The sequence below is a fragment of the Chiloscyllium punctatum genome, chromosome 23 (genome assembly GCF_047496795.1).
Source record: "Chiloscyllium punctatum isolate Juve2018m chromosome 23, sChiPun1.3, whole genome shotgun sequence".
Classification (NCBI taxonomy): domain Eukaryota; kingdom Metazoa; phylum Chordata; class Chondrichthyes; order Orectolobiformes; family Hemiscylliidae; genus Chiloscyllium; species Chiloscyllium punctatum.
Genome location: NC_092761.1, coordinates 3,299,830 through 3,444,008, shown reverse-complemented (window position 1 = coordinate 3,444,008; position 144,179 = coordinate 3,299,830). Strand labels below are relative to the sequence as shown.

Here is a 144,179-nt window from a genome sequence, read left to right as displayed (position 1 = left end):
CATGACCACTTACTGGTGGAGTAGTGTCAAAGGGCCGATTGGCCCACTCGTGTCCCTCAGCCCTGTATTCTGATGTCCGATTCAGCCCTTCAGACCTGCTACACACAGGCAGATCGAGGCCACGCCGATGGTTAGGCGTAGTTTCGGAAATAGACTTGGAAATTGCAGGCTTCATCAGGAAGTGACCCCCAGCCGCAATCCCTTTTTCCAGGCTTCCCCACTCTGTAACGTCTGCTCTGGAATTGCTCGGAATACAGCCCCCATAGCCCATCCAAGGTTAATTCAGGCAAATTTCCTCCTCTCCCAAATGCAACATTGTACAACACGACTTCCATGAAAATAACCAATTACTTTCCAAAAGCATAACATAAAAACTTAAGAAGTAGGAACAAGTAGGGGCTATTCGGCCCCTCAGGCCTGAACTCTCATTCAATAAGAACATGGCTGATGTACTTCCGGACTTAACTCCAATTTCCTACCAAATTCCCTGTATCCCTCCACAACTCTCTAGGTTAGGGAATTCCAGACATTCGCTACCTTCTGAGAGAGTTCATCATTTTTCACCTCAGATTGAAATCGATGTTCCTTATTCGGTATCTACTGCCTCGAGTTCGAGACTCAGGGGAAACACCTTTTCAGCATCTACCTAGTCAAGTTCCCTCTGTATCTTGTACATTTCAATAATATCACCCTCATTCATTTCAACCACAATGAATAATCGCCTCACCATTGGAGATGCCTTCAATAATTCATTCCTTCCATCCCAGGAAGACGCCTCATGAACCAACCTAGTTACTTGCTGCATCAGCATGCTGACGTTATGATTCATATACAGGAACACTCCAATCCCTTTGTACTGCTCCTTATTTGGGAGTCCTCTTCATTAAATAACAGCCTGCATTTTGGTTCTCAGTGTCATCCACAAACTCGGATGGAAATTGCACTCAGCTCCCGCCGTCAGGCTATCAGTTATTTACAACTGATGCCATCGGCTGATATTTGTGGTAATCCGTCTTTATAATAAACATCCACTAATCCTGACTCTCCGATTTCTGTGTGTTAAACAACAATCATCCCATGCTAATACATTATTCATCATACTACGAGCCTGTCACGTATCAGAACGTTTATTTTGTGATACTTTGTGAAAAATCTCTGGAAAGCCTCAAGTTGATCAGTTCCCTTTATCAAATCTGATTGTCACTTTCTCAGGGATTCCTGATGAAGGGCTCCTGCCGAAACATTAATTTTCTTTATCCTTGGATGCTGCCTGACATGCTGTGCTTTTCCAGCATGACTCTAACCTTGACATTCTCAGGGATCTCATAGTTTCCCCTTCAAAAACTATGCCAACTCTCCATTAAGCTTTTCTAAGTGACCTGCAATTCCTTCCTTAATAACAGGTTCTAGCAGATACCCAGCAATAATGGTTAGGCTAAATTGTTCCTGCCCTCTGTCTCATTCCTTTCTTGAAGACAGGCGCCACATTGGAAGTTCTCCAGTTTCAGTGGAACACTCCTGTAATGCAGAGAATTCAGGAATATTTCACACAGTGCCGCAAGTCACTCTGTGAGCACTTCTTTTAAAATTAACTATGAATTACTGCTGACCTGTCTATCTTTATTCTTATCTGTTAGTTAAAAACCTTGCTCCTTTTGTTAGAGACAGTTCAAGAACTGACCTCCTATTACCATTTTGTTTAAACGATTGACATGCTTACAGTGCCTTCCCCATGTGGAAATACTGTTGTAAATTATCTGCCTCTTCCCTGTGGCCAGTTCTCCAGTCACACCCTCCAAATGGCCTCAATGTACTTTACTCACTTCACTTCTGACTCAGCTCACACACACATCTTCAAGCTTTTCTTTTGTAGACGAAAAAGCTCATGATGCTTGTTTTTATATTTCTTGCCAATTTATTACATCATATCTTTTCATACATTTTCCTCGCTTTCTAGATTCATAGTCATACCATGCACCAACAGAACATTTCGTCCAACTTGTCCATGCTGATCAGATTTTCTAAATTAAATTAATCCCATCTGCTTGCACTTGGCCCATATGCCTCTTCACATTTCCCATTCATATGTTGGTCCAAATGTCTTTGAAATATTGTAGCTGAAGTTGTTCCTCTGGCAGCTTATTCCACACATACATCAACCTCTGTGTAAAAAAAGTTGCCCCTTTGTCCCTTTCAAGTTTCCCCCCTGTCAACTTAAAGCTGTGCATCTGTGTTTGAACTCCCCGATTCTGCAGAAAAGACCTTGGCTATTCACCATGCCTCCCATGATATTATAAACTTCTAGTATGCAACCCCTCAACCTCGTACACTCCTTCTGATAGGAGATCAAACATTTAACGATAAGCACTGCAAATCTGAAAGAATATTAAAAATGACAGGTGTAGAAAACAGCCCAAAATTCATACTGTTAGTTTTGCTCTATGTTACAAAACTAAGGCAGCATGAAACTCTTACTAGTGCCAATAAGAGGTCAAGCACCTGAATTCCTTAGTGTGAAGGCAGTGATGATGTATACTGTGAAAACGTATAAATCTAGATATATTTAATATCACCTGGTCAACATTCTCCCTCCTGTTCTCCCTATGACTTTGTATGGTTGTGTCTTCTTTATCTTACACTCAGTTAGAGAAACCCCTTTCCCCCATTCACACCTTAATTTAAACCCATTTTGCATCATCTTCCCGTTCACAACTGCTAATAGCCCGTTTATATTTTGCCATGCCCTTTTTTCCAAGTCAACCATCCCCCATCTCCGGCAAGGGATTAAAAAGCCCAGTTTCCAACCCTTTTCAGTTCTGAACAAGTCACACTGACTTGTAACGCTCATTCTGCTTCTCTGTCTCTGCATATTCTGCCAGACCTGCTGAGTTTCTCCAGAAACGAATACGCACAGCACAAATTTTCAATTAAAGAAATAGGAAGGATACTGGAACTAAAAAATGCTGGAGAAACTGAGAGCTTCGTAAAAGGGTCACTGGACCCGAAAAATGATCTCCGCATTCACTACAGAAGATGCCGCCAGACCTGCTTTGTTTCTTCAGCAATTTCTGTTTTTGAACGAGTTCCAATGACGTGTGTGAAAGCTGCTCAAACGCCCTGTCCAACACCGAGCGCCCTACACTGATAACGGAAAGTTCACACATTCATTGGCTCTGAAACTGCAAAAGGCTGGCATCACTGACACCACAGAGCTCTTAATCATGGTCAGGGGGAAAACCAGACGGAAACACATTTAATTCAAACGCTGAAGATGGCATTATGAGAAAGGAAACGATTCAGATGAATATGTTAACGGGTTTGAGTAATGTAACAAATTTGAAGCATGACACCAAGGAGAGACCCTCAGCAGAATGAGAATATTAAAATGGAAGTATTCCTGCATCAGACACCAGGTGAGGTCACTGAGTTCACGGCTGATGGGTGAATGGGTCTCAATGTGAACTGGGGGACAGTCAGTACAATTGAATTGCAGATATTGCAGCTCAACCTGGGCATTCATGCGATGCTGTAAACAACAGCAGCAATAGAAGCAGGATTATATTCAAACATAATCTGTAACATTTTCCCCAGGATATTCCATCAGTCTATAAGTACCACCAAACTGAGTGATGGTTCAGTGACGAGTGTGGGTGAACATGCCAAGGTCAGAACCATGTGTACCTAAACCTGATGACAAACCATTAAAGCTACCACACTTGCGTGGTTTCATTCCAAACAGCAGAATTAACATCTGATTGAGAGGAAAAAATGATCCCAAGACCAACAGATCAGATCTAAGCTCTGCAGTGCTGCCACATCCAGACAGAAATTTCAGTGTACTATTAAACAACTTACTGGTGGAGAGAACACGAGAAATATCCCCATCCTAAATAATGGAACAGCCGTGCACATTAGTGAAAAAGACATGGATGTAGTATCTGCACCATCCTCAGCCAGAGGTGTTGAAAGGATGATCCACCTCATCCTCGCCATGATGCCCACAGAATCACAGATGGCAGTGTTCAACTAATTCGATTCGCTGCACGTGACATGAGGAAATAGCTGAACACAGTAGATACGACAAAGGCAATGGGCCCTGACACCATTCCTGTAATAGGACTGAAGACTTGTGCTGCACAACAAGCCGTGTCCCTGGGGAAGCTGCTTCATTCCAGCTCCAACTCTGACAAGTCCCTGGCAATGTGGAAAAGTACTCGAATATATCCTATCCCCTAATGGATGAATAATTGCATTCTGACAATTTAACACTCCCTCAGTCCCTTCAGAATAATCAGATTGGTGGGAGGACTTTTTGGCAGGGTTGTCCAGCAGTACAGAAATAACCTGCGCAGTGTGGTTTCCGATAGGTTCCTATGTGGACATGGTGCTGTTGTGGAAATGTCACAGGATTACTAATCCAATACAGGATAATGCTCTTGCAGCTGGTGGAAGTTATAAACAATTAATACAGTTTCAAGATCTAGGATCTGGTGTCAGTAACAGTGACCTTCCACCAATGTTGATTTTTAACTTCGATCTCCTACCCCAATGTACTTTCAGGAAGTGAATCTCCCGTGTTTTCCTGGTCTGGCCCTAAGAGTAACTCCAGACACACAGACATATGATCAACTCTTCAATGGTCTATGAAACGGTCAAGCAAGACACTCTATTGTATCAAACTTCTCTGAGGTCTTAAAGGATAAAACCGGACAGAATACCCGGCCCCAGCCTTCATACCGGAAAAGGGAACGGGAAACACAGACCTGTTGACCCTGCAGAGACCTCTCATCTAAGAGCTTGTGATAGCATTTACAGAGCTTTCCCACAGACTGCACAGAAACACCGGGAAAGGAGTAGGCCATTCGACACATTGAGCCTCCCCATTCTAGTTCATTGAGAAAATCTCCTCAATGGAGTTTTCCCGACACAGTGTTCATATCTATTAATATGTGTAAACTTTGTGAAGTATAAAATAAGAACAGCTGTAGTCCCTTCGGTCCATCAATTTTGCTCATCGATTCAATATACAGACAGTTCTCTGATAGCACGTGTTTATTAAATACAATTTCGCTGCAATGCGATTCGTGAATTTCGCACCTTTTTCTATAAAGTGAACTTCCGTTCACTGTGACACGGTTCCTTGCCTGGCACCAGCTGAACAATAAAACCCAGCCTCCGGATCCTCTGTCTGCAAAATGCACAATCAATGTGTCCAGCTAAAACAGGAATGTAATCCGCTCTGGAAGCCTTGAAACTGAGCCTGAAACGGGGAATTGCAGTATCCATTTCGAAAGAACTTTATTTCGAACCGGAGGAGAATCTTGGGGAGAACTGGGATACCGCATCAGCATCACGTGGTCAGTCAGCCCTGAATGCTTTCTGGTGAATAGCTTGGAGAAAGGTACAGGGCTGTAGTCAGTGACTGTAGTGTGAAAGTGTTACATTAAGAGCACTATTGTATTAAAATGTATGATTTAAAGGTTTACTTAGACTAACTTTAATTTTTGGTTTTTACTGATATTTTGCGGTTCGCCCCTTACCCGGTTTTTTCCCATTGGCCCCATTATTAATATTGCACAATTTTCTGTAATATAGTATTGCACAGGTATACAGCTACTGTGATATTGGAGAACAACCTATAAAAATATCTGATCCTCTATCTTCATACCATACCCTGCTCTCTCCTTTACTGTATAGAAATCCATTTTTATATTCAGTGCCTTGGTTTCCACAGCCTAATCTGGGAGACTATTCCCCAGGTTCACCAGTCTCTGAGTAGAGACATTTATTCTCATCTCAATGCAGAGTGGCTTGTCTGTATCTAATATTGTAGCCCTTTGTTTTTGATGTCCCACCGAGGGAAATTATCATCCCTGCTTCCAATCTGACTGGTCCTGACAGAATTTTATGTATTTCATAGAGATGCCCACTCATTTTCCTAAACCCCTTGGAATACAGGCCCAGCTGCACCAGACCCTTCACCCACAACAACCCCGTCATTCCAGAGATCAGTCTGGTCTCCTTCGCTGCTCTCCCTCAATGTCAGGTTTGTCCTTTATAAGGCAAGGAGACCAAAACTGCACACAATACTGCACAATGTTTGAAATGAGATCTCACCAAGGCCCTGTACAGCTACAGTAAAATATCCTTACTCCTGTATTCAAATCCCCCTGAAATGAAGGTGAATACACGATTTATGTGCCTACCAGCTTTCTGTTCCTGCAATATTGCTTTCAGTGACTGGTGTACAGGGAGATCCAGATCCTTTTCAATGTTTCAGCTCCCCACTTGTTGGGTCTGTGTATACTCGTCAGCGTGCCATTGCCATTCCCAGTATTGACTTCTTGTTTCAGATCTCACTGCCCTGCACTGACCTCGGATGGCTGCACAGAAGGAAACAAAAATGCAGCTTAAGTTCCTTTATAGGTCAATGTTTTTCAAAAAATCCCTTTCCAAATGATAAGCTCCCGTTCTGTTATTCCCATCAAAGGTCACAACATCACATATCCCCCGCTCCCCCCATTGTTCTTCATCTGCCACGTATTTGTCCAGACACTCCACTTATCTCAATCACCTTGCAGTTTTTTTGACATCCTGCTCACCCACTCACAATCCGATATTGTTTAGTGCCATCAACTGACTTGGAAATATTGTATTTGATTTCCTCAACCAAATATATGACATGTATTTGGAATAGCTGGGGCCCAAGCCCCAGGCCTGTTATATCCACCAAGGGTTCCACTCGAAACAAAACTTGTTTATTTCTGCTCACTGATTCCTGCCAGCTCTCCCATTCTAAAACCATATTAGTCCCAGTCCCATAGGATTTTAATTTTCATAATAGGCTTGGAGCTTTATCAAAAATCTTCCTGAAAATTGAATCGTACTGTATTGATTGCTTTTTCATAATTATGCTAAAAGTCACCTTCTCAAATATGATTCCCATTTGATAAATCTCTGTTGGCTTTGTCTGTGCTCATTACTTTCAGTTCCAATACTTCCTCTAAAACTGTTTGGTTGCTTATTTCATTCTATTCCCTTTTTTTCAACAGACTAATGTTCACTAGGATTGTTGGGAAGTTTTCTTTTTTGTTTTTTTTTCTCCTTCTGTGAAGACATAACTGACGTATTTGCTCCATAGTTCTGCCTTTTCCCTGTCCTCAATTCTCTGGTATCAGACTGTAAGAAAGCTGCACCTTTTTTCCCTTAATTTTGCCACTGACATATTTTCAGAAGATATTACAAGTTCAATCTTAAAATCCTTGTTAATATACTCTTCAGAAGCCCATCAATTCCTATCTTAAGCTACAGAATGATTGACCTTCCACAGACATGCAAACACAGAAGCACAGACTTTGTACCATCAGAAATACAGCACCGTCTACATTAGCCCCACTTTCCGACACAAGACCCGTAGCCGTGAACCTTATGGCAGTTCAACTGCACAGCCGTGTATTTACTTATGGTTGTGAAGTTACCATTACAACTCCTCTCTCAAGAAGGGCATTCCTGACCGCAACATCCTCTGGGTGAAAAACAATCCTCAATTCCTCTCCAAATCTCAAACACATCACTTTAAAATGTGTTGCATTGTTCTTGGTCCTTTGACTGAAAAGAACAGCTGCTGTCTATCCATGTCCCTTGGAATACTATCCTTCCAAATCACGGCCCACTCAGCCTTTTCTCCTCCAAACTAAATAACCCAAGCTGATCCAGCCTCTCTCCATTGCTGATATGCTCTATCCCTGGGAACATCCTGGTGAATCTCCTCTCAGCCCCCTCCACTACAATCAGATCCTTCCCGAAGTGTGGTTCCCAGAACTACATACAGTATTCCATCTTGGCCAAACCAAAGTTCCGCATAGCTCATATAATCTATGCCCTGATGAATAAAGGTTATGTTTATGTTCCAGATGCTTTCTCAAATTGTGTATTAACCTGTTTAGTCACATTCAGGGATGTGTGGAGAAGCACCCTCTAAGCATCCTCCTGTGCTGCCATTCATTGAGTACTCCCCTGTCTTGTTCTTTCTTCTAAAGTGTATCATCTCATATTTATCAGGGTTACATTCCATCTGCTATTGATCTATCCATCTGACCATTCCATCTGTATCTTCCTGTAACATAAGGCCTTCCTCCTCACTGCCAACCACCCGGCCAATCTTTGTATCAAACACAAACTTAGTTGTCATACTCCCGCCAACAGCGTCAGTATTCAAAGTTGCATCATTTATGGGTACCACACATAAGAATGTTATAGTTCACACAACACCAGGTTATAGTCCAACAGGTTTATTCGAAGGCACTAGCTTCGAAGGGCTGCTTTTTCATCAGGTGTTATGCACTCTCAAAGTACGTGCCTCTGAATAATCCTGCTGGACTATAACCTGATATTATGTGATGTTTAGGTTTGTGCACCCCAGTCCAACACAAGCACCTCCGAATCACAAATAATAAGGGACACTGCACTGATCCCTGTGATACACCATTAAATACTGTTCTCCAGTCACACTAACAGCCTTCAACCACTACCCTCTGTCTCCTTGCACTAAGTTGGTTTGGATGCAACTTGGCAAGTCACCAATGACTCCACCTTTTCCCTTGTTATTCTTTCCTGCTTGACGCACTTGCAGAATATCTGGGGATCCTCCCTAATCTTACCCTGGCAGCAGGTTTCTATGCTCCTGTTTTAGGCAGTTCTCACCGAATGATGAATTTCCTCATTATTACGGTCTTATGTGGCAAATCCTTTATCTTGTCATTATTTGCCCTGAATGTGGGTTAGACAGCCAGAGAAGCTTTCTGTTAATTTCCGAACTTTCATATGTTTTGTGAATTTTCTAAATTTCACTGTGACCCATCTCTCATTCTTTGAAACTCTGGAGAACATAGGTTGAGTTTCCTCATCAGACAACCTCGCCATCTGTGGCATTAATCTGGAGAATGTCCTTTGCACTTATTTTGTGGTCAGTATATTCTTTCTTTCTCAGATTGGGTCACCAACACTGTACACAATGGATGCAGGTTTGGAAGGTTCATTTGCAGACGTTTCATTACCTTACATCTTCAGTGGACCTCACGCGAATAATGCTAAAATTTCCTGCTTTCTATTTGCATGTTTGGGTTTCTTTGGGTTGTTGATGTCAATTCCTGTGGTGATGTTATTTCCTGTGGTGAAGTCACTTGCTGTTGCTTTTCTCAGGTGGTGGTAGATGGGGTCTAACAACCAATAGCACATCAAGTTAGACATCTGTGAGAAAGACATACGGATTCTCTCCATTGTTGCTGTTAATTCCTGAATATACAAAATCACATGCTGTTTCATAGATTCCAATAGTTTCCCTGCAGATGTGAAGTTAATTGGTCGGCAGTTCTCCAAACTATGTCTTCTTCCCTTTATAGATGCTTGGATCCTTTCCATTAATCTATCGTGGATTACTAACTTCCATTTATCCACAATGGATTCCGGTCTCTGCAGAATGCACAGGAAAATAAAACAGTCTCGACAATGTATTTAATACTTCTATTACTGATTTATGCCTGACATTTTAATATGAAGTACATCGGGCTTGTCAGACTTAGCAATGCTCAATCCAGTTACACTTTCAAATATTACCTTGTTACTGATATAAATTGACTTTATGTCTTTCGTTGCACAAGCCCCACAATATCACTGGGTATTACTGGGTGATTTGTGGATCTTCCTCCATGAAGTCAGGTGCATAGTAACTGATTATTTTCTTGGCGATTTCCCTGTTCTTCACAATAAACTCTCCTCTCTTGATTACAAATTTCCATATTTGACCTTACTTTTATTTTGTTTCCTTTGAAACACAGATTGTAGATTTATGTAGTGTTTTTGTTCCTGTTTGTTGGGCATTCATGTTCTCTTTCTGGTTTCCTTATCAGTTTCAAGGCCCTCGTTTCTGAATCGTGAATTTCTGAAAATTCTCAGGTTTCCACAATGACTGAAATTCTTCTGAAGCCACATCCTAAGATTAATACATTTTCGAATTTGTTATGTTAAACATTATTGTGTCACTTTCCCTTTCTTTAGTGTTTGTACCTGAAATAAATAGACGTATTTTTCAGACTTTGTATTTCTATTAATCTCCTGGTCTGGCCAGATATATTCAGGAACACTGCGGGAGGAGAGAGAAGGAATTGCGGGAGCCCTGGCTGATAGTTTTGCATCATCTCTGATCAACGGGTGAGGTCCCGGAGCACTGGAAGGTAGCGAAAGCTGTGCCCTCTACTCAAGAAGGGTTACAAAGAAAAACCTGAGAACTATAGACCAGGAAACCTAAAATCTGTAGTAGGTATCTTACTGGAAAAGGTTCTGAGAGATAAGATATACATGCATTTGGAAAAACAGGGTGCGATTAGGAGTAAGATTAGAGTAGTGCTAGAAAAGCACAGCAGGTCAAGCAACATTCGAGGAACAGGAAAATCAATGTTTCAGGCAAACGTCCATCATCAAACTCAGCACGGCTTTGTGCATGGGAGATCATGGCTCACAAATTTGTTCGAATTCTTTGATGATGTGACTAGCAACGTTGAGGAGGACAGAGTGGTATACGTAGTCTATATGAATTCCAGTAAGGCCTTCAATAAGGTTCCATATGGTATGCTGCTCTGGATGGTTAGATTGCATGAAATTTAGGAGGAGCTGCCAAATTAGATACAAAATTGTCTTGATGGTAGGAAGCAGAGGGTAATAGTGGTAGGATGCTTGTCAGCCGGGAGGCCTGTGACGAGTGGAATGCCTCACGGGTTGGTGCTGCGACCACTGCATATTACATATATCTATAATTTAGATGAGAATGTACAGGCATGATTTGTAAGTTTGAAGATGACACGAAAATAAGCAGCTTCATGGAGAGTGAGCAAGGTTATCAGAAATTTCAGAAAATACAGCAGTATCTTGATCAGCTGGAGAAGTGGGCTGAGAAATGGCAAATGGATTTTAATATAGATCAGTGTAAGTTCTTGCATTTTAGAAAGTCAAATCAAGGTTGGAGTTTCCTGGTGAATGGTTCTGTCCTAGGGGCTGTAGTGGAACAGAGGGACCTTGGAATTCAGTTGCATGGTTCTCTGAAAGTTCATTCAAAGGCAGACAGGGCAGTGAAGAAAGCTTTTGGCACACTGGCCTTCATCAGTGTATATCAGTAAGTATGTAAATTAGGGAGTTACGTTGCAATTATACAGGATGCTGGTGAGACCATACTGGGAGCGTTATGTTCAGTTGTGTTCACTTTGCTATGGGAAGTATGGTATTAAACTGGGAAGAGTGCAGAAGAAATTTATAAGAATGCTGCAAATGACTCAATGGTCTGACTTATTGGGAGAGGTTGGACAAGCTAGGACTTTTTTATTTTAGATGTATGAGGCTGAGGGGGGATCTGATAGAAGTGAATAAGATCATGGGAGGGATGGACACAGTGAATGCACTCAATTTTTTTTCTCAGGGTTAGACAATCACGGACAAGAGGGCATCAGTTTAAGGTCAGAGGGGAACAATAAAAGGGAACCTGAGGACCAACTGCTTTTCACAAAGGGGTGATACGCATATGGAATGATGTGCCAGCGGAAGAGGTTGAGGCGGGAATATTCGCTACATTTAAAAGGCTTTTGGACAAATACACGGACAGGAAAGGATTAGAAAAATACAGGACAATGGCAGGGAAATGGGGTTAGCGTGGATGGACATTTTGGTCGGAATGGACCAGTTTGGGCCGAAGGGCCTATCTCCGTGCTGTCGGACTCTATGACTCTAACAACCATTGCTTGTGTCCCACTGAATGTTATATTGTACTTTCCCAATTGACTGGAGTGAGAGTGACCCTCCAGGCTACCATGACGTTTGACCAGAATGTTCAAGCATTCTATGTAGAATGCAGACACCGTGTAAAATGCACCATATTAATGTAACTATTCCTGAAAAACTGTTTCAGAGCAAGGTTATTAATTCATCTTCTGGTCACACAACACCAAATACAAAATAACCTGCTCTCTAGTTTGCTTCACAACATACTCTTCAACCCACCTCATATGCACTTACAGAATTTATTTTTCACAGCGGGAGCAGTCACTTCGTTAATGCAGTTTAGACGCATCTGGAGACTAACCAACAAAACTGCAGTATCCATGATACTTACATATCTAATTTCCAGAACATATGATGTTCAGATTTCCTGCAACGGTTTTGGTTTCGATATATAACACACCAATATTTGCTTCTCCTTGCTATTTTTAAGCTCTAGCTAAACTGATTCTGTGGAATCTGAGGGACAGCTCTGTGTCATTATTAATGAGAGACTTGGACAAGACATTCAGGGAGGCTCACCTCGACACTGAGATGATCTGAAAAAATACAGGACAAGCATCAATAACCTTCCCACCCTGTCAGGATAAAGGTCACTGTGTTCTCTCTGCTCCCTCAAACTTACTGTGTATCTGTATAGCACCGAGCCCCAGACAATCCTCATGCTCTATTTCCAAATAAGGCTCAGGCACTACCACACTCACTATTGAATTCAGCAACTTCCTTCTCACACTTTCTCTGTCACCTACGCAATATACCTCACACGAATAATACAAATAATACTATATGGATTCAAAACTTTATACTGACTCATCTGGACACCTCAAAACTCCCCCCAGCCCCACCTACACCAGCGCTAATTGCAGGCCCACCCACTCCTGCCCTCACTTCCTCCCTCCCTTTCTCCCATTCCAAGAGAAAAAGTCTGGAATCGGACAGAAATGGCCAAGCCGGGTGGTGGAGTTCCCAATATCCATTCCCTCACCCGCCTAACCCCGCCATAGTACAAGATGGAGTGGACTGGGATAACTCACGTGGAGTTTCTGAAACATCCATATCCCACTGACCGATTAAGGAGCAGTGCTCAGTGAAAGACAATTCTCACTTTAAACCCACTGGCAGTTCCAACGACATTCCTTTCTTATCCCCCCTCCCAATAAAAAATGCAGATGCTGACACTGAAATACACAGAATTATTGGTAAACACCCCAACATACAAACAAACACAATACATACAAGAGGATAGGCAGACTGACACGTAGAAACACACACAGACATATAGAGTCACACACAAATAGACACAAACACAGATACAACGCACAGGCTGATACACAGAAAGACAGACATAGACGCACAGACAGGTGACAAGCAGATGGGGACACACACACACAATCACACACACGCAGACACGAGTGTCATTAAGAAACAAATAGATAAGTTTTTGATTTATAAGGCGATCAAGGATTCTCAGGGGAAGGCAGGAGAATGACGTTGAGGAACATATAAGAAATGATTGAATGTCCTATCAGACTCGATGGGCCGAATGGCCTCATTCTGCTACATTTTTCATGCTCATGTGGTGTTATGCTATCAGGTATTCTCTTCCTGAGTCAGCGACAGAGGCTGGGTTTGATATATATTCAATTCGAAAGGGTCAGTGGCAATGTGGGACAAGTTTGGAGTCTGGAATGGTTTACGTTTATTCCTAATTACTCTTTCTTTATTTCTGAAAAGAGGTGGTGATTTGATGTTCAGTTTTAAAATAACAGGTCTCACAAAGAAATAAGGACGTCCCTTTCACTTTAGTGTTGTGCTACCTGTGGTGTACTTATCCTCAGGGAGCAGTGAAGACTCTTTTATTGATTCGTAGAGTCACAGCGATATTCAGCATGGAAGCAGACCTTTCGGTCCGACCCGTCCTTGCCAACCAGATATCCCAACCCAATCTAGTCCCACCTGTCAGCACCCGGCCCATATCCCTCCAAACCCTTCCTATTCTTATACCCATCCAGATGCCTCTTAAATGTTGCAATTGTACCAACCTCCACCACATCCTCTGGCAGCTCAGTTCATATATATACCACCCTCTGCGTGAAAACGTTGCCCCTTAGTTCTCTTTTATATCTTTCCCCTCTCACCCTAAACCTATGCCCTCTAGTTCAGGACTTCCTGACCCCAGGGAAAATACCTTGTCTATTTATCCTATCCATGCTCCTCACAACTTTGTAAACCTCCATAAAGTCACCCCTCAGCCTCTGGCTCTCCAGGGAAAACAGCCCCAGCCTGTTATATATCTCAAATCCTCCAACCCTTTTAAATCATTTCTGAACCCTTTCAAGCTTCACAACATCTTTCCAATAGTTAGGAGACTAGAATTGCAAGCAATATTCCAACAGTTGCCTTACCAATGTCCTGTCCAGCAGCAACATTACCTCCCTATTCCAGGACTCAATACGCTGACCAATAAAGGAAAGCATACCAAATGCCTTCTTCACTATCCTATCTACCTGCGACTCCACTTTTAAAGAGTTATGTAGCTGCACTCCAAGGTCTCTTTGTTCAGCAACACACCCGATGACCTTAACATTAAGTGCATAACTCTGAGCTTGAATGATCTTTGCTGGACAGGACAGTCAATGTTTATTGGGGACAGACAGGAGACGGATAGACAGACACACTTATATCAGCCATGACCATTCTGAATGGTGCAGACAAATGCCCGACTGCTACCCCTACGCCATTCGTTGTTCCTCAATTCAGCCCTCAAGACTGTCACAGAGATATACTGCTGCCCCTACCACATGTGTACAGGAGCAGACATGTAAACAATGCATTGAGTTGTGTAATAATAGGATCATTGTATTTAGGCATTTCAATTCCAAAAATTCATTAGGGCAGTGAATGTTTTTTAAGAGGGGAAACATGTCTTTACATTTATTCCAGAGAACTTCTTATATCAATACGAAGCAGATCCAAAATGGGTGCCAGAAGAGCAGTGGACGTGTCGGGCTAAACCCAAGAAAGTTGGTAGAAGAACAAAAAGGGGGTTAACAAAAGCATTTGCAGGCAATAGGTCCAATAATCCAAAGACATTTAATCGGTTTATTAAGGGCAAAAGGTTAACATGAGAAACAATAAGGAGTATTAGGGCCCGAGGAAGCAGTCTGTGCACAGAGCCAGAGAACATGTTAAATACGTATTACATATCGGTCTTCACTTTGGAGAAGCAGTTCCTGGATTCACTGTCAGTCCCTAATAGAGTGCTTTGAGCAAATTGACACATAAGCAGAGAAGAATTGGAAGTTTATGCAGGAAAAAAAGTGGGCAAATCCCTAGATCCGGATGAACTGTACCCGAGGTTGATGTGGAAGATGAGGGAAGAGGTTGCAGGCTCCTAAACTTTGCGTTTTTGATTTTGCATCTGGCCACAGAGGTGGTGTGATCGAATAGGACATCATTTAATGTAGGTTCAACTTCCACAGCGTTAGAAAAAAAAAATCATGGGTTTAAAGACCACCAAGTCTCACATCAGTGGGACCGAAACAACTGTAGAAAATTATGCAGGCTGTTGAAGCTGGATCACTGAATATCTTCAAGGCTGAGAAGGACAGATTTTTAAACAAGTGTTATGGTGAAAATGCAGGAAAGTGGAATGGAGGGTTATCAGAATAAATATACGCTAATTAAAAGGATAAGCAGAATCAGTGACTGGATCGGTATACTGCCACTCATATGACCAATGGTAAGCTTTTTTTCCAATAGCCGTATTGAGTGGAATTTCAACCTCTCTCCCTGGGGAGTGAGACACAGTTTGGAATGGAATCAAGAGATTCAAGGTATTCATAAATGCAGTGCTATTAGACAGAAAATACCAGAGGACTGCATCAGCGTGGATTGGATGTCAGGGGAAGTATCTGCTTCAGTGCAGTCAGCACGACCAGAAAGAAGACCTCAGTAAGGCACCTTCCAAGGTCAACCAGTGGCCTGCACTGATGAAAAGGGCATTATGTCTGTGGTGTGAAGGAGTGCTTAAGACCCCATCATTGTAGTGACTCCCTCCTTCCCTCGCCAAAACTAAATGTGGAGTGGTCCACAGATATGCTACCAGGAGCAGAGTAGGTCGTCGTGCTTTGATTCAAGCGGTTTCGGTAAGCAGCAGCTCAGCAAAAGGTGCTGATAAGTTCAGGTAAACTCCTTTTAACTCTAGTCTTACAGCAGTCGAGATGGCAGTTAGGGCAGTCGCATGTTCTTCCTACAGGATGTGGGAGTTAAGGGAGATTTCAATTTTTTTATGAGTGCACGTGTGTGGGAAGTGCAGCCAGCTGCAGCTCCTGGGAGACTGCGTTCAGGAGCTGGTACTGGATGCACTCCCGATCATCCGAGATATGAGAACTTCATAGAAAAGGCTGGAGATGATACAAAGAGGTGAATGCAAGTCTGGAGATGTCACAGAGATAGGAAATCCAGGTCGGAGGTCTTACAGAGAGAGGAAAGCAAGGCTGGAGATGTTGCAGAGAGGAGAATGCAAGGCTGGAGATGTTACAGAGAGGGGAATGCAAGGCTGGAGATGTTACAGAGAGGGGAATGCAAGGCTGGAGATGTTACAGAGATAGGAAAGCAAGGCTGGAGATGTTACAGAGATAGGAAAGCAAGGCTGGAGATGTTACAGAGAGGGGAAAGCAAGTCTGGAGACGTTGCAGAGATAGAAAAGCAAAGCTGGAGATATTACTGAGACAAGAATGTAAGGCTGGAGATACGAAAGCATTGTGGTAATGTTAGAGAGATAGGAAAGCAAGGCTGGAGAGGAAAGCAAGGTTTGGGAGAAGATTTGTAGCTCGGGTGCTCATTGTTGTGGTTCTGTTCGCCGAGCTGGGAATTTGTCTTGCAAACATTTCGTCCAGTGTCTAGGTGACATGCTCAGTGCTTGGGAGCCTCCTGTGAAGCGCTTCTGTGCTGTTTCCTCCGGCATTTATAGTGGCCTGTCTCTGCTGCTTCCGGATGTCAGTTCCAGCTGTCCGCTGTAGTGGCCGGTATATTGGGTCCAGGTCGATGTGTTTGTTGATAGAGTCTGTGGATGAGTGTCATGTCTCTAGGAGTTCCCTGGCTGTTCTCTGTTTGGCTTGACCTATAATGGAAGTGTTGTCCCAGTAGAATTCATGTTGCTTGTCGTCTGTGTGTGTGGCTACTAAGGATAGCTGGTCGTATCGTTTCGTGGCTGGTTGGTGTTCGTGTATACGGATCGTTAACTGTCTTCCTGTTTGTCCGATGTAGTGTTTTCTGCAGTCCTTGCATGGGATTTTGTACACTACATTAGTTTTGCTCATGTTGGGTATCGGGTCCTTTGTTCTGGTGAGTTGTTGTCTGAGCGTGGCTGTTGGTTTGTGTGCTGTTATGAGTCCTAGTGGTCGCAGTAGTCTGGCTGTCAGTTCAGAAATGCTACTGATGTATGGTAGTGTGGCTCGTACTTTGGGCTGCGGCATGTCCTCGTTCCGTTGTCTCTCCCTTAGGCAAGGACTGCACAAAACACTACATCGGACAAACAGGAAAACAGTTAACGATCCGTATACACGAACACCAACTAGCCACGAAACGACACGACCAGCTATCCTTAGCCACACACACAGACGACAAGCAACATGAATTCGACTGGGACAACACTACCATTATAGGGCAAGCCAAACAGAGAACAGCCAGGGAATTCCTAGAGGCATGGCACTCATCCACAGACTCTATCAACAAACACATTGACCTGGACCCAATATACCGGCCACTACAGCGACAGCTGGAACTGACAACCGGAAGCGGCAGAGACAGGCCACTATAAATGCCGGAGGAAACAGCACAGAAGCGCTTCACAGGAGGCTCCCAAGCACTGAGGATGTCACCTAGACAGGGACGAAACGTTTGCAAGACAAATTCCCAGCTCGGCGAACAGAACCACAACAGAGGAAAGCAAGGCTGGAGATGTTAATGAGATAGAAAAGCATGGCTGATATGTTACAGAGAGAGGAAAGCAAGGCTGGAGATGTTGCAGAGAGTGGAAAGCAAGGTTGCAGATGTTAAAAAGACCTCTCCATTTCTATCTCGCGTGACTGACTCAACACAGACATTTACTATAAACCAACTGACTCCCACAGCTACCGAGATTGCACCTCCTCCCACCATGCCCCCTGTAAAAAACGCCATCCTATATTCCCAATTCCTTTGCCTCCCCCGCATCTGCTCCCAGGAGGACCAGTTCCAATACTGAACAAGCCAGATGGCCTCCTTCTTCAAAGACCGCAATTTCCCCTCAGACGAGATTGATGATGCTCTCCACCACATCTCCTCTACTTCCCGCTCCTCTGCCCTTGAGCCCCGCCCCTCCAATCGCCGCCAGCACAGAACCCCACTGTTCCTCACCTACCACCCCACCAACTTCCACATACATCGTATCAGACATCGTCATTTCCGCCACCTCCAAACAGACCCCACCACCAAGGATATATTTCCTTTCCCTCCCCTCCCCTATCAGCGTTCCAGAAAGACCACTCCCTCCGCAACTCCCTCATCAGGTCCACACCCCACAACCAATCCAACCTCGACTCCCAGCACCTACCCCTGCAACCACAAGAAATACAAAACTTGCGCCCACACCTCCCCCCTCACTTCCCTCCAAGGCCCCAAGGGATCCTTCCATATCCATCACAAATTCCCCTGCACCTCCACACGCATCATTTACTGCATCCGCTGCACCCGATGTGGCTTCATATACATTGGGAGACAGGTCGCCTACTTGTGGAACATTTCAGGGAACACCTCTGGGACACCCGCACCAACCAACCCAACCGCCCTGTGGCTGAACACTTTAACTTCCCCTCCCACTCCGCCAAGGACATGCAGGTCCATGGCCTGATCCATCACCAGACCATGGCAACACGACGCCTGGAGGAAGAGCACGTCATCTTCCGCCTAGGAATCTTCCAACCACAAGGGATGAATGCAGATTTCTCCAGCATCCATAATTCCCCTCCCGCACCTTATCTCAGTCCCAACCCTCGGACTCAGCGCCGCCATGTTGACCTGCAATCTTCTTCCCGACATCTCCGCCCCCACCCCCTCTCCGGCCTATCACCCTCACCTTAACCTCCTTCAAACTATCGCTTTCCCAACGCCCTACCCCCGTGTCCCTCCTCCCTACCTTTTATCTTAGCCTGCTTGGCACACCCTCGTCATTCCTGAAGAAGGGCTTATGCCCGAAATTTCGATTCTCCTGCTCCTTGGATGCTGCATGACCTGCTGCGCTATTCCAGCAACACTTTTCAGCTCTGATCTCCAGCATCTGCAGTCCTCAATTTCTCCTCTGATGTTACATAGACAGGAAAGAAAGGCTGGAGATGTTACAGAGAGAGGAAAGCAAGGCTGGAGATGTTACAGAGATAGGAAAGCAAGGCTGGAGATGTTTCAGAGAAGGGAACGCAAAGCTGGAGATGTTACAGAGAGGGGAAAGCAAGGCCGGACATGTTGCCGTTATAGGAAAGCAAGTTTGCAGATGTTACAGAGAGAGGAAAGCAAAGCTGGAGATGTTACAGAGATAGGAAAGCAAGTTTGCAGATGTCGCAGAGAGTGGAAAGCAAGTTTGCAGATGTTACAGAGAGAAGAAAGCAAGGCTGGAGATGTTACAGAGAGTGGATAGCAAGTTTGCAGATGTTACTGAGAGAGGAAAGCAAGTCTGGAGATGTTACAGAGAGTGGAAAGCAAGTTTGCAGATGTTACTGAGAGAGGAAAGCAAAGCTGGAGATGTTACAGAGATAGGAAACCAATTTTGCAGATGTTACAGAGAGTGGAAAGCAAGGCTGGAGATATTACAGGGATAGGAAAGCAAGGCTGGAGATATTACAGATATAGTAAAGCAAGTTTGCAGATGTTACAGAGAGAGGAAAGCAAGGCTGGAGATGTTACAGAGAGAGGACAGCAAGGGTCGAGATGTTACAGAGATAGGAAAGCAAGACCAGTGATAGAGAGAGGAACGCAAAGCTGGAGATGTTACAGAGAGAGGAAAGCAAGGCTGGAGATGTTACAGAGATAGGAAAGGAATGCTGGAGATGTTACAGAGATAGGAAAGCAATGCTGGAGATGTTACAGATATAGGAAAGCAAATTTGCAGATGTTACAGAGAGAGGAAAGCAAGGCTGAAAATGTTACAGAGAGTGGAAGGTAAGGCAGGTGATGTTACAGAGATAGGAAAGCAAGTTTGCAGATGTTACAGCGAGAGGAAAGCAAGGGTTGAGATGTTACAGAGATCAGAAGGCACGGCTGGCGATGTTACAGAAAGAGGAACGCAAAGCTGAACACGTTACAGAGAGAGGAATGCAAGCCTGGAGTTGATACAGAGATAGTAAAGCAAGTTTTCAGATGTTACACAGAGTGGAAAGCAAGGCTGGAGATGTTACAGAGAGTGGAACGCAAAGCTGGAGATGTTACAGAAATAGGAAAGCAAAGCCAGAGATGTTCAGAGACAGGAATGCAAGGTCGGAGTTGTTAAAGATTTCGGAAAGCAAGTTTGCAGATGTTACAGAGAGAGTAAAACAAGGCTGGAGATATTACAGAGAGAGGAAAGCAAATCTGGAGATGTTACAGATATAGGAAAGCAATTTTGCAGATGTTACAGAGAGAGGAAAGCAAGGATCGAGATGTTACAGAGATAGGAAAGGAAGGCTGGAGATGTTACAGCGAGAGGAAAGCAAGGCTGCAGATGTTAGAGAGAGGAACGCAAAGCTGGAGATGTTACGGATTGAGGAAAGCAAGTTTGGAGATGTTACAGAGAGAGGAAACAAGGGTCAAGATGCGACCGAGATAGGAAAGCAACGCTGGAGATTTTACAGAGAGAGGAAAGCATGACCGGACATGTTAAAGAGAGAGGATAACAAGGCTGGAAATGTTACAGAGATAGGAAAGCAAGGTTGCAGTTGTTACAGTAAGAGGAAAGCAAGGCTGGAGATGTCCCAGAGATAGCAAAGCAAGTTTGCAGATGTTACAGAGATAGGAAAGCAAGGCTGAAGATGTTACAGACTGTGCAAAGCAAGGCTGGAGACGTTACAGAGAGTGCAAAGCAAGGCTGCAGATGTTACAGAGAGAGGAACGCAAAGCTGGAGATGTTGTCGAGAGTGGAAAGCAAGGCTGGAGATGTTACAGTGATAGGAAAGCAAGACAGGAGATGTAACAGAGAGAGGGAAGCAAGGCTGGAGATGTTACAGAGATAGGAAAGCAAGGCTGGAGATGTTAGAGAGAGAAACGCAAAGCTGGAGATGTTACAGAGAGAGGAAAGCAAGGCTGGAGATGTTACAGAGAGACGAAAGCAAGGCTGGAGATGTTACAGAGAGAGCTAAGCAAGGCTACAGATGTTACAGTGATAGGAAAGCAAGACAGGAGATGTAAGAGAGGGGAAAGCAAGGCTGGACATGGTTCAGATGGTGGAAAGCAAGGTCGGGTATGTTACAGAGATAGGAAAGCAAAGTTGGAGATGGTTCAGATAGTGGAAAGCAAGGTCGGAGATGTTACAGAGAGAGGAAAGCAAGTTTGCAGCTGTAACAGAGAGAGGAACGAAAGGCTGGATATGTTACAGAGAGAGGAACGCAAAGCTGGAGATGTTTCAGAGAGTGGAAAGCAAGGCTGCAGATGTTACAGGCAGAGGATCGTAACGCTGGAGATGTTACAGAGAGAGGAAAGCAAGGCTGGAGATGGTTCAATAGTGGAAAGCAAGTCCGGCGATGTTACAGAAATAGTAAAGCATGTTTGCAGATGTAACACAGAGAGGAAAGCAAGGCTGGAGATGATACAGAGATAGGAAGGTACATTCGGAGATGTTACAGAGAGAGGAAAGCAAAGCTGGAGATGTTACAGAGATAGGAAAGCAAGTTTGCAGATGTTACTGAGAGAGGAAAGCAAGGCTAGCGATGTTACAGAGAGAGAAAAGCAATGCTAGAGATGTTACAGAGAGTGGAAAGCAAGGCTGCAAATGTTACAGAGAGAGGAGAGCAAAGCTGGATATGTTACAGAGAGAGAAAAGCTAGGCTGAATATGTTACAAAGATAGGAAAGCAATGTTGGAAATTATACAGAGATAGGAAAGCAATGCTAGAGATGTTACAGAAAAAGGAAAGCAAGTTTGCAGATGTTACAGAGAGATGAAAGCAAGCCTGGAGATGTTAGAGAGAGAGGAAAGCAAGGCTAGCGATATAACAGAGAAAGGAAAGCAAGGCAGGAGTTGTTTCAGAGAGTGGAAAGCAAGGCCTGAGAGGTGACAGAGAGAGGAAAGCAATGCTGGAGTTGTTACAGAAATAGGAAAGCAAGGTAAGAGATGTGACAGAGATAGGAAAGTAAGGCTGGAGACGTTACAAAGATAGTAAAGCAAGTTTGCAGATGTTACAGAGAGTGGAAAGCAAGGCTGGAGATATTACAGGGATAGGAAAGCAAGGCTGGAGATATTACTGAGATAGTAAAGCAAGTTTGCAGATGTCGCAGAGAGTTGAAAGCAAGTTTGCAGATGTTACAGAGAGAATAAAGCAAGGCTGGAGATGTTACAGAGAGTGGATAGCAAGTTTGCAGATGTTACTGAGAGAGGAAAGCAAAGCTGGAGATGTTACAGAGAGAGGAAAGCAAGGCTGGAGATGTTACAGAGATAGCAAAGCACGTTTGCAGATGTTACAGAGAGAGGAAAGCAATGCTGGAGATGTTACAGACAGTGCAAAGCAAGGCTGGAGATGTTACAGAGAGAGGAACGCAAAGCTGGAGAGATTACAGAGAGAGGAAAGCATGGCCGGAGATGTTACATAGATCGGAAAGCAAGTTTGCCGATTTAACAGAGAGAGGAAAGCAAGGCTGGAGATGTTACAGAGATAGGAAAGCAATGCTGGAGATTTTACAGGTATAGGAAAGCAAGTTTGCAGATGTTACAGAGAGACGAAAGCAAGGCTGGAGATGTTAGAGAGAGAGGAAAGCAAGGCTAGCGATATAACAGAAAAAAGGAAAGCAAGGCAGGAGATGTTTCAGAGAGTGGAAAGCAAGGCTGGAGACGTTACAGTGATAGGAATGCAAGGCTGGAGACGTTACAGTGATAGGAAAGCAAGGCTGGAGATGTTACAGAGATAGGAAAGCAATTTTACAGATGTCACAGAGAGAGGAAAGCAAGGCTGGAGATGTTAGAGAGAGAGGAAAGCAAAGCTGCAGATGGTTCAGATAGTGGAAAGCAAGGTCGGATTTGTTACAGAGAAAGGAAAGCAAGTTTGCAGATGTAACAGAGAGAGGAAAGCAAGGCTGGATATGTCACAGAGAGAGGAACGCAAAGCCTGAGATGTTACAGAGATAGGAAAGCAAGGCTAGAGATGTTACAGAGTGAGGAAAGCAAGGCTAGAGATGTTACAGAGGGTGGAAAGCAAGGCTAGAGATGTTACAGAGAGAAGAAAGCAAGTTTGCAGATGTCACAGAGGGAGGAAAGCAAAGCTGGAGATGGTTCAGATAGTGGAAAGCAAGGCCAGAGATGTTACAGATATAGCAAAGCAAGTTTGCAGACGTAACAAAGAGAGGAATGCAAGGCTGGAGATGTTACAGAGAGAGGAAAGCAAGGCTGTACATGTTACAGACAGTGGAGAGCAAGGCTGGAGACGTTACAGAGATAGGAAAGCAAGTTTGCAGATATTACAGAGAGAGGAAAGCAAGGCTGGAGATGTTTCACACAGTGGAAAGCAAGGCTGAAGATGTTACAGAGAGAGGAACGCAATGCTGGAGATGTTACAGAGAGAGGAAAGCAAGGCTGTAGATGGTTCAGAGATAGGAATGCAAGGCTGGAGATGTTACAGAGAGAGGAAAGCAAGGCTAGTGATATAACACAGATAGGAAAGCAAGGCAGGAGATGTTTCAGACAGTGGAAAGCAAGGCCTGAGATGTTACAGAGATAGGAAAGCAAGTTTGCAGATGTTACTGAGAGAGGAAAGCAAGGGTCGAGATGCTACCGAGATAGGAAAGCAACGCTGGAGATGTTACAGAGAGAGGAACGAAATGCTGGAAATGTTACAGAGATAGGAAAGCAAGTTGGCAGATGTTACAGTAAGAGGAAAGCAAGGCTGGAGATGTTACAGAGATAGAAAAGCAAGGCTAGAGTTGTTACACAGATAGGAATGCAAGGCTGGAGATGTTACAGAGAGTGGAAAGCAAGGCTGCAGATGTTTCAGAGAGTGGAAAGCAAGGCTGCAGATGTTACAGAGATCAGAAAGCAAGGCTAGAGATGTTACAGAGAGGGGAAAAAAGGCTGGAGATGTTACAGAGATAGGAAAGCAATGCTGGACATTTTACAGGTATAGGAAAGCAAGTTTGCAGATGTCAAAGAGAGACGAAAGCAAGGCTAGCGATATAACAGAGAGAGAAAAGCAATGCTAGAGATGTTACAGAGAGTGGAAAGCAAGGCTGCAAATGTTACAGAGAGAGGAGAGCAAAGCTGGATATGTTACAGAGAGAGAAAAGCTAGGCTGAATATGTTACAAAGATAGGAAAGCAATGTTGGAAATTATACAGAGATAGGAAAGCAATGCTAGAGATGTTACAGAAAAAGGAAAGCAAGTTTGCAGATGTTACAGAGAGATGAAAGCAAGCCTGGAGATGTTAGAGAGAGAGGAAAGCAAGGCTAGCGATATAACAGAGAAAGGAAAGCAAGGCAGGAGTTGTTTCAGAGAGTGGAAAGCAAGGCCTGAGAGGTGACAGAGAGAGGTAAGCAATGCTGGAGTTGTTACAGAAATAGGAAAGCAAGGTAAGAGATGTGACAGAGATAGGAAAGTAAGGCTGGAGACGTTACAAAGATAGTAAAGCAAGTTTGCAGATGTTACAGAGAGTGGAAAGCAAGGCTGGAGATATTACAGGGATAGGAAAGCAAGGCTGGAGATATTACTGAGATAGTAAAGCAAGTTTGCAGATGTCGCAGAGAGTTGAAAGCAAGTTTGCAGATGTTACAGAGAGAATAAAGCAAGGCTGGAGATGTTACAGAGAGTGGATAGCAAGTTTGCAGATGTTACTGAGAGAGGAAAGCAAAGCTGGAGATGTTACAGAGAGAGGAAAGCAAGGCTGGAGATGTTACAGAGATAGCAAAGCACGTTTGCAGATGTTACAGAGAGAGGAAAGCAATGCTGGAGATGTTACAGACAGTGCAAAGCAAGGCTGGAGATGTTACAGAGAGAGGAACGCAAAGCTGGAGAGATTACAGAGAGAGGAAAGCATGGCCAGAGATGTTACAGAGATCGGAAAGCAAGTTTGCCGATTTAACAGAGAGAGGAAAGCAAGGCTGGAGATGTTACAGAGATAGGAAAGCAATGCTGGAGATTTTACAGGTATAGGAAAGCAAGTTTGTAGATGTTACAGAGAGACGAAAGCAAGGCTGGAGATGTTAGAGAGAGAGGAAAGCAAGGCTAGCGATATAACAGAAAAAAGGAAAGCAAGGCAGGAGATGTTTCAGAGAGTGGAAAGCAAGGCTGGAGACGTTACAGTGATAGGAATGCAAGGCTGGAGACGTTACAGTGATAGGAAAGCAAGGCTGGAGATGTTACAGAGATAGGAAAGCAATTTTACAGATGTCACAGAGAGAGGAAAGCAAGGCTGGAGATGTTAGAGAGAGAGGAAAGCAAAGCTGCAGATGGTTCAGATAGTGGAAAGCAAGGTCGGATTTGTTACAGAGAAAGGAAAGCAAGTTTGCAGATGTAACAGAGAGAGGAAAGCAAGGCTGGATATGTCACAGAGAGAGGAACGCAAAGCCTGAGATGTTACAGAGATAGGAAAGCAAGGCTAGAGATGTTACAGAGGGTGGAAAGCAAGGCTAGAGATGTTACAGAGAGAAGAAAGCAAGTTTGCAGATGTCACAGAGGGAGGAAAGCAAAGCTGGAGATGGTTCAGATAGTGGAAAGCAAGGCCAGAGATGTTACAGATATAGCAAAGCAAGTTTGCAGACGTAACAAAGAGAGGAATGCAAGGCTGGAGATGTTACAGAGAGAGGAAAGCAAGGCTGTACATGTTACAGACAGTGGAGAGCAAGGCTGGAGACGTTACAGAGATAGGAAAGCAAGTTTGCAGATATTACAGAGAGAGGAAAGCAAGGCTGGAGATGTTTCACACAGTGGAAAGCAAGGCTGAAGATGTTACAGAGAGAGGAACGCAATGCTGGAGATGTTACAGAGAGAGGAAAGCAAGGCTGTAGATGGTTCAGAGATAGGAATGCAAGGCTGGAGATGTTACAGTGAGAGGAAAGCAAGGCTAGTGATATAACACAGATAGGAAAGCAAGGCAGGAGATGTTTCAGACAGTGGAAAGCAAGGCCTGAGATGTTACAGAGATAGGAAAGCAAGTTTGCAGATGTTACTGAGAGAGGAAAGCAAGGGTCGAGATGCTACCGAGATAGGAAAGCAACGCTGGAGATGTTACAGAGAGAGGAACGAAATGCTGGAAATGTTACAGAGATAGGAAAGCAAGTTGGCAGATGTTACAGTAAGAGGAAAGCAAGGCTGGAGATGTAACAGAGATAGAAAAGCAAGGCTAGAGTTGTTACACAGATAGGAATGCAAGGCTGGAGATGTTACAGAGAGTGGAAAGCAAGGCTGCAGATGTTTCAGAGAGTGGAAAGCAAGGCTGCAGATGTTACAGAGATCAGAAAGCAAGGCTAGAGATGTTACAGAGAGGGGAAAAAAGGCTGGAGATGTTACAGAGATAGGAAAGCAATGCTGGACATTTTACAGGTATAGGAAAGCAAGTTTGCAGATGTCAAAGAGAGACGAAAGCAAGGCTAGCGATATAACAGAGATAGGAAAGCAAGGCAGGAGATGTTTCAGAGACGGGAAAGCAGGCCTGAGTTGTTACAGACATAGGAAAGCAAGGGACGGGATGTTACAGAGATAGGAAATCAAGGCAGGAGATGTTACAGAGAGTGGAACGCCAAGCCGGAGATGTTACAGAGAGAGGAAAGCAAGGCTGGAGATTATACAGAGATAGGAAAGCAAGATCGGAGATGATACAGAGATAGGAAAGCAAGTTTACAGATGTAACAGAAAGAGCAAAGCAAGGCTAGAGATGTTACAGAGAGAGGAAAGCAAGTCGTGATGTGTTACAAGATAGGAAAGCAAGTTAGCAGATGTTACAGAAAGAAAGCAAGGCTGGAGATGTTACAGAGAGAGGAAAGCAAGGCTGGAGATTATACAGAGATAGGAAAGCAAGATCGGAGATGATACAGAGATAGGAAAGCAAGTTTACAGATGTAACAGAAAGAGCAAAGCAAGGCTAGAGATGTTACAGAGAGAGGAATGCAAGGCTAGAGATGTTACAGGGAGAGGAAAGCAAGGCGTTATGTGTTACAAGATAGGAAAGCAAGTTAGCAGATGTTACAGAAAGAAAGCAAGGCTGGAGATGTTACAGAGAGTGGAAAGCAAGTTTGAAGATGTTACAGAGGGAGGAAAGCAAGGCTGGAGATGTTATTGAGAGAGGAAAGCAAAGCTGGAGATGTTACAGACAGTGGAGAGCAAGACTAGAGACGTTACAGAGATAGATAAGCAAGGCTGGAGATGTTACAGAGATAGGAATGCAAGGCTGGAGATGGTTCAGATTGTGGAAAGGAAGGCCAGAGATGTTACAGAGATAGCAAAGCAAGTTTGCAGATGTAACAGAGAGAGGAAAGCAAGGCTAGAGACGTTACAGAGATAGATAAGCAAGGCTGGAGATGTTACAGAGATAGGAATGCAAGGCTGGAGATGGTTCAGATTGTGGAAAGGAAGGCCAGAGATGTTACAGAGATAGCAAAGCAAGTTTGCAGATGTAACAGAGAGAGGAAAGCATGGCCGGAGATGTTACAGAGATCCGAAAGCAAGGCTAGAGATATTACAGAGAGAGGAAGGCAAGGCTAGAGATGTTACAGAGAGAGGAAAGCAAGGCTTGATGTGTTACAAGATAGGAAAGCAAGTTTGCAGATGTTACAGAAAGAAAGCAAGGCTGGAGATGTTACAGAGAGTGGAAAGCAAGTTTGCAGATGTTTCAGAGGGAGGACAGCAAGGCTGGAGATGATATTGAGAGAGGAAAGCAATGTGGGAGATGTTACAGGGAGGGCAAAGCAAGGCTAGAGATGTTACAGAGATAGGAATGCAAGGCTGGAGATGTTACAGATAGTGCAAAGCAAGGCTGGAGATGTTTCAGAGAGTGGGAAGCAAGGCAGGAGATATTACAGAGATAGCAAAGCAAGTTTGCAGATGTTACAGAGATAGGAAAGCAAGGCTGGAGATGTTACAGACAGTGGAAAGCAATGTTGGAGATGTTACAGACAGTGCAAAGCAAGGCTGGAGATGTTACAGGGAGAGCAAAGCAAGGCTGGTGATGTTACAGAGAGAGGAACGCAAAGCTGGAGAGGTTACAGAGAGAGGAAAGCAAGGCTGGAGATGGTTCAAAGAGAGGAAAAAAGGCTGGAGATGTTACAGAGATAGGAAAGCAATGCTGGAGATTTTACAAGTACAGGAAAGAAAGTTTGCAGATGTTACAGAGAGACGAAAGCAAGGCTGGAGTTGTGAGTGAGAGAGGAAAGCAAGGCTAGCGATATAACAGACACAGGAAAGCAAGGCAGGAGATGTTTCAGAGAGTGGAAAGCAACGCCTGAGATGTTACAGAGATAGGAAAGCAAGGGACGAGATGTTACAGAGATAGGAAATCAAGGCTGGAGTTGTTACAGAGAGTGAAAGGCAAAGCCGGAGATGTTAGAGAGAGAGGAAAGCAAGGCTGCAGATGTTACAGAGAGAGGAACGCAAGGCTGGAGATGTTACTAAGATAGGAAAACAAGGCTGGAGATGTTACAGAGAGAGGAAATCAAGGCTTGACATGTTTCAGAGAGTGAAAAGCAAGGCTGGAGATGTTACAGAGAGAGGAAAGCAAGGCTGGAGCTGTTACAGTAATAGGAAATCAAGGCTGGAGATGTTACAGAGAGTGGAACGCCAAGCTGGAGATGTTACAGAGAGAGGAAAGCAAGGCTGGAGATGTTACAGTGATAGGAAAGCAAGGCTGGAGATGTTACAGTGACAGGAAAGCAAGGCTGGAGATGTTACAGAGAGAGGAAAGCAAGGCTGGAGATGTGAGTGAGAGAGGAAAGCAAGGCTGGAGATGTGACTGAGAGAGGAAAGCAAGGCTAGCGATATAACAGAGACAGGAAAGCAAGGCTGGAGATGTTTCAGAGAGTGGAAAGCAAGGCCTGAGATGTTACAGAGATAGGAAATCAAGGCTGGAGTTGTTACAGAGAGTGAAACGCAAAGCCGGAGATGTTACTGAGAAAGGAAAACAAGGCTGGAAATGTTACAGAGAGAGGAACGCAAGGCTGGAGATGTTACTGAGATAAGAAAACAAGGCTGGAGATGTTACCGTGAGAGGAAAGCAAGGCTTGAGATGTTTCAGAGAGTGGAAAGCAAGGCTGGAGATGTTATAGAGAGAGGAAAGCAAGGCTGGAGATGTTACAGAGAGAGGAAAGCAAGGCTGGAGATGTTACAGTGATAGGAAAGCAAGGCTGGAGATGTTACAGAGAGAGGAAAGCAAGACTGGAGATGTTACCGAGAGAAAAAAGCAAGGCTGGAGATGTTACCGAGAGAGGAAAGCAAAGCTGCAGATGGTTCAGATAGTGGAAAGCAAGGTCGGACATGTTACAGAGATGGGAAAGCAAGTTTGCAGATGGTTCAGATCGTGGAAAGCAAGGCTGGATATGTTACAGAGAAAGGAACGCAAAGCTGGAGATGTTACAGAGATTGCAAAGCAAGTTTGTAGATGTCACAGAGAGAGGAATGCAAGGCTGGAGATGTTACAGGGAGAGCAAAGCAAGGCTAGAGATGTTACAGAGAGACGAAAGTTATGCGGAAGATGTTACAGAGAGAGGAAAGCAAGTTTGCAGATGTTACTGAGAGAGGAAAGCAAGGGTCGAGATGCTACCGAGATAGGAAGCAACGCTGGAGATGTTACAGAGAGAGGAACGCAATGCCGGAAATGGTACAGAGACAGCAAAGCAAGTTTGCATATGTTACAGTAAGAGGAAAGCAAGGCTGGAGATGTTACAGAGAAAGGAACGCAAGGCTGGAGATGTTACAGAGAGGGGAAAAAAACGCTGGAGATGTTACAGAGATAGGAAAGCAATGCTGGAGATTTTACAGGTATAGGAAAGCAAGTTTGCAGATGTTAAAGAGAGATGAAAGCAAGGCTGGAGATGTTAGAGAGAGAGGAAAGCAAGGCTAGCGATATAACAGAAAAAAGGAAAGCAAGGCAGGAGATGTTTCAGAGAGTGGAAAGCAAGGCTGGAGACGTTACAGTGATAGGAATGCAAGGCTGGAGACGTTACAGTGATAGGAAAGCAAGGCTGGAGATGTTACAGAGATAGGAAAAAAACGCTGGAGATGTTACAGAGATAGGAAAGCAATGCTGGAGATTTTACAGGTATAGGAAAGCAAGTTTGCAGATGTTAAAGAGAGATGAAAGCAAGGCTGGAGATGTTAGAGAGAGAGGAAAGCAAGGCTAGCGATATAACAGAGATAGGAAAGCAAGGCAGGAGATGTTTCAGAGACGGGAAAGCAGGCCTGAGATGTTACAGAGATAGGAAAGCAAGGGACGAGATGTTACAGAGATAGGAAATCAAGGCAGGAGATGTTACAGAGAGTGGAACGCCAAGCTGGAGATGTTACAGAGAGAGGAAAGCAAGACTGGAGAGGGTTCAATAGGGGAAAGCAAGGCCGGTGATGTTACGAAGATAGGAAAGCAAGTTTGCAGATGTAACAGAGAGAGGAAAGCAAGGCAGGAGATGTTACAGAGAGAGGAATGCAAAGCTGGAGTTGTTACAGTGAGTGGAAAGCAAGGCCGGAGATGTTACAGAGAGTGGAAAGCAAGTTTGCAGATGTTACTGAGAGAGGAAAGCAAAGCTGGAGATGTTACAGAGATAGGAAACCAATTTTGCAGATGTTACAGAGAGTGGAAAGCAAGGCTGGAGATATTACAGGGATAGGAAAGCAAGGCTGGAGATATTACAGATATAGTAAAGGAAGTTTGCAGATGTTACAGAGAGAGGAAAGCAAGGCTGGAGATGTTACAGAGAGAGGACAGCAAGGGTCGAGATGTTACAGAGATAGGAAAGCAAGACCAGTGATAGAGAGAGGAACGCAAAGCTGGAGATGTTACAGAGAGAGGAAAGCAAGGCTGGAGATGTTACAGAGATAGGAAAGGAATGCTGGAGATGTTACAGAGATAGGAAAGCAATGCTGGAGATGTTACAGATATAGGAAAGCAAATTTGCAGATGTTACAGAGAGAGGAAAGCAAGGCTGAAAATGTTACAGAGAGTGGAAGGTAAGGCAGGTGATGTTACAGAGATAGGAAAGCAAGTTTGCAGATGTTACAGCGAGAGGAAAGCAAGGGTTGAGATGTTACAGAGATCAGAAGGCACGGCTGGCGATGTTACAGAAAGAGGAACGCAAAGCTGAACACGTTACAGAGAGAGGAATGCAAGCCTGGAGTTGATACAGAGATAGTAAAGCAAGTTTTCAGATGTTACACAGAGTGGAAAGCAAGGCTGGAGATGTTACAGAGAGTGGAACGCAAAGCTGGAGATGTTACAGAAATAGGAAAGCAAAGCCAGAGATGTTCAGAGACAGGAATGCAAGGTCGGAGTTGTTAAAGATTTCGGAAAGCAAGTTTGCAGATGTTACAGAGAGAGTAAAACAAGGCTGGAGATATTACAGAGAGAGGAAAGCAAATCTGGAGATGTTACAGATATAGGAAAGCAATTTTGCAGATATTACAGAGAGAGGAAAGCAAGGATCGAGATGTTACAGAGATAGGAAAGGAAGGCTGGAGATGTTACAGCGAGAGGAAAGCAAGGCTGCAGATGTTAGAGAGAGGAATGCAAAGCTGGAGATGTTACGGATTGAGGAAAGCAAGTTTGGAGATGTTACAGAGAGAGGAAACAAGGGTCAAGATGCGACCGAGATAGGAAAGCAACGCTGGAGATTTTACAGAGAGAGGAAAGCATGACCGGACATGTTAAAGAGAGAGGATAACAAGGCTGGAAATGTTACAGAGATAGGAAAGCAAGGTTGCAGTTGTTACAGTAAGAGGAAAGCAAGGCTGGAGATGTCCCAGAGATAGCAAAGCAAGTTTGCAGATGTTACAGTGATAGGAAAGCAAGGCTGGAGATGTTACAGAGAGAGGAAAGCAAGACTGGAGATGTTACCGAGAGAAAAAAGCAAGGCTGGAGATGTTACCGAGAGAGGAAAGCAAAGCTGCAGATGGTTCAGATAGTGGAAAGCAAGGTCGGACATGTTACAGAGAAGGGAAAGCAAGTTTGCAGATGGTTCAGATCGTGGAAAGCAAGGCTGGATATGTTACAGAGAAAGGAACGCAAAGCTGGAGATGTTACAGAGATTGCAAAGCAAGTTTGTAGATGTCACAGAGAGAGGAATGCAAGGCTGGAGATGTTACAGGGAGAGCAAAGCAAGGCTAGAGATGTTACAGAGAGACGAAAGTTATGCGGAAGATGTTACAGAGAGAGGAAAGCAAGTTTGCAGATGTTACTGAGAGAGGAAAGCAAGGGTCGAGATGCTACCGAGATAGGAAGCAACGCTGGAGATGTTACAGAGAGAGGAACGCAATGCCGGAAATGGTACAGAGACAGCAAAGCAAGTTTGCATATGTTACAGTAAGAGGAAAGCAAGGCTGGAGATGTTACAGAGAAAGGAACGCAAGGCTGGAGATGTTACAGAGAGGGGAAAAAAACGCTGGAGATGTTACAGAGATAGGAAAGCAATGCTGGAGATTTTACAGGTATAGGAAAGCAAGTTTGCAGATGTTAAAGAGAGATGAAAGCAAGGCTGGAGATGTTAGAGAGAGAGGAAAGCAAGGCTAGCGATATAACAGAAAAAAGGAAAGCAAGGCAGGAGATGTTTCAGAGAGTGGAAAGCAAGGCTGGAGACGTTACAGTGATAGGAATGCAAGGCTGGAGACGTTACAGTGATAGGAAAGCAAGGCTGGAGATGTTACAGAGATAGGAAAAAAACGCTGGAGATGTTACAGAGATAGGAAAGCAATGCTGGAGATTTTACAGGTATAGGAAAGCAAGTTTGCAGATGTTAAAGAGAGATGAAAGCAAGGCTGGAGATGTTAGAGAGAGAGGAAAGCAAGGCTAGCGATATAACAGAGATAGGAAAGCAAGGCAGGAGATGTTTCAGAGACGGGAAAGCAGGCCTGAGATGTTACAGAGATAGGAAAGCAAGGGACGAGATGTTACAGAGATAGGAAATCAAGGCAGGAGATGTTACAGAGAGTGGAACGCCAAGCTGGAGATGTTACAGAGAGAGGAAAGCAAGACTGGAGAGGGTTCAATAGGGGAAAGCAAGGCCGGTGATGTTACGAAGATAGGAAAGCAAGTTTGCAGATGTAACAGAGAGAGGAAAGCAAGGCAGGAGATGTTACAGAGAGAGGAATGCAAAGCTGGAGTTGTTACAGTGAGTGGAAAGCAAGGCCGGAGATGTTACAGAGAGTGGAAAGCAAGTTTGCAGATGTTACTGAGAGAGGAAAGCAAAGCTGGAGATGTTACAGAGATAGGAAACCAATTTTGCAGATGTTACAGAGAGTGGAAAGCAAGGCTGGAGATATTACAGGGATAGGAAAGCAAGGCTGGAGATATTACAGATATAGTAAAGGAAGTTTGCAGATGTTACAGAGAGAGGAAAGCAAGGCTGGAGATGTTACAGAGAGAGGACAGCAAGGGTCGAGATGTTACAGAGATAGGAAAGCAAGACCAGTGATAGAGAGAGGAACGCAAAGCTGGAGATGTTACAGAGAGAGGAAAGCAAGGCTGGAGATGTTACAGAGATAGGAAAGGAATGCTGGAGATGTTACAGAGATAGGAAAGCAATGCTGGAGATGTTACAGATATAGGAAAGCAAATTTGCAGATGTTACAGAGAGAGGAAAGCAAGGCTGAAAATGTTACAGAGAGTGGAAGGTAAGGCAGGTGATGTTACAGAGATAGGAAAGCAAGTTTGCAGATGTTACAGCGAGAGGAAAGCAAGGGTTGAGATGTTACAGAGATCAGAAGGCACGGCTGGCGATGTTACAGAAAGAGGAACGCAAAGCTGAACACGTTACAGAGAGAGGAATGCAAGCCTGGAGTTGATACAGAGATAGTAAAGCAAGTTTTCAGATGTTACACAGAGTGGAAAGCAAGGCTGGAGATGTTACAGAGAGTGGAACGCAAAGCTGGAGATGTTACAGAAATAGGAAAGCAAAGCCAGAGATGTTCAGAGACAGGAATGCAAGGTCGGAGTTGTTAAAGATTTCGGAAAGCAAGTTTGCAGATGTTACAGAGAGAGTAAAACAAGGCTGGAGATATTACAGAGAGAGGAAAGCAAATCTGGAGATGTTACAGATATAGGAAAGCAATTTTGCAGATATTACAGAGAGAGGAAAGCAAGGATCGAGATGTTACAGAGATAGGAAAGGAAGGCTGGAGATGTTACAGCGAGAGGAAAGCAAGGCTGCAGATGTTAGAGAGAGGAACGCAAAGCTGGAGATGTTACGGATTGAGGAAAGCAAGTTTGGAGATGTTACAGAGAGAGGAAACAAGGGTCAAGATGCGACCGAGATAGGAAAGCAACGCTGGAGATTTTACAGAGAGAGGAAAGAATGACCGGACATGTTAAAGAGAGAGGATAACAAGGCTGGAAATGTTACAGAGATAGGAAAGCAAGGTTGCAGTTGTTACAGTAAGAGGAAAGCAAGGCTGGAGATGTCCCAGAGATAGCAAAGCAAGTTTGCAGATGTTACAGAGATAGGAAAGCAAGGCTGAAGATGTTACAGACTGTGCAAAGCAAGGCTGGAGACGTTACAGAGAGTGCAAAGCAAGGCTGCAGATGTTACAGAGAGAGGAACGCAAAGCTGGAGATGTTGTCGAGAGTGGAAAGCAAGGCTGGAGATGTTACAGTGATAGGAAAGCAAGACAGGAGATGTAACAGAGAGAGGGAAGCAAGGCTGGAGATGTTACAGAGATAGGAAAGCAAGGCTGGAGATGTTAGAGAGAGAAACGCAAAGCTGGAGATGTTACAGAGAGAGGAAAGCAAGGCTGGAGATGTTACAGAGAGACGAAAGCAAGGCTGGAGATGTTACAGAGAGAGCTAAGCAAGGCTACAGATGTTACAGTGATAGGAAAGCAAGACAGGAGATGTAAGAGAGGGGAAAGCAAGGCTGGACATGGTTCAGATGGTGGAAAGCAAGGTCGGGTATGTTACAGAGATAGGAAAGCAAAGTTGGAGATGGTTCAGATAGTGGAAAGCAAGGTCGGAGATGTTACAGAGAGAGGAAAGCAAGTTTGCAGCTGTAACAGAGAGAGGAACGAAAGGCTGGATATGTTACAGAGAGAGGAACGCAAAGCTGGAGATGTTTCAGAGAGTGGAAAGCAAGGCTGCAGATGTTACAGGCAGAGGATCGTAACGCTGGAGATGTTACAGAGAGAGGAAAGCAAGGCTGGAGATGGTTCAATAGTGGAAAGCAAGTCCGGCGATGTTACAGAAATAGTAAAGCATGTTTGCAGATGTAACACAGAGAGGAAAGCAAGGCTGGAGATGATACAGAGATAGGAAGGTACATTCGGAGATGTTACAGAGAGAGGAAAGCAAAGCTGGAGATGTTACAGAGATAGGAAAGCAAGTTTGCAGATGTTACTGAGAGAGGAAAGCAAGGCTAGTGATGTTACAGAGAGAGAAAAGCAATGCTAGAGATGTTACAGAGAGTGGAAAGCAAGGCTGCAAATGTTACAGAGAGAGGAGAGCAAAGCTGGATATGTTACAGAGAGAGAAAAGCTAGGCTGAATATGTTACAAAGATAGGAAAGCAATGTTGGAAATTATACAGAGATAGGAAAGCAATGCTAGAGATGTTACAGAAAAAGGAAAGCAAGTTTGCAGATGTTACAGAGAGATGAAAGCAAGCCTGGAGATGTTAGAGAGAGAGGAAAGCAAGGCTAGCGATATAACAGAGAAAGGAAAGCAAGGCAGGAGTTGTTTCAGAGAGTGGAAAGCAAGGCCTGAGAGGTGACAGAGAGAGGAAAGCAATGCTGGAGTTGTTACAGAAATAGGAAAGCAAGGTAAGAGATGTGACAGAGATAGGAAAGTAAGGCTGGAGACGTTACAAAGATAGTAAAGCAAGTTTGCAGATGTTACAGAGAGTGGAAAGCAAGGCTGGAGATATTACAGGGATAGGAAAGCAAGGCTGGAGATATTACTGAGATAGTAAAGCAAGTTTGCAGATGTCGCAGAGAGTTGAAAGCAAGTTTGCAGATGTTACAGAGAGAATAAAGCAAGGCTGGAGATGTTACAGAGAGTGGATAGCAAGTTTGCAGATGTTACTGAGAGAGGAAAGCAAAGCTGGAGATGTTACAGAGAGAGGAAAGCAAGGCTGGAGATGTTACAGAGATAGCAAAGCACGTTTGCAGATGTTACAGAGAGAGGAAAGCAATGCTGGAGATGTTACAGACAGTGCAAAGCAAGGCTGGAGATGTTACAGAGAGAGGAACGCAAAGCTGGAGAGATTACAGAGAGAGGAAAGCATGGCCGGAGATGTTACAGAGATCGGAAAGCAAGTTTGCCGATTTCACAGAGAGAGGAAAGCAAGGCTGGAGATGTTACAGAGATAGGAAAGCAATGCTGGAGATTTTACAGGTATAGGAAAGCAAGTTTGCAGATGTTACAGAGAGACGAAAGCAAGGCTGGAGATGTTAGAGAGAGAGGAAAGCAAGGCTAGCGATATAACAGAAAAAAGGAAAGCAAGGCAGGAGATGTTTCAGAGAGTGGAAAGCAAGGCTGGAGACGTTACAGTGATAGGAATGCAAGGCTGGAGACGTTACAGTGATAGGAAAGCAAGGCTGGAGATGTTACAGAGATAGGAAAGCAATTTTACAGATGTCACAGAGAGAGGAAAGCAAGGCTGGAGATGTTAGAGAGAGAGGAAAGCAAAGCTGCAGATGGTTCAGATAGTGGAAAGCAAGGTCGGATTTGTTACAGAGAAAGGAAAGCAAGTTTTCAGATGTAACAGAGAGAGGAAAGCAAGGCTGGATATGTCACAGAGAGAAGAACGCAAAGCCTGAGATGTTACAGAGATAGGAAAGCAAGGCTAGAGATGTTACAGAGTGAGGAAAGCAAGGCTAGAGATGTTACAGAGGGTGGAAAGCAAGGCTAGAGATGTTACAGAGAGAAGAAAGCAAGTTTGCAGATGTCACAGAGGGAGGAAAGCAAAGCTGGAGATGGTTCAGATAGTGGAAAGCAAGGCCAGAGATGTTACAGATATAGCAAAGCAAGTTTGCAGACGTAACAAAGAGAGGAATGCAAGGCTGGAGATGTTACAGAGAGAGGAAAGCAAGGCTGTACATGTTACAGACAGTGGAGAGCAAGGCTGGAGACGTTACAGAGATAGGAAAGCAAGTTTGCAGATATTACAGAGAGAGGAAAGCAAGGCTGGAGATGTTTCACACAGTGGAAAGCAAGGCTGAAGATGTTACAGAGAGAGGAACGCAATGCTGGAGATGTTACAGAGAGAGGAAAGCAAGGCTGTAGATGGTTCAGAGATAGGAATGCAAGGCTGGAAATGTTACAGTGAGAGGAAAGCAAGGCTAGTGATATAACACAGATAGGAAAGCAAGGCAGGAGATGTTTCAGACAGTGGAAAGCAAGGCCTGAGATGTTACAGAGATAGGAAAGCAAGTTTGCAGATGTTACTGAGAGAGGAAAGCAAGGGTCGAGATGCTACCGAGATAGGAAAGCAACGCTGGAGATGTTACAGAGAGAGGAACGAAATGCTGGAAATGTTACAGAGATAGGAAAGCAAGTTGGCAGATGTTACAGTAAGAGGAAAGCAAGGCTGGAGATGTAACAGAGATAGAAAAGCAAGGCTAGAGTTGTTACACAGATAGGAATGCAAGGCTGGAGATGTTACAGAGAGTGGAAAGCAAGGCTGCAGATGTTTCAGAGAGTGGAAAGCAAGGCTGCAGATGTTACAGAGATCAGAAAGCAAGGCTAGAGATGTTACAGAGAGGGGAAAAAAGGCTGGAGATGTTACAGAGATAGGAAAGCAATGCTGGACATTTTACAGGTATAGGAAAGCAAGTTTGCAGATGTCAAAGAGAGACGAAAGCAAGGCTAGCGATATAACAGAGATAGGAAAGCAAGGCAGGAGATGTTTCAGAGACGGGAAAGCAGGCCTGAGTTGTTACAGACATAGGAAAGCAAGGGACGGGATGTTACAGAGATAGGAAATCAAGGCAGGAGATGTTACAGAGAGTGGAACGCCAAGCCGGAGATGTTACAGAGAGAGGAAAGCAAGGCTGGAGATTATACAGAGATAGGAAAGCAAGATCGGAGATGATACAGAGATAGGAAAGCAAGTTTACAGATGTAACAGAAAGAGCAAAGCAAGGCTAGAGATGTTACAGAGAGAGGAAAGCAAGTCGTGATGTGTTACAAGATAGGAAAGCAAGTTAGCAGATGTTACAGAAAGAAAGCAAGGCTGGAGATGTTACAGAGAGAGGAAAGCAAGGCTGGAGATTATACAGAGATAGGAAAGCAAGATCGGAGATGATACAGAGATAGGAAAGCAAGTTTACAGATGTAACAGAAAGAGCAAAGCAAGGCTAGAGATGTTACAGAGAGAGGAATGCAAGGCTAGAGATGTTACAGGGAGAGGAAAGCAAGGCGTTATGTGTTACAAGATAGGAAAGCAAGTTAGCAGATGTTACAGAAAGAAAGCAAGGCTGGAGATGTTACAGAGAGTGGAAAGCAAGTTTGAAGATGTTACAGAGGGAGGAAAGCAAGGCTGGAGATGTTATTGAGAGAGGAAAGCAAAGCTGGAGATGTTACAGACAGTGGAGAGCAAGACTAGAGACGTTACAGAGATAGATAAGCAAGGCTGGAGATGTTACAGAGATAGGAATGCAAGGCTGGAGATGGTTCAGATTGTGGAAAGGAAGGCCAGAGATGTTACAGAGATAGCAAAGCAAGTTTGCAGATGTAACAGAGAGAGGAAAGCAAGGCTAGAGACGTTACAGAGATAGATAAGCAAGGCTGGAGATGTTACAGAGATAGGAATGCAAGGCTGGAGATGGTTCAGATTGTGGAAAGGAAGGCCAGAGATGTTACAGAGATAGCAAAGCAAGTTTGCAGATGTAACAGAGAGAGGAAAGCATGGCCGGAGATGTTACAGAGATCCGAAAGCAAGGCTAGAGATATTACAGAGAGAGGAAGGCAAGGCTAGAGATGTTACAGAGAGAGGAAAGCAAGGCTTGATGTGTTACAAGATAGGAAAGCAAGTTTGCAGATGTTACAGAAAGAAAGCAAGGCTGGAGATGTTACAGAGAGTGGAAAGCAAGTTTGCAGATGTTTCAGAGGGAGGACAGCAAGGCTGGAGATGATATTGAGAGAGGAAAGCAATGCGGGAGATGTTACAGGGAGGGCAAAGCAAGGCTAGAGATGTTACAGAGATAGGAATGCAAGGCTGGAGATGTTACAGATAGTGCAAAGCAAGGCTGGAGATGTTTCAGAGAGTGGGAAGCAAGGCAGGAGATATTACAGAGATAGCAAAGCAAGTTTGCAGATGTTACAGAGATAGGAAAGCAAGGCTGGAGATGTTACAGACAGTGGAAAGCAATGTTGGAGATGTTACAGACAGTGCAAAGCAAGGCTGGAGATGTTACAGGGAGAGCAAAGCAAGGCTGGTGATGTTACAGAGAGAGGAACGCAAAGCTGGAGAGGTTACAGAGAGAGGAAAGCAAGGCTGGAGATGGTTCAAAGAGAGGAAAAAAGGCTGGAGATGTTACAGAGATAGGAAAGCAATGCTGGAGATTTTACAAGTACAGGAAAGAAAGTTTGCAGATGTTACAGAGAGACGAAAGCAAGGCTGGAGTTGTGAGTGAGAGAGGAAAGCAAGGCTAGCGATATAACAGACACAGGAAAGCAAGGCAGGAGATGTTTCAGAGAGTGGAAAGCAACGCCTGAGATGTTACAGAGATAGGAAAGCAAGGGACGAGATGTTACAGAGATAGGAAATCAAGGCTGGAGTTGTTACAGAGAGTGAAAGGCAAAGCCGGAGATGTTAGAGAGAGAGGAAAGCAAGGCTGCAGATGTTACAGAGAGAGGAACGCAAGGCTGGAGATGTTACTAAGATAGGAAAACAAGGCTGGAGATGTTACAGAGAGAGGAAATCAAGGCTTGACATGTTTCAGAGAGTGAAAAGCAAGGCTGGAGATGTTACAGAGAGAGGAAAGCAAGGCTGGAGCTGTTACAGTAATAGGAAATCAAGGCTGGAGATGTTACAGAGAGTGGAACGCCAAGCTGGAGATGTTACAGAGAGAGGAAAGCAAGGCTGGAGATGTTACAGTGATAGGAAAGCAAGGCTGGAGATGTTACAGTGACAGGAAAGCAAGGCTGGAGATGTTACAGAGAGAGGAAAGCAAGGCTGGAGATGTGAGTGAGAGAGGAAAGCAAGGCTGGAGATGTGACTGAGAGAGGAAAGCAAGGCTAGCGATATAACAGAGACAGGAAAGCAAGGCTGGAGATGTTTCAGAGAGTGGAAAGCAAGGCCTGAGATGTTACAGAGATAGGAAATCAAGGCTGGAGTTGTTACAGAGAGTGAAACGCAAAGCCGGAGATGTTACTGAGAAAGGAAAACAAGGCTGGAAATGTTACAGAGAGAGGAACGCAAGGCTGGAGATGTTACTGAGATAAGAAAACAAGGCTGGAGATGTTACCGTGAGAGGAAAGCAAGGCTTGAGATGTTTCAGAGAGTGGAAAGCAAGGCTGGAGATGTTATAGAGAGAGGAAAGCAAGGCTGGAGATGTTACAGAGAGAGGAAAGCAAGGCTGGAGATGTTACAGAGAGAGGAAAGCAAGGCTGGAGATGTTACAGTGATAGGAAAGCAAGGCTGGAGATGTTACAGAGAGAGGAAAGCAAGACTGGAGATGTTACCGAGAGAAAAAAGCAAGGCTGGAGATGTTACCGAGAGAGGAAAGCAAAGCTGCAGATGGTTCAGATAGTGGAAAGCAAGGTCGGACATGTTACAGAGATGGGAAAGCAAGTTTGCAGATGGTTCAGATCGTGGAAAGCAAGGCTGGATATGTTACAGAGAAAGGAACGCAAAGCTGGAGATGTTACAGAGATTGCAAAGCAAGTTTGTAGATGTCACAGAGAGAGGAATGCAAGGCTGGAGATGTTACAGGGAGAGCAAAGCAAGGCTAGAGATGTTACAGAGAGACGAAAGTTATGCGGAAGATGTTACAGAGAGAGGAAAGCAAGTTTGCAGATGTTACTGAGAGAGGAAAGCAAGGGTCGAGATGCTACCGAGATAGGAAGCAACGCTGGAGATGTTACAGAGAGAGGAACGCAATGCCGGAAATGGTACAGAGACAGCAAAGCAAGTTTGCATATGTTACAGTAAGAGGAAAGCAAGGCTGGAGATGTTACAGAGAAAGGAACGCAAGGCTGGAGATGTTACAGAGAGGGGAAAAAAACGCTGGAGATGTTACAGAGATAGGAAAGCAATGCTGGAGATTTTACAGGTATAGGAAAGCAAGTTTGCAGATGTTAAAGAGAGACGAAAGCAAGGCTGGAGATGTTAGAGAGAGAGGAAAGCAAGGCTAGCGATATAACAGAGATAGGAAAGCAAGGCAGGAGATGTTTCAGAGACGGGAAAGCAGGCCTGAGATGTTACAGAGATAGGAAAGCAAGGGACGAGATGTTACAGAGATAGGAAATCAAGGCAGGAGATGTTACAGAGAGTGGAACGCCAAGCTGGAGATGTTACAGAGAGAGGAAAGCAAGACTGGAGAGGGTTCAATAGGGGAAAGCAAGGCCGGTGATGTTACGAAGATAGGAAAGCAAGTTTGCAGATGTAACAGAGAGAGGAAAGCAAGGCAGGAGATGTTACAGAGAGAGGAATGCAAAGCTGGAGTTGTTACAGTGAGTGGAAAGCAAGGCCGGAGATGTTACAGAGATAGGAAAGCAAGATCGGAGATAATATAGAGATAGGAAAGCAAGATCGGAGATAATATAGAGATAGGAAAGCAAGTTTGCAGATGTAACAGAGAGAGCAAAGCAAGGCTAGAGATGTTACAGAGAGAGGAAGGCAAGGCTAGAGATGTTACAGAGAGAGGAAAGCAAGGCTTGATGTGTTAAAAGATAGGAATGCAAGTTTGCAGATGTTACAGAAAGAAAGCAAGGCTGGAGATGTTACAGAGAGTGGAAAGCAAGTTTGCAGATGTTTCAGAGGGAGGAAAGCAAGGCTGGAGATGATATTGAGAGAGGAAAGCAATGCTGGAGATGTTACAGGGAGGGCAAAGCAAGGCTAGAGATGTTACAGAGATAGGAATGCAAGGCTGGAGATTAGATTAGATTAGATTAGATTACTTACAGTGTGGAAACAGGCCCTTCGGCCCAACAAGTCCACACCGCCCCGCCGAAGCGCAACCGATCCATACCCCTACATCTACATCTACTCCTTACCTAACACTATGGGCAATTTAGCATGGCCAATTCACCTGACCTGCACATCTTTGGACTGTGGGAGGAAACCGGAGCACCCGGAGGAAACCCACGCAGACACGGGGAGAACGTGCAAACTCCACACAGACAGTCGCCTGAGGTGGGAATTGAACCCGGGTCTCTGGCGCTGTGAGGCAGCAGTGCTAACCACTGCAGATGTTACAGATAGTGGAAAGCAAGGCTGGAGATGTTTCAGAGAGTGGGAAGCAAGGCAGGAGATATTACAGAGATAGCAAAGCAAGTTTGCAGATATTACAGAGACAGCAAAGCAAGTTTGCAGAGGTTACACAGAGAGGAACGCAAGGCTGAGGATGTGACAGGGAGAGCAAAGCAAGGCTGTAGATGGTTCAGATAGTGGAAAGCAACGCCTGACATGTTGCAGAGATAGGAAAGCAAGGCTGGAGATGTTACAGAGATAGCAAAGAAAGTTTGCAGATGTTATAGAGAGACGAAAGCAAGGCTGTAGATGGTTCAGATCGTGGAAAGCAAGGCCGGAGATGTTACAGAGAGAGGAAAGCAAGGCTGGAGATGTTACAGGGAGAGCAAAGCAAGGCTAGAGATGTTACAGAGAGACGAAAGCAAGGCGGAAGATGTTACAGAGAGACGAAAGCAAGGCGGAAGATGTTACAGAGAGAGGAAAGCAAGGCTTGAGATGTTACAGAGATAGGAAAGCAAGTTTGCAGATGTTACTGAGAGAGGAAAGCAAGGGTCGAGATGCTACCGAGATAGGAAAGCAACGCTGGAGATGTTACAGAGAGAGGAACGCAATGCTGGAGATGTTATGGAGAGAGGAAAGCAAGGCTGGAGATTTTAAAGAGAGAGGAAAGCAAGTTTGCAGATGTTACAGAGAGAGGTAAGCAATGCTGGAGATGTTACAGGGAGGGCAAAGCAAGGCTAGAGATGTTACAGAGAGACGAAAGCAAGGCGGAAGATGTTACAGAGAGACGAAAGCAAGGCGGAAGATGTTACAGAGAGAGGAAAGCAAGGCTTGAGATGTTACAGAGATAGGAAAGCAAGTTTGCAGATGTTACTGAGAGGGGAAAGCAAGGGTCGAGATGCTACCGAGATAGGAAAGCAACGCTGGAGATGTTACAGAGAGAGGAACGCAATGCTGGAGATGTTATGGAGAGAGGAAAGCAAGGCTGGAGATTTTAAAGAGAGAGGAAAGCAAGTTTGCAGATGTTACAGAGAGAGGTAAGCAATGCTGGAGATGTTACAGGGAGGGCAAAGCAAGGCTAGAGATGTTACAGAGAGGCGAAAGCAAGGCTGAAGATGTTACAGAGAGAGGAAAGCAATGCTGGAGATTTTACAGGTACAGGAAAGCAAGTTTGCAGATGTTACAGAGAGGCGAAAGCAAGGCTGGAGATGTGAGTGAGAGAGGAAAGCAAGGCTAGCGATATAACAGAGATAGGAAAGCAAGGCAGGAGATGTTTCAGAGAGTGGAAAGCAAGGCCTGAGATGTTACAGTGATAGGAAAGCAAGGCTGGAGATGTTGTAGAGAGTGGAAAGCAAGGTTGGAGATGTTACAGTGATAGGAAAGCAAGACTGGAGATGTTAGAAAGAGAGGAAAGCAAGGCCTGAGATGTTACACTGATAAGAAAGCAAGGCTGGAGATGTTACAGAGAGAGGAAAGCAAGGCTGGAGATGTTACCGAGAGAGGAAAGCAAACTGCAGATGGTTACAGATAGTGGAAAGCAAGGCTGGATATGTTACAGAGAGAGGAACGCCAAGCTGGTAATGTTACAGGGAGGGCAAAGCAAGGCTAGAAATGTTACAGAGAGTGGAAAGCAAGACTGGAGATGTTTCAGAGATAGGAAAGCAACGCTGGAGATGTTACAGGGAGGGTAGAGCAAGGCTACAGATGTTACAAAGATAGGAAAGCAAGGCTGGAGATGTTACAGACAGTGGAAAGCAATGTTGGAGATGTTACAGACAGTGCAAACCAAGGCTGGAGATGTTACAGTCAGTGTAAAGCAAGGCTGGAGATGTTACAGACAGTGCAAAGCAAGGCTGGAGATGTTACAGAGATAGGAAAGCAATGCTGGAGATTTTACAAGTACAGGAAAGAAAGTTTGCAGATGTTAAAGAGAGACGAAAGCAAGACTGGAGATGTGAGTGAGAGAGGAAAGCAAGGCTAGCGATATAACAGAAACAGGAAAGCAAGGCAGGAGATAATTCAGAGAGTGGAAAGCAAAGCCTGAGATGTTACAGAGATATGAAAGCAAGGGACGAGATGTTACAGAGATAGGAAATCAAGGCTGCAGATGTTACAGAGAGTGGAACGCAAAGCTGGAGATGTTACTGAGACAGGAAAACAAGGCTGGAGATGCTACCGTGAGAGGAAAGCAAGGCTTGAGATGTTTCAGAGAGTGGAAAGCAAGGCTGCAGATATTACCGACAGAGGAATGCAAAGCTGGAGATGTTGTCGAGAGTGGAAAGTAAGGCTGGAGATGTTACAGTGATAGGAAAGCAAGACAGGAGATGTTAGCGTGAGAGGAAAGCAAGGCTGCAGATGTTACAGAGAGAGGAAAGCAAGGCTGGAGATGTGACTGAGAGAGGAAAGCAAGGCTAGTGATATAACAGAGACAGGAAAGCAAGGCAGGAGATGTTTCAGAGAGTGGAAAGCAAGGCTGCAGATATTACCGACAGAGGAATGCAAAGCTGGAGATGTTGTCGAGAGTGGAAAGCAAGGCTGGAGATGTTACAGTGATAGGAAAACAAGGCTGGAGATGTTAGCGTGAGAGGAAAGCAAGGCTGCAGATGTTAAAGAGAGAGGAAAGCAAGGCTGGAGATGTGACTGAGAGAGGAAAGCAAGGCTAGCGATATAACAGAGACAGGAAAGCAAGGCAGGAGATGTTTCAGAGAGTGGAAAGCAAGGCCTGAGATGTTACAGAGAGAGGAAAGCAAGGCAGGAGATATGAGTGAGAGAGGAAAGCAAGGCGGGAGATGTTACCGAGAGAAAAAAGCAAGGCTGGAGATGTTACCGAGAGAGGAAAGCAAAGCTGCAGATGGTTCAGATAGTGGAAAGCAAGATCGGACATGTTACAGAGATGGGAAAGCAAGTTTGCAGATGGTTCAGATCGTGGAAAGCAAGGCTGGATATGTTACAGAGAGAGGAACGCAAAGCTGGAGATGTTACAGAGATTACAAAGCAAGTTTGCAGATGTTACAGAGAGCCGAAAGCAAGGTGGAAGATGTTACAGAGAGAGGAAAGCAAGTTTGCAGATGTTACTGAGAGAGGAAAGCAAGGGTCGAGATGCTACCGAGACAGGAAAGCAAGGCTGGAGATGTTACAGAGAGAGGAACGCAATGCTGGAAATGTTACAGAGATAGGAAAGCAAGTTTGCAGATGTTACAGTAAGAGGAAAGCAAGGCTGGAGATGTTACAGAGATAGAAAAGCAAGGCTAGAGATGTTACTAAGATAGGAAAACAAGGCTGGAGATGTTACCGTGAGACGAAAGCAAGGCTTGAGATGTTTCAGAGAGTGGAAAGCAAGGCTACAGATATTACAGACAGGGGAACGCAAAGCTGGAGATGTTGTCGAGAGTGGAAAGCAAGGCTGGAGATGTGACAGAGAGAGGAAAGCAAAGCTGCAGATGGTTCAGATAGTGGAAAGCAAGGTCGGAAATGTTACAGAAATGGAAAAGCAAGTTTGCAAATGGTTCAGATTGTGGAAAGCAAGGCTGGATATGTTACAGAGAGAGGAACGCAAAGCTGGAGATGTTACAGAGAGAGGAAAGCAAGGCTGCAGATGTTACAGACAGAGCGACGTAACGCTGGAGATGTTACAGAAAGATGAAAGCAAGGCCGGAGATGTTACAGAGATAGGAAAGCAAGGCTGGAGATGTTACAGAGATAGGAAAGCAATGCTGGAGATTTTACAGGTACAGGAAAGCAAGTTTGCAGATGTTACAGAGAGACGAATGCAAGGCTAGAGATGTGAGTGAGAGAGGAAAGCAAGGCTAGCGATATAACAGAGATAGGAAAGCAAGGCAAGAGATGTTTGAGAGATGGGAAAGCATGGGACAAGATGTTACAGAGATATGAAAGCAAGGCTGGAGATGTTACTGAGATAGGAAAATAAGGCTGGAGATGTTACCGTGAGAGGAAAGCAAGGCTTGAGATGTTTCAGAGAGTGGAAAGCAAGTCGGCAGATATTACAGACAGAGGAACGCAAAGCTGGAGATGTTGTAGAGAGTGGAAAGCAAGGCTGGAGATGTTACAGTGATAGGAAAGCAAGACAGGAGACGTAACAGAGAGAGGAAAGCAAGGCTGGAGATGTTACAGAGAGTAAAAAGCAAGGCTGGAGACGTTACAGCGAGAGGAAAGCAAAGCTGCAGATGGTTCAGATAGTGGAAAGCAAGGTCGCAGATGTTACAGAGAGGGGAAAGCAAAGCTGGAGATGGTTCAGATCGTGGAAAGCAAGGCCCGAGATGATACAGAGATAGGAAAGCAAGTTTGCAGATGTAACAGAGAGAGCAAAGCAAGGCTAGAGATGTTACAGAGAGAGGAAAGCAAGGCTGGATATGTTACAGAGAGAAGAAAGCAAGGCTGGATATGTTACAGAGAGAAGAAAGCAAGGCTGGAGATGTTACAAAGAGTGGAAAGCAAGTTTGCAGATATTACAGAGGGAGGAAAGCAAGGCTGGAGATGTTACTGAGAGAGGAAAGCAAAGCTGGAGATGTTTCAGATAGTGGAAAGCAAGGCCGGAGATGTTACAGAGATACCAAAGCAAGTTTGCAGATGTAACAAAGAGAGGAAAGCAAGGCTAGAGATGTTACAGATGTAGGAAAGCAAGGCTGGAGATGTTATAGACAGTGGAAGCAAGGCTGGAGATGTTGCATACAGTGGAGAGCAAGGCTGGAGACGTTACAGAGATAGGAAAACAGGGCTGGAGATGTTACAGAGATAGGAATGCAAGGCTGGAGAAGTTTCAGAGAGTGGGAAACAAGGCAGGAGATGTTACAGAGACAGCAAAGCAAGTTTGCAGATGTTACAGAGAGAGGAAAGCAAGGCAGGAGATGTTACAGAGAGAGGAATGCAAAGCTGGAGTTGTTACAGTGAGTGGAAAGCAAGGTCGGAGATGTTACAGGGATAGGAAAGCAATTTTGCAGATGTTACAGAGAGAGGAAAGCAAGGCTGGAGGTGTTACAGAGAGATGAAAGCAAGGCTAGAGATGTTACAGAAATAGGAAAGCAAGGCTGGAGATGTTACAGAGATAGCAAAGCAAGTTTGCAGATGTTACAGAGAGACGAAAGCAAGGCTGTAGATGGTTCAGATAGTGGAAAGCAAGGCCGGAGATGTCACAGAGAGAGGAAAGCAAGGCTGGAGATGTTACAGAGAGACGAAAGCAAGGCTGGAGATGTTACAGACAGACGAAAGCAAGGTGGAAGATGTTACAGAGAGAGGAAAGCAAGGCTAGCGATATAACTGAGACAGGAAAGCAAGGCAGGAGATGTTTCATAGAGTGGAAAGCAAAGCCTGAGATGTTACAGAGATATGAAAGCAAGGCTGGAGATGTTACAGAGATAGGAAAGCAAGGCTGGAGATGTTACCGTGAGAGGAATGCATAGCTGGAGATGTTGTAGAGAGTGGAAAGCAAGGCTGCAGATATTACAGACAGAGGAACGCAAAGCTGGAGATGTTGTAGAGAGTAGAATGCAAGGCTGGAGATGTTACAGTGATAGGAAAGCAAGACAGGAGATGTAACAGAGAGAGGAAAGCATGGCCGGAGATGTTACAGAGGGAGGAAAGCAAGGCTGGAGATGTTACAGACAGTGGAGAGCAAGGCCGGAGACGTTACAGAGATAGGATAGCAATTTTGCACATGTTACATAGAGAGGAAAACAAGGCTAGAGATGTAACCCTAACCCTAACCCTATCGCAAGGCTGGAGATGTTAGAGAGAGAGGAAATCAAGGGACGAGATGTTACAGAGATAGGAAATCAAGGCTGGAGATGTTACAGAGAGAGGAAAGCAAGGCTGGAGATGTTTCACAGAGAGGAACGCAAGGCTGGAGATGTTACTGAGATAGGAAAACAAGGCTGGAGATGTAACCGTGAGAGGAAAGCAAGGCTTGAGATGTTTCAGAGAGTGGAAAGCAAGGCTGCAGATATTACAGACAGAGGAATGCAAAACTGGAGATGTTGTCGAGAGTGGAAAGCAAGGCTGGAGATGTTACAGTGATAGGAAAGCAAGACAGGAGATGTAACAGAGAGAGGAAAGCAAGGCTGGAGATGTTACAGAGAGAAGAAAGCAAGGCTGGAGATGTTACAGAGAGTGGAAAGCAAGTCGGCAGATATTACAGACAGAGGAACGCAAAGCTGGAGATGTTGTAGAGAGTGGAAAGCAAGGCTGGAGATGTTACAGTGATAGGAAAGCAAGACAGGAGATGTAACAGAGAGAGGAAAGCAAGGCTGGAGATGTTACAGAGAGAGGAAAGCAAGGCTGGAGATGTTACAGAGAGAGGAAAGCAAGGCTATCGATATTACTGAGACAGGAAAGCAAGGCAGGAGATGTTACAGCGAGTGGAAAACAAGGCTGGAGATGTTACAGTGATAGGAAAGCAAGACAGGAGATGTAACAGAGAGAGGAAAGCAAGATTGCAGATGTAACAGAGAGAGCAAAGCAAGGCTGGAGATGTTACAGAGAGTGGAAAGCAATGCTGGATATGTTACTGAGAGAGGAAAGCAAGGCTGGATATGTTACAGAGAGAAGAAAGCAAGGCTGGAGATGTTACAGAGAGGGGTAAGCAAGTTTGCAGATGTCATAGAGAGTGGAAAGCAAGTTTGCAGATGTTACAGCGAGAAGAAAGCAAGGCTGGAGATGTTACAGAGAGTGGAAAGCAAGGATGGAGATGGTTCAGATAGTGGAAAGCAAGGCCGGAGATGTTACAGAGATAGCAAAGCAAGTTTGCAGATGTAACAAAGAGAGGAAAGCAAGGCTGGAGATGTTACAGAGAGAGGAAAGCAAGGCTGGAGATGTTGCATACAGTGGAGAGCAAGGCTGGAGACGTTACAGAGAGTGGGAAGCAAGGCAGGAGATGTTACAGAGATAGCAAAGCAAGTTTGCAGATGTTACAGTAAGAGGAAAGCAAGGCTGGAGATGTTACAGAGATAGAAAAGCAAGGCTAGAGATGTTACTAAGATAGGAAAACAAGGCTGGAGATGTTACCGTGAGACTAAAGCAAGGCTTGGGATGTTTCAGCGAGTGGAAAGCAAGGCTACAGATATTACAGACAGGGGAACGCAAAGCTGGAGATGTTGTCGAGAGTGGAAAGCAAGGCTGGAGATGTGACAGAGAGAGGAAAGCAAAGCTGCAGATGGTTCAGAAAGTGGAAAGCAAGGTCGGAAATGTTACAGAAATGGAAAAGCAAGTTTGCAAATGTTTCAGATTGTGGAAAGCAAGGCTGGATATGTTACAGAGAGAGGAACGCAAAGCTGGAAATGTTGCAGAGAGAGGAAAGCAAGGCTGCAGATGTTACAGACAGAGGGACGTAACGCTGGAGATGTTACAGAAAGACGAAAGCAAGGCTGGAGATGTTACAGAGATAGGAAAGCAAGGCTGGAGATGTTACAGAGATAGGAAAGCAATGCTGGAGATTTTACAGGTACAGGAAAGCAAGTTTGCAGATGTTACAGAGAGACGAATGCAAGGCTAGAGATGTGAGTGAGAGAGGAAAGCAAGGCTAGCGATATAACAGAGATAGGAAAGCAAGGCAAGAGATGTTTGAGAGATGGGAAAGCATGGGACAAGATGTTACAGAGATATGAAAGCAAGGCTGGAGATGTTACTGAGATAGGAAAATAAGGCTGGAGATGTTACCGTGAGAGGAAAGCAAGGCTTGAGATGTTTCAGAGAGTGGAAAGCAAGTCGGCAGATATTACAGACAGAGGAACGCAAAGCTGGAGATGTTGTAGAGAGTGGAAAGCAAGGCTGGAGATGTTACAGTGATAGGAAAGCAAGGCTGGAGATGTAACAGAGAGAGGAAAGCAAGACAGGAGATGTAACAGAGAGAGGAAAGCAAGGCTGGAGATGTTACAGAGAGTAAAAAGCAAGGCTGGAGACGTTACAGCGAGAGGAAAGCAAAGCTGCAGATGGTTCAGATAGTGGAAAGCAAGGTCGCAGATGTTACAGAGAGGGGAAAGCAAGACAGGAGATGGTTCAGATCGTGGAAAGCAAGGCCCGAGATGATACAGAGATAGGAAAGCAAGTTTGCAGATGTAACAGAGAGAGCAAAGCAAGACAGGAGATGTAACAGAGAGAGGAAAGCAAGGCTGGATATGTTACAGAGAGAAGAAAGCAAGGCTGGATATGTTACAGAGACGGGTAAGCAAGTTTGCAGATATTACAGAGGGAGGAAAGCAAGGCTGGAGATGTTACTGAGAGAGGAAAGCAAAGCTGGAGATGGTTCAGATAGTGGAAAGCAAGGCCGGAGATGTTACAGAGATAGCAAAGCAAGTTTGCAGATGTAACAAAGAGAGGAAAGCAAGGCTAGAGATGTTACAGATATAGGAAAGCAAGGCTGGAGATTTTACAGAGAGAGGAAAGCAAGGCTGGAGATGTTATAGACAGTGGAGAGCAAGGCTGGAGACGTTACAGAGATAGGAAAACAGGGCTGAAGATGTTACAGAGATAGGAATGCAAGGCTGGAGAAGTTTCAGAGAGTGGGAAGCAAGGCAGGAGATGTTACAGAGATAGCAAAGCAAGTTTGCAGATGTTACAGAGAGAGGAAAGCAAGGCAGGAGATGTTACAGAGAGAGGAATGCAAAGCTGGAGTTGTTACAGTGAGTGGAAAGCAAGGCCGGAGATGTTACAGAGATAGGAAAGCAATTTTGCAGATGTTACAGAGAGAGGAAAGCAAGGCTGGAGGTGTTACAGAGAGATGAAAGCAAGGCTCGAGATGTTACAGAAATAGGAAAGCAAGGCTGGAGATGTTCCAGAGATAGCAAAGCAAGTTTGCAGATGTTACAGAGAGACGAAAGCAAGGCTGTAGATGGTTCAGATAGTGGAAAGCAAGGCCGGAGATGTCACAGAGAGAGGAAAGCAAGGCTGGAGATGTTACAGAGAGACGAAAGCAAGGCTGGAGATGTTACTGAGAGAGGAAAGCAAGGCTGTAGATGGTTCAGATAGTGGAAAGCAAGGCCGGAGATGTCACAGAGAGAGGAAAGCAAGGCTGGAGATGTTACAGAGAGACGAAAGCAAGGCTGGAGATGTTACAGAGAGAGGAAAGCAAGGCTGTAGATAGTTCAGATAGTGGAAAGCAAGGCCGGAGAAGTTACAGAGATGGCAAAGCAAGGCTGGAGATGTTACAGAGAGAGGAAAGCAAGGCTATCGATATTACTGAGACAGGAAAGCAAGGCAGGAGATGTTACAGCGAGTGGAAAACAAGGCTGGAGATGTTACAGTGATAGGAAAGCAAGACAGGAGATGTAACAGAGAGAGGAAAGCAAGGCCCGAGATGATACAGAGATAGGAAAGCAAGTTTGCAGATGTAACAGAGAGAGAAAAGTAAGGCTAGAGATGTTACAGAGAGTGGAAAGCAATGCTGGATATGTTACTGAGAGAGGAAAGCAAGGCTGGATATGTTACAGAGAGAAGAAAGCAAGGCTGGAGATGTTACAGAGAGGGGTAAGCAAGTTTGCAGATGTCATCGAGAGTGGAAAGCAAGTTTGCAGATGTTACAGCGAGAAGAAAGCAAGGCTGGAGATGTTACAGAGAGTGGAAAGCAAGTTTGCAGATGTTACTGAGAGAGGAAAGCAAGGCTGGAGATGTTACTGAGAGAGGAAAGCAAAGCTGGAGATGGTTCAGATAGTGGAAAGCAAGGCCGGAGATGTTACAGAGATAGCAAAGCAAGTTTGCAGATGTAACAAAGAGAGGAAAGCAAGGCTTGAGCTGTTACAGATATAGGAAAACAGGGCTGGAGATGTTACAGAGATAGGAATGCAAGGCTGGAGAAGTTTCAGAGAGTGGGAAACAAGGCAGGAGATGTTACAGAGATTGCAAAGCAAGTTTGCAGATGTTACAGAGAGAGGAAAGCAAGGCAGGAGATGTTACAGAGAGAGGAATGCAAAGCTGGAGTTGTTACAGTGAGTGGAAAGCAAGGCCGGAGATGTTACAGAGATAGGAAAGCAATTTTGCAGATGTTACAGAGAGAGAAAAGCAAGGCTGGAGGTGTTACAGAGAGATGAAAGCAAGGCTAGAGATGTTACAGAAATAGGAAAGCAAGGCTGGAGATGTTACAGAGATAGCAAAGCAAGTTTGCAGATGTTACAGAGAGACGAAAGCAAGGCTGTAGATGGTTCACATAGTGGAAAGCAAGGCCGGAGATGTTACAGAGAGAGGAAAGCAAGGCTGGAGATGTTACAGAGAGACGAAAGCAAGGCTGGAGATGTTACAGACAGACGAAAGCAAGGTGGAAGATGTTACAGAGAGAGGAAAGCAAGGCTAGCGATATAACTGAGACAGAAAAGCAAGGCAGGAGATGTTTCATAGAGTGGAAAGCAAAGCCTGAGATGTTACAAAGATATGAAAGCAAGGCTGGAGATGTTACAAAGATATGAAAGCAAGGCTGGAGATGTTGCAGAGAGCGGAATGCAAGGCTGGAGATGTTACCGTGAGAGGAATGCATAGCTGGAGATGTTGTAGAGAGTGGAAAGCAAGGCTGCAGATATTACAGACAGAGGAACGCAAAGCTGGAGATGTTGTAGAGAGTAGAATGCAAGGCTGGAGATGTTACAGTGATAGGAAAGCAAGACAGGAGATGTAACAGAGAGAGGAAAGCATGGCCGGAGATGTTACAGAGGGAGGAAAGCAAGGCTGGAGATGTTACAGACAGTGGAGAGCAAGGCCAGAGAAGTTACAGAGATAGGATAGCAATTTTGCACATGTTATATAGAGAGGAAAGCAAGGCTAGAGATGTAACCCTAACCCTAACCCTATCGCAAGGCTGGAGATGTTAGAGAGAGAGGAAATCAAGGGACGAGATGTTACAGAGATAGGAAATCAAGGCTGGAGATGTTACAGAGAGAGGAAAGCAAGGCTGGAGATGTTTCACAGAGAGGAACGCAAGGCTGGAGATGTTACTGAGATAGGAAAACAAGGCTGGAGATGTAACCGTGAGAGGAAAGCAAGGCTTGAGATGTTTCAGAGAGTGGAAAGCAAGGCTGCAGATATTACAGACAGAGGAATGCAAAACTGGAGATGTTGTCGAGAGTGGAAAGCAAGGCTGGAGATGTTACAGTGATAGGAAAGCAAGACAGGAGATGTAACAGAGAGAGGAAAGCAAGGCTGGAGATGTTACAGAGAGAAGAAAGCAAGGCTGGAGATGTTACAGAGAGTGGAAAGCAAGTCGGCAGATATTACAGACAGAGGAACGCAAAGCTGGAGATGTTGTAGAGAGTGGAAAGCAAGGCTGGAGATGTTACAGTGATAGGAAAGCAAGACAGGAGATGTAACAGAAAGAGGAAAGCAAGGCTGGAGATGTTACAGAGAGAGGAAAGCAAGGCTGGAGATGTTACAGAGAGAGGAAAGCAAGGCTGCAGATAGTTCAGATAGTGGAAAGCAAGGCCGGAGAAGTTACAGAGATGGCAAAGCAAGGCTGGAGATGTTACAGAGAGAGGAAAGCAAGGCTATCGATATTACTGAGACAGGAAAGCAAGGCAGGAGATGTTACAGCGAGTGGAAAACAAGGCTGGAGATGTTACAGAGATAGGAAACCAAGGCCGGAGATGTTGCAGACATCGCAAAGCAAGTTTGCAGATGTTACAGAGAGAGGAATGCAAGGCCTGAGATGTTACCGTGAGAGGAATGCATGGCTGGAGATGTTGTAGAGTGTGGAAAGCAAGGCTGCAGATAATTCAGACAGAGGAACGCAAAGCTGAAGATGTTGTAGAGAGTGGAATGAAAGTCTGGATATGTTACTGTGGTAGGAAAGCAAGACAGGAGATGTAAAAGAGAGAGGAAGTCAAGGCCTGAGATGTTGCAGAGAGAGGAAAGCAAAGCTGGAGATGTTACAGAGATAGGAAAGCAAGGCTGGAGACGTTACACGGATAGCAAAGCAAGTTTGCAGATGGTACAGAGAGAGGAAAGCAAGATCGGAGATGTTACAGAGAGAGGAAAGCAAGGCTGGAGATGTTACAGAGAGAGGAAAGCAAGGCTGGAGATGTTACAGAGATAGGAAAGCGAGACTGGAGATGTTACAGAGGGAGGAAAGCAAGTTTGCAGATGCTACAGAGGGAGGAACGCAAGGCTGGAAATGTTACCGAGAGAGGAATGCAAAGCTGGAGATGGTTCAGATTGTGGAAAGGAAGGCCAGAGATGTTACAGAGATAGCAAAGCAAGTTTGCAGATGTAACAGAGAGAGGAAAGCAAGGCTAGAGATGTTACAGAAATAGTAAAGCAAGGCTGGAGATGTTACAGATATAGGAAAGCAAGTTTGCAGATGTTACAGAGAGAGGAAAGCAAGGCGGGAGATGTTACAGAGAGAGGAACGCAAAGCTGGAGTTGTTACAGTGAGTGGAAAGCAAGGCCGGAGATGTTACAGAGATAGGAAACCAATTTTGCAGATGTTACAGAGAGAGGAAAGCAAGGCTGGAGACGTTTCAGAGATAGGAAAGCAGGGCTGGAGATGTTACAGAGATAGGAATGCAAGGCTGGAGAAGTTTCAGAGAGTGGGAAGCAAGGCAGGAGATTTTACAGAGATAGCAAAGCAAGTTTGCTGATGTTACAGAGAGAGGAAAGCAAGGCTGGAGATGTTACACACAGTGGAAAGCAAGGCTGAAGATGTTACAGAGAAAGGAACGCAAAGCTGGAGTTGTTACAGTGAGTGGAAAGCAAGGCTGGAGATGTTACAGAGATAGGAAACCAATTTTGCAGATGTTACAGAGAGAGGAAAGCAAGGCTGGAGATGTTACAGAGAGAGGAAAGCAAGGCTGTAGATGGTTCAGATAGTGGAAAGCAACGCCTGACATGTTGCAGAGATAGGAAAGCAAGGCTGGAGATGTTACAGAGATAGGAATGCAAGGCTGGAGATGTTACAGAGATAGCAAAGCAAGTTTGCAGATGTTACAGAGAGAGGAAAGCAAGGCTGGAGATGTTACAGAGAGAGGAATGCAAGGCTGGAGATGTTACCGTGAGAGGAACGCAAAGCTGGAGATGTTGTAGAGAGTAGAATGCAAGGCTGGAGATGTTACAGAGAGAGGATAGCAATTTTGCACATGTTACATAGAGAGGAAAGCAAGGCCTGAGATGTTACAGAGAGAGGAAAGCAAGGCTGGAGATGTTTCAGAGAGTGGAAAGCAAGGCTGCAGATATTACGGACAGAGGAACGCAAAGCTGGAGATGTTGTAGAGAGTGGAAAGCAAGGCTGGAGATGTTACAGTGATAGGAAAGCAAGACAGGAGATGTAACAGAGAGAGGAAAGCAAGGCGGGAGATGTTACAGAGGGAGGAAAGCAAGGCTATCGATATTACTGAGACAGGAAAGCAAGGCAGGAGATGGTACAGCGAGTGGAAAACAAGGGTGGAGATTTTACAGAGATAGTTGACCAAGGCTGGAGATGTTACAGAGATAGCAAAGCAAGTTTGCAGATGTTACAGAGAGAGGAAAGCAAGGGTCGAGATGCTACCGAGATAGAAAAGCAACGCTGGAGATGTTATGGAGAGAGGAACGCAATGCTGGAGATGTTACAGAGAGAGGAAAGCAAGTTTGCAGATGTAACAGAGAGAGGAAAGCAAGGTTATAGATGTTACAGAGAGAGGAAAGCAAGGCTGGAGATGTTACAGAGATAGGAAAGCAAAGCTGGATATGTTATAGAGATTGGAAAGCAAAGATGGATATATTACAGAGAGAGGAAATCAAAGCTGGATATGTTACAGAGATAGGAAAGCAATCTGGAAATGTTACAGAGAGGGGAAAGCAAGGCCGGAGATGTTAGAGAGAGGGAGGAAAGCAAGGCTGGAGATGTTACAGAGATATCAAAGTAAGTTTGCAGATGTTACAGAGAGTGGAAAACAAGTTTGCAGATGTTACAGAGAGAGGAAAGCAAGGCTGGAGATGTTACAGAGAGAGGAAATCAAGGCTGGACATGTTGCAGAGAGAGGAAAGCAAGGCTGGAGATGTTACAGAGAGAGGAAATCAAGGCTAGAGATTTTACAGAGAGTGGAATGCGAGGCAGGGGATGTTTCAGAGAGTGGAAAGCAAGTCTGGAGATGTTACAGAGATAGCAATGCGAGTTTGCAGATGTTACAGAGAGTGGAAAGCAAGGCTGCAGATGTTACAGAGATAGGAAAGCAAGGCCGGTGATGTTTCAGAGATATGAAAGCCAGTCTGGAGATGTTACTGAGATAGGAATGCAAGGCCGAAGATGTTAAAGATATAGGATAGCAAGTTTGCCGATGTTGCAGAGAGACGAAAGCAAGGCTGGAGATGTTACAGAGATAGGAAAGCAAGGCTGGAGATGTTAGAGAGATAGGATTGCAAGGCTGGAGATGTTACAGAGAGAGGAAAGGAAGCCTGGAGATGTTACAGTGATAGGAAAGCAAGGCTGGAGATGTTACAGAGATAGGAAAGCAAAGCTGGATATGTTATAGAGATTGGAAAGCAAAGATGGATATATTACAGAGAGAGGAAATCAAAGCTGGATATGTTACAGAGATAGGAAAGCAATCTGGAAATGTTACAGAGAGGGGAAAGCAAGGCCGGAGATGTTAGAGAGAGGGAGGAAAGCAAGGCTGGAGATGTTACAGAGATATCAAAGTAAGTTTGCAGATGTTACAGAGAGTGGAAAACAAGTTTGCAGATGTTACAGAGAGAGGAAAGCAAGGCTGGAGATGTTACAGAGAGAGGAAAGGAAGCCTGGAGATGTTACAGTGATAGGAAAGCAAGGCTGGAGATGTTACAGAGATTAGGAATGCCAGGCTGCAGATGGTAATGAGATAGGAAAGCAAGGTAGAAGATGTTACAGAGATGGGAAAGCAAGGCTGGAGATGTTACAGAGAGAAGAAAGCAAGGGTGGAGATGTTACAGAGAGAAGAAAGCAAGGGTGGAGATGTTACAGAGAGTGGAATGCAAGTCTGGAGAATCTGTACTGGGTGGACCATTTCAAATCCACCACCCAGAGGGGATCAGCAGCAGCACTGCTAATCGACATGGTTGTGTCCAAAAGGTCATAGCTGCTTGACTGGGTCTGCACCGGGTCGGGAGGGAATGACTGACAGGGAGAAATATACTTTACCTCATCTTTTCCAATCTACTGGCTGCGGACACATTGACGATGGCCATATTGGGAACAGTGACTACTGCACACAGTATTTCTGGAGACAAAGCTCCACTTTCACATTGTGAATAGTGTGTGTGTGTGTGTGTGTGAGAGAGAGAGAGAGATGCTATCACCATTCTCAACGGAACAGATTTCAAAGAGATCTAGAACTCAGCACTGGCCTGTGTGAGGTGAGGTGGGTCATTACCTGTAGAAGCAGATTTGTACTCTTGCATAATTTTCACTGTCCATGCCTGGCATATGCTCCACTTTACCCTGACCATCAGGGCAGGGGATAAACCCTTGTTCAATGGGGAATACAGGAGGACGATCCAAGAGCAGCACCAGGTACACCTCACAATGAGGTGACTTTACCAAACAGGACCACTTACTCACCAAATAGCATAAATAGCTAGTGACAGACATATCTAACCAACAAATCAGACCTAATCTCTGCAATCCTGTCACATGCAGTCAGGTTGAATTGTGTGGTCAATCAAATAACTCAATAGAGAAAGAGGATCCCCACATACAACTTCCTCAATGATGGAAAAGCCTAGAACAGCAATAGAAAAATTTAGGCCCAATCATTCACAATAATTTTCAGACAGAAGTATCAATGGGATGATCTATTTTAGTCTCCTCCATATGGCATTCTTCAGCTAATTCGATTCACTGTATGTGATATCTACAAACGGCTGGAGGGATTGGAGAATTCAAAGGCTGTGGGCCCTGATAACATTCCAATCGAGCTGTTCCTGCTGGGATACAGCACTGGGAACTACCTGACAATGTGGGAAACTATCCGGGTGTGGGTTCAACGATATGGTCAGTCCAGTTCTGGATAACGGTAATCCCTGGGATATTGCTAGGTGGGTGTTCAGTGATGGTGGCATTGAAGATTGGAAGATATGGGTGTGTCCGGGTGTGTCCTGTACACCCACAGACAAAACATCAGATAATCAATGACTGCCCCATTGCTCTAATCCCAATCATTAAAAAGTGATGAGGATGTCATCTACTGTGGGATCAAGCAGCACTTCCTCAACGCCAACCTGATCACTGAAGGTCAGTTTGGGCTCTCATCCCTTGGGCTCATTGAACCCTGGGTTTAATGATGCACAACAAGAAAACACAGCTGAAATCTAGAGGGGAGGCGACAGTGGCTGCACTGAACATCATCATAACTGCATTTGACCAAATGTCATATGCAGGATTAACGGCAAAACTGGAGCAAATAGGAATCATCTACACTGGCTGAAGTTATACCTGAAAGAAGGGTGGTTGGGGTTGGTGGGAAGCAGACATTTCAGCTCCAGGACAGCTCTGCAGCAGTTCCCCGGGAGAGGGATTTCTGAGTAAACCTGTAGATCAAAATTGGAAAGGTAAGGCAGCGTACTCCTACAGGATGATCGGGCTGATCTCTCGTTAGACGGAGACGGCTGGTGGCAGTTTAACTGGACAGTCATCATGCCTCAAATAAGGGAGAGGTTGAGTAGGACAGTCCCTTAGTCATTCCAGTCAGTGAAGGAATTAAATCCACACTGTTAGCATTAATATCTAGCCGTCCAATTGATTGAGCTAACCAAGTCCTCCCTCAGCTTCATGGGGAAGATACTGTAACATTATTCTGCTCAGATATGTTGTTAGACACCTCTGGAGCAGGTGGAACGAGAAGCAAGCTTCCTAGCTCAGAGAGAGGGACAGTATCAGTGAGCTCTCAGAGTGCTCTCTGCCCCAGGCCCAATCATAAATGACCATCCCTACACTGTAAAGTCACAACTGGGAATGTTTGCCAATGATTGGATAATGTTCAACACCATTCGTGATTTACTCAGATACTGAAGCAATCCTTATCCAAAAGCAACAAGGACCTGGAAATATGCAGGTGTGTGCTTAACAGTGACAAGTACCATTCCCATTACACATGTGCCAGACAACAATTACCTCTGACAATAGAAAACTGAACCATACCTTCCAATGTTCAATGCCACCACCATCACTGAACACCCACCTAGCAATATCCCGGGGATTCCCATTATCCAGAACTGGACTGACCATATAATTTCATTACCCATTCCTGTGAAGGGTTTATACTAAAACGTCGACTCTCCTGTACCGCAGATGCTGCCTGACCTGTTGTGCTTTTATCCAGTGCCACAATTTGCTACACATAAATTGATTGGCAACAAGAATATGTCAGGAGCTAGGAATCCTGCAGAAATAACTACCTTGTGGTTTCCGAAAGCCTGCACGCCATCTATAAGACACACATTGAATGTGTGTGTGATGGAATAGCCCCTTTTGCCTGTGTGAGTGCAGCTTCAACCCTCAACCACTGGCATTCAGTAGCAGAAATGTCTGCCATCTAAACGGTGCGCTGCAGAAATTTACCAAGGCTCCTTACAATGTACCTCCGAAACCAAGACCATCAAGAAGCACAAGGGAAGTCGACACATGGGATCATCACCATGTTCACGTTCCATTCCAAGCCACCCACCATCCTGATTGGGAAGCATACTGCGGTTCTTTCAGTGTCACTGTTTCAACGTCCCTCCATAATGCACATCTACAACACATGGACTGCAATGGGTCAATGCAGCAGTCACCCCCACTTTCTCAAGGGCAATTCGAGATGGGCAATAAATACCATCCCAATCATATTCTATGAATAAATTAAAATGAAAAATATTGTCATGCCCAATGCTGGACACTGTGCTTTGGGTTTTGTCTGCTCAGGCTGGTGAAGACCAGGCAGTAACTTGGTTTTCATGAACAGCTGAAGGAAAATGATGTTTGAAACAATCTGTCCATCTCTCAGATGCATGGTCCACATACCGAGCATCACACAGACACAGACATTCATATCCCACATTACTGAGCTCTGAGATAGACAGAAGCAATTCAAAATGTACGCCTATCAGACTGTAACATGTTTAAACACACAGTGATATTGTTGCCACGAAAATGATTATGAGTGTGGATTAACAGGGAGAAAGTGAGCACTGCAGATGCTGGAGATCAGAGTCAAAAAGTGTGGTTCTGAAAAAGCACACCCGTTCAGGCATCATCTGAGGAGCAGGAGAGTCAACTATTTGTTCACAATATTAATATAAGAGAAAATAGTTGTATATTTTCAAAGTCCTCATACTTAATGATAATGTGGTCTTGGTAGTGGTAATGAGACTCATCATTTCAATGTTCCTTACTGTGAGTTGGGCACTGTTTTCATCATATTGTTGTTATAAAAGTGAACTGAATAAAGGGGGGGGGGGTATATAATGTTTATTGGACAATCTAAAAGTTGGTATTAATAAAGGCTATCGAAACTTCAGCAAAGAGACTTTACTGTTCAATGTGAGAACAATGCTGCAAACATTTACACAGAGATTTCCAGCTCAAATCACACACAAGGTCGTTGGGCTGGGATCATGCTGTCCATTAATGGAGCTGCACAATTCTGTTTGGATACTGACATTGTAGGGCTAACATACACTGGATATGGTTTATGAGGGATTCAATGTAAGATGCCATGTGCTGCAGGAGCCTTTATAACACCTTCATTCAGGATCGGGTCTAAGGTATAGTATTACAGAATTTAGGTGGCACACAGAAGAGATATATTTGCAAGACATCGTTGTTTACAGGTCATTGTTACAAATGGTGGACTGCGTCTGGACCAGCGCCATGTGCTAGTCCATTGACCAGTTTTCCCCACTCATATCTCCCTGTTGTTCAGGTATGTCTCTCACCAGTCTATTGTGAGGCATTGTGTGAGTAACAGCCCAGCTCCAGTTTGGAAGCTCACTGAACAGATTGTGAAGATGGCCAGTGTTTTGGAGGTCATGATGAGGCTCAATAACACTGTGTCTGAATTCAGGCTTTTTTCTCAAAGTCATTTTCGACAGCTTTGCTGCCTGCAAGATGGTGTGTTCATTGATCTGAAAATGAATCGGCTGTTTACTACAGTCACTGAATTGTGTAATAGTTAGGTGTGCACTCTGGTAATTCGAATATTCAACGGAAAAACAATGATGTTTGGTTTATTTTAAAATATGTAAGAAATAAAGTGATATTAACTCTTCATTACACAAAATGTAAAAGTGACCTGCAATATATTTCCCTCAGACTAATCAAGCAAAGGTTAACTATTGCCTCTGAAGCAGGATTCTGTGAACAGGACTATGTCCCAGGCAACTTCACCATCTTCTCTGGTAGGGTCTGTCCCACTGACAGGACACAGCCAGGCTGAGGGGGCAGCTCATTGGTATACAGTCAATACAGTGCTCAGCATTGATGCTGGATCCTATGGCTGCTAGACTGCTCTGTGGCAGGCGAGGGGTAAATCAATAAAAGGGAAACATATCATTGACAACATCAACACCGATCTGCCTGCTGCAGATACACTTCTACATTTCATATACTGGTAAGAATGGATACTGCACAATGGGAAGCAAGGACACATTTTGCAGACACTCCTCATGATAGGAAGCCCTCAGGGCAATGACTGGGACAAACTTTAAACAAATTGAGCAACAAATGAAGAGGCATCCATGAGATGCAATGGGCCATCGGCAGCAGAAGAATCGCGCTCTGTACAACTCATACAGTCTGCACCTCCATGGCGCAACATACCGTCTAGTGTACAGTATCGATCTTGGCTCGACCTACCACCATCAGTACAATAACCACCATGGCCCGACATACCTCTCACTGTCCAATAACCATCACAGCCTGAAATACCTCGCACTGTACAGTAACGACCACAGCCTGACATACCCCCCACTGTACAGTAACCATCACAGCCTGAAATACCTCCACTGTACAATAACCACCACAGCCTGACATCCCTCCCACTGTACAGTAACCATCAAGGTCCGACATACCTCCCACTGTACAGTAACCATCACACCCAGACATACCTCCCACTGTACAGTAACCATCACACCCTGAAATACCTCCCACTGTACAATAACTACCACAGCCCGACATACCTCCCACTGTACGGTAACCATCACGGCCCGACCTTCCTCCCACTGTACAGTAACCATCACACCCCGAAATACCTCTCACTGCACAGTAACCATCACGGCCCGACATTCCTCCCACTGTACAGTAACCATCACACCCCGAAATACCTCTCACTGTACAGTAACCATCACGGTCCGACATACCTCCCACTGTACAGTAACCATCACACCCCGAAATACCTCTCACTGTACAGTAACCATCACGGTCCGACATACCTCCCACTGTACAGTAACCATCACACCCCGACATACCTCCCGCTGTACAGTAACCATCACGGACCGACATACCTCCCACTGTACAGTAACCATCACGGACCGACATACCTCCCACTGTACAGTAACCATCACGGCCCCAAATACCTCCCACTGTACAGAAACCATTACGGCCCGACATACCTCCCACTGTACGGTAACAGTCACGGCCCTAATACCTCACACTGTACAGTAACCATCACACCCCGACATACCTCCCACTGTACAGTAACCATCACGGCCCGACATACCTCCCACTGTACAGTAACCATCACATCCCGACATACCTCCCACTGTACAGTAAACATCGCAGTCCGACATACCTCCCACTGAACAATAACCATCACGGCCTCAAATACTTCCCACTGTACAGAAACCATCACGGGCCGAAATACCTCCCACAGGACAGAAACCATCACAGGCCGACATACCTCTCTTTGTACAGTAAACATCACGGCCCGATATACCTCCCACTGTACAGTAACCATCACGGCCTGATATTCCTTCCACTGTACAATAACCATCACGGCCTGACATACCTCCCACTGTGCAGTAACCATCACAGCCCGACATACCTCCTACTATAGAGCAACCATCATTCCCCGACATACCTCCCACTGTACAGTAACCATCACGGCCCGACATACCTCCCACTGTACAGTATCCATCACAACCCGACATACCTCCCACAGTACAGTAACCATCACGGTCTGACATACCTCCCACTGTACAGTAACCATCACACCCCGACATACCTCCCACTATACAGTAACCACCACACCCCGACATACCTCCCCCTGTACAGTAGCCATCACGGCCAGACATACCACCCAATGCACAGTAACCGTCAAAGCCCGACATACCTCCCACTGTACAGTAACCATCACAGCCCGACATACCTCCCACTGTACAGTAACCATCACGGCCTGATATTTCTCCCACTGTACAGTAACCATCAAACCCCGACATACATCCCACTATCACAGTAACCATCACGGACCGACATACCTCTCACTGTACAGTAACCATCACACCCCGACATACCTCTCACTGTACAGTAACCATCACGCATGACATACCTCCCACTGTACAGGAACCATCACAGCCGGACATACCTCCCACTGTACAGTAACCATCACACCCCGACATACCTCCCACTGTCACAGTAACCATCACGGTCTGACATACCTCCCACTGTACAGTAACCATCACAGCCCGACATAGCTCCCACTGTCACAGTAACCATCACGGACCGACATAACTCTCACAGTACAGTACCCATCACGGCATGACATACCCCCCATTGTACAGTAACCATCACGGCTTGACATACCTCCCACTATACAGTAACCATCACGGTCTGACATACCTCTCACTGTACAGTAACCATCACACCCTGACATACCTCTCACTGTACAGTAAACATCGCATTCCGACATACCTCCCACTGAGCAATAACCATCACGGCCCCAAATACCTCCCACTGTACAGAATCCACCACAGGCCGAAATACCTCCCACTGTACAGAAACCATCACAGCCCGACATACTTCCCACTGTATAGTTAACATCACGGCCCGACATACCTCCCACTGTACAGTAACAGTCACGGCCCCTAATACCTCACACTGTACAGTAACCACCACACCCTGACATACCTCACACTATACAATATCCATCACGGCCGAACATACCTCCCACTGTACAGTAACCATCACACCCCAACATACCTCCCACTGTACAGTAACCATCACACCCTGACATACCTCCCACTGTACAGTAACCATCACAGCCCGACGTACCTCTCACTGTACAGTAACCATCACAGCCCGACATACCTCCTACTATAGAGTAACCATCATTCCCCGAAATACCTCCCACTGTACAGTAACCATTACACCCAGACATACCTCCCACTGTACAGTAACCATCACGGCCAAACATACCTCCCACTGTACAGTAACCATCACACCCCGACATACCTCTCACTGTACAGTAGGCATCAAACGCCGACATACCTCCCACTGTACAGTAACCATCACAGCCCGACATACCTCCCACTGTCACAGTAACCATCACGGTCTGACATACCTCCCACTGTACAGTAACCATCACAGCCCAACATACCTCCCACTGTCACAGTCACCATCACGGACCGACATAACTCTCACTGTACAGTAACCATCACGGCATGACATACCTCCCACTGTACAGTATCCATCACACCCCGACATACCTCCCACTGTACAGTAAACATCACGGCCCGACATACCTCCCACTGTACAGTAACCATCACAACCCGACATACCTCCCACTGTGCAGTATCCATCACACCCCGACATACCGCCCACTCTACAGTAACCATCATGGTCTGACATACCTCCCACTGCACAGTAACCGTCATAATCCCGGCATACCTCCCACTGTACAGTAACCGTCACGGCCAGACATACCACCCACTGCACAGTAACCGTCAAAGCCCGGAATACCTCACACTGTACAGTAACCATCACGGCCTGATATTTCTCCCACTGTACAGTAACCATCAAGGCCTCACATAGCTGCCATTGTACAGTAACCATCACGGACCGACATACCTCTCACTGTACAGTAGCCATCAAACCCCGACATACCTCCCACTGTACAGTAACCATCACAGCCCGACATACCTCCCACTGTCACAGTAACCATCACGGACCGACATACCTCCCATTGTACAGTAACCATCACGGCCCGACATACCTCCCATTGTACAGTAACCATCACGGCCAGACATACCTACCACTGTACAGTAGCCATTACTGCCCGACATACCTCCCACTGTACAGTAACCATCACGGCCCTAATACCTCACACTGTACAGTAACCATCAAATCCCGACATACCTCCCACTGCACAGTAACCATACCGGCCCGACATACCTCCCATTGTACAGTAACCATCACGGCCCGACATACCTCCCACTGTACAGTAACCATCACACCCCGACATACCTCCCACTGTACAGTAACCATCACACCCCGACATACCTCCCACTGTACAGTAACCATCACGGTCCGACATACCTCCCACTGTACAGTAACCATCACACCCCGACATACCTCCCACTGTACAGTAACCATCACACCTCGACATACCCTCCACTGTACAGTAACCATCACGGCCCGACGTACATCTCACTGTACAGTAACCATCATGGCCCGAAATACCTCTCACTGTACCGTAAACATCGTAATCCGACATACGTCCCACTGAACAATAACCATCACGGCCCCAAATACATCCCACTGTACAGAAACCATCACGGGCCGAAATACCACCCACTGTACAGAAACCATCACAGCCCGACATACCTCCCACTGTATAGTTAACATCACGGCCCGACATACCTCCCACTGTACAGTAACAGTCACGGCCCCTCATACCTCACACTGTACAGTAACCACCACACCCTGACATACCTCACACTGTATAATAACCATCACGGCCCAACATACCTCCCACTGTACAGTAATCATCACACCCCGACATACCTCCCACTGTACAGTAACCATCACACCCCGACATACCTCCCACTGTACAGTACCCATCACAACCCGACATACCTCACACTGTACAATAACCGTCACGGTCCGACATACCTCCCACAGTACAGTAACCATCACGGTCTGACATAGATCCCACTGTACAATAACCATCACAGTCCCAAATACCTCTCACCGTACAGTAACCATCATAGTCCGAAATACCACCCACTGTACAGTAACCGTCAGGGCCTGACATACCTCCCACTGTACAGTAAACATCACGGCCCGATATACCTTCCACTGTACAGTAACCGTCAAATCCCGACATACCTCCTACTGTACAGTAACCATCACGGCCTGACATACCTCCCACTGTACAGAAACTGTCACGGCCTGACATACCTCCCACTGTACAGTAACCATCACGGCCTGACATACCTCCCACTGTACAGCATACATCACGGCCCGACATACCTCTCACTGTACAGTAAGCAATGTGGCCTGTCATACCTCCCACTTTACAGTAACCATCACGACCCGACATACCTCGCACTGTACCATAACCTTCACGGCTTGATATTCCTCCCACTGTACAGTAACCATCACGGCCCGACATACCTCCCACTGTACAGTAACCATCAAACCCCGACATACCTCACACTGTACAGTAACCATCACAGTCTGACATACCTCCCACTGTACAGTAACCATCACACCCGGACATACCTCCCACTGTACAGTAACCATCTCAGCCCCAAATACCTCTCACTGTACAGTAACCATCACGGCCCGACATACCTCCCACTGTAAAGTAACCGTCACGGCCTGACATACCTCCCACTGTACAGTAACCATCACACCCTGACATACCTCCCACTGTACAGTAACCGTCACGGCCTGACATACCTCCCATTGTACAGTAACCATCATGGCCCGACATACCTCCCACTGTACAGTAACCATCACGGTCTGACATAGATCCCACTGTACAATAATCATCACGGCCCGACATACCTCGCACTGTTCCATAACCATCACGGCTTGATATTCCTCCCACTGTACAGTAACCATCATGGCCAGACTTACCTCCCACTTTACATTAACCACCAAGGCCCGACATACCTCCCACTGTACAGTAACCGTCACACCCTGACATACCTCACACTGTACAGTAACCATCACACCCTGACATACCTCCCACTGTACAGTAACCGTCACGGCCTGACATACCTCCCATTGTACAGTAACCATCATGGCCCGACATACCTCCCACTGTACAGTAACCATCACGGTCTGACATAGATCCCACTGTACAATAATCATCACGGCCCGACATACCTCGCACTGTTCCATAACCATCACGGCTTGATATTCCTCCCACTGTACAGTAACCATCATGGCCAGACTTACCTCCCACTTTACATTAACCACCAAGGCCCGACATACCTCCCACTGTACAGTAACCGTCACACCCTGACATACCTCACACTGTACAGTAACCATCACACCCTGACATACCTCCCACTGTACAGTAACCGTCACGGCCTGACATACCTCCCATTGTACAGTAACCATCATGGCCCGACATACCTCCCACTGTACAGTAACCATCACGGTCTGACATAGATCCCACTGTACAATAATCATCACGGCCCGACATACCTCGCACTGTTCCATAACCATCACGGCTTGATATTCCTCCCACTGTACAGTAACCATCATGGCCAGACTTACCTCCCACTTTACATTAACCACCAAGGCCCGACATACCTCCCACTGTACAGTAACCGTCACACCCTGACATACCTCACACTGTACAGTAACCATCACACCCTGACATACCTCACACTGTACAGTAACCATCACAGCCCGACATACCTCCCACTGTTCAGTAACCATCACGGCCCGACGTACCTCTCACTGTACAGTAACCATCACAGCCCGACATACCTCCCACTGTTCAGTAACCATCACACCCCGACATACCTCCCACTGTTCAGTAACCATCACACCCCGACATACCTCCCACTGTTCAGTAACCATCACACCCCGACATACCTTCCACTGTTCAGTAACCATCACACCCCGACATACCTTCCACTGTACAGTAACCATCACACCCCGACATACCTCCCTCTGTACAGTAACCGTCACGGCCCGACATACCTCTCACTGTACAGTAACCATCATTCCCCGAAATACCTCCCACTGTACAGTAACCATCCCGGCCCGACATACCTCACACTGTACAAAAACCATCACAGTCCGACATACCTCCCACTGTACAGTAAAAGGCACGGCCCAATATACCTCCCACAGTACAGTAACCATCACGGTCTGACATACCTCCCACTGCACAGTAACCGTCAAATCCCGGCATACCTCCCACTGTACAGTAACCGTCACGGCCCGACATACCTCCCCCTGTACAGTAGCCATCACGGCCCGACATACCACCCACTGCACAGTAACCGTCAAAGCCCGAAATACCTCCCACTGTACAGTAACCATCACGGCCTGACATACCTCCCACTGTACAGTAACCATCATGGCCTGATATTTCTCACACTGTACAGTAACCATATCGGCCCGACATACCTCCCACTGTACAGTAACCATCACGGCCTGATATTTCTCCCACTGTACAGTAACCATATCGGCCCGACATACCTCCCACTGTACAGTAACCATCACGGACCTACATTCCTCTCACTGTACAGTAACCATCACGCATGACATACCTCCCACTGTACAGTAACCATCACGGCCTCACATAGCTCCCATTGTACAGTAACCATCACAGCCCGACATACCTCCCACTGTATAGTTAACATCACGGCCCGACATACCTCCCACTGTATAGTAACAGTCACGGCCCCTAATACCTCACACTGTACAGTAACCACCACACCCTGACATACCTCACACTGTACAATAACCATCACGGCCCAACATACCTCCCACTGTACAGTAATCATCACACCCCGACATACCTCCCACTGTACAGTATCCATCACAACCCGACATACCTCACACTGTACAGTATCCATCACAACCCAACATACCTCACACTGTACAATAACCGTCACGGTCCGACATACCTCCCACAGTACAGTAACCATCACGGTCTGACATAGATCCCACTGTACAATAACCATCACATTCCCAAATACCTCTCACTGTACAGTAACCATCATAGGCCGAAATACCACCCACTGTACAGTAACCGTCACGGCCTGACATACCTCCCACTGTACAGTACCCATCACGGCCCGACATACCTCCCACTGTACAGTAACCGTCAAATCCCGGCATACCTCCCACTCTACAGTAACCGTCATGGCTAGACTTACCTCCCACTGTACAGTAACCACCACACCCCGACATGCCTCCTACTGTACAGTAACCATCACGGCCTGACATACCTCCCACTGTACAGAAACTGTCACGGCCTGACATACCTCCCACTGTACAGTAACCATCACGGCCTGACATACCTCCCACTGTACAGTAACCATCACGGCCTGACATACCTCCCACTGTACAGTAACCATCACACCCCGACATGCCTCCTACTGTACAGTAACCATCACGGCCTGACATACCTCCCACTGTACAGAAACTGTCACGGCCTGACATACCTCCCACTGTACAGTAACCACCACACCCCGACATGCCTCCCACTGTACAGTAACCATCACGGCCCGACATACCTCCCACTGTACAGTAACCATCACGACCCGACATACCTCTCATTGTACCATAACCATCACGGCTTGATATTCCTCCCACTGTACAGTAATCATCATGGCCAGACTTACCTCCCACTTTACATTAACCACCAAGGCCCGACATACCTCCCACTGTACAGTAACCATCACACCCTGACATACCTCACACTGTACAGTAACGATCACGGCCTGACATACCTCCCACTGTACAGTAACCATCACGGCCTTACATACCTCCCACTGTACAGTAACTATCGAAGCCCGACATACCTCGCACTGTACAGTAACCATCACACCCTGACATACCTCCCACTGTACAGTAACCATCACAGTCAGACATACCTCCCACTGTACAATAACCATCTCAGCCCCAAATACCTCTCCCTGTACAATAACCATCATTACCTGACATACCCTCCACTGTACAGTAATCATCACGGCCCGACATACCTCCCACTGTACAGTAACCATCACGGTCTGACATAGATCCCATTGTACAATAACCATCACGGCCCGAAATTCCTCACACTGTACAGTAACCACCACACCCCGACATACCTCCCACTGTACAGTAACCGTCACGGTCCGACATACCGCCCACTGTACAATAACCATCGCGGCCCGACATACCTCCCACTGTACAGTAACCGTAACGGCCTGACATACCTCCCATTGTACAGTAACCATCACGGCCCGACATACCTCACACTGTACAGTAACCATCACACCCCGACATACCTCACACTGTACAGTAACCATCACGGCCCGACATACTTCCCACTTTACATTAACCACCAAGGCCCGACATACCTCCCACTGTACAGTAACCATCACGGCCTGACATACCTCCCACTGTACAGTAACCATCACGGCCCAACATACCTCCCACTGTACAGTAACCGTCACGGCTTGACATACCTCCTACTGTACAGTAACCATCACACCCCGACATACCTCCCACTGTACAGTAACCATCACGGCCTGACATACCCTCCACTATAGAGTAACCATCACAGTCTAACATATCTCCCACTGTACAGTATCCATCACACCCCGACATACCTCCCACTGTACAGTATCCATCACACCTCGACTTACCTACCACTGTACAGTAACCATCACACCCCGACATACCACCCTCTGTACAGTAACCATCACGGCCTTACATACCTCCCATTGTACAGTAACCATCACAGCCCGACATACCTCCCACTGTATAGTAACAGTCACGGCCCCTAATACCTCACACTGTACAGTAACCACCACACCCTGACATACCTCACACTGTACAATAACCATCACGGCCCAACATACCTCCCACTGTACAGTAATCATCACACCCCGACATACCTCCCACTGTACAGTATCCATCACAACCCGACATACCTCACACTGTACAGTATCCATCACAACCCAACATACCTCACACTGTACAATAACCGTCACGGTCCGACATACCTCCCACAGTACAGTAACCATCACGGTCTGACATAGATCCCACTGTACAATAACCATCACATTCCCAAATACCTCTCACTGTACAGTAACCATCATAGGCCGAAATACCACCCACTGTACAGTAACCGTCACGGCCTGACATACCTCCCACTGTACAGTACACATCACGGCCCGACATACCTCCCACTGTACAGTAACCGTCAAATCCCGGCATACCTCCCACTCTACAGTAACCGTCATGGCTAGACTTACCTCCCACTGTACAGTAACCACCACACCCCGACATGCCTCCTACTGTACAGTAACCATCACGGCCTGACATACCTCCCACTGTACAGAAACTGTCACGGCCTGACATACCTCCCACTGTACAGTAACCATCACGGCCTGACATACCTCCCATTGTACAGTAACCATCACGGCCTGACATACCTCCCACTGTACAGTAACCATCACACCCCGACATGCCTCCTACTGTACAGTAACCATCACGGCCTGACATACCTCCCACTGTACAGAAACTGTCACGGCCTGACATACCTCCCACTGTACAGTAACCACCACACCCCGACATGCCTCCCACTGTACAGTAACCATCACGGCCCGACATACCTCCCACTGTACAGTAGCCATCACGACCCGACATACCTCCCACTGTACAGTAACCATCACGGCTTGATATTCCTCCCACTGTACAGTAATCATCATGGCCAGACTTACCTCCCACTTTACATTAACCACCAAGGCCCGACATACCTCCCACTGTACAGTAACCATCACACCCTGACATACCTCACACTGTACAGTAACGATCACGGCCTTACATACCTCCCACTGTACAGTAAGTATCGAAGCCCGACATACCTCGCACTGTACAGTAACCATCACACCCTGACATACCTCCCACTGTACAGTAACCATCACAGTCAGACATACCTCCCACTGTACAATAACCATCTCAGCCCCAAATACCTCTCCCTGTACAATAACCATCATTACCTGACATACCCTCCACTGTACAGTAATCATCACGGCCCGACATACCTCCCACTGTACAGTAACCATCACGGTCTGACATAGATCCCATTGTACAATAACCATCACGGCCCGAAATTCCTCACACTGTACAGTAACCATCACACCCCGACATACCTCCCACTGTACAGTAACTGTCACGGTCCGACATACCGCCCACTGTACAATAACCATCGCAGCCCGACATACCTCCCACTGTACAGTAACCGTCACGGCCTGACATACCTCCCATTGTACAGTAACCATCACGGCCCGACATACCTCACACTGTACATTAACCATCACACCCCGACATACCTCACACTGTACAGTAACCATCACGGCCCGACATACTTCCCACTTTACATTAACCACCAAGGCCCGACATACCTCCCACTGTACAGTAACCATCACGGCCTGACATACCTCCCACTGTACAGTAACCATCACGGCCTGACATACCTCCCACTGTACAGTAACCATCACACCCTGACATACCTCCCACTGTACAGTAACCATCACGGCCTGACATACCTCCCACTGTACAGTAACCATCACACCCCGACATACCTCACACTGTACAGTAACCATCACGGCCTGACATACCTCCCACTGTACAGTAACCATCACACCCCGACATACCTCCCACTGTACAGTAACCATCACGGCCTGACATACCTCCCACTGTACAGTAACCATATCGGCCCAACATTCCTCCCACAGTACAGGAACCATCATACCCCGACATACCTCCCACTGTACAGTAATCATCACGGACTGACATACCTCCCACTGTACAGTTACTATCACGGACCGACATACCTCCCACTGTACAGTAACCATCACAGTCTGACATACCTCCCACTGTACAATAACCATCACAGCCCCAAATACCTCTCACTGTACAATAACCATCATGGCCTGACATACCTCCAGGTGCTCCGGTTTCCTCCCACAGTCCAAAGATGTGCAGGTCAGGTGAATTGGCCATGTTAAATTGCCCGTAGTGTTAGGTAAGGGGTAGATGTAGGGGTATGGGTGGGTTGCGCTTCGGCGGGGCGGTGTGGACTTGTTGGGCCGAAGGGCCTGTTTCCACACTGTAAGTAATCTTAAAAAAAAAAAAAAAAAAAAAAAAAAAAAATACCCTCCACTGTACAATAACCATCACGGCCCGAAATACCTCCCATTGTACAGTAACCATCACGGCCTGACATACCTCCCACTGTACAATAACCATCACGGCCCGACATACCTCCCATTGTACAGTAACCGTCACGGCCCGACATACCTCACACTGTACAGTAACCATCACACCCCGACATACCTCCCACTGTACAGTAGCCATCACGGCTTGACATACCTCCCACTGTACAGTAACCATCACGGCCCGACATACCTCCCACTGTACAATAACAATCACGGCCCAAAATTCCTCACACTGTACAGTAACCATCACGGCTTGACATACGTCCCAATGTACAGTAACCGTCACGGCCTGACATACCTCCCACTGTACAATAACCATCACGGCCCAACATACCTCCCACTGTACAGTAACCATCATGGCCCGACATACCTCCCACTGTACAGTAACCATCACGGTCTGACATAGATCCCACTGTACAATAACCATCACGGCCCGAAATTCCTCACACTGTACATTAACCATCACACCCCGACATACCTCCTACTGGACAGTAACCATCACAGCCCTTCATACCTCCCACTGTACAGTATCCATCACACCCTGACATACCTCCCACTGTACAGTAACCATCACGTACTGACATACCACCCACTGTACAGTAACCCATCACGGCCTGACATACTCTCCACTGTACAGTCAACATCACACCCCGACATACCTCACACTGTACAGTAACCATCCTGGCCTGACATACCTCACACTGTTCAGTTACCATCACGGCCCGACGTACCTCCCACTGTAAAGTAACCATCAAGGCCAGACTTACCTCTCACTGTACAGTAACCATCACACCCCGACATACCTCCCACTGTACAGTAACCATCACGGCCTGACATACCCTCCACTATAGAGTAACCATCACAGTCTAACATATCTCCCACTGTACAGTATCCATCACACCCCGACATACCTCCCACTGTACAGTATCCATCACACCCCGACATACCTCCCACTGTACAGTATCCATCACAGCCCGACATACCTCCCATTGTACAGTAACCATCACACCTCGACTTACCTACCACTGTACAGTAACCATCACACCCCGACATACCACCCACTGTACAGTAACCCATCACGGCCTGACATACTCTCCACTGTACAGTCAACATCACACCCCGACATACCTCACACTGTACAGTAACCATCCTGGCCTGACATACCTCACACTGTTCAGTTACCATCACGGCCCGACCTACCTCCCACTCTATAGTAACCATCACGGCCAGACTTACCTCCCACTGTACAGTAACCACCATGGCCCGACAGACCTCCCACTGTACAGTATCTATCACCCACCGACATACCTCCCACTGTACAGTAACCATCACGGCTCGACAGACCTCCCACTGTAAAGGTATCTATCACCCACCGACATACCTCCCACTCTATAGTAACCATCACGGCCAGACTTACCTCCCACTGTACAGTAACCATCACGGCCTGACATACCCCCCACTGTACAGTAACCATCACACCCCGACATACCCCCCACTGTACAGTCACCATCACGGTCCGACATACCTCCCACTATACAGTAACCATCATGGCCCAGCATACCCCCCACTGTACAGTCACCATCAAGAACTCAGTGCTTTGCACTGCTTCCTCACCTAAGTCCTAGGTTCCATTCTGGCCTTGGGTGACTGTCTTTGTGGAGTTTTCACATTTACCCTGTGTCTGCGTGGATTTCATCCGGGTGCTCCTGTTTCCTCCAGACAGTCCAAAGATGTGCAAATCAGGTGAATTGGCCATTCTAAACTGCCCATAGTGTTTCATGCATTAGTTAGGGTTCAATATCGTGCAGGGGAATGGGTCTGGGTGGGTTACTCTTCTGAGGGTTGATGTAGACTGGTTGGGCTGAAGGGCCTATTTCCACACTGTAGGGAATGTAATCTAATCTCCAAGGTTCAAGTCAGGAATGTGATGGAATTAGCACTTGTCTGAATGAGTGCAGCTTCAACAGTATTCTAGTATGGACTTACTAGCAACAGGCAACACAGTTTTGTTGCCAATATCCTGTCTTACAAACTTGATTATTTTGGGGAAGTGAGACAATTGATTGATGAGGGCATGGGGCTGGATGTTGGCCGTTTAGGACATTAGCAAGGCCTTTGATATGGTTCCTTATGGCAGGCTCATACAGAAGGTGAAGTGAAATGGGATCAGCGGTCAGTTAGTAAGATGGATAGAGAACTGCTTCGTCATAGAAGACAGAGTAGTGATGGAACAGTGTTTTTGTGACTGGAGATCTGTAAATAGATTGGCGCAGTTGCAGGTTGTGAGGATGATTGCCAGAGAATACAGCGGGATATAGGTCAGCTGCAGACTTGGACAGAGAAAACACAGATATCACTTTATCTGGACAGTTGCAACGTGATGCGTTTTAGAAGATCGAATGCAGGAGAGAAGTACAAAGTGGAACGAAAAACTACTGATTGCATCAACATCCGAAGGGATCTTGGTGTACAGCTCCACAGTTTCCGGAAAGTGGTAACCCGGGTGGATAGGGTGATCAAGAAGACGGACGGCAAACTTGCAGACAGGCATCGGAGCATGCAGTATGAACATTAGCAGGTCACATTGCAGCTGTAGAGAAACTTAGTTCGGGTACATTTAGAATATTGTGTACAGTAATGGTTGCCACACCAGCAGAACGATGTGGAAGTGTTGGTGAGGGTTTGGAAATGTTTTGCCAGGATGTTGTCTGGTTTGGAGGGTATTAGCCAGAAGGAGAAATTGAACACACATGGTTTGTGTGCAGCTGGGCATCATTGGCTATGGGGCTACGTGATAGATATTTACAAAATTATCAGAGACATAGAGAGAAGGACAGTTAAAGACTTTCCCAGAGTAGAAATATCAATTACTCAGGACCGTAGGTTTTAGGTAAAGGAGAAAGTTCAGGAGATATACTCGGCAAGTTTTTTTATTGCTTTTCTAGATAGAATGTGAAAGTGACTGGAATAGACTGATAAGAGGGGAAGAAGCTAACATAGCAAGGTTTAAGAGGCATCTTGTCATAGAGAAGAGACAGCAACAAATAGAATTACATAGAATGTGTCGAAGCAAAAATCTATGTTTTAACTTTAGAAGGGCATCATGTGTCAGTGCAGGCTTGCTGGGCTGAAGGGCCTGTTCCTGTACTGGACTGTTCGTTCAGTCAAGATTTGTATGCAGCAGTGGCGAGATGCTCACTGAATGATTACTGATGATCAATAACCACATTACTGTTGATCTCCCGTCATCAACTTGCAGGTTCATGTCCTCCCTTCCACTGTCGGGGAACTCAATATGGAGAATTTGACGTGAAAGTCTGAGCTGTTAACTGGTAACTCCATCTCGCCCCTCGCTCCTACGGCCTTCTATCTTGGACACCAATGTCTCAGGGGACACTAACAGAAGCTGCACGTATGCCACATCCCCGTCGTTGGCATCTGTCACATGCCAGTCTCACCATGCCATCTCAGTACATCTCTGACCCACTGATAGTACACGTGTACTTCAATGCTGCAGTTCATGGTACACTGACAACTCTCATTGCAATGCTGCTGCAAGGACACTGTGCTCAGGGACACACCCCCAGCTCATGGCCTGCCCCTCTGGGCCTGCTCACTCCGTGTTTGTACACACTCAATGCTGTTGCAATGACACTGTGCTCAGGGACACATTCCCAGCTCATGGGCTGCTCAGTTCTTGTTTGTACACATTCACTTTGAGCTGACTTGAATGCTCAAAGAATTATTGCCTTGCCTGACCCTGCCCTCAGCGGTGTTTCTCCTCAGCCAGAGCTACCAGGCTCACACGCCTGCTGTATTGTCATGGTGTGTAGCACAGACACAAACCAGGAAGCTTGATATCATTGTCCACAGTCAGTCACGGTGCCCCGCACAGTGAGGTGGGGGAGTCTCAGATCCCAGTCTGGGAGCTTGGACGTGGTCAGTCACAGTGCCCAGCACAGTGTGTCAGGGGAAGTCCCAGATCCCAGTCCGGGAGCTTGGACACGGTCAGTCAGCCTCTCGTGGTTGTTAGTGTCAGGATCCTTCCCCTGCGATGGGGTGAGGAGATGAATGTTGGAGAACCCTGAATCATCTTGGCTCTTTCTCTCCTCTTGTGGGATGGTTCCATCTGGAATGTGAAAATTAGCAAGAGATATTAAGGGAGATGGAAAAGGTTGGTACAGCTGTTAGTGCTGGGACAGCTGAGGGAAAGGTGGGGAGGTGCCCTGAGTGAGTGAGTGGGTAGCACTGACACCAGGCAGAGTTGGGGAGAGGGACCGAGAAGAGGTTAGAGAGAGACCGAGAGAAGGTGCTGCATTTAGGGAGAGTGGGAGAACATGCACCTTGGTGGGAGGTGGGTGCAGTAACAGAGAGAGAGAGTGAGGGAGAGGGCACGAAGTGCAGATGGTTGCACTTACCCTGGTGGAGGGGAGGTCACTGACCTCCTTCCTACACTGCTGGGCATTCACCCAGAAGGCTGGCACCTCACTGACCCAGGGGTCAGCCTCGGACCAAGCCGGCAGGGTGTGGTGTTGTGGCCTCCCCTGCCAGTCCTGGAGGAAGATAATGTCCCTCTCCTGCACCATGCAATCCACCAGAACCTCAGGGGCTTGGGCACAAAGTGGGGCCCCAGGTTTACCGTGTCTGCCATGTCGAGGCCAGTTTTGGCTTGCCAATCTAAGATTGTACTGTCATTTTAATAATGGGCCCTGGAGCAGGGAGGCCGGTGCATTCTGGGATATCCAGGCAGTGGGCAGTTGTTATGATGAAGGGGACAATCATCGTGTTCGTGTCAGTTGAGAAGATAACCACGCAGGCAGGGAGGGTCGTTCATGAGGCAGATTGGGGATGGTATCATGAGAAAATGCACTTCACCTTGTGGAGAGAAACCCTCCATGAAACTGAACTAAAATGAGACTTGATCAAATCATAAGATGGTTCAGGCCTCTGTCTGTCTGAATCAAAATAGGGATGCAGAGTGAAATATTGGGAGCGACAAACTTGGAGCGGAGAATTTTACAGGAGATTCAAATCCTTAAAATGGGGTAACACAATGTTCCAGACTGTGAAAAGAAGCCGGAAAAATTTGCTTCCTTATAGTTACCCACATTTTCCTATCCTCACTCGCTGCAGGGATGGTGCCGGAGGACTGGAGAACAGCTAACACCGCAGCTTTGTTTAATGTGGAGCAAGGGACCGACTGAAAATATTGAGGCTGGAATTCTGAGACAGTGGATAAATGGTCACTGAGGAAGTCTCAGGGACTCCAGGACAGTCGGTCTGGATTTATTTAAGGAAGATCGTGTGTAATTAATCTAACTATGTCAGTTTGAGGCACTAACCTGTAACTGCATGTGACTGACTTGGATTTAACGAGAGAGCCCATGGCAGGCTGCTAAAAAACAGAAACTATGGGGTCCAGGTGAATGGAGCAAACAACCCAGAGAAGTGCAAGGCAAGGCATTTGGGGACATCAACAATAGAGAGGAATGTACAATAAAATGAGAATATGGTCAGTGTGGGCAGGTAAACGAAGGTTGCTGAAACATCAATAATCTCGTTAATGTAGTAAATGGCATTATTTCCTCTATGAGACAAAATAATGAATTTCAGAGCAGGAAGCTTATGCAGGAACTGTATAAGTAATGAGCTCAATCACAGCTTGGGGACTGTGTGCAGTTCTGGTCACTCTGTCACATGGAAGGATGGAATTGGACTGGAGAGGGTACAGAGGACATTCTCCACCCTGTGACAGTGGAAGTTCAGTTATGAGGAAATATTGGAACGGAGGATGCTGAGAGGAGATTTGATTGGGGTGCACATATTGTCAGGGACATGGGTAGAAAGGGAGACAACATCTTGTTGCTGTTAGAGAGCTCAATTACCAGCGATGAATCTTTAATGTAATTGGATGAAATATTAGAGAATTGGTGAGGAAAGTTGTTATTTCACCCAGAGTATGGTAGGGACTTGGGAGTCACACATGGAAGCGGAGTAGATGCAGAAATTCACAAACCATTTTAAAAAGGTGCCGGGACCTGCACCTGAAGTCCTACACTGTCCCGGGAGACAGAACTAGGGCTTTAACAAGCGTTACATCTTGTCCAATGCAGACAGTGGACAGAGTCATCTCCTCTATACTGTGCTATTTTCTGAAGTTTTCAAAGATTACAAATATCTGATAGGATCAATACGCAGTGATGAGGGATGAGGACAGGGAGGAGCAGTGTGTGAATTGATTAGCATCACAATAATACTGATCCCATCCTTTATACATAATACTACTTCACTGTGTTGGCCTACTTATCCTTCCTGTAGAAATGGGGAAAACCTTTGATTATCCAGTTCTCAGTCGTGGTCACACTGCAGCCACATCTCCACAATCCCAGTTCCATCTGACCTAGCTATTTAAAGCTACAATTTCACTGGCCTTGTTGACAAGTTCCCAGCTTCATTCTTGCCTTATTGAAGGCTGCTCTCAGTCAACTAATGTTTCTCACTCTCAATTATTGCATATCATTCTCTCCCATCATACTGAACTTTACAAAAAAAATGATCGCTGCACCCCAAAACGTTCCCCTACTGACACTGGATCCACTTGCCCCACCTCTTTCCCAAGGACCAGGTCCAACAGTACATGCTCTCTTGGGCTGAACACATCCTCCTGAAGTGAGCTCTCCTCCATATAATCCAGGGATACTGGTCCCTTATGACCCTGCACCACAATAACCCAGTCAATATTTGGATAAATTAAGTTTCTCAGTATAACTAATCGGTAGTATTATCATCGCTGTCAAATGCCCCTGCATATTTATTCTCTCCATCCTTTCCAATGGTGGCTGGCTGATACACTGTACCTCACAGTGTAAGTGTACAGTTTTTGTTCTGTAGCTCCAGCCAAATTCATTCTGTCCTTGGACAGATCCTCTTTCTCTTGGACCCCTTAACTAATGCTAATCTCAACCAGTACTTCTACCTTCATCCTTTCTCTTCCCTTCCATCATTTTGAAATCCTTTATCCCCAGCAATATTTAACACACAGTCCTGATATTCCTTGAGCCAGCTCTTGGTGATCAGTCCATCAGATTTCTACATACCAAACTTCACCTGGAACTCCCCACACTCCGAGTATTCATGTCTATGCAGAATACCTCAAATTAAGGCTTTCTATCTTACTCCATCTTCCACTGATAAACTTGTTGTTGTAAATTAGTACCAACTGTATCTCCCATTATTTTGAGAATCCTGGTAATCTCCTCCACTATTCCTTTTTGGATCCCATACACACACCAAGTTATTTTCAATTCCACCCACACACCCCAGAAGGAATTCAGTCCCAGCTCTGTCACATGTTAGCCCATCCAGTTTGTCCAGTTGCTGCCTTCCCCAGAGTCAGTCCCAATGACCCAGGAATCTGAAGCCCTTCCTGCTGCACCATCGTTCCAGTCACACTCTCATCTACCTAAAACTCTGAGTCCTCTTCTCACTTGGACACGCCCTGGGAGTATTCCAGGGATTGATACATTTGATTTCCCATTTGCTAACCATCCACCGAGCTCCCTAAATTCTGATTCCCAGACCACTTCACTCTTCCTACCCATGCCATCCCTACCAACGTGGACATGATCTTTGACTGCTCACTGGCCACCAGACGATTGTCGTGCAGACACAGTAACATTCTTAACCCCACTATCCTCGAATTACAGACATGCTGACACCTTCTTCACTTTCCTGACTCCCCTGTGCCTATTGCTCCTCCTTCCTTCTCCCTCCACTCCTATACAGTTAGACTGTTTGTGGGGCCACAGACATGGCTCTGACTGCACCTTCATCAGCTTCCGAAATGGGAAACTGAATTGGGAGGGAGACGTCAGGCTATACCTGGATTCCCTGGCTGTTTCTCTTTGATTGCCTAGACCCCATCCCTTACTTATTCCAGGCTGTCATGTCTGCAGGGTGGTCTGTTCTGTGTGTGTGCTATCCCCATAACTCTCAGCATGACAGAGTCTCTCTTCACTGTCTGAGCTCCACAACCCAATGTTGATCGTGGACATGAGCAGGTGCTCTGACTTCCCAATGTAACAGAACACAGTTTCAATTTGACAAACATGCCTTGCCATGTCTTAAAATGCAACATGTCTAGAGTAATTTACTTAATTATTTAGAATTAAGTTAACATCAGGGACATCATAATATGTTAAGTCCCTTATTACACTGTGGCTTACTGAGCGTAATTTATTATACTGGCTCAGAATTTTACATCCCCCTCATATTTCTGAGATCAATCTTTCCTTCAGAAGTTAAAAAATAAATTTGCTGACTTACAGCAATTAACTGACAGTCACTAATAATGGTGTATTTATTAGCCAATGAACATACAGCCTTTTCTGTGATGGCTCTTGCACTTCATTCAAACTCGGTGCAGGCAGGTCCCAGCAGCAGAAGGTTTTCTCCGTGACTCCCAGATCCGTGCAATCCTTCAGCTCCCCCTCCACTCTGCTCCCTCACAGGGTCACCATCTCTGTGACTCCCAGGGATGTGTAATCCTCCCGCTCCCACTACACTCTGCTCCCTCACTGGGTCACCATCTCTGTGAATCCCAGGCATGACTAGGCCTCGATCTTCAGTGCTGATTTATATCGTCCCATGTTGGTGCATTCACCTCCTAGACGTGAGTGAGCCTCAAGCTCCGGCTCCATGTTGCTCCCTCACATGGTCACTCCTTCTGTGACTCGGTATTGATTTCAAGCCTCCTGCTCTGCTGTTTCTCCAACTCCAAGTCCCAGTTGGCCTTGATCCTCACTGCTGATTAATATTCTACAGCTCGCTCTCAGGGTCTCTCCCCTTGTGACTCCGAGGTAATGGTAGGCCTCAAGCCTCAGCTGAGATTTATAACAGCCCGTTCCGCACTGCTCTCTTACAGGATCGCTGTTGTGCTGGAAGACAGTGGAAAAAAGGAGGATTAGACAGAGCAGAGGATGTTAAAGTAATTGAGCGAGCTGTATGGGATGGAACAGGTTATCGGGGAGCTAGGGAGACCTGCAGCAACTAAAGAGGTTTACTGGAATATAGTGCGAGAGTTGAATACACAGAAGGCGGCAAAGGTAAGAGAAAGATAGTGGCTTGTTCATGATGGAGCTTTGTGGAGTCTAAAGGGCTTTTTCTGAGCTGCTTACAGAGATGTTTAGACTTCAACAAATGCAAATTGATAGCCAGCAAGTGTTGTATGGTACTGGAGACTGTTGGATGTTACAGAGTTAGAAGACTTGCAGTAACCGGGCGGAATATAAACATTCAAGCACTGGTGTGTTCAAGGACCCTCAGGACATGAGGAGGTGCAGAGAATGGAAGCATTCCAAATAGTGGGATTGTGGGGGCTGGAAGTCATAAGATGGATAAGGAGGACGAAAAGTGCCAATTTAGCGCAGGCTACCATTGTAACAATAGAGATTTAGGAAGGGGATCTGTGCTGTCATTGATTACAGTTATATGGAGTGTTCCAGAAGCTGGAGGGGTGACAAATTTTAAAAGGGAGAGATTTTAGGTGATCAGAATTTCCAACGACTGGGGAAGTGGCTCAGGAAGGCAGCTCACCACCTTCTCAGGAACAACACAAAATCAACAAGAACTGCTGACTCCGCCATCAAAGTTCATGTCCGTGAATGAATGAAGGAATAAAAGATCTACAAGTCGCACTGAGGTCACTCAGGCAGGCCCTTTCAACAGGCCTTCACAAACCAGGAACCACTATACCCTGGAAGGACAGGCGCTCCAGGTGCACGGGAACACCAGCATTTCCAAGGTGCCCTCCAAGCCATGCTCCATCCTCCCAGCACTGTGTCTGTCCCTACACCCAAAGGACTGCAGTGGGTCAGGAAGGCAGCTCCCCACCACCTTCTCCAGGGAATTACAGATGGGAAGGTAATGGTGAAACTCTGCTGTTTACAGCCAGACAGAAAAATAAATCCAGCAGTGGTTGTGAAATGAAATTTCCCTGTCAGAACAACATGCTGAGCATGGATAGAGGATTTGTCTGATTGGCACAAGACAGAGAGTGTGAAGAAAGGGGTCTTTTTCACGATGGGAACTGGTGATGGGGGAGCTCCGCAGGGGTCAGTGTTGGGACTACACTCTACACGTTATTCATTAAGAGTCTGGACAAAGGTTGTGAAGGGGTACGAGAAATGGGTTTCCAAGAAAGATCTCAGGGATGAAATTCATGTCATATGAGGAGCAGGTGAAGTCTCTGGGTCTGCACTTGATGAAGTTTCAGAGGCAGCAGGAGAATATCATTCAAACTTACAGAATACGGAGGGGCCTGGAAGGTGTGGGCAAGATGTTTCCAAGAGCAGGAGAGAACAGGTGCCAAGGACACAGCTTCAGAGTGAAGGGAATACCCTTTAGAATAGAGATGTGGAGGAATTTATTCAGCCAGAGGGTGATGGATCCATTGAACTCACTACCTCATGGGTCTGTGGGTGCTAAGTGATTGAACATATCTAACTCAGAGATAGCCAGGATCTTGATGAGTAAGGAGATCAATGGTTACAGGGAGTAAGTGAGAGAATGGGGTTGAGAAACAATTCAGCCATAATCAAATAGTGGAATAGACCCGATGGGCCGAATGGCCTAATTCTACTCCTATAAATGGACTGCACTTTTCCACAGGTTTTTAACTGTCCAGTTATCATTTCTGGCAGATCGTTTACCACACATTCCAACACTTTTCTGATTATTGCTGTCACCTCTTGGTTTCAGATCAACTGCAGAAAGCTACACCACGGAGTAACGTGGGAATCCTGGTGGATAAATCTCAGAAAGGTGGCATACAGGGCCAGCAGGACACAGAGAAGGTGAATGGAATGCTGGCATTGATTCCAAAGGGAATGGAGAAATAAATTAGGAAGGCTTGTAACAACTATAGAGGACTCCAATCAGCCCACACTGAGAATACTGTGAAGAGGTTTGGTCCCCTATCTGGAGGGAAAATGCCCTTGCATTGGAGGCAGCCCAGAGAAGGTTCACCAGGCTGGTCTTCAAAACGGAGGGATATTGATGAGAAGAGGTGGAGAAGGTTGAACTTGCAGTCGTTAAAATTTAGAAAATGACGCAAATTTATTGATACACCAAAGATTCTTGTGTTCTTACAGATTCGGTACTGAGATATTGTTTCCCTGAGCAAGGATCTGTAACCAGAGATAAAGGGGAATACAGACACCAGAGAAGCTAACAGAGAAAAGCTGGGCTGTAGAGACTGGAGGATGTTACAGAGTTTGGATGGTTTGACATCACTGTTGGTGGTTAGAGGTCAGGTAGGTTGTCATGCTGAAAGATGTCAGGGAGAGTTACAGGGTTATCAGTCCTGAAGGAGTTACAGAGATCAGGAGGAATATAGGGACTAGAGATTACACAGATGGGATGGTCATTGGTGCTACAGGAGATACATAGAGGGGGGATTGTCAGGTCTGGAGATTACAGAGATATTGGTGGTAGTTGGAGCTACAGGACTTTATAAAGACTGGGAGGATTGGACGGACTGGAGATTACACTGATTTGGGTGGTAGTTGGAGCTGCAGGAGTTTATTGAGACCGGGAGGATTGTTGGTGCTGGGAATTACACTGACATGGACAATAGTTGGAACTGCAGGAGTAAGATAGGGAGGGTTGAAGAAGTTGGTTCAGTTCACACAGCCAGGGAGAAGTGTCAGGATTGGAGGAGCCAGAGATGCTGAGGGTTCTCGGGCTGCAGTCGATCAGAGAGCTAGGGAGGACTGTGAAGGCAGGTCTGCAGCATTCCCATCAGTTACACAGAGATGTGGAGTGCTGTTCTGGAGGAGGATACAGAAATCGACAGGGTTGCAGTTACTGGAAGATATTACAAAGACAGTGAGCTGTAGTATTTGAGGATGTTACAGCAACAGGAGATATTGAGGAGTTGGAGGCTGTTACAGGTGTTAAACATGCTGCAAGGGATAAATAACCTTACATCGATCAGGGGGATTGGAAGCTCGGAGACACAGAATGAGAATTGGAGTTACTGAAGAATATCACAGAGATGGGGAGTAAAATATGAGTTAGAGGAGTTATAACATGAGATGGGCTGTATTCAACGGAGGTAAAAACAATGACTGCAGATACTAAAAATCAAATACTGGATTAGTGGTGCTGGAAGAGCACAGCAGTTCAGGCAGCATCCAACGAGCAGCGAAATCAACGTTTCGGGCAAAAGCCCTTCATCAGGAATAAAGGCAGTGAGCCTGAAGCATGCTTCAGGCTCACTGCCTTTATTCCTGATGAAGGGCTTTTGCCCGAAACGTTGATTTCGCTGCTCGTTGGATGCTGCCTGAACTGCTGTGCTCTTCCAGCACCACTAATCCAGTATATGTATTCAACGGAGTCAGGAAAGATACAGGGAGATCCAAAGAGACTACAGGTGATTAAAATGACAGTGAGGCTTCACAGTGTAGGATTGGGGTAGTTTACACAGACAGGGAGTATTTTATGCAATGTTGCTATTTACAGAGATTATGAAGTTGTATGGAATTGAGGAACAAACAAAGATATGGAAGGGTCTAGTTAATGAAAACACTTGCTGATGTCAGATGCTGAGGTTCTGGAAATTATATGGACCGAAAAGCTGGACAATCTGTCAGAGCTTACAGAGACAGGAACAGCAATACAGCCCGGAGACACTAACACAGATAGGGAGCATTGCACGCACTGCTTTAGGGATGGTAGTAAGGGAGTGTAACGTTTACACAGATAGGGGTGTAAGAGCTGGAGAAGGTTATGGAGATGATTAGATTGATGGAGAGACTAGAGGAGCTTACATTGACAGGGCTGGTGATAGCGACGGCAGAATGTTACATAGATAGTAAGTCTTGTAGAAACTGATTGGGAGAGTCACAAGCATTGGAGTTGGTTTCACGGATCGGGGGTGTTGCAGGGACCTGAGAGGATTACGCAGTTAAGGAGGATTGTAGGATGCCCATATTTTCAGAGTGTTTCAGGACTGGAAAAGGTTACACGGTTAAGGGGGGATGTTGGAGCTGTGGGCGTTCACAGAGACTTGGAGGTTTTAAGGGTTTGGGGCTGTTAATGGATAGAGGGATACATTTAGGGAAAGTAAAATGGAACGCAGAGGGAGAGTTTAGATTAGATTCCTTACAGCATGGGAACAGGTACTTCGGCTCAACAAGGCCACACCGACTCTCCAAAGGGTAACACACCCAGACCCACTTCTCGCTGACAATGCACCTAACACTATGGGCAATTTAGAATGACCAATCCACCTGACCTGCACACCTTTGGACTGTGGGAGAAAACCGGAGCACCCAGAGGAAACCCACGCAGACACAGGGAGAATGTGAAAACTCCACACAGACAGTCACCCAATTCTGGAATCGAACCTGGGTTCCCTGGCACTGTGAGGCACCATTGCTCACCACTGAGCCACCGTGCTCCCCCAGATTGCAGAATTACATGAAGAGATATTGTTTGAGGTGCTGGGAGGGCTATCGGGAGTGGAGGAGCGAACAGAGATGTGGAATGCTGTTGCGGCTTGAAAAGGATCTGGAGGTGTTAATACAGATAAGGAGGTCGGTAGGGATGGGAGAAGTTTACTGAGGTTGTGTGGTGCTATGGGCCAGGAGTGTTTTAGGGCCTGCAGAAGGTTACAGTGATATCATGTTTTCTTGGGGATTAACGAAGGTACACAGGTGGTACTTTGATCCAGGCTGGAGGATTTTACAGTGGCGGGGGCACTGTAAGTATTGTGCAAGATTACAGAAATTGGGATTATTATACAGAGATTAGTGAGATTGGGCATGTTATCGACACTGGAGCAATTTACACATAGGGAGAGTCATCAGCATTGGAATAGGTTTCAAATATACAGCGGGAATATGGGAGGGGCAGAGGTTACAGAAATAGGAAAATTTCTGGGAATAACAAGCATTCAAGACAACAAGTTAGACCAAAAGGCATTTTTCCATGCTGTATAACTGCATCACACGACAAGAGACAGTGTGAGAGAGGGAATATAGAACAGAAAGATCCCAGGTTTCAATACCATCTCATTCAGGGAGGCCTGCTTTCCCCTATTGAACTGATCCTCACTAAGACAGCACAGGCCTGGACTGATAACTGTCAACTTCCTATATTGTCAGAGGAAGGCTCAGTACAGCAGAGATGAAAATTAACAAGACGGTGGGGATTGAGCCTGGGACCATCATGCTCTGTGTTCATTCTTCAACACCGTATCTATGTCATGTCTTCTGGACCAAAGTTCGATCCCTTAAATACACTCTGCTTTGTTCACTGAGTGATCTTACCTCACTGCAGGGTTTATTGAAGGCTTCAGATCTCTCTCTCCATCTCTCTGGCTGTCCGACTGTCTTCAATGTGGTGATGAAGGAAACAGGAATTGGGAGTTCTGCTGAGTGAGGAGCATCCTGAGTACCTACAGGAGTGAGAGAAATGAACAGAATGGGAAATTAGACTGGTGCAGTCAGGATTACACATGGAGAATGGCACTGAGTACCACAGAGATCTCGAATATTTCAGTCTCCATCCGTGGCTTGCGCTGCCCGTCTCCCTGGAGTGGACAATTCTGTTGCCTCAGGATCTGGAGTAGCTGCAAAAGGTGCAGTCACCGGCTTCAATTAGACCCTCACAGTGAGGGATACCACATGGAGAGAGACTGTGTGATAGCACCAGAGTGCAGAAAGGTATCAGGATCAAACCACGGTAAAGAAGAATGTGCACTTGGAGCAGTACTCAGGGATGAGGGAGCTATCAGTGGGCCTGGCAATGGCCTAGTGTTACTCTCACTCGACCCTTCATCCAGAATTTAATGCCTGTAGCGGGGATACCCATCCAACTGCTTAATACCTTTTAAGTAAGGAAATCTGTTATGTGCTGCCGGTCTGGGCTACGTATGAATCCAGGCCCAGAGCAAGGAGGTTGATTCTCAACTGCCCACTGGAATGATCTGGCAAGCCACTCAGCTCAAGGGCAGCTCGGTGTGGGCATGAAATGCTGGCCAGCCAGAGACAGCAACATCCCACGAGTGAAATAATAACAACACTGCTGGGAGCAGTGTCCTGGCCAATCATGTCGGTAGGTTTATGGACAGGGCTTTAAACTGACAGAGAGGATGCAGGGACAGGGTTCAGGTGAAAGAAGCTTTCCAAATCCAAAGAGAAAGGTGAAGCATCAGAACAGCATAAGGATGTGACTGAATACAAGCAGAAGGGAACGGGAATGGGTCAAAGTTTAACTAAAACTGCAAACTAGTGAATTAGGCTGTGACAGCAATTTCTGGGAAAAAATCAATTACAGTTTTTTTTGGAATTGTCAAAGTATCAGCAATAACTTGTGACACAGGAATAAATAAGAGTTGGTCACCAGAAATATTTTTTACAAGAGAAACTGTGCTGTGTTCTAAACAGGGAGGCTCACAGGAAGAAGTTTCAGGAGGCTGAAGAGGATGAGATCTGAACGAATAGACACAATTAGGAAGATTTGCTCGAAGTGCCAGAGGTAACAGAAACACCAATGTCCTGATCTGAAACAGATGGCCCAGACTGGGATGGGTGTGGAGATTGGAGATGGTTTCACAGTGAGGGTTTGGGGGCGGGCGGGGTGCTCTGTTGGAGGCGGGCGGAGGGTGATGCTGGATGAGTTTGGGGGCGGACGGGTTGCTCTGTTAGAGGCGGGCGGAGGGTGATGTTGGATGGGTTTTGGGATGGGTGGGGTGGAATGTGGAGGGTTGCGTTGTACGGTTTTGGAGGCAGGGCGGTGTGGGTCGGTGTTGGATGGATTTGGGGTTGGGGATGAACTGCTGGAGTCGGGCGAAGGGTGAAATTGGATGGGTTTGGGACGGGCGGGGTGCTCTGTTGGAGGCGGGCGGGGAGGTGATGTTGGATGGGTTTGTTGTTGGCGGGGTGCTCTGTAGAAGGTGGCAGAGGGTAGTGTTGGATGGGTTTGGGGCGGGGGGTGCTCTGTTGGAGGCTGGCGGACGGTGATATTGGATGTGTTTAGGGGTGGGTGGGGTGCTCTGTTGGAGGTGGGCGTAGGGTAATGATTGATGGGTTTAGGGGTGGGGTGGGTGGCAAGTGGAGGGTGGTGTTGGACGGCTTTGGAGGCGGGTGCGGCGTGGGCCGGTGTTGGATTGGTTTGGGGTTGGGGTGAACTGTTGGAGGCAGGCGGAGGGTGAAGTTGGATGGGTTTGGGGGCGGGTTGGGTGGCAAGTGGAGGGTGGCAGTGGGCGGTTTTTGTGGCGGAGGGCTGGCGTGGGTTGGTGTTGGAAGGGTTTGAGAACGGGTGGGAGGCGATGTTGAGGTGTGGGTGGGGGCGTTGTTGGAAGGGTTTGGGGCCGAGCAGCGGGGTGTTTTCTGGAGTTGGCGGTGCATGAGGGCTCACGCATGGTTTGCTGCTGCCTAGTCACCTCAACGGGGACTAGACATTACCAAAAACTCCGAGCCCCAGAGAAAAGGCATGGAATTAATTAATCGAATAACCAATTATCTGAATGTACTATTGCCCGCCCATCTTGTTCAGATAATCAAGGTTCCTTTGTAAACAGCTGGATGTTAACCTGGTCTTGTGTGATTTTTACCTTCACCCAATCAACCCCTGATCAATCCTTCTGAATGGCCCCAATGTTGGCCCTGTTCCAGTTTAAGACCTGAATCTGTGGACCTGTCTGATCTTTTTCCATAACTATGTTAAAAATAAGACAGTTGTGGTCACTGGACCGCAAGTGCTCTCTGACTGATACTTCAATCACTTGCCCGACTTCGATTTCTGAGAGGAGGTCCAGTGTTGCATCCACCTGAGTAGCATAGATCCATCTACATCTTGATTTAGGATACATTCTTAGACATATTTGACAAATTCCACCTTGTATGGTCCTTTTACAATCTGGGTGACCCAGTCAATCCAGGGAAGCTAAAATCTCCATCCAATACTACTCTATTATTTTTATAGGTACCTGCAATCTGACTACACATTTTCTCCTCTTGTACCCGCTGGCTATTTGGGGGACTAGAACATCCCAGCAGACTGACCACCACCTTTTTGTTTCTAACTTTAAAAAATACGGCCTCATTTGATGACCACTTAACAATATTGTCTCTCAGCACTGTTTTTCTGTCCTCCCTAATCAAAGGGACACCTTCCCCTCTTCAATTACTTGTCCTTCTGTCACACCTGTAGCTTCTGTATCCTGGAACACTGTGCGGCCAGTCCTTTCCTTCTCTCAGACATGTTTCTGTTATGGCTATAATATCCCAGTTCCCTGAGCTAATCCATGGTCTGAACTTGTCTGCCTTACCAGTCAGACCTCGTGCGTTGAAATTAATGCCTTTTAAACCAGAGGTATTTTCCCTCCCTATACTGTGCCCCGGATATCCTAGATAGGAAATTTGCTCTCGAATGGCTCATGTATTTTCCCCTGACTAGTTGATGGCCCCTGTCTTATTCAGAATCTCAACTCCCTGCCAAACTAGTTTAACTCCTGCCGGGTAACACTAGCAAATCTCTTCGCAGTGATACTGGTGCCTCTCTGCTTCCAGTGCAACCCATCCCCCGGTACACGTCACCTCTACCCCAGAAGAGATCCCAATGACCTAAGAACTGAAAACCCTACCCCCTATACCAGCGCCTCAGCGCCTCAGCCACACATCCACCTGGCCGATCTTTCTAATTCTATCCTCACTGGCACGTGGCATGGGAGTAATCTGGAGATCATTAACCTCAATATCCTGTTTTTTAACTACTTACCTAACTCCCTGTACTTATTTCACAGGGGCCTATCCCTTTGTCTACCTCTGTCATGTGGGCCAATGTGCACAATGACCTCTGGATGTTCACCCTCTCCTTCAGAATATTCAGTAACCGCTCAGAGACATCCTTGACCCTGGTACCCGGGAGGCAGCACACCATCCTGGGGTCTCTTCTGCAGCCACACAGTCTCCTGTCTATGCCCCTCACAACTGAGTCTCTGATCAGTATTGCCTTCATTAGAGAGGATCTGGCAAACAGAGACAGGGAGGAACTCCCTGCAGTTGGGTTGATATGAGGAAGGTGGAGTATTTAAAAGTGATGCTATGAAAACCCGGGGCCAGTGTATTCCTTGAAGAGTGAATAGTAAAGGCAGCAAGTCCAGGGAATACTGATCAAGCGATATCGTGAGTTTGATAAAGAAAATCCAGTTCAATAAAATCAGGAGAAGCCATTCACAAGTATAGAGAGGGCAAGGGGTTTGTAGAAAATGAGGGACAAACAATGGTCATGAAGTACATTTGGCAGATACAACTGAGGAAAAACCACAAGGTGTTTCATCATCATCGTTAGCATAACAGGCTTCCCAGCGAAAGAGTGAGGCCTGTTAGAAACCAAAGGGACAAGCTGTGCACGGAGCCAGAGGATGTAGGTGAGGTCTTCAATAAATACTTCCCATCTGTATTAACACAGGAGAAAGGCATTGTAGCCGGGGATTTCATTTGGAATGGTGAGGTTCTAGAACGTGGAAAGATCAATAAGGAGGGGATATTAAATGTTTTCACAAGCATAAATAGGTGGAGACATCCCCAGAGCCCACTGAAATGTAACCCACGCAGCTATGGGAGGTAAGGGAAGAGGTTGCTGGGGCCCTGGTGGATATATTTAATACTTTGCTGGCCACAGGTGAAGTGCTGAATGACTGGAGGATCGCTAATGTAGTTCCTCTGTTTAAGAAGGGCAGCAGGGATAGGCCAGGTAATTACAGAGCAAATAGTCTGACAGCAGGGGGAGGGAAATTATTGGAAACAATTCTGAGGGACAGTTTGAATTCATAACTGGAAAGGCAGGGATTGATTAGGGTTAGTCAGCACGGATTTGATACAGGAAGATTTATCTGGTGAAATCAGTTCAGTTTTTTGAAATGGTGTCTGAAAATATTGATGAAGGCAGTGCAGATGATGTGGGTTCCATGGAGTTCATTAAGGCCTTTGACAAGGTCCCACATGGAAGGCTGGTCCAAAAGGGAAGAGCCCATGCGATCCAAGGCAAGTTGGCAATTTGGATCCACAATTGCTGGAGCGTTGGTTTTGTGATTGAAAACCATTGCCCAGCGAGTGTACCACAGAGTCCTGTGCAGGAGCCTTTGCTGTTCCTTAGGGGCATTAATCACTCGGATATGAAAACAGAAGGTATCATTGTTAGGTTTGCAGATGACATGAAAGGTGAGGGTGTTGTCCACAGTGAGGGGGATGGTCTCAGGCTACAGTCTGAAGGTTGAGGCTGGGACAGAATATCAACAGAGTAATTTCAATTGATAACCAGGCTAGAGCACAGCAGGCAATGAGGGAAAACTGATGGATTAAGCTGCATTTATTTTGATGTAAAATGCCTGACAGGTCAGGCAGATGAACGCACGGCATAGATGGGAACATGGGACTGGGAAATCACAGGAATTACAGAAACACAGCTAAGGGACGGACAGGACTCACAGATCATTGTTCCAGAGGACAGATTCAACAGGAAGGATAGAAGGGGAGACAAGGGAGGAGGGGGAGTGGTGTTTTTGATCAGTGAAAACATCACTGCAGCACTGAGAGAGGATATTCCTGGGCATCGCCCAGTGAAGCTGTTCTGGAACTGAGAAATAAGAATGAATAATCAGTTTGATATGACTGTACTACAAGCCCGCAGTAGTCAGCGGGAAATTGAGCAGCAAATATGTCAGAGATCTCAGATATCTTTAAGAAGTATAGGGATGTTAATGGTCGGGGATTTAAACTTTCCAAACCTAGACTGGGACTGCCATAATGTTCACAGCTTGGATGGGAGGGATTTGTTCAGTGTGTTCAAGAAAACTGTCTCAATCAGGACGTAACTGGCCCGACAGCAGAAAAGGATACAACCACACCTCCCTTCGGGAAACAAGGTAGAGAAAGGGGCTGAAGAGTTTGTGGGGGAGCACTTTTGCAAAGTCACCACAATTTTATTAGTTTGAAAATAGCGATGGAAAAGGACAGGCCTTGTCCACAAGTTAAAGTTCAAAACTGGCCTTGCCCCGTCCAGAAGTTATTAGGCAACACTGTCCAAAAGTTGATTCGTGGAGGCTATTTGCAAGTAAAGGAATGTCGGGCAAGTGGGACTCTTTCAAAAGAGAGATAAATTAATATTTCAGGGCCAGCATATTCCTGTTAGTGTGAAGAACAATGCTGACACAATTGGGATACACTGGATGACTGGCGATATTGAGGTTCTGGTCAAGACCAAAGGGGGCACATGTCCTATATAGCCAGCTGGATTAAGTCAATCCCTTGAAGAACATTGTGGGTGTAGTAATACTCTTAAGAGGGAAACCATGAGGGCCTAAAGGGGAACTGACAGAGCTTTGGCATAGAAGGTTCAGGAAAATCCAGAGAGATTCTAAAAGTATATTAACAACAGAAGATTAACTTGGGACACAATGTGACCCCTTAAAGTCATCTATGTGTGAACCCACAGAAAATGGGTGAGATTCAAAACAAACACTTCACGTCAGAACTTACTGTCGAATACACACTGGGGAAGCAGGGAAATAAACAGTGATATTTTCAAACGAGTCCACATTGGAGAACAGGAGGTGCTGAAGGCTTTCAAACACATTAAAATTAGATACGTCCCTGGGAACTAATCAAGTATATCGCAGGACATTGGGGTAAGTTAGGGAAGAAACTTACAATGATATTTCTATCACTGACAGCCACGGGTGGTGAGCTCGGAGCCTGGAGGTTGCCTAATGTTGGGCCAGTATTTAGGAAAGGCTGCGATGGAAAGCTGGGGACATAAACACCAATTAGCTTGATGTCAGTGGTGCAAATGTTGTTGGAAGCAATTCCACGGGACAGGACTTACATGCATTTGGAAAGGCAACAATTGATTAGGGATAGTCAGCATAGCTTTGTGCATACAAAGTCCTGTCGCTCAAATTTGATAGAGTTTGTTGAAGACGTGACCAAGAAAATGGATGAAGGCAGAGCAGTAGACGTTGTCTATCCCGACTTCAGCAAGGCCTGAGACAGGGTTTATCGTGGTGCACTGGTTAGTAAGGTTAGATCACATGGGATCAGGGAGAGCAAGACAAAAGGACACAAAATGGGCTTGACAGTAGGAGACAGAGGATGGTGGGAGAGGATTGTTGTGCAGACTGGGGGCCTCTGACCAGCGGTGTGCCATAAGCATTGGTGCTGGAGTCACGCATGTGTATTATTGACATAAACAAGAATATATGAATTATTGTTAGTAAGTTTGTGGATAGTAAAATAAGTGTTATATTGGGCAATGAATACAGTTATCAAAGGTGATCTTAACCAACTGAGCCAGCGGGTCAAGAAATTAAAGATGGAGCAGAATTCAGTTATTGGATTTTGTTAAGATAAACCAGGGACGACTAACACAATTAGTGGCAGAGCTCTCGACAGTGTTGTCTAACAGAGAGCGACCAAGGGCTGCATTTACATTGTTCCTTGGAAGTGGTGTCACAGGTGGACAGGATGGGGAAAACAACATTTGGCACACTGGCCCTCATGGGTCACAGCATTGAGTACATGAGTTGGTCCATCATGATCCGGCTGTATCAGACATTGCTGGGACTCCAGTTGGAATACTGTGGAGAATTCTGATCCGCCTGCTTCAGGAAGCATATTCTGAAACTGTAAATGGAGCAAAGATTGACGAAGATGTTACTGATACTGGAGCGTTTGACAGAAACAGAGGGGCTGGATAAGCTGGAAAACAACATGGGTGGAATGAGATAGATTTGGCAGATAAGGTTAAGGAGAATCCAAAGAGATTCTACAGCATACAAGTACAAAAAAGGTACTAGAGAGATAATGGGGCACCTCAAAGATCAATAAGGCCATCCATGCCTGGAACCACAGGAAATGGGAGCGACCTGAAATCAATTTTACATGTCAGAACGTACTATGGACAAAGACTAGGAAACAAACGGAAATAAATAGTGATGTCTTGAAAAGAGTCCCCATTACAGAAGAGGTGGTGCAAGAGGTCTTAGCACACAAAGGTAGAGAAAGCCCTAGGTCCTGAACAAGTGTATCCCAGAACATTGAGGCAAAGTGGCAGTGGGGAATGTGGCAGAGATATTTGTATCAATATCCTTCATATTTCCATTGGGTGTAGGTGGCTGAGGGCTGACTTTATAAAGGTTTATAAAAACATGAGAGCTTTACATAGGTTTAACATTGAAGGTCTCGACAGCAGGGTAGGGGAATCCATACCTAGAGGGCAAAAATATGAGGTGGGAGAGGAAATACTTAAAAGCAACCAATGGAGAACATTTCCACACAGAGAATGGTGCACATATTGAATGAGCTGCTGCTGAAGTGGTAGAGAAAAGTACAATTCCATCATGGAAAAGACATTTGGGCAGGTAAATGGAGAGGAGAAGGTTTGATGAGACTGGGACTAAACGCTGGCAAATGTGACTCGTTCAGGAACCGTGGTCAGCATGGACTAGTTGGATCGAAGGAATCGTTTCTGTTCTGCATGGCTCTTTCTCCAGTTATTGGAGGAGGAGACTACTGAGATAAGGCCTGTTGTAGGCACTGAAGCAAGTTCCAGCAATGGATATGGTAGTATGGAATGCAGTATATTTCAAATCTGTGGAGGGACTATCAGGAAGGGAGGAGGTTACAGGGACAGGAACTGTTATAGGAGTTAAAAATTATTGAAGACACTGGTCCACGAGACATTGTATATGTACTGTTGGGGAACACAGAGCAGAAAGATCCCAGGCAGCATTCCCTCACACTCATGAGAAACTTGCTTTCCCCTCTGTCATACTGATGATCGCAAAGACATCACAGGCCTGGATTGATAATTGTGACAGTCCCGATGCTGTTTCAATGCAACAAAACTTACAGTAGGGCTGGTGATTGACCTGGGGTGTGTCTGTACTGTGCTCCCCCTCCAGAACTGTATCTAAGTAATGTCTTGTTAGCCGATGTTTGGAGCCCTCTCATTGCTCTCTGCTCTGTTCACTGTGAGTGATCTTATCTCACTGCAGGATTTATTGAAGATTCCAGATTTCCCTGCCCTTTGTCTGTCTGGCTGACCGACCACCTTCAGTGTGGTGATGGACGAGACATCCTGTAGTTGGGAAGTCGATTGAGTAAGGAACTTCCTGATTCCCTGCAGGAGACAGAGAAATAGACAGGATGGGAAATTAGACTGATGTAGTGAAGATTACACATGGAGAATGGCAGTAATTCCCACAGAGATCTGGAAAATTCCCGTCTCCATTCCTGGTCTGTGCTGCTGTGTCCCTCTGGAGTGGAGAATTCTGTTGGTTCAGGATCTGGAGCAGCTGCAAGAGTGAGAGACACTGACAGAGGCATGAATTGGACACCCACAATGAGGGATACCACATGGAGAGATACTGAGTGACATCACAAGAGTGCAGGAAAGTATCAGGATCAAACAATCATGAAAGAGAAACAGGTTTGTCTCCATGATGCACTGGTATCAGTGTTCAGGGATGAATAGCCTGTAAGCAGGTGAAGTGATAGCCTAGTGGTGTTATTGTTAGAGCATGTATCGAAATCCTCAGCTAATGTTCAGGGGAGGAAGGTTTGAACACCACCATCTGAAATGGTGGAATTTGAAATAGATTATTTTAAAACAGTAATTGTCAATCCATCAATACCATTACTGATGTACAATAAATCCAAAAACTTCGCCTTTCAAGAAAGACATCTGCCCTTCCTCACGTGGTCTGCACGACATACCCACAACAAAGTGTTTGCCTCTCAATAACCCTCTGAAATGGTCGAGCAGGTTACTCAGCTCAGGGGCAGCTAGGGCTGGGCAAGAAAGTTTGGTCAGCCAGTGACACCCATAACCCATACTTGATTTTTTTTAAAAATCCATTCCGATGGTCCCACTGGAGCTGTGCTGGGATCAGTGTCCTGGCCAATCATGTCGGTAGGTTTATGGACAGGGCTTGAAACTGACAGAGAGGATGCAGGGACAAGGTTCAAGTGAAATGAGCTTTCCAAATCCAAAGAGAAAAGGTGACGCGTCAGAACAGCATGGGAATGTGGCCGGAGACAAGCAGAAAGGAAAGATCAGTGCAACGTCGAGGGCCGAAGGGCCTGCACTGCGCTGTACTGCTCTATATTCTAAATAAGGAGGCTCACAATGGCACAAAGGGGTTTCAAAAAGCTGGAGAGATGGGATCTGAATGAAGAGACACAAACAGGAAGGTGTGCTAGGATTGTCAGGATATAACAGAGACAGCAATGGCCTGATCTGGAGCAGACGACCCAGACTGGGAGGGGTGTGAGGACTGGAGGTGGTTTCACAGGGAGGGAGGACCAGAGAGCCACAAGGTGTTACAGAAATGTGGAAAGCTGTAGGGTTTACAGGAGTTCATGGAGATGGGGAGGTGAGGAGGGATGCAGCAGTTACAGGCATAAGGATGTTGGTAGGATGGGGTGGTTTGCACAGACAGGAATGTTTTAGGTGAATGGAGCAGATTACAGAAATCTAGACAGTTTTATAAATGAAAAGAACAAGCAGATATGTGGAGGGCAGTCGTGACTGAAGATGTTTATAGTTATTGAAAGGCTTAGGTTCTGGGGGTTATTTAGGTATAGAGGGGGTGGTGTCTGACAATTTGACCGGGAGATAAGGACATCCATTTTGGTTGGAGACATTTTCACAGATAAGGGAGCATTAGTAACTCCTGCAGTTTGGTCAAAGTGGAAATTTTGAAGGGGAAGGTGACATTTACACAGATAGGGGTGTAAGAGATGGAGAAGGTTATGGAGATGAGGAGATGATGGACAGACTGGAAGACCCGATATTGACAGGATGGGTGATATGCAAGGGAGGATGTTACACAGATAGTGAGTCTTTTCGGAACTGGATCAGATAGTCACAGGCATTGCAGTGAGTTCTACAGATCAGGAGTGCTGCAGGGACCTGAGATTGATCATGTCTTTAGGACTGGAAGAAGATATGAATAGCTTAAAGTCTATGTATGCTGTTTTCTATTCCTGAACAGAGCCTCAATATCCCTCATCAGCCAGGGATCCCTGAACCTGCCAGATTTTCCCTTCACTCTAACAGGGACATACTGGCCCTGGATTCTTGAGATCACATTTTTAAAAGCTTCCCGTTTGCCAGTCATTCATTTTCCTTTAAACAGACTCGCTCAGTTGATGGTAGTCATAATGTAGAGGAGCCGGTGTTGGACTGGGGTGGACAACGCTAAAAATCACCCAACACCAGCTTACAGCCCAGCGGGTTTATCTGGAGGCACTAGGTTTTGGAGCGCTACTTCATCAGGTGGTTGTGGAGCACAATCATAAGGCTCAGAATTTATAGCAACAGGATAGCAGTGTCATGGAATGTAATATCAAACAAATTTTGTTTAATCCTGTCATATTTTAGGATGATCACCTGCGCTTCGAAAGCTAGTGCTTCAAAATAAAACTGTTGAACTATGACCTGGTGTTGTGTGAGTTTTAATTCACACAATCGACCTCGCTCGATCCTGCCTCATGGTTCCAAATCTGGCCCTGCTCCAGTTTCACACCTTAATCTGTCAGCCTGTCTGATCTTTTTTCCATAACAATGTTAAAACGAAGACAGTTGTAGTCACTGGACCCAAAGGAAAGGCCAGGTAATTACAGAGCAGATAGTCTGACAGCAGTGGGAAGGAAATTATTGGGAACAATTCTGAGGGACAGTTTGAATCAATAACTGGAAAGGCAGGAAACAATTCGGGGTAGTCAGCACGGATTTGGTAAAGGAAGATCCTGTCTGATGGATTCAGCTGAGCTTTCTTTGAAATTACGATTGAAAATATTGATGAGGGCAGTGCAGATGATGTGGGTTCCAGGGAGTTCATTAAGGCCTTTGACAAGGTCCCACATGGAAGGCTGGTCCAAAAGGGAAGAGCCACTGGGATCCAAGGCAAGTTGGCAAATTGGATCCAAAGCTGGTGGAGGGTTGTTTCTGTGATGAGAAGCCTTTCACCAGCGGATGTACCACAGGGATCGGTGCAGGAACCATCGCTGTTTATTATGTACATTAATGAGTTGGATGTGATAGCAGAAGGTTTACAGATGACATGAAGGGTGAGGGTGTTATCCACAGTGAGGGGGATGGTCTCAGGCTACAGTCTGAAGGTTGAAGTTGGGACTGAATTTCAAAGAGTCATTTCAATTGATAAGGCAGACAAGAGCAGAGCAGGCAATGAGGGAAAACCGATCAATTAAACTGCACTTACTTTGATGTAAAAGGCCTGGCAGATAAGGCAGATGAGCGCATGGCATAGGATGGGAACATGGGACTGAAATATCACAGGTATTACAGAACAACAGCTGAGGGAGGGACAGGACAGGCAGCTCAAGGTTCCAGGGACAGATGCTATAGGAAGGACAGAACAGGAAGCAAAAGTGGAGGGAGAGTGGAGTTCTTGATTAGTGAAAAAAATCACTGCAGCACTTAGAGAGGATATGCCTGGGGATCGCAGTGAAATTCTCTTAGTGGAACTGAGAAAAAAGAATGAGTCATCACTTTGATATGACTGTATTACAGGCCCCCAATAGTCAACGGGAAATAGAGCAGTAAATATATCAGGAGATCTCAGATATCTAACAATAATAGGGCTTTAATGGTTGGAGATTTTAACTTTCCATACCCAGACTGGGACTGCCATAATGTATACGGCTTGGATGGGAGGAATTCATTCAGTATGTTCAAGAAAACTGTCTCAGTCAATATGGAAATGGCCTGACTGCAGTAAGGGATAAAACCCGACCGCCCCTTGGGAAACAAAAGTAGGGAAAGGGACTAAAGTGTTTGTAGGGGAGCACTTTGGCAAAATCCCCATACTTCTATTAGTTTGAACATAAATGTCATGTCAGGACTTACTGTGGAGAAACTCCGGGGAAGTCAGGGAAATAAACAGTGATGTCTTCACAAGAGTCCCCATTGGTGAACAGGAGGTGCTGAAGGTTATAAATCGCATAAAAAGTAGACAACTCTCTCGGAACTAATCAGATGGATCCCATGGCATTCTGTGGGTGGGGGGGGGGGGGGGGAGGGAAGAGTTAGGGAAGAAATTGCGGGGTACCTTAGAGAGATATTTCTATCAAAGACAGCTACAGGTAATGAGCTTGGAGTCTGGAGAGTGACTAATGCTGTGCCAGTATTTAAGAAAGGCTGTGAGGGAAAGCCAGGGACCTAAAGACCAATTAACTTGATGTAAGTTGTGCGAATGTTGTTGCAAGCGATTCTGCGGGACAGCAGTTACATGCATTTGGAAAGGTAATGATTGATCAAGGATCGTCAGCACAGCTTTGTGCATACAAGGTAGTGTCTCACAAACTTGACTGAGTTTGTCAAAGAGGTGATTAAGAAGATAGACGAAGACAGAGCAGTAGACATTGTCTATCCTGACTTCAGCAAGGCCTTTGACAGGGTTTATCGTGGTGCACTGGTTAGTAAGGTTAGATCACATGGGATCAGGGAGAGCGAGACAAACGGACACAAAATGGGCTTGACAGTAGGAGACAGAGGGTAATGGGAGAGGTTTGTTGTGTGGACTGGAGGCTCTGACCAGCGGTGTGCCATAAGGATTGGTGCTGGGGCCACATGTGCATTATTTACATAAATAAGAATGTAGGAATCATTGTTAGTAAGCTAAATAAGTGTTACAGTGAGGAGTGAAGACAGTTATCGAAGAGGCTCTTGATCAACTGGACAAGTGGGTCAAGGAATGAAAGATGGATTTTAATTAATGGATTTAGTTAAGACAAAACAGGGACGACTAACACTGTTAATGGTAGGGCCCTGTTCAATGCTGTCGAACAGACAGTGAGACCAAGGAGTGCAGTGACATTGTTCCTTGTAAGCGGTGTCACGGGTGGACAGGGTGGTGAAAGCGGATGAGGCACACTTGCCATCATGGGTCAGAGCATTGAATACCTGAGTTGGTCCATCATGATACGGCTGGACAAGACATTGCTGGGTCCCCAGTTGGAGTACTGTGGAGAATTCTGATCATCCCGATTTAGGAAGCATTTTCTGAAACTGTACACGGAGCAAAGATTGACGAAGATGTTATTGATACTGGAGGGTTTGACTTACACGGATAAGGTGGATAAGCTGGAATGCACAAGTGGGAATGAGATAGCTTTGGCAGATAAGGTTAAGGAGAATGCAAGGAAATTCTACAGCATACAAGCACAAAAAAAGCAACGAGAGAGACAATAAGGCTGCTCAGGTGTGGAACCACAGGAGATGGGCGAGACCCTAAATGAATATTTCATGTCAGAACATACTGTGGACAAAGACTAGGAAACAAAGGGAGAGAAACAGTGATGGCTTGTAAAGAGTCCCCATTACAGGAGAGGTGGTGTTGGATGTCGAAGAACTCAAAAGTAGAAAAAGCCTGAAGGTCCTGAACAACTGTATCCCAGAACATTATAGCAAAGTAGTGGCAGGGAAACGAGCAGAAATATTTATATCATTGTCATGCGTATTTCCATTTGGCATAGGTGGCTGAGGGGTGACCTTAAAAAGCTTTATAAACCATGAGGGGTACAGGTAACGTGAATAGTGAAGGTCTCTACCCCAGGGTAGGGGAGTCCATAACTGGAGGGCAGAAATATGAGGTGGGAGAGGGAAGACTTAAAAGGGATCAGAGAAGGACATTTTTCACAGAGACCATGGTGCACATATTGAATAAGTTGCCAGGGGAAGTGATGGAGAGAAGCACAATGACAACATGGAAAAGACATTTTAGGTAGATACATGGAGAGGAGAAGGCTTGAAGGGATATGAGCCAATTGCAAAGAAAGGTGACCCGTTCAGGAACCATCTTCAGCATCGACTAGTTGGATCAAAGTAAAGGTTCTGTTTCTGTTCTGCATGACTCTGTCATTGGAGGAAGAGACTACAGAGATAAGGCACACTGTAGACACTGAAGCAAATTACAGTGATAGGGATGATAGTCTGGAATGCAATACATTTCAAATCTGTGGAGGGACAATAGGGAAGAGAGGAGGCTACAGGGACAGGAACTGTTACAGGAGTTAAAAATTATTGAAGACATCGGTCTTCACCATGCCATAGATACAGTGTTGGAGAGGGAAATACAGAACAGAAAGATCCCAGGCAGCATTCCCACTCTCTCTTGGGAAGCCTGCTTTCCCTTCTGTTGTACTGATGCTCACTAAGACAGCACAGGCCTGGATTGATAACTGTGACACCCCGATGCGGTCTCTGTACAACAAAACTTACAGCAGGGGTGGTGATTGAGACTGAGGTGTGTCTATACTCTGCTCCCCCTCCAGAACTGTATCTATATCATGTCTTGATAGCCGATGTTTGGAGCCCTCTCATTGCTCTCTGCACTGAGTGATCTTACCTCACTGCAGGATTTATTGAAGGCTCCAGATCTCCCTGCCCTTTGTCTCTCTGGCTGACCAACCATCTTCAATGTGATGATGGACGAGACACCCAGCAGTTGGGAAGTCTATTGAGTCAGGATCTTCCTGAGCACCTACAGGAGACAGACAAATAGACAGAATGGGAATTTATACTGATGTAGTGAGAGTTACACATGGAAAATGGTCCTGAGTAAAACAGAGATCTGTAAAATCCCAGATTCCGTCCCTGGCCTGTGCTGCTGCATCTCTCTGGGATGGAGAATTCTGTTGATTCAGGATCTGGAGTGGCTATAAGAGCGAGGGGCATTGACAGAGGCAGCAATTAGTCCCATACAGTGAGGGATACCATATGGGGAGATACTGAGTGATATCACCAGAGTGCTGGAAGGTATCAGGCTCAAACAATCATGTCAGAAGGTTTTAGAATCAAACAATTGTGTAGGAAGAAGGGGTTCTGCTTCATGACGGTATAACTGGTCAGGAATGAGCAACTAGTGAGCAGGTGAAGTGATGGCCTAGTGGCATTATTGCTAGAGCATGTATCCAAAACCTCAGCTAATGTTCACGGGAGACAAGTTTGAATCACACCATCAGAAATCAATAATTTTAAAGATAATAATTAATAATCCATAAATAACTATGAGACAATTGCCAATGAACAAAAAATCCAAACATTTGTCATTTCGAGAAGAACATCTGCTATTCTCACGTGGTCTACACGACATACCAACAGCAAAGCGTTTGCCTCTTAATTACCCTCTAAAATGGCCAAGCAAGTTACTCAGCCCAAGGGCAGCTAGGACTGGGCAAGAGAGGCTGGTCAGCCAGAGACACTAACATCCCACGAGTTAATAAAAGCAATCCCGTTACACTGGGCCCCACTGGAACCACGATGGGACCAGTGTCCTGGCCAATCATGTCGGTAGGTTTATGGACAGGGCTGTAAACTGACAGAGAGGATGCAGGGGCAGGGTCCAGGTGAAAGGAGCTTTCCAAATCCAAAGAGAAAAGGTGACGCATCAGAACAGCGTGGGAATGTGACTGAAGACAAGCAGAAAAGGAACGGGAAAGTTTAGTTAAAACTGTACATCAGTGAATCGGGTTGTGACAGGAAATTGTGAGAAAGAGTAAATTATGTTTTGTTTGGAATGGACAAAGTCTCTGCAATAAGGTCGATGGATTTGTGACACAGAGATAAAAGGGATTTAGACAGCAATGAGACATGGTTACAGGGCGAACAGAAGGTGGAGCATAAATATTCAATGGTTCACAAGCTTGTGGAAACTCAGGCAAAATGGGTAACACTAACAATAATGGATACCAAAGGCATTACAGAGAAAGCATTTGGCATCAGATTTTGAAGTAGAGTAAAGTCTGAATGTAAATTCTGGCTACTACTTGCCAAGGACACAAGCAGCAGAACAGTTTTAGCCACCGAACAGCATTTCATTGTTCATCACTGCAATAAACAGGAATCAATTAGAATTTTTAATAAAAGCATTGTGATAACTTAGGGAAACATCAATATTCCCAAAATCTAGGACATTCACACTGACAAGAGTGATATTGGAAGAAGAGTTCAGAGAATTTTTTTTCAGTGTTTCTTTGAATAACACATTGTGCAACTGACTAGGGACGTAACTATTTCAGAGCGACTGTTGTGTGATGTAACTTAGTGAATGAGTAATGTCACCGGAGAGATCCTCTGGGAAATTGTGAGAAAGTGCAGTTTAAATAAACATAAAGTTTTAGAGTGAATCACAGAAAGGACAAGCTACAACTAGAAACAAAAATAGTCAATTACATGAGTTTGAGAGAACTGACCAAGGTGAACACGCTAAACAGAGTGAAACATGTGTCTGTAAACGGACAGTGGAAAACATTTAAAGGAACAGTATAAAACACTCAACAAAAGGACACTCCATTGAAACAGTAAAAACCTCAGCAAGAAATCCCCACTGGTCCCTCACTCAGGACAAAAGGGATCATACTTGATTATGAGGCTGAGAAGATCACCATAAAATACTTAAATCCTGAAGTGAGAGTGCGCTTTCGGAGTAAATGTTAAATGGAGTGCAAAGGGTCTGCTCGCAGGAGGAGGGCTGTGGGAAGAGGAATCATTGTCAAGGTTTAATGACACAATAGGAACAGGGAGAGGTGAAGGTGCTGGAGGTGGTGAGAGTGTTACAGAGAATGCTCAGGGCCTGAATGGTGTTACAAAGCCAGTACGGATTTCTGCAGCTGGAGGGGTTTGCAGAGGTACGGAGGGACATATGTATTTTTTATTTATTCATTCATGGGATGTAGGTGTCACTGATTGCAACAACATTCTTTGACCCTACTGCTAATTACCCAGAGAGTAGCTCAGAGTCAGCCATATTGCTGTGGATCTGGAGTCACATGTCGACCAGACCAGGTTAGAATGTCAGATGTCCTTCACTAAATGAGGCAAGTGAACCAGGTGTGTTCTTCCTACTGAACAACAATGTTTTTATGATAGCCCTACCAATGTCTTTCCTACTCTCAATGCTCTGCTAATGAAGATAACCATCCCAAACTCCTGCTTCACCAGCCTATCGCCCTGGGTCACTGACTGACAACACTACCCAGGGCCCGAACATTAAATGTACAAGTCCCACCCAGGTGTGTTTCACCAAAATGGAACACTTCACCTTTATCTAATTAAACTCCATCTGCTATTCTTCAGCTCACTATCCCAGCAGTACTGTTCATCCTGTTGGATCATATAATCTTCTCCACTAACCACTTTACCACCAATGTCAGTGACACCCAAGAAGCTTACTTACCAGGAAACCAATATTCCCATCCAATCCATTTATCCAAATGACAAACAACAGTGGACCCACTACACCGCTGGTCACATGTCTCCAGTCAGATAAACATGTCTCCCATCACCCTCTGTCTCCTACTATCAAGCCCAATTTTGTATCCAGGTGACTAGCTCCTCCTGAATGCCATATCCTTTTTACATTGATCTGAGCTTATTACCCAGTTTACCAGACAGAACGTAGAACACAGAACAGTACAGAACAAAACCCTTCGGCTATGATGCTATGACAACTTTATATCCGACTGTAAGATCAAACTAACCTACATACCGTTCATTTTACTATTATCCATGTGTCTGTCCAAGAGTCTATGAAATGTCCCAGATGTGTCTAATTTTACTACCACCATTGGCAGTCCATCCGACCACCTACCATTCTCTATCCTCTTATCCATCTTCCATTCACCTTAAAATTACACCCACTTGTAATAGCCATTTACGCGATAGGAGGAAACGTCTCTCACTATTCACTCACTCTGTGCCTCTCATCACCTTGTTCCCCTCTCCCCAGGTCGCCCCGCCCCCTTCTTCAATCCCAATGAGAAAAGCCTCAGCTCCCCCAACCTTTCTCCATAAGGACTGCCCTCCATTCCAGGCAGCATCCTGGGAAATCTCCTGTGTCCCCTCTCTAAAATTTACACATCCTTCCTGTAAAGAGGGGACCAGAACTGAACACAATATTCCACGGGTGGTCTCACCAGGACGCTATAAAGATGCAGTAAAACCTCATGACACTTCAAATCGATCCCCTTGCTAAGGAAAGCCAACACAACATATGACGTTTTAACAACCCTATCAACGTGCGTGGCAACTTGAGGGATCTATGGACACGGACACCATGATCTCTCTGTTCCTCCGCACTGCCAAGTAATCTGCTGTTCACCCTGTATTCTGTAATCAAGTTCGACCTTCCAGAATGAATCACTTCACACTTTTCCGGATTGGACTCCATCTGCCACTTCCACACCAGCTCTGTGTCCTGTCAATGTCCCATTGCAATCTACAACAGCCCTCCACATTCCCCACCACTCAACCAACCTTCGCATGATTGGCAAACTTACTAACCCACTCTCCAACATCCACATCCAAGTCATTTACAAAAATCACAGAGAGCAGAGTCCCAGAGCCGATTGTTACAGAACCCCACTGGTCACTGAGCTCCAGGCTCAATACTGTCCATCTGCTGCCACCCTCTGTCTTCTCTGAGCCATCCAGTCCTGTATCCAGACAGACAGATTTCCCTGTATCCCAATCATCCTTCTTTTCTGAATGAGCCATCAACATATTCTGTCATATCCTCAAAGAATTTAATAAGGTTTGTAAGGCATGACCAGCCCCTCATAGTCATGCTGACTGTCTCTGATTTAACTATGGTTTTCCAAGTAGTCATAAATCCTGTCTTTAGAGTCCTCGCCAATAATCTGCACTTCACAGACATAAGACCAAATCTGTAAATCCCAGAATTCTACCTCCGTAATATGGTCCAGACGCGACAAATCTTCTCTCCTCTGCCATGTTTCCCAGAATGACACTGGAGGGTGGTGGGGGTTACAGAGATAGGGAGGGATATCAGGACACGAGGATTTTGTAGACATTAGGAGGGTTGCAGTGCCAAAAGGAGGTTTCAGTAATTGTGAGGTTTCATGGTGATGAAGGCATTTGAGGAGGGAGGGAGGGAGGATTGTAGGGAAATGAGAGGTTTCAAAGTTTCAGTGTTTTGTTAGGACTGCAAGAGGTTACTGAGATGGGGAGGGTGTAAGCACTGGTGAATATTACAGAAACATGTGGTTTTGGTTGCAATTAAGGAAGAGGATTCAGGAAGCTGGAGAGTATGGGGTCTGAACGAGGTTACACAAATGGGAAGAGTTGTCAGGAGTGGAGGTGTTTACAGAGACAGCAATGGTCTGATCTGGAGCAGAGCACCCAGATTGGGAGGGACGTGGGGACTGGAGGTCGTTTCACAGGGAGGGAGGACCATAGACCCACAGGAGGTTACAGAAATGTGGAGAGCCGTAGGGCTGTCAGGGGTTCATGGAGATGGGAATGTTGGGAGGGATGGAGAAGTTTACAGGGATAAGGATGTTTGTAGGACAGGGCTGGATCACAGACAGGGACTGTTTTAAGGAACTGAGCAGATTACAGAGATAAAGATGTTTGTATCGACTGGAAGAACAAACTGAGATATGCAGGGGAGTCGTGACTGAAGATGGTTATCGACATAGGAAGGCTTAGGTTCTGGGGGTTATGGAGGCTGTGGAACCTGGATTTCTTTTCAGAGACTGGGATAACAATTTCGGTCAGAAACAGTTTCACAGATAAGGGAGTATAGCACAAACAGGAGGAAGTTGTAGGGGAGGGTGACATTTAAACAGATAGTGGTGTAAGAGCTGGACAAGGTTATGGAGATGGGTAGATGGTGGAGACACAGGAGGAGCTTACATTGACATGGGGCTGATAGTGACAGGATGATGTTAAATAGATAGTGGGTTTTGTAGGGACTGGATTGGGAGAGGCACAGGCATGAAGTGAGTTTGACAGATCAGGATTACTGCAGAGACCTGAGAGATTACACTGATCGGGATGGTGGTCGGGTCTCCACACACTGTTGGTGTTTAGGGACTGGAAGAGATTTGGTAGATAGGGAGGGATGTAAGAGCTGCAGGAGCTTATGGAGAGTTGAAGAGTTGGAGCAATTTGCAGAGGTAGGTTTCTCAGACAGGAGTAGGTTATAGATAGTGAGGGTTGTGTGGTCTGAGCAAGTCAAAAAGAGCAGAGTTTTCACGTCTGGAAGAGGTTACACTGACAGGGACAGTTGAAGAGACTGAAGCAAAAATGCATGGAGAAGGTTACACAGATAGGGAGGTGAGTAGGGACTGAAGGTGAATACATAGACATGGAGGGTTGTATTGTTAGACGGAGCTGAGAGGGATAGGGACCGGTGTAGGGATTTACACAGATAGGGAAGGTTGTGTTTTTGGAGAAGGTTACACTGATACAGACAGTGTTAGGGAGTGTTTAGTGGACTACAGAGGAGCTCAGACAGAATGTATTATGGGGAGTGGAGGAGATTACAGACACAGAGATGGCTGTCGGGTTGAAAAGACCTTCTCCAGATCCTCAGTGCTGTAAGGCTGGAGGGAGATTATAACAGTGAGTGTTGCCAAGACTTAACTACTTCACTGATATAGAGCAGGTCTCAGCACGTAACTGTCAAAGGGAAGTTGAGACAGTCCAGATGAGTTTTCAGAGATAAAAATGTTTATGGGAGTTTCAAGAGGGAACAATGATTGGGAGTGCTGTACCAAATGGTAATAGTTATAGGGAGGGTTCTAAAAGCAGGAAGAGGTGACAGACATATCGATCTTTGAACGACTGGAGAAGGTTAAATTGACAAGGAATGTTTTCGAGTCTGGAGGAGATTACAGGTTAAGGAGAATATTGGGGATAAGGCAAGGTGTAAGAAATGGGGATGGTTGACAGGGCTGGACAATAACCTGAATAGAATCGCCATCGTGTCCAACCAGGCCATACACGCAGACACACAGTGAGGGAAGGACATGCACATACACACACAGTGAGGGGGATACACGCAGACACACAGCGAGGGAGGGACACACACAGCGAGGGAGGGACACGCACACACGCAGCGAGGGAGGGACACGCACACACGCAGCGAGGGAGGGACACGCACACACGCAGCGAGGGAGGGACACGCACACACGCAGCGAGGGAGGGACACGCACACACGCAGCGAGGGAGGGACACGCACACACGCAGCGAGGGAGGGACACGCACACACGCAGCGAGGGAGGGACACACACACACATACAATGAGGGAGGGACACGGACACACACAGCGAAGTGGGGGACATGCATCCGCACACACACACAGACACAGTGAGGGAAGGACACACACATACAGTGAGGGGAGGACATGCACACACACAGTGAGGGAGGGACACGCACACACACAGACCGGGACACACATGCAGACAGCGAGGAAGGGACAAGCACACACACAGCAAGGGAGGGACTCACACCCACACACAGCGAGGGAGGGACACACACGCACACACCGAGGCAGGGACACACACGCACACACAGCGAGGGAGGGACAAGCACACTCACAGCGAGGGAGGGACACGCACACACACAGCGAAGGGGGGGACATGCATCCACACACACACACACACACACACACACAGCGAGGGAAGGACACACACACACACACACAGTGAGGGGAGGACACGCACACACATAGCAAGGGGGGACGCGCACACACACACAAAGCGAGGGAGGGACACACGCACACACCGAGGGAGGGACACACACGCACACACAGTGAGGGAGGGACACGCAAAGAGATGCAGCGAAGGGACACACACACACACACACACACACACACACACACACAGCAAGAAAGGGATACGCACACACAACGAGGAAGAGACATGCACACACACAGCGAGGGAGGGACACGCACACAGCGAGAGAGAGGCTCACACACACGCATACACAAAGCGCGGGAGGGACACGCACAGACACACAGCGAAGGGAGATACACACACAGACACAATGAGCGAAAGACATGCACACACAGCGAGGGAGGGACACGCTGAGACACGCAGTGAGGGAGGGGACATGCACATACACAGCATGGGAGGGACACGCACACACACAGCAAGGGAGGGACACGCGCACACACAGCGAGGGAGGGACACGCGCACACACAGCGAGGGAGGGACATGCACACACACAGTGAGGGAGGGACACGCACACACACAGTGAGGGAGGGACACACAGCAAAGGAGTGAGGGACACGCAAACACACACACAGTGAGGGGAATACAGACAGACACACGGCGAGGGAGGGACACAAACACAGCGAGGGAAGGATGCGCACATACACACAGCGAGGGACGGGGACACACACACGTAAAGCGAAGGAGGGACACGCACACATACACACACACACACACACACACACACACACACACCCAGAGAAAGGGAGAGACGCGCACAAACAGCCAGGAAGGGACAAACACACACACTTATGGTGAGGGGAATACACGCAGACACACAGCGAGGGAGGGACACGCACATACACTGCAAGGGAGGGACACGCACACACCGCGAAGGAGGGACAAGCACACACATGTCGAGGGGGAGGGCATGTGCACAGAAATTAAGAGGGGGCACACACAGACATGGCAAGGGTGGGACACATGCACACATCAAGCTGGTCACAAACTCACACACAAAGCGAGGGACGGACACGCACACATACACACACACACACACACACACACAAAGCGAGGGAGGGACACGCACAGATACACACACAGAGCAAGGGAGGGACACGTGTACGCACAGCGTGGGAGGGATACACGCACTACACACAGTGAGGGGGTTACCCGCAGACACACAGCAAGGGAGGGACACACACACACACACACGCACAGCAAGGGAGGGACACATACACATACACGCAGCGAGTGAGAGACACACACAAAGTGAGGGAGGGACATGCACACATACACACACACACCGAGGGAGGGACAGGCGAGCTCGCACGCGCGCACGCGCACGCACACACACACACACACACACACACACACACACACACACACGCACACACACAGTGAGGGAGGGAAGGACATACACACACAGCGTGGCAGGGGCACGCAAACACAGCGAGGGAAGGACATGCTCACACAGCGAGGGAAGGACATGCACATACACAGCGAGGGAGGGATATACACAAACACACAGAGCGAGAGAGGATCACGTACATAAACAGCAAGGGAGGGACACGCACACCCACAGGGAAGGATGGACAAGCAGACACACAACGGGGGGAGGGCATGTGCACAGAATTTGAGAGGGGGCACGCACACACAGCGAGAGGGGACACACACAGACACGGCAAGGGAGGGACACATGCACACACAGCAAGGGAGGACAGGCACTCACACGGTGAGGGGTGATGCGGTCACACAATGGTGGGGATATACACAAAGAGCAAGGGAGGGACACACGCACAGAGTGAGGGAGTGACACGTGCACACACAGCAAGAGGCGCACACACACACACGCACGCACAAAGCAAGGGAGGGACACATACACAGACACACACACACATACACAGCCAGTGAGGGACATGGACACACACAAACATACACACAGCAAGAGAGGGACACGTGCACACACAGAGAGGGGGGACACACATGCTTATACAACGAGGGAGGGCCAAACACACACACACACACACACACACACACACACACACACAGAGCAAGGGGGGAAACTCACGCATACACAGCAAGGGAGGGACACGCACACAGTGTGGGATTGACACGCAGACACATACACACACACACGCAGCGAGGGAAGGACACTCACATACACTGTAAAAGGGTCACACATACTCACAGCAAGAGGGGACATGTACATACAGCGAGGGATGGACACGGTCATGCTCACGCACACAAACACAGACAGACAGCGAGAGAGGGGCACGCACACACACAGTGAGGGAGGGCCATACACACACAAACACACACACAGCAAGAGAGGGACACGCGCACAAACAGAGAGGGGGGAGACACATGCACACACTGCGAGGGAGGGCCACAAACACACACACACACATGCAGAGCAAGAGGGACACACACACACACATACATACAGCAAGGGAGGGACACACTCTGTCTCACACACACACACACACACACACACAGAGCAAAGGAGGGACACACACACACCCAGTGAGGAGGGACACACACACACACAGCAAGGGGGGAATGCACGCGCGCGCATACACACACACACACACACGCACACAGTGAGGAGGGACACACACACAATGGTGGGGATATGCACAAAGAGCAAGGGAGGGACACACGCACAGAGCGAGGGATTGACATGTGCACACACAGCAAGAGGCGCACACACACACACACACGCACAAAGCAAGGGAGGGACACCCACACACACAGTAAGGGGGCACGTATACACATGCACAGCGAGGAAGGGACACACACACACAGCAACGGAGGGACACGCAACGAAGTGACACAGATACACAGACACAGCGAGGGAAGGACATGCACACACAGTGAGGGAAGGACATGCACGTGCACATACACAGAGGGACACACGCACAGAGAGGGGGAGGGACACGCTGAAACACGCAGCGAGGGAGGGAGCATGGACACACACAGCGTGGGAAGGACACGCGCACACACACATCAAGGGAGTGACATGCACACACATAGCGAGGGCATGACACACAGCGAAGGAGGGACAAGCACACACACCACGAGGGGGAGGGCAAGTGCACACAAATTGAGGGAGGGACACGCAAAAACATATATATATATATATATATATATATACACACACACAGTGAGGTGGAGACACATTCGCACGCAGCGAGGGTGGGCCACGCACACACACGCACAGCAAGAGGGACACACACACACACACACACAGCAAGTAGGGGAAACTCACACATACACAGAGAGGGAGGGACACACACAGACAGCGAGGGTGGGACCAAACACACACACACAGAGTGAGGGAGGGACATACACAGACAGACACACACACACACACACACACACAGACACACACAGCGAGGGAGGGACACACACACACACACGGAGGGAGGGACACACACAGATACAGCGAAGGGGGATATGCGCACACACAGCGAGGGGGACCCGCACACTCACAGCATGGGAGGGAGACACAATTACACACACACACACAGAGGACACGCACGTAAACACACGCGCAGAGTGAGTGAGGGATACGCACACATACAGCGAGAGAGAGAAACATACACACAATGCGATGGAGTGACACAAACAGCGAGTGAGGGACACGCAGTGAAGGGGGGACACATAAACAAATACAGTGAGGATGTGACACATACACACACACACACACACAAAACGAGGGAGGGACACTCACATACACTGCAAGAGGGACACACATCCTCACAGCAAGAGGGGGACATGCACACACAACAAGGCAGGGACACACGCATGCGCAAGTGGACAAACACAGGCACACAGTGAGAGAGGGACACACAAATACACGGCAAGGGAGGGACACACACACACACAAAGACAGCGAGGATGCGAACACACACACACACACACACAGAGCGAGGGAGACACACACACACATACACATAGTGAAGGGGCAACACATGCACACACAGCGAGGAGGGCCACGCGCACACACACACGCAGCAAGAGGGACACGCACACATACACACAGTTAAGGGGATACACGCAGACACACAGTGAAGGAGTGACACTCACATACACATCAAGAGGGACACATACTCACAGCAAGAGGGGGACACGTGCACACACACACACAGAGCAAGGGAGAGAAGGACACGCACACACAGCAAGGGGAGACATGCACTCACACACGCACAGCAAGAGGGACACACACACACACAGGACCTGACACATACACAGCAAGGGACACGCACACACACAGAGCGAGGGAGGGACACACACACACACAGACAGCGAGGGTGAGACCACACACACACACACACACATACACAGCGAGGGAGAGGCACACACACACACACACACACACACACACACACAGAGCGAGGGTGAGACATGCACACAACAAGAGAGAAACATACACACAAACAGCGAGTGAAGGTCACGCAGTGAAGGGGGACACAAATACATACTGTGACGGTGTGACTCGTACACACACAACGAGGAAGGGACACGCGCGCAGACACACATACACACACACACACACACACACACACACAAACACACACAGACAGCGAGCGAGGGACACACACACAGCAAGCAAGAGGCTTGCTGAGACACGCAGCGAGGTAGGGATACACACATGCACAGCGAGGGAGTGACACGCTCCAACACAGCGAGGGGGGACACGCCCAAACAGTGAGGGAGGGACACGCCCACACGCACCGAGGGAGGGACACGCCCACACACACACACACACACACACTCACACACTGAGGGAGGGACACACAGACATACAGTGAGTGAGTAATACGCATACACACACATACAGAGCGAGTGGAGGACACCCTCACAGACTGCAAGAGGGGCACACACACACACACACACACACACAGCGAGGGTGGGACATTCACACAAACAGCGAGGTTGAGACATGCAGACACAGCGAGGGTGGGACATGTGTTCAGAAAGCGAGAGGGGGGACACACACACACAGCGAGGGGACACACACACACACAAAGTGAGGGAGTGTGACAAGCAGACATACACACACAGAAACACACACACACACACACACACACACACACACACACACTGAGGGATGGACATGATCACACACAGCGAGGGAGGGACAAACATACACAGTGAGGAGAGTTACACACACACAGCGAGGGAAGGGGACATACACGCATACACACACACACAAACACAGAACAATGGAGGGACTCGTGCACGCACAGGGATGTGCGTCCTCGGACGTGTAATCGTCCAGCTCTCACTCCAGTCTGCTCCCTCACAGGGTCACCGTCTCTGTGACTCCCAGACGTGTAATCGTCCAGCTCTCACTCCACTCTGCTCCCTCGCAGGGTCACCGTCTCTGTGACTCCCAGACGTGTAATTATTGTGGTTCTGTTCACAGAGTTGGGAATTTGTGTTGCAGACGTTTCGTCCCCTGTCTAGGGGACATCCTCAGGGAGCCTCCTGTGAAGCGCTTCTATGATCTTTCCTTCGCCATTTATAGTGATTTGTATCTGCCGCTTGCGGTTGTCAGTTCCAGATGTCTGCTGCAGTGGTCGATATATCGGGTCCAGGTCGATGTGCTTATTGATTGAATCTGTGGATGAGTGCCTTGCCTCGAGGAATTCCCTGGCTATTCTCTGTTTGGCTTGTCCTATAATAGTAGTGTTGTCCCAGTCGAACTCACGTTGCTTGTCGTCTGCGTGTGTGGCTACTAAGGATACCTGGTCGTGTCGTTTCGTGGCTAGTTGGTGTTCATGGTTGTGGATCGTTAGTTGTCTTCCTGTTTGTCCTATGTCGTGTTTTGTGCAGTCCTTGCATGGGATTTTGTACACGACATTGGTTTTGCTCATGTTGGGTATCGGGTCCTTCGTCCTGGTGAGTTGTTGTCTGAGAGTGGCTGTTGGTTTGTGTGCTGTTATGAGTCCTAGTAGTCGCAGTAGTCTGGCTGTCAGTTCAGAAATGTTCTTGATGTATGGCAGTATGGCTAGTCCTTTGGGTCGTGGCATGTCTTCGTTCCGCTGTCTTTCCCTGAGGCATCTGTGGATGAAATTGTGTGGAGTTTGACCCCACCCCGCAGCTCACCAACAGGATAAACAAGACACTGAGAAACCTACAATAAAAACGGACAGATAACCATGTTTGACCTACAGAGAATGAAAACTGAAAGCAACAACATCCCCAGATTCTATGGACTACCTAATGTGCACAAACCAGACATCCCACTCAGACTCATAGTATCACTACCAGGGACACCATCACACAAACTGGCTAAAGAACTACTGCAGAAACTGAAACACCTGATCAGTGGATCCAGACACTCTGTACAATCGACACAGGAATTCTTGGACATCATCAGAAATATACACAGCGACAAGGAAGAAACCATGGACTCATTCGATGTAATGGCACTGATCACCTCCATCGACAAAACCCTAGCCAGAGAAACAATAGCCAACCTGCTGGACATACAGAACAGACAACAGGACGTTGAACCTATCAACAAAGACGGCATACTCAAACTACTGGACCTGGGCCTCACAACACACTTCACATTCAACAACCAAATATATGAACAAATCAACAGCACCCCCATGGGCTCACCCATCTCTGCACTCATAGCAGAAGCGGTAATGCAAAGATTAGAACAAACAGTCTTACCACAAATTCAACCCAAACTCTGGGTCAGATACATGGATGACACCTTTGTAATCATTAAAAACACAGAAATAGAGAACACACACCGGATCATCAATGCCACAATCACAGGAATCCGATTCACGAGAGAGGAAGAAAAGGACAACCAACTCCCATTCTTAGACGTGATGGTACAGAGAACAACTAACGGAGAATTCACCACAAAGGTTTACAGGAAAGCCACACACACAGACCAAATCCTAAACTACTAAAGCAACCACCCCAACACACACAAACGAAGTTGCATCAAGACACTGTTCAAAAGGGCCACAACACACTGCAGTACACTAGAACTACAAAAAGAGGAAGAAGAACACCTATACAATGTATTCGCCAAAAACGGATACCCCCACAATTTCATTCGGGATTGTCTGGTTGGATTTGCTCGACGACTGTCCTCTGATATTGATCAGGGCAGTGCAGATGATGTGGTTTATATGGAGTTCATTAAGGTCTTTGACGAGGTCCCACACGGAAGGCTGGTCCAAAAGGGAAGATCCCATTGGATTTAAGGTAAGTTGGTAAATTGGGTCCACAATTGGTGGAGGGTTGGTTTTGGGATTGAAAGCCTTTGCCCAGCGGGTGTACCACAGGGATCTGTGCTGGAACCATTGCTGTTCAACATGGACATTAATCACTCGGATGTGAAAGCAGAAGGTAACATTAGTAGGTTTGCAGATAACCTGAAAGGTGAGGGTGTTGTCCACAGTGAGGGGGATGGACTCAGGCTGCAGTCTGATATCGATCAGATGATAAACTGAGCAGAGTAATGACAGACAGAGTTTACTTCTGATCACTGTGAGGTAATGCACTGTGGGAAGTCTAATAAACGAATGATATACATCATGAATGGTAGGTTCTCCTGGAGAACTGAGGAACACAGGGACCTTGGTGGGCAAGTCCCTGGATGTCTGAAGGTGTCAGCACAGGTAGACAGGGTGGGGAATACACATGAACTGGGAGCAGGAGGGGGACCCACATCTGGTGGGGAACGTTTCTGGAGCTGCTCGAGAGGATTTAAACTCGTCTGGCAGGGCTGGGTGACCCCAAAGGGTCGTAAGGCCAGAAAGAAAGTTGAAGCTGGTACAAATGTTCAAGAGACGAATATAAGGAGACAAGGGAGGGCAAGGACATAGCAGACAATGAGGGAAAACTGGTGGATTAAACTGCAGTTATTTCAATACAAAGGGCCAGACAGATAAGGCAGATGAACCCAGAACATGGATGGGAACATGGGATTGGGATCCCATAGATATTACAGAAACACAGCTGAGGGAGCAACAGGAGCAGCAGCTCAATGTTCCGGAGACAGATACTACAGGAAGGATAGAACAGGAGGGAAAACAGGAGGAGAGCTGGTGGGTTTGATTGGGGGAAAACATCCCAGCAGTACCTAGAGGGAGGATTCATGTAGGATCGCCCAGTTAAACGATATTAGTGGAACTGAGAAATAAAAATTGGTCGTTAGTTTTCTACGGTCAGACTACAGCGATAGGCAATGGGAGATGGAGGAGCAAATATGTCAGGAGATTTCAGATATCTCTTAGAATAATAGGGTTGTAATGATAGGGGATCTTAACCGTTCCAAACCTGGACTGGGATTGTTACTAATTTAAACATTTGGTTAGAAGGAATTTGTTAAGTGTGTTCCGAAAATGTCCAGTCATTATGTAAGTGGCCCAACTGGAGAATGGGGCTAAACCTGACCTCCCCAAGGTCGGGAACGGGACTGAGGTGTTAGTGGGGGAGCACTTTGGAAACTGACCACAACTGTATTAGTTTGAAAATAGCGATGGAAAAGGACAGGCCTGGTCCACAAGTTAAAGTTATTCAATGGAGCAAGATAGTATTAGATATGAATTTTTAAAGTAGATCTGGGGAGGCTATTTGCAGATAAAGGGAAGTCTGGCAAGTAGGAATATTTTAAAACCGAGATAAAAGGAGCGTTCAGCGATAGCATGTTCCTGTTAGTGTGCAGCTCAATGCTGACTGAATTAGGAAACAGTGGCTGAGTTTCAAGGCTGTGGTCAAGAAAAAGGAGTCACATGTCAGATATAACTGGCTGACTCAAGGGAATCCCTTCAGGAGCATCGGGGCTGTAGAAATACACTTAGGATGGAAATCAGGAATGTAAAAAGGGGACACGAGATAGCTTTGGCAGAGAAGGTTTAGGAGAATCCAAAGAGACTCTACAAGTGTATTAAGAGCAAAAGAAGAGCTCGGGACAAACCCGGTTTCCTTAATGATCAATGAAGACAACGATGTGTGAAACTACAAGATCCAAAACAAATATTTCACTTTGGAACTTACTGTGGATAAAGACTGGGACAGTGTTTGGCCTGGGCACTATTGGAATACTGTGTGTAATTCTGGTCTCAATGCCATCGGAAGGATGTCGTGGAACATGAAAGGGTGCAGAAGAAATGACCAAAGATGTTGCCAGGGTTGGAGGATTTGTGCTTCAGGGAAAAGCCTGAATAGGCTGGGGCTGTTTTCACTTGAACATGGGAGGCTGAGGAGTTAACCGATAAAGGGTGTTTAAAGTCATGATGGTCATCGACAGGGTCAATAGACAAGGTCATTTCCCCAGGCGAGGGAAACTTTTCAAAGGAGTCTAAAGGACAACTGACTCCCGCAGAGTGGATGGAATAAGCTGCCAGAGCAAATAGTGGAGGCTGATAGAAATACATTTAAAAGGCATGTGGATGGATGTATGAATAGCAAGGGTTCAGAGGGATATTGGCAAAATTGTGGCAAATGTGACTAGAAACATCATGCAGGAGTTGGTCCGAAGGGCCTGTTTCTGTGCTGTACATCTCTATGACTCAATGTCTTGAAATGAGTCCACATTATAGAAAAGGAGGTGCTAGAGGTTTTAAAACACAAAGGTAAATAAATCCTCAGGACCTGATCAAATGGATCTCAGGACATTGTGGGAAGCTGGTGAAGAAATTGTAGGGCCCCGAGTAGAGATACTTGTACCATCGAGAGCTATGTGTGATAGGCTGTTAGACTGGAGGGTGGCATTGTGGACAGTGAAGAAGGTTTTCTGAGGTTACAAAGGGATCCTGATGAAATGTGTGAATGGCTGAAAAACTGTAGATGGAGTTCAATCTGATTAAACGCGAGGTAATGCATTTTGTACAACAAACACGTGCAGGACTTATCCAATTAATGGCAAGATCTTCAGTAGTGTTGTAAAACAGAGGGAACTCATGGTTCAGCTACATAATTCTTTGAAGTTTGCAACATGGAGAGAGAGGATAGTTTAAAAAAAGGTGCTGGCCTCACTTGCTTTCATTGCTCAGTCCTTTGGATATAGGAGTTGGGAAGTCGCATTGAGATTATACTGGCCATTGGTGAGTCCTCTTCTGGAATACTGTGTCCACTTCTGGTCTCCCAGTTATAGGAAGGATATTATTAAGCTGGAAAGGGTTGGGAGGAGATTTACTGTGATGTGGCTGGGTACGAAAGGCTTCAGTATAAAGAAAGGCTGAATAGGTTGGTGTTTTTCACTGAAATGTGAATGTTGACAGATGACCTCATAGAAGTTTATAAAATCATGAGGGGGATCGATAGAGTTAATGGGAGTTGTCTTTTCCCATGGACAGGGGAGTTTCAAGACAAGGCACTACATTTTTAAGTTTAGAGGAGAGACATATAAAAAAAAAGACACGAAAGGCACATTGTTACACAGAGGGTGGGTTGTGTGTGGAATGAACTTCTCAAGGAAGGGGTGAACATGGGGACAATTACAATGTTCAAAAGATATTTGGATTAGTACAGGAATAGGAAAGGTTTGAAGGGATATGATCCAGGAACAGGCAGGTGGGATGACATCCGTTTTAGAGTATAGTTAGCGTTAACTGAACAGTGCGGTATTACTCCAACTATGATTATAATGTTGTGTCATTAATTAAGAAAGGCTGCAAGAGAAAGCCAGGGAACTACAGACTGATGAGCAGACATCAGGGCGGGTCAGTTGTTGGGGGTCATTCTGAGAGGTAGGCCGTCCATGCATTTGGAAAGATAAGGCCTGATTACAGACAGCCAGCATGGCTTTGTGCGTGGGAAAACATGTCCCACAAACTGGACTGGAGTTTGCTCAAGATGTGAACAAAAAGATACACGAAGGCAGAGCAACAGACGTTGTTTCTGGCTTCAACAAACCCTTGTTCAGGGTGTAGCATGATACATTGGTTAGTAAGGGTAGATCACAAAGGATCAGGGAGAGCTTGCCAACTGGACACAAAATGGGATGACAGTGGGAGACAGTGGGTGGTGGAAGAGGGTTGTTGTTCAGACTGGGGTCTCTGACCAGCAGTGTGCTGGAAGGATTGGTGCTGGGACCACTGTTGTACACCATTTACATAAACAATCTGAGTGAAAATATAGGAGTCCCTGTTAGTATGTTTATGGATACCAAGATTAGTGGAAGAGTGGGCAGGGAATATAGTTATCGAAGGGGATGTTAATCAACTGGGCCAGTGGGCCAAGGAATGAAAGATGGATTTTAATTCAGGTGTTGGATTTAGTTAAGACAAACCAGGGAGGACTAACACGGGTAATGGTTGGACCCTGGGCAGTGTTGTAGAAAAGGGAGAGACCAAGGGATGCAGTTACATTGTTCCTTGGACTGGCATCACAGGGCGACAGGGTGTTGAAAGCGGCAATTGGCACACTTGTCTTCATTGGTCAGAGCATTGAGTACATGAGTTGGAGATATAGGTAACATTGTCGTCTATATTTCTCCTGGGCAGGGGAGGCCATGGGGTGACGTTATAAAGATTTATGAAACCATGTAGGGCCAAAGTAAGGTGAATTTCCAAGGGTAGGTGAGTCCAAAGCTAGAGGCATAAACGTGAGGTGACAGAGCAATGATTTAAAGAGGGGGTTGAGGGGCAACATTATCCACAGAGGATGGTGCATAGACAGAATGGACTGCCAGAGCAAATGGTAAAAACAAGTACAATTACAACATGGAAAAGACACTCGGGCAGGTACATGGAGAGGAGAAGGTTTGAAGGGATATGAGCCAAACACAGGCAAACGCGACACATTCCATTTAGGAAATCTCAGCTGAAGAGTCAAGCCACACAGAAACAGACTCGATGTCTCCAGTTATCGGAGGAGGAGACTATCGAGACAAGGTATGTTGTAGAGACTGAAGCAAGTTACAGCGATATGGATGGTCATCTGGACTGTAGGTTTCAAATACGTGAAATAATTGGTGAGAGGGGAGGAGATGACAGAGATAGGAACTGTTATAGGAGTTAGAATGATTGAAGACACTGGTCCTCAATACAAGCCATAGAAACAGTGTTGGAGAGGGAATAGGGAACAGAAAGATCCCAGGCAGCATTACCACACTCTCGTGGGAGGCCTGCTTTCCCCTCAGTTGTTCTGATGCTCCCTAAGAAAGCACAGGCCTTGACTGATAACTGGGAACTCCCGAAGCTGTCTCATCACAACAAAATTTGCAGCAGGCGTGGTGATTGAGCCTGGGGCGTGTTTGTACTGTGCTCCCCCTCCAGCACTTTCTCTATGTCACGTCTTGTTAGCTGATGTTTGGATCCCCCTTATTACTTTCTGCTCTGTGCACTGGAATGATCTTACCTGGCAGCAGGATTTATTGAAGACTCCCGACCTCCCTGACTTCGTCTTTCTGGCTGACCAACCATTGTCCCAACCAGCAGTTGGCAAGTCTATTGAGTCAGGAACTCCATGAGTACCTATAGAAGACACAGAAATAGGCAGAATGGGAAATTAGACTGATTCTGTGAGGGTTACACATATAAAATGACAGTGAGCCCACAGAGATCTGGAAAATCCCAGTCTCCATTCCTGACCTGTGCTGCCTCATCTCTCTGGAGTGGAGAATTCTGTTGGCTCATGATCTGGAGTAGCTTCAAGAGTGAGAGACGCTGACAGAGGCAGCAATTAGACCCACACATGGATACCACATGGAGAGGTACTGAGTCACATCACCAGAGTGCCGGATCAAACAATTGTGCAGGAAGAAAGGGTTTTGATTCATGTTGCAATGGGATATACAAACTGTGAGCAGGTGAAGTGATGGCCTAGTGGCATTATTGTGTGACAATTTATACAGAAACTCAGCAAATGTTCTCTGGACACAGGTTCAAATCCCACCATTGCAAATGATTGAATGTGAAGTAAATGCTTCAAAAACGATGTAATTAAAAACCTGTAAATGAGTATTAAACAATTGCTGATGTTAAGAAAAATCCATCGGGTGCATTCCTGTCTTTAGTGAAGTAATCTAAGTTGGGACTGGGATATCACAGGTAATTACAGAACAACAACTGAGGGAGGGACAGGACAGGCAGCTCAATGTTCCAGGGGACAGATGCTGCAGGAAGGACAGAAGGGGAGCTGAGAGAGGAGGAGAGCTGCTGGTTCTGATGGGGCGAAACATCACAGCAGGACTGAGAGAGGATATTCCTGCAGGATCACCCAGTGAAGCTGTGTTCGTGGAATTAATTAATAACAATGGGTCTTCCCTTTCCTCTGATTGTTCTACAGACCCCGAGAGCCCCGCCCTCCTGCACCTTGACCTTCTCAAGATGGCGGCCCTCAGGCCCGCGCTCCCTCTTCCCTCAAACAAATGGCGGCCATGACATTGGGCCACTTCCCTGATCAGAGACCGCAACCTCCTAAACCGGGCCTGGGGGGTCTTTTTCGAGTTATTTTTAACCTGTATCCAGGAATTGTGAAATTTCTCCGCTACTTTCTCCCAGCGAGGCTCCCACACACCGGCTCTAAGCGCCGCTCTCTGAAGCTGATCGCAGCCGCTGCCGGAGAAAGCAGTTCCATGTCTCTCTCTCTGTGTCCTGATCAATGTGACGCTGCGCATGCTCCACATAGAAACCAAACTGCGCGTGCGTCTGAGATTATCGGTGAGTTTATAGAGAATATTCATATCTACACAGGATCATGGGGAAAATATGAGTCATTAACAATTGCTCTGTCGAGTTATAGTCATCGAGAGGATTAGTATGCAAATAGATTGTTCGGTCCAACTTAACCATACTAGCCAGGTATGTAAATTACCAATCGTTCTGTGAGTTTGAAAATAAGTTTCTTACTCGAGTTGTGTAAACCGACCTGTGAATTATTCACGCCGACCTGTGAATTCTTCTCAGCTCGTCCCCCTAAACTTTTGCAAAATCACCCATGTGTTTATCCAAGGATTGTTTAAATCTCCCTAATGTACGTTATCAGATTTACATCTCAACTATTTCGTTAAAATCTCACATTGATTCATGGGAGAGGCTTAATGCTCCACTATGTAGTGAGAATGATCAATCCTGAAGCGTTCACTCTCCGAGAATGCTTTGGTCCCGTTCCTCACTCACTCTGGTTCGACGACCGGCTGCTGCTCGGTCCTCCTGTTCCGCCCCTTCCTCCCAATTGCGGAGTTGATTCAGGCGCGACTCAGTAGGCTAAGGGACAGGGGAGGTTGGAGTCGATGCCTTGTAATGTGGTGAAAATGTCCTGAATCTTGGATCGAGAGGGCAGGTGTGTGTAACAACAACCTGATTAAGAAAAAACAAGGGAAGGCAGGAACAGAGTAAAAACAATAGAACATGCAAACAATGTGGTGGGGCTCTCAATGCTCTGGTGATTTTCGTCTTTACCATGTGTTTCAGGGCCCCAGGGCATCCCAGTACAGACTGTGCCACTTCTCTTTGTGCACAGCCAGATACCACGATTGTAGGGCAAAGTGATGTGGTGGGGTACAGATTCTGGATTAGAGGTGCTGGAAGAGCACTGCAGTTCAGGCAGCATCCGAGGAGTAGTAAAATCGACGTTTCGGGCAAAAGCCCTTCAGGAATAAAGGCAGAGAGCCTGAAGCATGGAGAGATAAGCTAGAGGAGGGTGGGGGTGGGGAGAAAGTAGCATAGAGTACAATATGTGAATGGGGGAGGGGATGAAGGTGATAGGTCGGGGGCAGTCGGAGGATGGAGTGGATAGGTGGAAAAGAAGACAGGCAGGTAGGACAAGTCAGGACAAGTCACGGGGACAGTGCTGAGCTGGAAGTTTGAAACTGGGATGAGGTGAGGGAAAGGGAAATGATGAAACTGTTGAAGTCCATATTGATGCCCTGGGGTTGAAGTGTTGCGAGGCGGAAGATGAGGCATTCTTCCTCCAGGTGTCTGGTGGTGAGGGAGCGGCGGTGAAGGAGGCCCAGGACCTCCATGTCCTCAGCAGAGTGGGAGGAGGAGTTGAAATGTTGGGCCACAGGGCGGTGGGGGTGATTGATGCGGGTGTCCCGGAGATCTTCCCTAATGTGCTCTGCTAGGAGGTGTCCAGTCTCCCCAATGTAGAGGAGACCGCATCGGGAGCAATGGATACAATAAATGATAATAGTGATGCACAGATAAAACTTTGATGGATGTGGAAAGCTCCTTTAGGGCCTTGGATAGAGGTGAGGGAAGAGGTTTGGGCACAGGTTTTACAGTTCCTGCAGTGGCAGGGGAAAGTGCCAGGATGGGAGGGTGGGATTTTGGGGGCCGTGGACCTGACCAGGTAGTCATGGAGGAAACGGTCTTTGCAGAAGGCGGAGAGGGGTGGGGAGGGAAATATATCCCTGGTGGTAAGGTCTGTTTGGAAGTGGTGAAAATGTCGGCGAATGATTTGGTTTATGCGAAGGTTAGTGGGGTCGAAGGTGAGTACCAGGGGCGTTCTGTCCTTGTTACGGTTGGAGGGGTGGGGTCTGAGTGCAGAGGTGCGGGATGTGGACGAGATGCATTGGAGGGCATCTTTAACCACGCGGGAAGGGAAATTGCAGTCTCTAAAGAAGGAGGCCACCTGGTGTGTTCTGTGGTGGAACTGATCATCCTGGGAGCAGATACGGTGGAGGCGGAGGAATTGGGAATATGGGATGGCATTTTTACAAGAGATAGGGTGGGAAGAGCTGTAATCCAGGCAGCTGTGGTAGTCGGTGGGTTTGTAAAAAATGTCAGTGTCAAGTCGGTCATCATTAATGGCGATGGAGAGGTCTAGGAAGGGGAGGGTGGTGTCAGAGATGGTCCAGGTAAGTTTAAGGTCAGGGTGGAATGTGTTGGTGAAGTTGATGAATTGCTCAACCTCCTCGCAGGAGCACAAGGTGGCGCCAGTGCAGTCATCAATGTAGTGGACTGGGGAGTAATTACGGAAGATCGACTGTTCTATGTAGCCAACAAAGAGACAGGTATAGCTGGGGCCCATACGTGTTTCCATGGCTACCCCTTTGGTCTGGAAGAAGTGGGAGGATTCGAAGGAGAAATTGTTAAAGTGAGGACCAGTTCGGCCAAACGAATGAGAGTGTTGGTGGAAGGGTACTGTTGGGGATGTTGGGAGAGGAAAAAATGGAGGGCTTGGAGGCCCTGGTCATGGCGGATGGAGGTATAGAGGGAGTGGATATCCATGTTGAAGATGAGGCATTGGGAGCTGGGGAAACAGAAGTTTTGGAGGAGGTGGAGGGCGTGGGTGGTGTCTCAAACGTATGTGGGGAGTTCCTGGACTGGGGGGATAGGACAGTGTCATGGTAGGTAGAGATGAGTTTAGTGGGGCAGGAGAATGCTGAGACAATGGGTCGGCCAGAGTGGTCAGGCTTGTGGACCTTGGGAAGGAGGTAGAACCGCGCAGTGCGGGGTTCCTGGACTATGAGGTTGGAAGCTGTGGGTGGGAGATCTCCTGAGTTGATGAGGTTCTGTGTGGTCTGGGAGATGAAGGTTTGGTGATGGGGGTGGGGTAATGGTCGAGGGGGCAGTAAGAAGAGGTGTCCTCGAGTGGGCTTTTGGCTTCAGCAGTGTCAAGGTCAGTGCGCCAGACTAACACTGCGCCCCCTTTATCTGCTGGCAAAATGGTGAAGTTGGGATTGGAGCAGAGGGATTGGAGGGCTGCACGTTGTGAGGGTGAGAGGTTGGAGTGGGGGAGGGGGGTAGACAGGTTAAGGCAGCTAATGTCCCGGCGGCAGTTGGAAATGAAAGGTCGAGGGCAGGTAATAGGCCAGCACGGGGTGTCCAGGTGGATGCAGTGTGTTGGAGGTGGGTGAAGGGGTCCTTGGAATGTGGGCAGGAGTCCTGATTGTGAAAGTAATCTTGGACATGGAGGCAACGGAAGAATTGTTTGCCCAGATTATTTTTTCTTGAGTATTTTTGACAGTCAAGAATTCTTTTTTCCAATAAGCAAGTGTATTTTCCATCCATTTCTGATAATCAAATTCTGAACCATTTTCATTACCTGTAATCCATTTTGCACTCCCTGAAACATTAACTTTGTTTCTCCTTCCACAGATACCAGTGATTAATGCCAAAGCCCTGTTGCTTGTGGAGAGGGTGATGTTTGACTTTCTTGTGCAGCTGCAGTTTGTGTGGTGAAGGTGCTCCCACAATGTGGTTGGGTAAGAGACATTACAGATTATTCATTACAGCAACAGTGATTATTTGAAGATAATGTCCAAATCAAGAACAGTTTGTAGTTTTATGATCATGCTTATAATTTCACAAAAATGTAATTGAGAACTTTAGAAATAAGGCCAGGGATGGAGATTTTAGGACAGGTGACCAAAAGCATTGCCAAAAAGCAGGCTTTGAGGGATTTCTTAAAGGTGAAAAGCAGACCTGTGAGGTTTTGTCTGTAAGTTCCAGACCATGTTGCTTTAGTAACTGTAGAATCAGCTACACAGTTGAAGTAATGAATTAACCAATCGTTGGGAGTCTCAAAGAAAATGGGTTGAGACCTCGATAAAGGATGTGTGGTGCAGGGAGCTAGGGATGATAACAGCCAGGAATCAAATCAAGAATGAGAATTTTAAATTGTTGTTGCTTATGAATAGGAGCCTTTTGACAGATCAACATGTTTGGGGAGAAGTGAGCACGTGGGCGATAGAGCTTTCATTTTTTCTTGAGATTACAGGGAGGTTGAATTTGGGAGGCTGGCCAGGAGTGTGTTTGGATAATTAAGTTTTGAGATGACACACGATGGATGAGAGTTTCAGTATATGAGCTGAGATGAGGGTGGAATCACCTTGATATAGTGGTGTTGGAGTGGGACTGGGCTGTTCCCCTCACCTCACCTCCGGGATTCAGCTGGTTGTCAGGTTGTGAATCAGGGCAGTAACACAATCGGGAGCTGAGTGGCCCTGGTGCAGCCTAAAATGAGTGTCGCTCAGCTGGCTGTTGCTGAGCAGCTGCTGTTTGATAGCCCTGTTGATGACATCTTCCATCACTTTACTGCTGATCGAGTGTGGACTGACAGAGGGAAGTTGCTTGAGTTGGATTTGCCCTGTGATTTTGTGTTGAATATCCCTGGGCAATGTTCCACATTGTCGGTCGATGCCAGTGCTGGAGCGGTACGTGACTTGGTGGGTGGCAAGTTCTGGAGCACAATCTATCAGTATTATTGCCAGACTGTTAGCAGGACCCATAGCCTTTACACTACTTAACCATTTCTCGATATTGTTCGAACTAAATTGAACTGGCTTAAAGCTCACATCTGTGACGTTAGGAACCACTGGAGAAGGCTGACGTGGATCATCCCACTTTGCATTTGGCTGAAAATTACTGCAAATGCTGTCATCTTGTCTTTTGCATGGATGTGTGAAACCCCTCCATCAGTAAGGGTGGGGATATCTGTGGTGCTTCCTGCAAAGAGTTGTTTAATTGTCCATTACCATTCACAACTGGGTGTGGCAGAACTGCAGAGCTCTGATCTGATCCATTGATTGTGGGATCACTTAGCTCAGTTGCTTGCTGCTGATGCTGTTTGATGTGCAGATAGTCCTGCTTGGTAGCTTCACCAGGTTGACACTTCATTTTTATGTCTGTCTGGTGCTGCTCATGGCATGCTGTCCTTTCCTGTCCATTGTGATGGGTGAGTGCAGGATTTACAAACCCATGAGATTACAGATTGTGCTGGAGTACAGTTCTGCTGCTGTTGTTATCCCACAGTGCCTCAGCGAGATCCAGTTTGAGTTCCTACATCTGTCCTATTTAGCACGGTGATAGTACCACTCGGCACAATGGAGGTTTTTCTCAACTTTAAGGTAAGGCTTTGTCTCCAAAAAGACTGTGGGATGGTCGGTCTTATCGATACTGTCATGGACAGATGTATTTGCTGCTGGTTGATTCATACTGATAAGATGTAGTATGTTTTTTCCCTCTTGCTGGTTCCGTTACCGCCTGCTGCAAACCCAGTTGAGCAGCTATGTCCTTGAGGACCCGACCAGCTCAGTCAGTAATCCTGCTGCTGAGCTACGCTTGGTAGAGGACATTCAAATCCTGTACCCAGAGTAGGCTTGTCACCATCTTATTGCCTCAGTGCTTCCTCCAAGTGTTGTTCAACGTGGAGGAGCACTGATTCATCAGCTGCGGGAGCACGGTACGTGGTAATTAGCAGGAGCCATGTGACTTCCTGGTGTCCAAAGTCAATGCTAAGTACTCCCAAGGCAAATGGTTCCTGTGTGTACACTACTGTGCCATCACCTCTGCCTGGTCTGTCCTGCTGGTGGGACAGGACATATCCAGAGATTTCAGGAGAAAGTGAAGACTGCAGATGCTGGAGATCAGAGTCGAGAGTGTGGTGCTGGAAAAGCACAGCAGGTCAGGCTGATGAAGGGCTTAGGCTCAAAACATCGATTCTCCTGCTCCTCAGATGCTGCCTGACCTGTTGTACTTCTCCATCATCACACTCTATCTAGGGATGGTTATTGTGGTGTCTGGCCATTATCTGTAAGGGGTTACTCTGTGAGTATGACTTTGTCAGGCTGTTCCTTGCCTAGTCTGTGAGACAGCTCGGCACAAAAAAACACAGATGTTAGTGAGCAGGATGTTGCAGAGTCGAGAGGGCTGATTCTGTGGTTGTATTTCCTAATGCCTTGTTAGATGCCGAGTGGTCCATCCAGTTTCATTCCTTTGTTGAGACTTTGCAGTGATTAATACAGTGGGTAGCTTGTTGGCCAACTGTCAGGTTGGCAGGATTTTTTTCGCCTTTGACAATGGTTCCATGGAGATCAGGAGATTCCTAATTCATTATTTTTTCTTGAATTCAGATTCTACCATCTGCCGAGCTGGGATTCGAACAAGGACTTCAGTTGTACATTTTAATATTCTGGATAAAAGTTAAATACATTAGGTTTGTTCATTCATTTTAAATATCACTAACCCTGGTTTTGCTTCTTTGTAAAACACTGTCCATCATCCTGTCTCCTTCATCCTTCCCTCCAACAACAAGAGCAAGGCGCACATTGAGTTTCTCTGTCACTAAGACTGAGACAATCTGATCAGCTGCCTCTGCTGCTTCTCTCCCTCCCACTAGGCCACCGAGACAAGCTGCCTCACATGGTGTTCCTGATTTTTGTCCCAAACTTACATCTTTCTCCAGTCTCTTGTCAAGCCTTATCAGAGCTCACCTTGATCTTTTACTAGTCTCGCTAAACTACAGACATTCCAACTCTGTTTCCTCCTCATCACTCCCCCTCCCCAATTCACAGGTATTGTTCCTTGTTCTGTCTGTCTATCTTTTCTGGTTATGTCCTTCTCATCCATTCTGCCAAAAAAACTAATATTTGACCTCACCATCATTTGTAAATCCTGCTCCATCTCCACTCTCCCTTTCATTTCTGAATTCCTTGTATTTGGTGTCTCTCAAGGATCTATCCTTGGTCCCTCCTGTTTCTCACCTACACACTGCCAGGAAGTGACATTGTCCAAAAACACAGTGTGAGGTTTCACATGTACACTGACGATGTCCAGCTCTCCTTCCCCACCATCCCTCTCCATTGCTCCACTGTTGCTCAGTTACCAAACTGCTTATCACATTCCCACTACCCGATTAACTGCAATTTCCTCCAAAGAAACATTGTTACGGTTAAACCCATTACCTTCAGTTGCTATTACAAATTCCTTTCTCTTACTTCTGAGCCCCTCCCTCTCTCTGGGTGCAGTCTGAGATAGAACTAGACTCTTCACAACATTGCTGTCATATCTGTAACCCCACGGTGACCTTCTGATCAGACATCTATGCAATCACAAACACCAGGAATTCCAATCTCTAAAATGTTGCTTGTCTCCACCTCACCCTAGCTCCATTGCTACTGAAACCCCTTACCCATGTCAGTGTTACCTTAAACTTGATGAATCTGAAATGAACCCTTGATTTCGTGACTGACCCAGAATCTGTTAGCTTTCAGTGTTTCCTGCACAAATAACCCCCGATCCCTTTGTGGTGCAGCTTTCTACAGTTTCCACTATGTGAATAGCACTCCGTTCTCTTATTATCCCCTCCAAAATGACCGAGTTCACTTTTTCCCAAATTATACTCCATCTGACAACTTGTTGCCCCTTTCTCCTGTGCATCTCTCTCTCTTCACAATCCTCTTAGAACTTTACAGTTATGCCTTTTCCAGGAGTTCCCCCCCCCCCCTCCCCATTCTTCTAAACATTTACTGGGAGCACTGGGCAGTGTGAAGCATGCAGAGTTGCTCTGTTTTTAGAGATACTGTATGGGAGGAGCTTGCTGCCCATTGGTCAGCATGGAGGCAACTTGCCCATCGAGCTGCATGAGCCTTTCACACCCCATGTCTTTTTTATGAAGCACAGCAGCAGCATGGAAGGAAAGAAAAGGAAGCAAATCCTGCTCTCCATATCTCACTGACTCTTGGAATATTCTGTCCCATGTGTCAAAGATCTGCCCTGTTCAATCACATGAAGTTCCAAGGTGGAAACTCCTAGAAACCCACATAAATTTCCACCTGAACTGACTGCTGACCTCCACAAGGGGTAATGTGTCCAGTCATCCTGGGCCAGGAGGAGGGGATGGTGCGAAGTTTCTAACCTGAACTGACAGTGATGGGTTTTATAAACTTGTATTACAGGATACTACAGGTGGACATTCAGATGGTAATCTCAGTCATTGTAACACCTAACTCTGATTGAATTCGTCAATTCATCAGGACCTGGATATTTACATTGTGTGTGAGTATTGTATTCCATCTGAATCCCATTTGCTGCATAAACGTTCTCCTTTGAATCTTCCCAAACCTTTAATGTGTGTCCTGTAATCCTTGTATAATGAGCTGATGGGTGTAAGGTTTATTATTATAACGTGTAACTTTTCTAAACCCCTCTGTCACAGCTTCCCGCAATTGCCTTTGCTACAAGGAGAACACCTCAGTTTCCCCAAACCCCTGATTCCCCAATGTCTGTTTGTTCTCTATTCGGCACACATCAGGTTTGTGTTGGAACATTCTCCACTTGCCTGCATCAGTGCAGCCCCCAACACTATGAAAGAAAGTGACCATCCTCCAGGACAAAGCACTGTGTCTGAGTGGTGTCCCACCCACTACCTTCAGCATTCCCTCTCCCCATCCCAGAGACACAGTGGCATCACTGTGTAAAAGGTAAAGGCAGCATTGTCCTACCAGACCATAGGGCTGCTCTCTCATTAGGGAGGAAACTGGAGCCCCGGAAGAAACCCATGGAGACACTGGGAGAATGTGCAAGTCCCACAGACTTTGTCCAAAGCTGGAATCGAACCTGGGGTCCTGGCAACAGTACTAATCACTGAGCCACCGTGCCACCCTAAAATTGTAATCTGATTCACAACTACCACTTCCTCTGATAGTTCATTCCACACAGAAACCATTGTCTGAACAAAAATAAAAGAAAATTCCCAAACGCCTTTTTAAAGCCGTTCTGCTGTCACCTTAAAAGGTATGTACCCAGTCTTGAATCGTGTCCCTTCCTGGAAAGGACACCAGCTGTTCACGTTACTGATACCAACCCTCCATGTTTTGAGAAACGTCTAATAAGGTCACTCCTCAGCCTCCTGCGCGCCACTGAAAGAAGTCGCAGCCTATCCAGCCTATGCTTATAATTCAAACTATCCACTCCCATCAACATCCTGGTAAATCTCTTCTGAATCTGCTCCAAAGACATAATGTCCTCCCGATATCAGCATGACCAGAACTGGACACAGAATTCCAGAAAAGGCCTCCCCAACATCCAAAATAACGTCCCAACTCTTGTACTCAAAGGTCTGAGCAATGAAGGCAAGTGTGCTAAGCACCTTCTTAACCACCCTGTCGACATGTGACACAGACTTGAAAGACCCAAACCCCACGGCCTCTTCATTCCATATCACGACTCGAGGCCCAGTTTTTAATTAGTGTAAGTCTGCCCTCGTTTGTTTTTTCAAGATGTTATATTTTGCATTTATTCCAATACAAAGGGAACAAAGGAGCAACTTTTGCACGAGGAGACTGGTACATGTATGGAATAAGCTGCCAGAAGTGGTGGAGGCTGACAATTATAGCATTTTAAAGGCATTTGGATACTTGACATGAATAGGAAAGATGTAGAGGGATATGGCCCAGGTGCTGGCAAGAGGGATAAGATTAGGTTCGGATATCTGGTCGGCATGGACAAATTTAACCGAAGGTTCTGTTTAGTGCTGTTCATCTGTGACTGAACTCAGTGGGTTTCAGTCTCTTCAAAGATAAATCTTAGTCTGTTTTATTTTAGTAAAGCTACAACATTCAGTAGGACGGTGGCTTATTTCTTTAAGTACACATCCTATGATACTTTGATTCAGTTTTTTAATGTAAAATATTGGTACTAATTTATTCTAGAGTAGTGTTTTGTAAAGCTATAAGACTATGTGCCTTTTTCTGGGTCTGTGGACTGTTAAGGTGCAGAGATTGCCATTCATACAGTGATGTGCTCTTCCTGTTGGACGTAGGAGATTAAGAAAAGTTTCAATGATCCTGATTGTCTGCAGGAAGTGAGGATGCAAATCCTGTAGAATTTCATGGACCAGATGGAGCGATGGTTAAAGGTAATGAAGAATTTAGAGGGGCCGGGGGTTGTGATAGGTGGCAGTTTTAGAAAGGTAGGAAAACTGCCAATCCAGTCAGGTAGATGGGTTTCCTCTCGGAAATGGAGGAGTGGAGGGCAAGTAGTGCAGGTGTCCCCTGTGGTTACTTCCATCTCAAACAATTATACTGTTTTGGAAAGCGTCGGGGGTCACAGACTCTCAGGGGAATATCGCACTGACAGCCAAGTTACTAGTGTAATGTCAGGTATATCAGGTTCCACGTGATCTATGGTGATAGGGGGCTCTCTAGTCTGCAGCACAGACAGCAGTTTCTGTTGTGAACAGTGAGACGTCAGAATGGGGTGGTACCTCCCTACTGCCTGGGGGAAGGATGGTTCTGAGGGTGCAGGATATTCTGAAAGGGGAGAATGATCAGTGGGAGGTCACTGTACACTGGTACCAATGGCAGAAGAGAAAAGGCTAAAGTCCTGATGAGAGAATATAGCAAATTAGCCTGGAGGATAATAAGCAGATCCTTGTGGGTAGTAATATCTGGATTACTCCCGGTGCCACATGCGAGCGAGAGTAGCAATAGCAGGGTAGAGCAGATGAATGCGTGGCAAAGGATCTGATACAAGGGAGAAGATTCACATTTTTGGATCATTGGAATCTCTGCTGGTGTAGAATTGACATGCTTAAGAAGGATGGATTACACCTGAATTAGAAGGTGTCTAATATCCAAGCAGGGAGATTTGCTAGTGCTATTCGGGGGGCATTAAACCAGCGAGGGCGAAGGGGTAAACCAAGAGCTAGTGAGAAACGACGTAAGTCTGAGGCTGGTACAGTTGAGAAGTTAGACAGGCAAGGGAAAGGCACAGAAAGAGGTAGGACTGACAAGGTACAATAGACAATAGGTGCAGGAATAGGCCATTCTGCCCTTTGAGTCAGCACCACCATTCATTATGATCATGGCTGATCGTCCACAATCAGTATCCTGATCCTGTCTTATCTCCGTAACACTTGATTCCATAATCTTTAACAGCTCTATCCATCTCTTTCTTGAAAGTATCCAGAGACTTGGCCTCCACTGCCTTCTGGTTTAGTGCACTCCATGTGTCCACTACTCTCTGGGTGAAGACGTTTCTCCTCAACTCTGTTCTAAATGGCCTCTCCCTTATTTTTAAACTGTGTCCTCTGGTTCTGGACTCACCCATCCGTGGAAACATGCTTCCTGTCTCCAGAGTGTCCAACCCTTTAATAATCTTGTAGGTCTCCATCAGATCCGCTCTCATTCTTCTAAACTCAAGTGTATACAAGCTCAGTCCCTCCAATCTTTCAACATATGATCATTCCGCCATTCCGGGAATTGACCTCATGAACCTACCCAACACTCCCTCAATAGCCACAATGCTCTTCCTCAAATGTGGAGACCAAAACTGCACACAATACTCCAGGTGCGGTCTTACCAGGGCCCTGTACAGCTGCAGAACGACCTCTTTGCTCCTATACTCAATTCATCTTGTTATGAGGCCAGCATGCAGTGAGCTTTCTTCACTACCTGCTGTACCTGCATGCTTGCTTTAATTGACCGATGTATAAAAATAACTATATCTTGTTGTACTTCCCCTTTACCAAACTTGACTCCTTTTAGATAGTAATCTGCCTTCCTGTTCTTGCTTCCAAAGTGGATAACCAAAAATTTATCCACATTAAACTGCATCTGCTATGCATCCGTCCACTCACCAAGTTAACCTGTATTCTCATAACATCCTCCTCACATTTCACCCTGCCACCCACCTTTGTGTCATCAGCAAATTTGCTAATATTACTTTTAATACGTTCATCTATATTATTAATGTATATTGTAAACAGCTGCGGTCCCAGCACCGAACCTTGTGGTACCCCACTAGTCACTGCCTGCCATTCTGAAAGGAAGCGTTTATCACTACTCTCTGCTTCCTGTCGGCCAGCCAATTTTCAATCCAAGTCAGTATATTCCCCTTTGTAAATCCATGCTGACTCTGACGAATCCTATTACTGCTATCCAAATGAGCCATAATTTCATCTTTTATAATTGACTCCAGCGTCTTCCTCACCACTGACATCAGGCTAACCTGTCTATAATTCCATGTTTTCTCTCTCCCACCTTACTTGAAAATTGGCACAACATTACCACCCTCCAATCTGACTCTACATCTCCTGATTCTGTGTCTTCCCCATTGCAAGGGACTGAACGTCATCCCTCACCAACAGGGCCATCCCGCCCCCTCTGCCCATCAGTCTGTCCTTTTGATAGCACTGCACTGCATTTATTTCAATGCAAGAGGTTTGACAGGGAAAGCAGATGAGCTTAAGATATAGTTTTGAACATGGGACTGGGATATAGTGGGTATTACAGAAACGTGGCTTAGGTTGGACAGGACAGGTAGCTTAATGTTCCAGGGAATAGATGTAAGAGGAAGGATAGAAAGGGGGATAAGAGAAAATGTGGAATGGTGTTTTTGATGAGGGATCATATTATTGTTGTGCTTAGGGAGGATATTCATGGAAGTTCGCCCGGTGAACTTACTTGGGTGGATTTGGCAAATAAGAACAGGATGATCACCTTATTGAGGTTGTCTGTGTAGGTTTCATCCGGGTGCTCTGGTTTCCTCCCATAGTCCAAAGATGTGCAGGTTGGGTGGATAGTCCAGGATGAATTGCCCATAATGTTCAGAGTTGTGCAGGTTGGGTGGATTGGCCATGTGAAATTGCCTTCAGTGTTCAGGGATGTGCAGGTTGGGTGGATTGGCCATGTGAAATTGCCCATAGTTTTCAGGGATGTGCAGACTAGGTGGATTGGCCATGGGAAATGCAGCGTTACAGGGGTAAGAGAGGAGGCTCTGAGGGTCAGTGTGGATGTGATAGACCGAATGGCCTGATTCCACACTTGAGATTCTCTGACGATAATTCTACTAGTTTTAAAATAGTTACAGAAAATAATAGACCAAATCTAAAAGTTGGTGTTCAAAATTGGACAAATATGAATTTTGACGGTACAAGGTGAGAACTTTCAATATTTGTTTGCAACCCCCAGGTAAAAGGACGGCTGGAAAGTGGGAACATAAGAACAGAAGGAATAAGAGCAGGAGTAGGCCATCTGGCCCCTCAAGCCTGCACTGCCATTCAATAAGATCATAGCTGATCTTTTCATGGCCTCAGCTCCACTTTCCTGATCTCTCACCATAACCCTTAATTCCTTTCCTGTTTGCATATCTACATTTAGCCTTAAAGACATTCAAGTTGATAACGTCAACTGCTGCACTCAGCAAGGAATTCCACAGATTCATAAACCTTTAGCTGAAGAAGTTCCTCCTCAACTCTGTCCTAAATAAGATACCCCCTTATTTTGATGCTAGGTTGACCCGCCCCCCAATGGAAATGACCTCCTTGCTTCTATCTTCTCTATTCCCTTCTTAATTTTATTTTTTCCAATACAACCTCCATTCTTCTAAATTCCAACAATTATAGTCCCAGTCTATTCAGTCTCTCCACATGCACCAACACTCTCAACTCCCAACTCAACCTAGTGACCCCCCCCCCGCACCCCCTCCAGTGTCAGTACATCCTTGCTGAAGTAAGGAGATCAAACCTGTACACAGTACTCCAGGTGTGACCTCACCAGCACCCTGTACAACTGCAGCATAACCATCCCTCTAGCAAGGAAGGTCAATAGACCCTCCACCATCTCTTTTAGTCCCCTGGGATGCATTCCATCATGGCCAGGAGACCCATGTACTTTTGGGATGTTATCTTTCCCAACACTACCTCTTTCCTGAGAATGACTATTTCCATGTCCTCATTTGCCATTGCCTCCATAGTCCTGTGAAAATGAGACAACAAGAGTACATAGACAGTATGTTCCTGTTAAGGCCAAGTCTGGTAGGTGTCGAGAATGTTGTGTGTCTCGAGAAAATGAGGGTCTGGTCAAAAATATGGAGGGATATCGCAGGTACAGCCAGTTGGGTTTGAGTCAATCCCTCGGACTACAGGGGCAGTAGGAGTACACTTGAGGGAGAACAGGAGGGCAAAAAGGATACATGAGAGAGCTTTGGGGGGAAAGAGGTTTAAGGACAATCCAAAGAGATTCTACTAAACATGAAGGACAAAAGAGTAACCAGGCAGAGAATAATGACCCTCAAAGATCAACAAGGCTGTCTGTGGAACCAGAGAAGGTGGGAGAAATACTATCCAAGTATTTCATGTCAGCTTTTACTTAAAGAGGATATGGAAGCGCGAGACTTTGGAGAAATAAATAGTGATAACTTGACAACTATCCATATTATAGAGGAGGTTGTACTGGATGTCTTATACATAAAGCTGAGTAAATCTGTGGGACCTGATCAGGTGTATCCCAAATCTTTGTGGGAAGTTAGGGAAGTGATTGCTGGGCCCCTCGCTGAGATATTTCTATCACCGATAGCCACAGGTGAGGTGCTGCAAGACAGGCGCCATTATTTGAGAAAGGTGATGAGGAAAGGCCAGGGACCAATCCACTGGTAAGCCTGACGTTAGTGGCAGACAAGGTGTTGGAAGGAATTCTAAAGGACAGGTTTATATGTAATTGGAAAGGCAAGAAGTGATTAGGGATAGTCAGCATGGCTTTGTACATACATCACTAACTTGGACTTCAGAAAGACATTCAAAAAGGTTCCACATAACAGACTGGTTAGCAAGTTAGACACCATGGGATGCAGAGAGAACCAGCTATTTGGATACAAATTGGCTGGAAGGTTGGAGACAGAGAGTAGTGCTTTTCGGACTAGAGGCCTGTGATGAGCAATATGGTGTAAGGATCGGTGCTGGGTCCACTGCTTGTCATCATTTATATCAAAGATTTCTGTGTGAATATATGAGGTATAGTTAGTGGGTTTACAGGAAACATCAAAATTGGAGGTGCACTGGACAGCAAAGAAGGTCACCTCAGAGTACAATGGGACTTCAATCAAATGGGCTGATCATTGTCAGATCGAGTTTATTTCAGATAAATATGAGGTGCTTTATTTTGGAAAAGCAAATGAGGTCAGGAATTATACACTTAATGGGAAGGTCCTGGGGAGTGTTGCTGAACAAAGAGACCTTGGAGTGCAGGTTCATAGTTCCTTGAAAGTGAAATCATACGCCTTTACTGGTCAGTGCATTGAGTAGTGGAATTGGGACGTCATTTTGCAGCTGCACAGCACATTGATTCAGCCACTTCTGGAATTCTGCTTTCAGTCCTGGTCTCTCTGCTATCGGAATGATATTGTGAAACTTGGAAGGGTTCGGAAAAGATCCGCAAAGACGTTGCCAGGGTTGAGGGTTTGAGCTATATAGGTAGAGGCTGAATAGGCTGGGGCTGTTTTCCCTGGAGCATCGGATACAATTGTGAGGGGCATGGATAGGGTGAAATCCCGGGGTCTTTTTCCCAGGATATGTATGTCCAAAGCTTGGGGGAACAGGCTTCAGGTGTGAGGGAAAAGATGTAAAAGGTACCTAAGGAGCAATGTTCTTAACTGAACATGGTACGTTTATGGAATGAGCTGCCAGAGGAAGTGTGGAGGCTGGTACAATTACCCAATTATGCCTTTGAGATGTTGTATGTGATTAGCAAAAGTTTAGAAGGATATAGGCCAAGAGCTGACATATGGGATGAGGTTAATTTAGGATATCTGGTCGGCATGGACAAGTTGGATCGAAGGGTCTGTTTCTCTGCTGTACATCTTTATGGCTCGACTCAAATTAAGATGGGTTTCTCTTTTATGGAGAGTTAGCAGAAGATCAAATAATTCTCCTTGGATTTGAGAAGGTTAGTCAGTGACTTCGACCAGAAGCAGATTTGTTTCCAGGATATTTAATTTACAGAGAGAAAGGGAGAAATTATTAACATCACAATTTTTAGTAACTACCTTCAGGTAACTGGCAAATAATGCAGGTTAAAAATGTGAAAATTATTTTACTCGCTAAGTTCTGAGCATCTGGAACAGTTTGACCAACAGCTCAATGAAGAATCAGTAGTTATTGTCAAAACAAATTTGGAATTTAACTTTTTTAAGGAAGGATTTGGAGGACTACAGACAAATGGGAGGTGAGTTGGGATAGACTGGCACCATCTCCAGAGGGGGAGAGTACAGCCCCAATGGGCTGAATAGCCCCAAACCTCTGTGCTCGGTGTTACTGCCCCATTCACTGTGAATGAAGAAGCTCATCACAGGGCAGAGCCGTAGACACCTACATCATGGAATTAGACCCTTTGGTCGAACTGGTCCATGCCGACCAGATATCCCAACCTCATCTAGTCCCATTTGCCAACATTTGGCACATATCTCTCTACACCCTTCCTATTCACATACCCATCCAGATGCCAAATGGTGTAATTGTACAAGCCTCCACCACTTCCCTGAACAGGAGATTCCATACATGCACCAATCTCGGTGTGAAAAAAGTTATCCCTAGGGTCCCGTTTAAATCTTTCCCCCTCACCTTAAACCTACACCCTCTCATTCTAGACTCCCCCACCCCAGGGAAAAAACGTTGTCTATTTTTCCCATCCATACACCTCATGATTTTATAAAGCTCTATGATGTCACCACCCCAGCATCCGATGCTCTTGGGAGGAGCCCTCTCATGTCACAATGGGGCCCGGGTGCTTGACAGCAGCTTTAGACCAATAGGAGAATTGGCGTGATCCTCCAGTCAATGGGAGTGAATTGGGATGGGTCCAGCAGGCCAACACGTGGCCATAAGCTGTGCAGGCGCAGTGACATGGTGAGGGGGGACCTAGTGAGTGTGAAGGGAGTGGGAGAGACTGTAAAGTCTGGGGAAGAAATGGAGCTATTGTGGACTGGGAGGGTTTATAAATGCACGGTTTTAGGATGCTAGACCTGAATTAGAAATTCCTGGTAAATTAGAACCAAAAGAACTGCAGATGCTGTAAATCTCACACAACAACCAAAAGGTAAAGCTCAGCAGGTCTGACAGCATCTCAAGAGCAAGAGAATCGACGTTTTGGACATATTCTTTTCATCAGGAATGTCGGGATTGGAGTGGGGGGGAGTAGTAAGAGACCTGAGAAATAAATAAGAGGGATGTGTGGGGTTGGTGGGAAGGGAGCTAGGAAGGCTAGGAAGGTAGATGTAGGTGGAGGGTAATTGAGAGAGGGTGGAGTGGATAATTGGAAAGGAAGATGGACAGGTGGGACAGTTCAAGAGGGTGGTGTCGAGTTGGAGGGTTGTGTCTGGGATAAGGCAGGGGAGGGGCGATGAGGAAACTTTGATTCTCTGGTTAAAGGTATCCAATGGGGAAGATGAGATTTCAGCTGGATGTGGAAGGGTCCTTTGGAAGTGAGGGAGGAGGTGTGGGCACAGATTTTACACGTCTTGCATTGGCAAGTGAAGGGGCTGGGACTGGGTTTGTTGGGGTACATGGATCTGACTTGGAATTCACAGGGAATGTCTCTGTGGAATTCTGAAAGGAATGGAGAGAGAAATATATCTCTGGTGGGATCTGATTGTAGGTGGTGGAAATGACAGAGGATGATGCATTGTATCTGGGTGAAGGTGAGAACTGGGGGAATCTATCCTTGTTGCAGTTGGAGAGGTGTGGTTCAATGGCAGAGGTGTGGCAAGTGGTGGAGATACACTGGAGAGTATTGTTAACCACATGGGAGGGGAAATTGCAGTCCTTGAAATACGGGGTGATTTGGTATGTCCTGGAGTGTTCTGCCAGCTTGCATCAAGCTTCATTGGAACACTGCAGTAAGCATGAGACAGAGATGTTGGCCAGGGAACAGACTCGTATGTTAAAGTGACACGAAACTGGAAGGTTGGGGTCTGTTTTGCAGCAGAATGTAGATCATCAGCTGCCATTTCCAGCACCTCCACTGAGATGCTGCCAGACACAGGTTCCTGTCCCCTCCATTAACAGCTATACACCCTCCCAGCCAGATTGTTATCCACTCCTTTGTCTTTCCAAATGTTACTGTCTCTTTTGGGCTCCATCCCGACCTATTATTTACTCTTTAACCCCTATCTCCTGCAGACCAAAGATATGCAGGTTCGTTGAATTGGCCCAACTAAATTTCCTGTAGTGTTCGGGGATGTATAGGTTAGGTGCATTAGTCAGGGGAAATGTAGAATAATAGGGTCGGGGGATGAGTTTGGTTGAGAAACTCTTCAGAGGGTGGGTGTGGACTTGTTGGGCCGAATGGCCTGTTACCACACTGTAGGGATTCTAATTTTCCCAGCTGTTGTCGGTTCTGAGGAGGGGTGACTGGACCTAGAATGACCCTTGGTGTGTGCAGGAGGAGGAAACTGGAAAGGGGAGTTGGATCCAGTTGAGACTGGGAGGGTTTAATTACACCCTGAACAGGTAGTTGGGCCTAAATTAGAAACTCTTGGTCCCACGTTTACAGCAAATGGAAAAATGGCTGTGGACCTCAGGCGGTGATAGTTCCTGGGTTATGGCCACCATCTTTATTTGGGGCATGGACTTGTCCTCTGCCTGGGTGGGGGCGGGCATTTTGAAGAGGAGCATCTACACATCCAACACATACCAAGAGAAATATTTGTCTTTACTGTTCAGCCTGCACTGACTGTGAGTTTTGTTTTGTGAATTCATTTTATAGGATATTAATTGAGAATAATTGAGACGGGGATCTCCAAAGCAATTTTCTATCATCAGCAGGGTCATCAGGATCTGAATACCATTGACATTTAACTGTGGAAGGAGAAAGGTTTGTCTGTTCTGTCTGAGGGCAAGTATCTTTTTTTTCAAGCAAAAAGAAGAAAGATGTTCAAACTGTGGTTGGATCACCCTTGGGATTTGTGCTCAATTCTGGGCCCTGCAGCTGTGGAAGAAGGTATTGGCCTGAGAGGGAGCACAGATTTATCCAAATTACACCTCATCTCTCTATAGGAACGGTCAGATTTAGATCCAATCACCCATTTCATGATGTTAACCTGTAAACTCCTTATTTTCAATTCCCTACAAACTTCTCATTAAAATTCCTTGTGGACTCAAATTCCAGCACCATTTCAGGTGAAATGTCCCAGGTTCTGACAACTGTCTGTTCATTCAGAAACTGCTGAAGTCCATGTTGACTCTGGGGTTACAAATGGCTGAATTGTAAGGTGAGCTGCTGTTCCTGAGCTCCCATTGAGATGCATTGGAACAGTACAGGAGGCTGAGTGCAGTGTAGGTGTGAGCAGACAATGAAAATGACAGGGCTGCACTGTGAGGGCTGCTTGGCTCAATGAGTGTGTTTTGGAGTTGGTTGTAAACAGAGCGAGGGGAGACAGGGGGAAGGTGACCTACAGCTTCAGTTTTAGTTCAGGCCATTCAGAAATTCACATGTTCCCAGTGGGAACAGCCAAGTTGTAAGCGATACCGGCTGAGGTTTTTTAAAAAGTTTTTAAAAGTGTAAAAAGTTAGCTTAAGTAAAGATCATGGCTTTATATTATAATGGAAATGTTTGAAGTGAAGGAAGGTTGCCAGCTCATTTCAATTCTCTTAATGGGAGTGACTAGCTCAAACTAGAGAGACGTTGTGACAGGATACCTCAGACCAGTGGTGTGCTCCTCTTGCACAATGTGGGAAATAAGGGACGCTTCCAGTGTCCGTGACGGCTATGTGTGCAGGAAGAGTGCCCATCTGCAACTGCTGGGAAACTGCTTTTCAGACCTGGACTCACTGTGAAGCAATATTGAGAATGTTATGGACAGCACTTTTAGTGAGTTAGTCACACTGCAGGTGAGGATTACACAGGCAGAAAGGGAATGAGTGACCATCAGATCAAGTAAAAGGCTCAGGAAGGAAGTTAAGGACGCCCCAGTGATCATTCCCCTTCTCAAATAGATGTTGTGCACCGCTTGGGATTCGATAAGGGGGGAATCAGGTTGGGTGGACTCTCAGGGGAAATCAGCAACAGCCAGGTTCATGACACCACAGATAGCTCCGCTGCGCAGAACTGGAGGTAGGCGAATGGCAGACCCATAGTGACAGGGGATCCAGTAGTCAGGGTCAGAGACAGGCGCGTCTGTAGCCACAGACATGAATCCAGGACAGTGGAATTGAACCCAGGTCTATTTATTATAAGTGCACAGACCAATAAAGGTCAGCGCCCCAAATGCAACCTTCAGCACTTGGTCACCCTGAAGCTCTACATTCC

The 144,179-nt window shown here is 46.2% G+C and overlaps 2 long non-coding RNA genes across 3 annotated transcripts; one reads left to right on the top strand and one right to left on the bottom strand.

Annotated features, from left to right (window-relative positions):
• Nucleotides 1-82,221: 82,221 nt before the first annotated feature.
• On the bottom strand, nt 82,222-124,015 carry LOC140494021 (uncharacterized). 2 transcript variants are annotated; one of them, XR_011963832.1, is made up of 6 exons: nt 123,888-124,015; nt 122,786-122,901; nt 103,330-103,464; nt 96,807-97,076; nt 88,220-88,347; nt 82,222-82,822 (listed from the first exon to the last, which is right to left on the bottom strand). It is a non-coding gene; the product is annotated as an uncharacterized lncRNA (long non-coding RNA). The 2 variants fall into 2 exon arrangements; XR_011963833.1 differs by lacking the exon at nt 122,786-122,901.
• Nucleotides 124,016-127,478: 3,463 nt separating this feature from the next.
• Nucleotides 127,479-142,730, top strand: LOC140494020 (uncharacterized). The gene is made up of 4 exons (XR_011963831.1): nt 127,479-127,580; nt 130,230-130,312; nt 132,054-132,153; nt 142,638-142,730. It is a non-coding gene; the product is annotated as an uncharacterized lncRNA (long non-coding RNA).
• The last annotated feature ends 1,449 nt before the right edge of the window (nt 142,731-144,179 follow it).